A 144,179-nucleotide genomic window follows, 5' to 3' on the forward strand; every position below is an offset into this window, starting at 1 on the left:
TTTGTGTAGAGCACAGGGCGGCTTTGGCTGGCTAAAGAAGAACAGTGCCAGCTTTAGAGGACTTTGTTCATGAACTCACTTCCAGGACTCCTAGGACATGATTCTGGTGAGTAAGTAGGCACGACAAAATAAAGGGAAAATGGACACTACCAAGTTTGCCTGGAGAGTCTCATGTGGTTACCTGCGACACAGAGTTGTGTGAAATTTGAGCACATGCAGGTCAAATTCACCCTCCTTGAACGATACATTTTAGAAACTGCAAAGACACAAGTATACTAATATTTACTTAAAAATATTTCCACCTGTAGATCTTTTTAAAAATGACTAAAGTTATCTGGAAGAGAAAGTATTTTAGCTAAAGAAGACGTATCTGGGAAGAGGCTACTGTTGCTAATCTAGATTCAGGAGAGCTTGGATGGAATTCCAAAAACAGGGGAATGTAGCTTTATGATTGTGAAGAACCAATTCCCTTGTTTGTGTAGCAATAATAGTGTTAAATATCCCTCAGGATACCTTATAAGATTTAGTCGGTAAATGTGTACAAATGTGTGATAAATATTAAAACAGTACAAATGTTAGTTTAATCTGGAATATTATATATTCAATATGGTTTTGGTTCTAAAACTCCTCAAAGGGACTCGTTTCCAGGTTAAAATACAGCTTTTAAAAAAAAAAGATGGATTTTATTTTCATTTGTGTATACACAAGTGCTTCCACTCTGTATGTGCACTACTTGTATGCAGGTGCTGCAGAGACCAGAAGGCAGTGGACTCCCTGGAGCTAAAGCTGCAGGCACTTGTAAACTGTCACACCCAGGCCCTCTAGAGCAATATGTGCTCTTAATTGCTGCACCATCTCCAGCCCTGACACGGTTGTGTAATTGTTCACTTGTTTCAATAGAAGCCATTTTTCATTGTGATAACTTTTGAGTAAAGTTTATTTCACCTAACATATGGAAATCCCATTTTAAAGAGTTCTATACAACATGAGTTGAATAAAAGTCTATTTTAAGAACTGTCTTTCATTTGATATTCTACCCATTTGCCTCTTTTTCTTGAGACAGTTCCTCACTATGTAATCCTGGCTGGTCTGGAAGTCACTATGTAGTCTAGGCTGGCCTCAAACTTGTGATTTTCTTGCCTTACCCTTTCAAATGCTGAAGTGTTTCCTTTGCCAGCTCTGTTTCCGTATACAGTGAAAGGTATCTAGTGAGTGATTGGCTAACCTATGTTTGTATTTCAGGAAGCAAATTCACAGCAGTTGTAAATCTACTCCCTGGTTTTGGCCAGATTACTAGAACTAAAATTTTCCATGTCCAAGCAAGGCTTGCTCAGGACAGGAATCAAAATAACCCATCCTACATAAGATGCTGGATGCTCTTGAGCAGGTGTGGTCTGGCACTGCATCCAACCACCTGGCAACCATGGTGTAGCTCCTTGACTTGATTTTTTTTTTTTCAGCTTCACAGTTCTCCAAACCCTATGTCCCTCTCACTCTTCTCCTACATTTCACAGTGTGTTTTACTCATTGACTTGCTCTGCTTTCTGGGGGAATAGGCTAGCAATTAATCCATGATTTTAACTAATACAAGAGTTGGGTAGGGCCACAGCAGTGGCAACAAGTCCACATCTTCTATAATTTCATTCTTTCACTCTTCTTCTTTCCCTGAGATCTACTTATTACCCCTCTCCTCTCCAAGTCTCTCTTATGGTTCTGCTTTAGCCCAAAAGACCAGTCAAGATTCTGTTAACTATAGGGTCACCAGCATTTCTGTGTCTCCGAATTCTCCCTGTCCTAAGCAAAATTGGAACCAGTGATACCCCACATCAGCCCTGTTTAAAGGGGAATCTGCCACACCCTTGTGCATGCCATGACTGACTTTTTGCCACTTTGATGGGAGTTATTCAAGAGCATATGAGGTTTTTCCCATACTAAGGAAAAACACTAAATTCTCTTAGTTTTGTTGACTTGCTATTAAAGATCCTGCAAACTCTAAAACCAAGAGCACAAAGATTCTGAAAATATCCACACCAAATATCATGTCAAAATTAATTACTTTAATCCTCATATAATATTTGATGCCTCTATTAACTATTTATTCCATGTTATAGAAAAAACAAAAATAATTTTTTTGTTTTATTTTATGCAAATAAAAAGACAGTAATGATCTATGCTCTAAAGCCAAAATTACAGAAGAATATAAACAAAGGTAAGTCTTCCTTGCATTCCCCAAATATAAAAAAATTATGCATGATATCAAGTTCAGAGAATAGAAAACGTGAGATAAATACATACATACATGCACAATACACTGGCCTGAATAATCCATAAGGTATCTACTTATGGAATTATTGGAGCCTTAGACTGTTATAGTTTTCACCGAGTATCTAACAAGAGACCCAATAATCAGGCCTATAAAACAACCTGGGTGAAGCATCATAACAGCAAGATGGACAATCTCAGTTTATTTCTCCTGCCTTCAGGAATTGTGTTGTAAACTTGGCAATGTTCTCTGTCATCTCGGTACCTTAACATTTTGTCACATAGAAGAACTGGATTTGATGTCCACTGTAAATATACAAAGAGTAAAAACAGCAGAAGTCAACAAGTTCAGCTTATATGCTGAGATGCCCAGAGAAAGCTATTACCCATATAAAACAGATGCTAAACACAAATAGAAAAAAAAAATGAAAGAGCAATTTAGCAAACCAAACTCCCTAACTTGAAAGAAAGATGAAGAACATTTTGCTTTGCTTTTTGATGTCATGAAAGGCATCAATAAGAACAGGAAATAGTAAAAGAAAACCAAGTTTTCCTATACAATGAAGGACTTTAAATGCTAGATTGAATGTCTTTCTTCAAGTTATTACCCTTTTCTAGTCAATGGCTGTTCTCACAGAGAACACAAATGCAGCAGGAGTTACATTTGAGAAAGACAAACGCACATTTCTTCTGAGCTTTGTTCCTTTTGTAGCATGCTTTTCTTTTCTCTTTTTTCTTTTTCAGTTGTTGAACTTAGGTCTACAGGTGTAGGCACACTTGTGTCCGTGTCTATCTCTTTCTTGGGTCCCTGCTAAGAACTTCCATTTTCAACCTCGGTGGCCTGGGCTTTGCTTGTTTTTCTTCCTCTTTACAGGAAGCCAGAATCCGTGCTGTAATTAGGAGCCTAGGATGATTCTATGTTACCAGTCAAATGTGTTTGCCTGGATTTTCATGATCTCTCTTCCTAACTGCTCACCTTATATTTTTGTAGTTTTAATTAAAATCAAATTACACAACTCCAGTAGTCTCAGGGCCATTTTCTGTCTGCTTACTCTAAGCTCCCCAAAACATGGTTTGTGATAAAATGTGTGTTTCAAACTTTGTATTATTAACCTTAATCACAAAAGTAGTGTTTTAGGTCATTTATTGTCATTTAATGAAGTGATCCTTCTGTGTGTGTGTGTGTGTGTGTGTGTGTGTGTGTGTGTGTGTGTGTCATACTTTTCTCTTTAAATCCTGAACAGGAAAATATACATTTCTCTTTAATTTCTTATCTTGTTGTATTGCTATATTATTTTTTTCTTTTCCCATTGTTTGTTTGTGTGTGTTTGTGTGCGCACATGCACGCATGTGACATGTATGCACTTGTGCATGCAAGCAAGACTTTTGTTTATGTTGTTAATATTTGCTTCCTGGTATTCTATGGTTTTTCAAAAGCTCTATATGAAGGAAGTAATATTACCCAGCAATATTCTATATTTCAGCTTCAAGCATACCTCACTCTAGAGAGGACTTATTTCAGAGATGACATCATTTTTGTGCACAGATTTGGGGGATGGGAAGGTAAGAGTAGGGCAAGCCACTCTGTCTACGCTCATGTAATGGACTGAGCATATTCAGGCTGAAACTCTATATAGATACACAGTTATGATTAAAGACCAAGCTCAATGGGAAACCCAGAAGTAAGAGAACCTTTTTGTTTTAAATATGGAAAGAGAAGAAGCCATAACTGGAAATAAAGTGGGGTTCCTGGATAGTCAGCCTCCTGTGTTTTCAGTTGGTGAAAATCAATAGCATCCTTTCATAAGCAAGTGAGAGTTGGCCACAGGGGCAGCTGACAGTGGAAACATAGCACAGAGCTCATGTTTTGTGAAGCTTGTTGACTGCTTCCCAAACAGAAGAAATAAACAGAGTACTGGGTTTTTAATTTTAGGATCTATTTGCACCCTATTAAATTAGAGAACCCGAATGACGTCTGCCCGGAGGAACTCCTGGCCCGCCCAGTACTTGCCTCCCAGTCAGCACAAGAGGACTCAGTTCTAAGTGGCCTGTCACTGCCTCCTCCAGAAGTGCCAGGGCCCAAGGAGCGCACACAGTGATGGCTGTCCCCTTTGTGTTGGGAACAATGCATCCAACTCAGTTTGTTACTGAGTGTGAATTCAGCATTAGAAGATTGATTCCCCCCAAATAAGTCATATGCTGAAATACCATTAATCATCAAGTTGTCAAAACTGTAGCTCAATTGTAGAGCAGTATCGTAGCTTTTCAAAACACAGAACATTTCCCATCCTGTTGTATTCTTCTCCTTGACTTTTAACATTTTGTCACTTTATTATTTGCCTTCTGCATTTGGGATGAGAACACAAAGAGTATGACCCTTCTTACAGTTACAGGAAGCAGTATATTGGTATCACAAAACAGTTATGCCATAAATATTCCACAAAACAGATGAGCAGCCCACACACATCTGTGCAAGCTCAGGCCTGACTTCTAGTGACAGCTTTCTTTGACTTCCCTTCTTCTACCAACTGCAGACATGCTGCTGCACATATCCACTACTGTCTGTCAAACAGGAAGTGATCAATTGTGGGTGGGATTTTCTTGTCAAAAGCGGTCATTTGTACAAGATTCCGTGTAACCCAGATTTTAAAGCTTCTACACCAATTGAAAACAGCACTAAACATCTGGCTTATTCTAACAAAAAACAATCTTAGAAGACAACAAATAATTTGTGTATCTTTAAGCTTATTCTTTCTATTTATGTGATGCTGGAACAGAATGAAATTGACAGGTCACTGCGATTTTCATGTACCTAGATGGTAAAAGCAAAAGCACTAACTAAAGGTGCAAACCTATAATTCCTACACTTGAAAAGATGAGGCAGGATTACAAGTTTGAGATCAGCATGGACTAATAGTGAGTCCCATGTTAGCCTGGGCTATATAGAAATACCCTGTCAATAGATAAGTAGTCAAATAAATAAATAGAATATTTTAAGAGAAATTAAACAGATATCTCCAAATTGTTTTGTTCAATTCAGTGAAGTAATATAATTGTCTTTTAAAAGGATTATTCAAAAGTATCTTAAGAAAAATGGGGCCTTGCAGCCAGGTAGTGATGGCACATGCCTTAAATCCCAGCACTTGGGAGGCAGAGGCTGACAGATCTCTGGAGTTCAAGACTAGCCTGGTCTACAGAGTAAGTTCCAGAACAGCCAGGGCTACACACACACACACACACACACACACACACACACACACACACACGCTCAAAAAAATCAAAATAAATAAATAAATAATGACACAAAAGAAAGAAAAAAATGGGCCTTTGCAAAGAAAATAATTGTTTATTGATACTTTTACCATGTGGAGTCCACTGTCCATTTAAAAACGAAGAAGTTCTTCTAGGACACAAATGTGTATCTTCATAATGTAGCATGTTTGGTGCAGACTGTTTATAAACACAAACCACATACTATGAACATGTAAACAGCAAACGAATAAATGAATCCCAATGAATAATGAAAATGAAGTGCTTTTATATATTAAAACATTATCAGGTAAGCGAAAAAGACAATTCTTAGAAGGAAAAGAATAAAAGTTAGAAAAGTGTATGTTAGATAAGGGCCTAGAATCCACAATATATAATTTTTTCCTGACAGTTCAATGACCAAAGTATGAAGCAATCCATCTAAAATACAGGCAACAAATTTAAACAGGTACTTTTCAAAAGCACAGATAAGAACAGGTGATGAGACCATCTAGTGATGCTTAGCACCATTAGTCATTAGAGAAATGCAAATCAAAACCACAGGATGACTACAGTCAAAAAAAACAAACAGTAACTCTAGAACAGAGAGGGCAAGGATGCAAGAAGTTAAAAAAAAAAAACAGTGCATTGCTGATAGATAGATACTGTGATGTATCCGCTAAGGAAAATATATCATTATCTCCTCAGACATTTACACACAGATTGAAGGTATTACCTATAAATGCCTCTTTGCTGTATAAACTTAAAATTTGAAAACAGGCATTTAAGCAAATGCAAATGCATACATGCTAACAGAACATTAAGAAAATAACTAAGAGGGAAGCCCAATGTCCATCAATAATTGAATATGCCTACAAACTATAACACGCACACACACACACACACACACACACACACACACACACACACACACACACAAAAGAAGGAATGTATTACTGGTGAATGTTCTTATGTGAATGAACCTTAAGAACATTGTGCTAATTGAAAGGATCTAAACATACTTTTCCTGTGTCCTAAGATTCTCTTACCTGAGCCAACCAGAATAAATACCTTCATAGAGACAGACAGAAGATGAGAAATTGCCAGAGCTGTGAGCAAATGTGAATGTGGAGGTTTCACAGGTTTGATTCTTGAGTGATGGAAATATTTTAGGACTTGATAGAAGTTGTGGTTTTAATACCATACCATGGACTCCCTAAATGTGACTGAATTGTGTACGCTGAGATGGATACATTTATATGAGCTTTAACTCAAAATTTAAAACTAATTTCATAAAATCTTATGTTTACAATATTAATCAGAAACAGTATCTCTACATTATGTGTGGCTTTATAAAAACATTTCTGTTGATAATGCTCTGCTCTACCTGAGCAACGTAGAATCTTGAGACATCTCAAGACAGCAGCACTTATTTGCATATAGAATATTTCATGTAAGGAAACATCACTAAAGAGATCTTATTATATGTCTGGTTTGGTGTGGAACCATGACAGGAACACCATCCTAAGAAAGTGACATTGAGTATCAATCAGCAGAACCAGAAGTTGAAATCCAGGTCTGCATTCAAAATCAGACCCCAGGAGTGCACATTTTCTACAAATGCTGAACATACCTTCCCACCAGAGACATGAAGAAAAACTATATGGGACTATGAAATTGGGTACATATTTATTCCAAGCCATGTGGATGACTTAGGCAAACATATTTATTTAATATTGTATTCCAATGGGAGGCACTTCCTTACCCATTGTCTTAGTTACTGTTCAATTGCTGTGAAGAGACACCATGACCAAGGCAACTCTTATAAAATAAAGCATTTAATTAGGGGCTGGCTTACAATTTCAGAAGCTTAGTCCATTATCATTATGACAGGGGGCATGGCGCCAGAACAATGGCTGAGAAATACATGCTGATTCACAGGCAGAGAGAAAGATGCTGGGTCGAGTGGGCTTTTGAAACCTCAAAGCCCACCCCCAGTAACATGCTTCCTCCAACATGACCACACCTCATAGTTTTCTCAAAGAGTGCTATTCCCTCATGATTAAGCATTTGAATACATGAGTCTATGGGGGAGGGGTCACCCTTATTCAAACTACCACACCCAACAAGCAGAGAAAAACACACCACACACATTTGAAGTGTACAAATCAGTGGTAGAATTGGGGCATTCATTCTAAGGTCTTAAGAGAGAAAAGCCATGCCATTAAGATGTAAAGCTTTAAATGGATTGAAAAAAGAGCTTTGCCCACCACAGAGTGGGAAAAGAACCATAGATGTCTCATCAGGAAAGAAATCAAGATTTCTTAACCAAATTAAGGTTTACTAAACACAGGTGATACCATGGACAACAAAGTAGGCGTAAGACAGTCAATCATCCCAGTAATGGGACTCACAATCTCCTAGTTCCCTAACACTAGCAGCTTCATTCAGAAGTTTCTGTAAAAGTATCACATTCTTGCCCGTCTAAAGTACCAAGGACCAAGAAATTGCTGCCTATAAAAATGGAAACTTGGACTCAATTTAAAAAGACAAAACCACAGAAGGATGACTTTAGTATTTTCCTTTGACTAGTGAAAATATCAGAAATTGCTAATATTTCATTTTTCAGGAAGCAAGAATTGCTTTGCATAGGGCTTTCTTGCCAAAGTTCTCTCCCCAAGACCCCTCACGTTGGGGCACCCCACACTGTATACACAATTATTTTAATAATTGTGTGTTTGGATTTTCTAAACTTTATAAAGTGGATTTTTATTGTAAAACAATATTGTTATAGGTTGACAATAGAAAAGGCCAGAAAATAAAATGGGAAGAGAATGTGGTTCAATATGTTTGAAAGCGCCTTTGGCTTCTGGTAAGCCGAGAAAAAGGAATTATGAGCAAATAGGAGTATTACAGATGCGGTAGAATTCAGACTCAGCTAAGATTCAACTTTAAAATTGCCTATAAAAATGATGTTTCTAAAAATCATGTTTTAATAATGAGATAAATAAGAAACAGAAATGCTCAGCAGTTGCCGATCAGAAAGAACCCAGATTTGCCAAACAGTTATTTTTCTTCCAATTTCTCTGTATAGGCAGAAAAAAAAGTGATGAGAGAGAACTGTTGTCTAAGATTAATAGGGAAAAGATGTTGACAGGATCTACCTGTTTTTAAACCAGCTAAAGTGTCTGGACATAGAAAACTTAGACTTTTTGAAACCAGAAAAAAAAAAAAGAAAGAAAGAAAGAAAGAAAAAAAATCCCTATTCCAAATTAGTCATGACCCCCCACCACCAGTAATGTTTGTATAAGTTAGCAAAAATGACTTTGCCTACAGGTAGCTGAAGATGAATAATTGTGGCTTAGGAAATGAAGTCTTCAAAATCTTTGGCTAGAGGAAGTTTTTAGGTCTGATGCCATCACTTAAAAATTATTAAGGATTCAGAACCTTAGCTTCTTCAGTTTTATAATTCTGGGCATATTAACTTCATCGCAATAAATTCTCAAAACTTTCACTGGACAGAATGAAAATTACAAGTCCAATTTGCTTTATTCACGTGTGATTTTTTTTCACAAACACAGTGTATGTATCCTGTTATCCATTCTTTAATACATGGTTCAAAATCCTTATGAACCATTCAGCCCTCAAGCAGATATCTTCTTAAATATCTTTTTTGTAACCAGATCACCCCTCACACCTATAGCTGAGTGTAACCCCCAGCTCAGTTTAGTTACCCATGCTTCCTTGCTTTGTGACCTAGAATAAGCTTGTTTTCCTTGAGTGTTTTAGCTCCTAAAATCTTGAGACACTCTGAACTTATGCAGAACTATGAAGTAAACCCAGCAGCATCAATTGACAGAGTATCCATGAAAACATACGAAAAAGATAAACTGCAGTTTAAATTCTTTCTTAAAATTTTATAATGGAAAACTCAAATGTATTAAAGTAAAGCGAGTGAATGACCTTTCCAATACCAGTACCAACCGACCTACTGCACCTACTTGAGATGCTGGGCCAGCATGCTTTTACCTATCCACTCACTGTTGCTGTAGAGTCCTACAAGAACATTCAGCATCATCATATTCCTTCCTTAACGTTTTGCTATGATAAGTATATTCAAATGTCTAACAATATACCCATCACATTAAAAATCATAAGTGAAGACCTTGCAAATGTGGCTAGTTCCTGTAAAGAATGCCCTAATAGGTACAAGATGTGTCAGTAATTTTTCATTTTAAGAACTTTGTTAGGGTTTAAAAATGAAGTTACGAAAATAGGAGAAAGCAGATCCAGTGTACTCTTGACCCAGCTTCCACTATGATTAATATTTTACATGACCACTCTAGCAACAGAGACAGAAGTACTGACAGCCCTGATTTGGGCATCCATATTCAGGCATCCAAACAAAGACATCATCACACTTCATTTAAACTTCTTTTTATACTTCTTAGTATTTTTATTAAGGTACAAAATGTCTGATTAGCAGCTTAAATTTTTTATTTCATTTAAAATAAAAATATGGTCTTTGCTAAGGATAGTAAAATTTAGCAGATTGAACAGCCCTACAGCCAGATGATCCATTAAAATTGTAATGCTTCTTTTTCGTTCAACATGTATTTATGGAATACATATTGTTCTTTATGTGCAGTAAATGAAGCAGTAAACAAATAGGAAAATCCCATGCCCTCAAGGATGTTTATCCTCAGTCAAGAAGCTATTAACATAAACAAACATATCTGCACACAGTGAGTAATAAGCCTGGATAGTTGGTTCTATAATAAAATTTTCACAGGAGAAGAATATCTCTGATACTGGAAAGATAAATAACTCAAGAAAACAAAAGACATCTGATGAGTCCACCGCAATCTATAGGAAAAACATAAAATATAGATATGAACGTAAACATGAATTTGAAGCTATTGTCATTATTAGTGAGCTGACCTTTGCTTTGCTTGGCTGTGCTGAAATAAAGTCAAATTAAAGGATTCCCCTCAACACAAAAACTGAAAACTTTGTTAACCTAAGCTCCAAGTCTTAAATCCAAAAGCAGTGTCCCTAAATGGGATGTTTTAATCAATCACTTAAGTAGCTTGTGTTGAACAAGTCCAGTGCCCCTTCATGAGAAAAGTATCTACTCCCTGATACCTTGAAATTAAACTTGGCCTGGAGTGTTGACTACAGTAATTCCAGTCACCTCATGATGAAATGTGACGAACAGGAGTATGTGAGGCTTCCCTCCTCCCTCCAGCCAGCATCTCCTACACTCCATTGACTCTGTGGTCTGAGGTCTCAGAGAGAGGACCACTGTGATGTAGGCCCTGGTCCTTTTGCACAAATAATATTTTATAGAGCCCTAAGTGTGCAAACAACTGATAAACATCCCTGATCAGTCTTAGAATCCTTAACATTGTGAGTGTGAGTGTGCCTATGTGTGAATGCATGTGCATGTAAATATCTTGACTTAGAATAAAAGTCTTTTTTTGATTTATTATTTCATACCACACAGTGTTTAATGGATAAGGTAAGAACAGAGGTCAATTACTTGTTCCTAACTGTAAAAACACAATACATTCCTTTAAGAAATATGATTTTAAATTTGTATATTCTCTTTATCATTTGATGACCTTTCACTGCATTTATTCTGAAATTTTGTGATTAACTGAATTCATATTTAGGGCTTCTGGGGTATCTTCACAAATTGATACCCTTTATCAGTATGAAACATTTATAATCGCCACCACTGGTTCCTTCTTCAATTATTTTTTTTCTGATGTTAATGTACCCATTTTGACTTTTCACATGCCATCATTTTTCATCCTGTTACCTTCAATAACTTTGTGTAATTGGATTTAAATTTGATTTAGTTTTGTGTGTGTGTGTGTGTGTGTGTGTGTGTGTGTGTGTGTGTTGTGTGTTCCAGTATGAGCATTGGATACATGGTAAGTAGCTAGGTAGCCAGTGAGCCCCAGGGAACTACCTCTTTCTATGCCCCCAGCACTGGAGTTACAAGTGAATGCTACCACATTCAGCCTTTTTCACACCAATTTTGTGATCAAACTCAGATCCTTGTACTTTCATAGCAAATACTTTAATACCTAAGCAGCTAAAGGCATTGTCTCTATACAGAACTTTCTGTTAGGTCAAATTCAATAACAGATACCATAATTAAGGCATTTCAGACCACTGGTTATACCTGTGTTTGCTTATATTTTCCCTTCTTCTATATATAATTAGTTAAAGACTGGGAAATAAGAGGGCTTGTAGCTAGCCAATCTCTGCCACACATTATCACAGAAATTGCCAAGTATATGGTCATCTAGGTAAAAGTACCTCCCCTTAGTCTATCCTAAGGTTAGGGTGACCAGCTAGCTCTTCCTTGGATTCCAATGAAAGCTCAACTGCCCACTGAACCACCAGAAGGGTGGAGAGCAGCCTGCCTCTGCCACCCTGTTCAGTCTTCTTGATTTCCAGCTGTCAAAGAGGCTCCTGTTTCCTAGGTAGAGATAACGTGGTAGAGACAGGCAGGAGGGACACGAGAGATATGACCTGTTTCTGATGGGTGGGAATGACAGTCAGTCCCTGTTCAGGGCAATCTGCTAGTCCTTTAGTAAGGAAAATGGGAACCTTGATCTCAGGAAGCTGAGGGTAAGAGATTAGTCTCTCTCTTCTCTTTAGAGCACTTGGATGGGAAAAATCAGAACATTGCCTGATGCTATGGAGTGGGAGTGGAGAGATGATCAACCCATCCCCAATTTAATGAGTCATATTTTGGGGGAGATTGTATTGCCAGTGTTCACCTACAGTGAGGGTGTATTCCCCTAAATCTGTCCTATTATCAGATCACACTTTCCCCATTTTATTGTCTCTTACATCAGAGAAAATAGTTTTTGGAGCTTTATAAGCATATTTGCACTTATGTAAAGCAGGGTTGGTGGATTCGTGACTACCTTGTCTAGGGAACTCACTGCCATGGAGTTCTTCCAGCCTTGAGCCTCCTAAGCAACTTGCCTGCTTCTGCCCATCAGAGATTTCCTGTGTTTTATGTCTGCAACGCATCCAAGAGCTCTTCCTCCTAATAAACTGGTCCATCATGGCAAAATGGGGAGTCATCCAACCTTTTAAGAACATAACCTTAACAAATAGCCCAGCCCTTTAACTTCAATGGTCCTGAATCACAGAAGAGCCTGTCAAAGACAACTCTTTCATCTCCAAAACACATGACCCTATTCCTGACATCAGCAACAGGGAATTGACATGCTGTACTTTTTACAGGACCACCTTGTAATAATTTCCCCATTCCACTGAGTGTCACAGCCAAGGGTGTTTTCAGTATGCATTCTCTAGGTCACAAACTATGAAAACTTGTGTGACTGATACTCATATTGTACTCCCACATTCAGAGTTAATTTGATTGACTGTAAAGTGCTATGAATTTAAGTTCTTTATTTTCAATATTTAAAAAATATTACTTCTTTGATAGTTGTAGTGGTGTTGCAGGAATGTGTATATCATCTGTACATTTCCTTTTTCTAATTTTTTTTCTTTCTCCCTGGAAATACTTTGAATTTTTTCTCTGTGCTATTATTAAACTTTTCTGTAGTAGGTGTGGATTCGCCTTTCTCTTGTCTTAGATTCTCAAACTTGCAAGCACAGGTTTGCCCTTCATCTTTTCTCAATACTGGGCATATGTATTCAAATACCTCTTGTATTTTTCTCTTTTCTCTCTTGAATGTCTCACGGATTTGTATAATTCTGTGTCTGGTGTCAGCATCTTTTAGGAGTTCTTTTATGTTTTCTATGGCTATGTGATATGCTTTCTGGGAAAATTTCTTAGTTAATTTTTAAAATCATTCCTCAGCTTCATTATACAAGAATATGCCTCACTTTAATTCATTCTAAAAGTTCAAATGAAAAAAAAATGAATTCTCCAATCCTTGCCTCCAATCCTGAACTTTTCCATTTCTCTTTTATTGAAGTTCAGGTTTTCACATCTATGTCTGTTTCTCCTTTCCAGTTAAGCACTCCAAGCAGTGGATAACCCTGCCAGTAAGCAAAGATTTACTCAGTGTGTGAGGATGTGGAGGAGTCCTTGGCTGGAGAGTGCCAGCCTGGCTTTCCCTGGCAAGGCTACACTGAAGGTTACTGTCAACCAGAATATCATATTGACCAAAAGAGCTGGGGAACAGCCATTAGAACTTGTGGAAATTATCTGTGGGTTTGTCTTCTTATTATTTCTCTTTTACTGTGAGAGAATATGCTTCTTCTTTTTAGGGTTGTTCTATTCCCCTATTGACATGAAGAAAACATTTAATGTTTAAATGGTTTTAAACAGGTTGATTGAATGAGGAAGAAAAGACAATGCAAAGTAAGCAATAATATTTAGACCTACTAACAGTTTAATAAAGCACATAAAAATTTTCTAACTCATATTTTAGAATTTAAATACGTATAAACCTCTCATGGCTATGAACAAGTTGGGAGAGTGCTTCCCTAGCATTCACAAAGCCCTGAGTTTAATCCACAGTACCTAATAAACTGGATGTGATGGCTCATGCCTCTCATACTAGCATTTGGGAGGAGGTAGGAGGAAGATCTGGAGTTCAAGATCATCCTTAGCTACATATGGGTCTGAGGCCAGTTTAGACTCAACACAAACACCAAAGCTAAATGAATTCTTCATTTATTCTATCACATACCAATTTTTTTTACTAGTATTTTATAATATGTAGTATTGTGTGTGGTATGTAGACACAAAGAAACAATGCATTCATAATAACATGGTTTGTATATTGAATGTTTCCCAAGGCTGTGTATTAAAGGCTTTATCTCCAGGATTATACTACTGGGATGTCATAGAACGTTTAAGATGTGAGGCTCAGAAGACTTTTGAGGATTAGAGGGATGGTTTAGAAATGGATCACATAAAGTCATGGCTTCCACCAATTCTTTTGCTTCTTGGCCAGATGTCAGCAGTTTTGCTCTACCATAAACTCACAGTCATTGTTACCTGAAATAATTAAGGATTCTTGTTACATGGCTTCATGGTACATCTGAGGTCAGACAATGTGTAGTAGGGTCTGAGTCCCTGAGGAGGCCTTGTCTGGCCATTGTTAACAACTGTGACTGTCAAGACTAGGGTTGTGAGTGAGAACCTGTGTAACAAGATCTGCACACTGATTCAATATTGGAGTGACTATTAAAGGGGTAATCAATTGCTATGTGATTGAATGTGAAGCCTGCTCTACAGGATTCCTCTAAATCTGGTCAAAAGCCCACAGATAGGGAGGTAACAGTCCTTAGGGGGAAACCTACTAGGGTGCTTTTGCAAAATAGATGTTTTCAAATGATCTTCTAGGCATTGTTATTTGTATGCATAAATTAGTGCACCCTTTGGCCCCAGTCAGAGAAATTTCTACTTTCAGTGGACAAAATGCAGAGACTCATAACTGATCAGAATACTAAGAAGAGTAACTACTGAGTTCTCAGCCCTAAGTTCAGTATCTATATCACTCCCTCCAAGGCTCAAGGAACATTGCAGAAGAGGGGCAGAAGCAGCGAAAGGGTCAAACCGTGGAAACAAGCACTGAAAATGACTTCTGACAAAATATGGCTGCTGCATCTGTGACCTCCCAAGAGCAGCGAGAGGAGGTCGAGGGTAAAGGATAATAATGGAGATGAGTCATGGTCACAGGATAGTGTACGTGTATGAAAATTTGAAATAATAAGTAAACTTCATCAAAGAAACATTATTATCAAATAATATTGAGTAAATTATAGACTATTTTTGATTCACATCATATCCTAAACACATAACTTAGAAGATAGACTAAAAAAATAATGTTTTCCAATTTGCATATATTCAGAATTATGTAAAGGATTATTAATTTCGTGTATGGCAAATTTGACTTTAACCTAGACAATGAACTCAGTTTGAGCTATAAACAACAAATTAAAACTTTACTTGGAGTACAGTCATGTATCTCATAGTGATATTTTAGTCCATGTCAGTATCAATCACACATAGGGGAGAGGCCCCATATGACTAAATACAGATTTCCTTGCTCTTACTAATGTTGCCATCACAACTGCATAGCATAACACATTGCCAGTGTGTGAGCTGATGCCGGATTCCACAAACCTCCTGTCTCTAGTCACACAGAATTATAGCCTAAGACCGTACATACATACATATATATGTAGATAAGCAAATTCAGTAACAGTGCTTGCTTATGATAAGACTATTTTCCTAGCTATGTGTTGACTATATTATAGCTTTTGTCCATATTTTAGAATGTACTCATATTTATTTAAAATATATATTGAAATGCAGTGTATCACATTATACCAGTGGCCCCTGACCTATCTAATCTATATTTCTTGATTTCATTGAGAGGCCATATTGTTATATATGAACACTCTATGATTGTGTAAATATACAGTATGATGTTCACTCTATCAGGAAATGCTTTTAGGATGTTTCTAGCATATGACCTTGTCCTTAAGCTACATATGACTGTATGTATCCCCAAACCAGGATTTCAGCCTATTTCTCTTATAATTGACATAATATTTCTTATGCTACACATATTATTCAAAAAATTCATATTTTTCTTCCAAAATCTGGAGAATTTTCCAAGCAATTAAATTACAGAAAAATGTAACTATACTTTCACCTACATGGTCTAATTTGTTTATATTTAGTGTTTCCTAGAAGTGTATGATTAGTGTGTGGTTAGTATGTTTGCTGTAGGCACTTATGCTTGGCATTTCACTAATTGAAAACTTAGATGAGATCTTAAGAAACACAGTAACATTAAGTCTAAATGCAATTAGAAAAAAGTAAAAGCATGTGAAAACATTTTCAATGCAATGTCTTTAGGAACTAGGAATCAAAACATCCAGCTAATATGTCTAAAGCCAAAAGCTTAATAAAAACCCATGACTATAGTACAATGATGAAATCCTAATGAGTTTTTCACTGTGAACCTGTCATTTTCTCAATGATTATTATGTTATTTGTTGCCTTTTGGAAACCAGTCAAAAATTCCTAGGTAATTGTTCAAGTATGATTATCTGATGCCATGATAGACATGGACCCAAAGCAACATAGGCAAGAAAAGGGTTTGTTTAGCTTACATGTTATAGTCTACCACCAAAGTAAGCTAAGGCAGGAACTCAAGGCAAGAGCTTCAAACAGAAACCAAAAAGGAATGCTGATCACTGTAGATGTAACCAACCATCTTATTAAATAAGAAACACAGAACCAATGCAAAGAAGAAAGCCAAGAGCTCAGAGCTAAGAGCTAAAAACCTTACTGTAGTGGGTAGCCATTCCAGCTTTGATCTGGAAGTTCCAACCCCCATTGAGACTTCGGCAACTGTCACGCCTACAAGGCGGGGCGAAAGGAGGCGCCTGGGGACCTGAGATCTGGATCGGCGGGCTCGCTCTCTGTTGCGGGACCTTGGACTGGAGAGGTGTACCAAGCAGAGCTCCAGAGAACACCGCTGGACTGCGATACACCTTCCCCAGACTCCGCGACCTACCTATCCCTTAATTTGTAAGTTACGCCATTAAATAAATCTCCTTTTATCTACGTGGAGTGGCCTTAATAATTTCACCAATATCTGGCGCCCAACGTGGGGCATTGTCTGTCTTAATTTGTACAGGTATTCCCATGATGGCCATAACTTCTAATAGGTGTGTAATCACAGAATCAGCCTTTTCAGAACTCATAGGAGTTGCCCACTGAAATCCTGAATAGGTGTCAATGGTATGATGTACATACTTTAATCTTCCAAATTCTGCAAAATGAAACACATCCATCTGCCAAATTTCATTTCTTTGTATACCTTTTGGATTGCTCCCTGCAGGTAATGGAAGTTGGTTATAGATGGAACAAGTAGGACATTTTTTCACAATATCCTTAGTCTGTTGCCAAGTGATGGAGAAATCCTTCTTCAAACCTTTGCTATTTACATGGCATTTCTTATGAAATTCTGAAGCATCTAGCACATTACCTATTAGTAACTGATGAATCTCATCATTACCTTGTGCTAGAGGTCCCGCAACAGAGAGCGAGCCCGCCGATCCAGATCTCAGGTCCCCAGGCGCCTCCTTTCGCCCCGCCTTGTAGGCGTGACAGTTGCCGAAGTCTCAATGGGGGTTGGAACTTCCAGATCAAAGCTGGAATGGCTACCCACTACACCTTACCCTTCCTCTTGTGGTGGTCCTGCCTCTCCAAAAGAGACCTGCTTCCTGTGTCTGTCTTTTTTATGGAGTTTCTGTTCTGCCTTCTCATTGGTTGTAAACCCAACCACATGACCTCCTAGTCACTGCCTGTCTGTACAGACCTCCAGGTCTTCTATGGTTGGTATTGAGATTAAAGGTGTGTGTCTCCAATGCTGGATGTATCCTTGAACACACAGAGATCTACCTAGCTCTGCCTACCAAGTCCTGGAATTAAAGGCGTGCGCCACCAACGCCCAGCTTTTGCTATGGCTCTAATAGCTCTGACCCCCAGGCAACTTTATTTATTAACATACAAATAAAATCACATTTCAGTACAAATAAAATATCACCATAGATCACTGTCTTGTTCCCTTTGGCTTACTTGTCTAGCTTTCTTCTCTAGCTCAGGTACACCTGCTTGGGGATGGCACCATCCACTGTACCAATTAACATTCAAGAGAATGCACACACAAACATACTCTCAGGCCATACTGGTGAGGAGTTCCTCAACTGAGGTCGCCTCTTCCCGGGTGACTACTTTCTGCCAAGTGAGCAAAGATGGACCACTGACAAAATATTCCTCTTCAACCTAAGTAGGCCTCGAAATAATATCATAATACTTATCTGGTCCCTCAAAACCAACCACTGTAAGCTTCTATGACTTCAAACAACCAAATCGACATCTGTTTCTCAGAAACTCATAAAAAGCAACCACTGCCATTCTGATCTCTGCTCCATGGTATCTATTGTCTCATCTTGAAGACCCTAAGCCTGGGGTCTAGAACCAGAAAGGGATACAGTAGAGACCAACTGTTAAATGATTTCACTCAAATAGCTAGCAATGTGGTGTTGGTACTTGGAAAGGGGCCCCTTTAGGACTTTCTCTCAATAGGCATGCTTGTGTGTCTCATGATATTCAAAAATCATATAAGAAAATAAAAAATATTTTTCATTATTTAGCCTTAGAAGTTACATTTATAATTTTTGCCATAATATGTTGGTCCCTAAAGTAGGTTGAATGCAATTGGCTCCCAATATCTCATAAGGAGTGGGTCTATTATGAGCTGGGGCTTTGTTGGAGTGGGTATGGCCTTGTTGGAGGAAGTGTGGCACTTTGGGGCTGGGCTTTGAAGTTTCCTATGCTCAGGATACCACCCAGTGTCTCAGTCAACTTCTTGTTGACTACAAGTCAAGATGTACCAGTACCATGTCTGCCTGCATGCCACCATGCTCCCCGCCATAATGATAGTGGACTGAACCTCCAAAACTGTAAGTAAGGCACCCAAAGTAAATGTTTTCTTCATAAGAGTTACCATGGTCATGGTGTCTCTTCACAGCAATAGAAACCCTAACTAAGACCGTCTCTATACAGTAGGAGGCTATACTGGGACACGCACACTATAATAAAATTTACTTGGGTTTGTGTTGGAGACTGATTACTATAAACATTAAAAACAAAAACCTTTGACCATGTTTTTTCACAAATGATGGATCCCAGATACATGTTTGGAAATCAGTAACAAAACTTAATGTAAATAATATTTTGCACATCATTCATCTACTTCATTTTAAGCAACCTTCTTATTCCTTTCAGATTCACACTTGAAAACAACTCATTAGAAAATGTTTGAGACAGGTGATAGCTGAAGGATGGGGTTAAATAAAATGAAATGTGCATAGGGAAGCTACCTAAGAAAATATACTCTTGCAACCCAAGCAAAAATTACAATAAAAAGATTATAGAGCACATCAGATATGAAAGAATGGGGAGAGGGGCTTGGAGCTAAATGTTAAGTGGTGATGAGGTCAGCAATGGGGGAAAATAGAAGACCGGAGATGGGTTAGCAAAAGCTAAGGGTGTAAGGAGTGATTTGTCAAGGCCCTGTGCTTTGTAGGCTAGTTTAAATACGCTTCAAAAGACTTGGAGCAGAGGGACCTCATGTGGGAAAACAACACAGCTCCCAGAAGGCTAGATTATTAAGTGAGAATCTTAGAGCCAGGCACAGTTACCTCCCTGTGAGTTATTGGTCAGGGAAGCCCCAGACCAACAAAGTCTACTCTGAGACTTCATGATTTAAAATCCTCTGGAGAATTTGCCTTACTTCAAAGGCAAAAAGTCCACAGCTCTGAAATCATTACTTGAAGCCTTGAGTGTTTAGGGACATTTAATAAAATACATTTCCTCTTAAAGTTAGTGCCTCTGGGGAATGCCACAAAATGCCCATGGCTACTAGTGTCTGAAATACCACCATATATTCTAGCAACAGCTCTGATCTGTTTTAATAAATACTTTAGAAATTATGGTCATAAAAACTATAATGATAACTGAAGCAAAGCATAGGGAACATACATCATGTTTCCATTTCTCAAACTGGACAATTATGCTAAGAAAAAGTCACTTTTCCTATGGAAATATGAACATGTGAGCCTTGTTAAAAATGCCAAAGCATGAATATAGCATGTCAATTATTAAAGCACAAGTCAGTTAATGAAACATATGAATATTGGATCAGATCAATGGATCAGAAAATAGACAGCCATACCAAACCTTCATCAAATTTCAACTCAAATCAGGTAGCATTTTCACTTTTATTTAGCAAAGATGGCTTATTCAAAAGACAGTGTTACAGAAAGTGGGCAAAATGGATTATCACTTGGAAAAAAATACACTTGATTTCTTCTTTGTTCTGTCCTTACACCAAAATAAATCCTAGATTTATCTAACTTTTGAGCAAAATAAAAGGAAATGTCAAAACATTTGAAGAAACCATTCAAGATTTTCTTTTAAATTTATGGTTGGATTAAGAATGGCCCTTCTGAGTAAAATATGAAACTAAGGAAAAAGATTTTATGATTAAGCATGCAAATGTAAATTTTTAAAAAGCAAAGAGCAAAGACTAGGAAAAGTGTTGAATGAAAAATGGTAAATTGTGAGAGTAGCAGAAAGGTTAGACGTTCACACACATCCATTCACATTCATGAACATACACACTAGCATGGATATTTTTGATTGTATACATCCAGAACTTTGCTGAATTTATAAAGGGAAATCAGTGGGTCTAACTCATCAGAACAGTTACTTTTCATCATGTATTCTTCGAATTTTTTTAAAAAAATTTTGTTGTTCTCATAGGTAACGTTTCCTCTTCTATTAAATAATTCCTATATATTACTTCTAGTTACAGCCATAATTAAGTAGCTTAGTGTGGAATAAGCTTGTAGAACACACACACACACACACACACACACACACACACACACACACACACACACACACACAGCACAGAAGAAATATATAAATATATGTTTTAAGATTTTGGAAACCAAACAATGTTGGCAAGTCTTGAAGGACTAGCATCCTTGACAGAAGATGAATAAGTTACTTTCCTTTGCAGAAATAAAAATACCTGGACATAAGCAACTTAACGGAGAAGTGGTTTATCTTTGCTTACAGTTCAAGGATACATCCATCATGGTGGCAGGAGCTTAAGGCAACCAGTCACATTGCATCTATAACCAGGAAGCAGAAAATGATAACACTTGTGCTCAGCTCACTTTCTCCTTTTGCTAAGTCTGGGAATCCAGGCTATAGCCCTGAGCACATCTGGGAGGAGGGTGTTTTTCCACTTCCATTACCCTGATCTAGATAATCCGGCACAGACATATCCAACAGCTTATCTCTCCAGCGATACCAGATCCTACAAAGTTGACAAAGTTGAGCTGTGAGGGAAGGAAGTGTGGAAAGTGAGCTCTTGTGCTGGCCTTTTCCGAACTTCAGAAGGGAGGAGAGAGTGCAGCTGAGAAGTGAGGAACTTACTCTCCTGAGAAACGCCAGGCCAAAACATGGAGTATCCCTGTCCAGTTCAGAGCTGGAGCACCTGCTTGGTGTCTTCCAAGGCCTAGGTCTGAGCCTCAACCAAAAGAAGGCAGACTATGGGAGGGAAAGTTGAAGACAAAGAGGAGTAGAAAGCTAGAGATATGTTAGATACTTCAGTCATTAGTTTGGTTGTGAAATTTAAAAACATCAAAAAAAAAACCAAAACAAAACCAAAACAACAACAAAAAAACCCAACACATGTTCCTTTCAGAGGAGGAAAAGTTAGTTCCAGCTGAAAGTTCCTAGTTCCTGCAAAGGCAGAAGACAATGTCTGATCCTCAGAAAGAAAAACAATTCACCTAGAATTTTCTAGAAAAAAAGTTTCTCAAAAATGAAACAATGTAAGGGTCAGGTTATAGGGGAGAGTATCATGAGCTACTTGGCTTTTGACATGATGTGCCTGTTGCACACATCAACTCAGCAGCAGCTGTGGTCACTTACATAACACCTGTATAAGATCAAAGCAGTCAAAACTACAGTATGCAGGGGTGTGGGGGGGGGCTACTGAGGCTCCACTTCTTGCTGAGGAGGTATTGGCAGTTGATGACCTCCTCCAGGAGAGGAGGAGTCATTTTTCTCTATGGTAGCAATGACAATGACTGTTAAGCTGTTCATGTCCAAGTAGATGATGCCACATGGGTGTAGTTAAGGTCCACACTAATTTGACTAAGTGAGTTAAAAAATCATAAAATAAATAATTTTAATGAAATAAAAATATGGATGCTTAAGATAAATGAAGACTGAATAAATTGAAGAACAATAAGTACACACTGCAGGGGCTATGAGGGTTCCCAGTAACAAATAAACACGGCATCTTGTGGAAATACAGGAGTTTAGGGAAAAAGACAAATACTGGACAGGTAAATACTAGCGAATATTCTCTCCCTCTATATACACACACACACACACACACACACACACACACACACACACACACACACACACACACTACACTGGACAGAAGTTTTCCAGACTTGAATGCAAGGAGACCTTCACCGCATGATACTCTGTAGAGGATAAGGGAGACAGGGCTGCTTTCCATAAGGGGTGGAGAGAGCAATGAATTATCAGGGAACAGCTTATTTGGCAAGAACTTGCATGTTTGAGTCAGAGCACTAAGCATCCAGATCAGTTATTTGCTGTTTGTCTGATTCTCATCATTACATTTATGCTGTTTGTAATCTGAATATCGACATGATATGTTCTGAGGTTATGAAGGTGTATTTCAAATATCTATGCACCTAGATACTAAAACTCAGTGTTTGTTTATACTCCTGCCTTTGCCTCTGAGATTTTTTTTAATAGGTTTCAGAACTTCAGGAAATTATTTGTAATTAGTCTCAATTCTACATGAGTTTGTCAAAGTAGGCACATCGTCAACGTTTTACATTTGGAACTGAGTAAATACATGACAGTTTAGAGGAACACTAAGACACTGATATAGTAGACTGTCACTCTTCAAAAACAGAATTGTAAGTACACACACCTAAACTCACACATCAAAAGAAGTCCAACTATACTCCTCGACATCTTTGTCAAAGCTACCCTGTGCTCTGCTCTAAGATAGCCCATATGGTATGAAACAGGAGTTTTCAGGCTCTGCTGTGCTCTGAATGACTATTTTGTAAGCAGCATTTGGCTCCGGTTTGAGTGATAATATTAAGACAAGATTACTCTATGCCTCGCTGTGCATGTAAACTCAGCTATTCAGCACCACCCCTGAGACATAGACTCATAAAATATTATGCCTAAGAGTGAAAATGCACCTACCTATAAACTTATCAAAAGAGATTAGGAACACATGAGTGCATGGACATATTGAAAACAGATCAGAGAACTCAAGTCCAAGAACTTACCAGCACATCAGACAAGGAAATGGTACAACACTCTCACTTGGACCCCATAAAGAGAACACTTACCACTGGTGGTGATGTCCTTTCTGCAGAGGTATCATCTGACACTGTTTGTTCATCAAGGGTCCAACAACCATTTAACTCCTGACTGTTCGGGGACGTCAGCTCAGTTTGGCCAGGCCGATGATCAAACCCACTAAGATAACTGCTGTGCATCATTGCATTGCCCATTTTGTGGACAGGCTCTGTACCTTAACCCCTGTGTCCTCCATGACTCTACACTTGATCTCCCCAGATGACTTCAATGTTAAGGCCTGACTCAACTCTGTGCCCCTCATCGGCTTGTTTCTGTAACAGTGTATCCAGCAGCTGTCCAGCTATGCAGCTGAGTCCTTAATCCGAACAACTCTCCTCACGTTGATATCAGTTCTCTGCCTCTGCCTGCAGTAAGGCATCATCTCACCAGCGCTGGAAAAACTGGAAGCAAAAAATTGGGAGCAAAAGTTCTACTACTGAGAAGTTACAATAAATTTCTTTATTGTAACTTTAAATTTAAATAAAATTTTTTCATTCTCTTTAAATTCTTTTGTTCCTTTATGTATGATAATTTATACCAATTACTTTAAGATTTCTATGTAATTCTTTCGAAATAAAACTTTCATTACTTGCTGGCTACAAATGAACATTCACATCTCAACAAATTGAAAATACACAATCTGTTCCATATTTATTCCTGTACATAGTCCTGTGAGGTGTGTGTGTGTGTGTGTGTGTGTGTGTGTGTGTGTGTGTGTGTGTGTGTGTATGTGTGTGTGTGTGCACGTGTGTGCACTCACCAATGCAGAGCCAGAGGTTATGCTGTGATGTCTTCCTCAATTACTGCTCCAATTTATTTTTGAGACAAGGCCAGCCACTGAAAGTAGAGTTCGCTCATTCACGAGGACTGGAAGGCCACTGAGCCCTCAGGACTGTGCTCCCCCACCCAGCAGCACTGTGGTACATGCATGGACCACCACGCCTGGCTTTTAGGTTGGTTTGGGGGATCAGAACTCAGGTTTTCATGCTTTTCCAGCAAGTACTTTATCTACTGAGACGTTCTGCAGCCCTGTACCATTTTGAGCTGGTCCTTCTCATTCTTCCTAACAAGGAAGAAAGCTCTGCTACAGACCAAGATAATCAATTAAATTCTGTAAGGTAAATTTTAAGTATACTCCTCAAATTTTGAACATTTCATATTTATCATTCACAGTTTATGTATTATACATATACTTAATAGGCTGTTAAGATGAAGGTTGATTTTATGTGAGCTTTGAAGTTAGTATTTATTATGTGCTCCATATAAAGAATTTGTAGATATTTTTACTTTGAGACTCATGATATAGTTCAAAACTGTAAGTCCTGCTTAGAACAAAGAACTGTCTAACTCAGTGAAAGAGTGTCACTTGAGAGTATACTTATTTTGTGAGTTTCTATCACTCTACACTGTGGAGTGCATGGGTGACATCTTGAGCTTCCAGAACTTGTGAACTAAAGGATGTCTGAGCATTCTTCAGAGATAAGAGGTAGCCAGATGGAAACATCTGAATTCCCCACCTTTAGATACTGTATTATTCAAAGGCTGGGAGAATAAAAGAGCTTGTAGCTAGACTCTTGATTTTGAGATAAAATGAGACCTACTAAACTAAGTAAAGATAGTTGAACAGAAAAGGCCCTTAAAAACTGGAAGGAAGGAAGAATGGAAAGAAGGAAGGAAGGAAGGAAGGAAGGAAGGAAGGAAGGAAGGAAGGAAGGAAGGAAGGAAGGAAGGAAGGAAGGAGAAGGGAAAGATAGATGACTACTGCTGGGATCAGAAGCAACAACCATCAAATAGACTAGACTATAAATTGAAAGAACGACCAAAAGACCTTTAGAGCTGTGAAGTTTAGTGACTGCCCATGTATCAGATGAGAGGGGAAGGGAAGACTTAAGTTTGAGTTGAGTTGACAAGCGTTTGGATGATTTCTTATTTTTAAAAAGCTGGTTGAAATATTTGTGCTCTGTATGGTCTAGAGAAATTATTTATGATAGCTATATTTATGATTTCAAAATGGATGAGTCTATTAGCATGCAGCAAGCAAAGTAAAAGAACAAAAACAAGTAGCAGACAGATAAAAGCAGCAGACAACTAGCAAGGCATCATCAAGTCAGGCACAACATCCAGCAGAGCTGACGAGAGAAGCCTGGGTGAGAGAGGAAATAAAGGTACTGCTATGGGAGTTGGCAAACGTTCAACATAAAGGCACCAGGGTAGCCATGTTCTGACAACCTCCTGAAATTCACAATGGAGAGTTTTCTCTCTATGGATGAGCCTCCAGCTTCCCCTTCCACAAAAGATACTTCCATACCAGGAATAAGCAATAATAACCCGTTAGAAACGATTTGCCTTCCAGATGTTCACAGGGTGCTGTGTTTTCATCTGGGGTTGTTTTCGTGTACTCTCTTCTCTCCTTTACATAGCCAGGGTCCAAACTAATGGGGGACAGGGTGTTTGAAAGACCCTTGACATAACATGCTGGAGTCTGAAACAACAGAGGGCCCCCTACCCAGAGGGCTTTTCAATGACCTTAAACAGCACATGGCAACTTTCCAGTATAATGTTTAGTACAGATGGGATGAAGAAACATAAATAAGAAAATCTAGAGCTGTTTAAAGTGACTAATGATTATTTCAGAAGAACATAGCATTTTTCCAAGTTCCCATTGAGGGGCACTGAAAATCTTCATTGTCCCACTGAATATGTTTTAAACAGATAATTGTAAATAAGTTACTTTTCAATTAGAAAGCATATCACTACACTTTAACATGTGTAGCTATTTTCCTATACCAATATATCATATTTCAGTTTCTCGATAATGTCCTGGTTAATGTTTCCATCTCAGGACTTTATGCATGCACTCATCTCAAGGGACTTCACATGGATCAGAGCATGTGTACATGAAAAAGAGCAATAGCAGTGAGAGGTCTGTTAATTTCTAAGCTAATTATTACTATGAACACATGCATCTCTTCTGCTAATTAGAATAGAAAGCAGTCACCTATTGGAACCATCATTTGGTCAATCTGCATCTAAACCCCATGGACAAATCTTCATTCTATCTATTAAATTATAGTTAAAGAATATCTATTTGCTTTCCTTTGATATATTCCAGTGCTGGTTATTAATTTTTATTTTAATAAAAATATTATTCCTTTTGGTTTTGAAATTATAGTATAATTACATCATTCTCCCTTCCCTTCCTGCAAACCCTCCTGTAGGCCCCTCCTTGCTCTCTTTCAAACGCATGGCCTCTTTTTTCATTAATTACTATTAAGTATATGTATATGACAGATTTGTATATGCTGCACTATGGCCATGTATGTTCCTCAATACCCTTTCTCATATCTCTCCCATTCCCTTCTTCTTATTATTTGTCAGTTACTCTAAATCTGTATCTAATTATTCCACTAATTGGATCATAGGCACATCTGTGTCTGATTGTGTGCCTCGGTCTTTCCTACTGTTGCCCTCCTTTTTATTTTTTAGTTTCTTGTCATATCTGGCCATTTCTTACTTTTTCTTTTCATCTATTTGTTTCATATCCTGGCCACAGCCTCCACCCCTCATTCTCTCCCTCAGTCACTCTCCCCAATTCCTCCCCTCCCACCACCAAATCTGTTTGTCTTCCATCTCCATCCCGGCAAGGGCAAGTCTCCTACGAGCATCAATAAAACACAGCATATCAAGTTACAAGACTCAGCACCTCCACATGTATTAAGGCTGGGCAAGGCAACATAGTATGAGGAGTAAAGTCCCAAAAGTCAGTAAATGAGAGACAGCCCCTGCTCCTGCTGTTAGGAATACCATAAAAGAACCAAGCTACACAACTGTAACATATATACAGAGTGTCATGCAGGTTCCTTGGTTGTTGGTTCAGTCTCTGCCAGCCCCTATGAGCCCAGGTTAGTTGACTGTGTGAGCCTTCCCATGGGATCCTTAATCCCTCTGGATCCTACACTCCTCTCTCATCCTCCTCTGCAAGATTCCTGAACTCTGCCTATTGTTTGTCTGTGGGTTTCTGCATCTGCCTCCATCAGTTGCTGGATGATACCCGTCTGATGACAATTGGGCCAGGCACCAATCTGGTCACAGGAGATGCCCAGTTCAGTCTACTTCTCTGCTATTGCTAGGAGTCTGAGCTAGGGTCTTCCCCATAGACTCCTGGGAGATTCCATTGCACCAAGCTTCCACCCACCTGAAATTCTCCCTAGCAATCCCTTCATCCCCCCCCCCCCAACCTGATCTCTCATGTTCCCATTCCAGCCTGTCCTTAGTACACTCACAAAGTATCTTCTATTTATCCTTCCCAGGAAGATCTGGGTGTCCCCCCCATGAACTCTTTTTATTTCCTAGTATCTCTGGGACTGTGGATTGTGACATAGTTATCCTTTATTTTACAGCTAATATCCACTTATGAGTGAGTATATATCATGTTTGCCTTTATCTGGGTTACCTCACTCAGGATGATTTTTCCTAGTTCTACCCATTTGCCTTTAAATTTACTGCTGTCCTTGTTTTTAACAGCTGAGTAATACTCCACTGCACAAATGTACCACATTTTCTTTATCCATTCCTTGGTAGAGGAACATCTAAGTTGTTTCCAGGTTCTGGCTATTATGAATAAAGCAGTATGAACATAGTTGAGCAAGTGTCTTTGTGGTATGATTGAGCATCATTTGGGTATGCACCACACAGGAGTATAGTTGGATCTTGTGGTAGATTGATTTCCAGTTTTCTGAGAAACCGCCACATTGATTTTTGAAGTGGCTATTCAAGTTTGTACTCCCACTCGCAATGGAGGAGTGTTCCCCTTGCTATACATCCTCTCCAGCATGAGCTGTTACCTGTGTTTTGGATCTTAGCCATTCTGACAGGTGTAAGATGGAATCTCAGAGTTGTTTTGATTGGCATTTCCCTGATGGCTAAGGATGTTGACATCTGATTAAATGTTTCTTGATCATTTGAGTTTCTTCTGTTGAGAATTCTCTGGATCTATAACCCATTTTTTAATTGGATTATTTGGTTTGTTGATGTCTAGTTTCTTCAGTTCTTTATAGATTTTGGAAATCAGCTCTCTGTCAGATGGGGGTTAGTGAAAATATTTTCCTATTATGTAGGCTTCCATTTTGTCCTATTAATGGTGGGCTTTGCCTTACAAAACCTTTTCAATTTTATGAGGGCCCATTTATTAATTGTCAATCTTAATGCCTGTGTTATTGGTGTTTTGTTCAGGAAGTTGTCTCCTGTGCCAATGCATTCAGGATTTCCCACTTCCTCTTCTATCTGGTTCAGTGTATTTGGATTTATGTGGAGGTTATTTTTTGTTTGTTTGTTTTGGTTTGGTTTTTTTGTTTTGTTTTGTTTTGTTTTTCAAGATGGAGTTTCCCTGTGTAGTTTTGGTGCCTGTCCTGGATCTTGCTCTGTAGACCAGGCTGGCCTCGAACTCACAGAGACCAGCCTGGTTCTTTACCTTGAGTACTGGGATTAAAGATGTGAGCCACCACTGCCTTACCTATGTTGAGGTTATTGATCTACTTGGACGAGTTTTGTTCAGGGTGGTAAATATGGATCCATTTGCCATCTTCTACATGCAACATCCATTTAGATGAGCATTGTTGAAGATGTTTTTCTTTTTTCCATTATATAATTTTGGCTGCTTTGTCAAAAATCAGGTTTTCATAGGTGTGTGGGTTTACATCTGAGTCTTCAATTCAATTACTTTGATCCATGTGTCTGTTTTTATGCCAATACCATGCAGTTTTTATTACTATAGCTCTGTAGTAGAACTTGAAATCAGGGATGGTGATACTTTCAGAAGTTCTTTCATTGGACAGGATTGCTTTAGCGATCAAGATTTTTTTTTTCTTCTTCCATATAAAGTTGAGTGTTGTTCTTTCAAGGTCTATTAAGAATTGTGTTGGGATTTTAATGGATATTGCATTGAATCTGTGGATTACTTTTGATTAGATGGCCATTTTTTACTATGTTAATCTGACCAACCCATGAGCATGGGAGCTCTTTCTACCTACTGATATCTTCTTAAATTTCTTTCTTCAAAGACTTGAAGTTCTTGTCATACAGGTCTTTCACTTGCTTGGTTAGGGTTAAAGCAAGATATTTTATATTATTTGAGGCTATTTCAAAGGGTGTTGATTCTCTGATTTCTTTCTCAGCTCCTTTATGGTTTGTATATAGGAAGGCTACTGATTTTTCTTTAAGTTAATCTTGTATTCAGCCACTTGACTAAAGGTGTTTTTCAGCTGTAGGAGTTCCCAGGTAGAATTTTTGGGTTCCCTTATGCATACTATCATATCATCTGTGAATAATGATACTTTGACTTGTTCCTTTCCAATTGTATCCCCTTCATTTCCTTTAGTTGTCTTATTGCTCTAGCTAGAACTTCAAGTACCATATTGAAAAGGTGTAGAGAGAGAGGACAACCTTGTCTTGTTCCTGATTTTAGTGGAATTGCTTTGAGTTTCTCTCCATTTAATTTGTTGTTGGCAATCTGCTTGCTGTATATTGTTTTTATTATGTTTAGGTATGTTCTGTGTATCCCTGATATCTACAAGCCTTTTATTTTGAAGGTGTGTTTGATTTTGTCAAACAGTTTTTCAACAACTAAGTAGAGGATTATGCAGGTTTTTTTTTTTTCTTTCAGTTTGTTTATACGGAGGATTGTTACACTGACCAATTTTCATATGCTGAACCATCCCTGCATCTCTGAGATAAGGCCTAGTTGGTCATGGTGGATGATCTTTTTGATGAGTTCTTGGATTCAGTTTGTCAGTATTTTATTGAGTATTTTTGCATAAATGTTAATGAGTGGAATTGGTCTACAATTCTCTTTCTTTGTTGGGTTTTTGTGTGGTTTGCGTATCAGGGTGACTATGGCCTCAAGAAAGAATTGGGCAATGTTCCTTCTGTTTCTATTTTGTGAAATAATTTGAAGAGTATTGGTATTAGCTCTTCTTTAAATGTCTGATATAATTCTTCACTAAAACTGTCTAGTTCTGGTGTTCTTTTGGTTGTTAGACTTTTTAATTTAATTTTATTTTATTTTACAGTATAATTTAGTTCTACATATCAGCCATGGATTCCCTTGTTCTTCCCCTTCCGGCCCCCCTCCCCTTCCCCCCCAGCCTACCCCCCATTCCCACCTCCTCCAGGGCAAAGACTCCCCTGAGGATTGAGATCAACCTGGTAGACTCAGTCTAGGCAGGTCCAGTCCCTTCCTCCCAGGCTGAGCCAAGCATCCCTGCATAAGCCCCAGGTTTCTAACAGCCAACTCATGCACTGAGCACAGGACCCGGTTCCACTGCCTGGATGCCTCCCAAACAGATCAAGCCAATCAACTGTCTCACCCATTCAGAGGGCCTGATCCAGTGGGGACCCCTCAGCCATTGGTTCATAGTTCATGTGTTTCCATTCGTTTGACTATTTGTCCCTGTGCTTTATCCAACCTTGGTCTCAATAATTCTCACTCATATAAACCCTCCTCTTTCTCGCTAATTGGACTCCCGGAGCTCCACCCGGGACCTAGCCGTGGATCTCTGCATCCAGATCCCTCAGTCATTGGATGGGGTTTCTAGCATGACAATTAGGGTGTTTGGCCATCCCATCACCAGAGTAGGTCAGTTTGGGCTGTCTCTTGACCATTGCCAGCAGTCTATTGTGGGGGTATCTTTGTGGATTTCTGTGGGCCTCTCTAGCACTTTGCTTCTTCCTATTCTCATGTGGTCTTCATTTATCATGGTCTCTTATCCCTTGTTCTCCCTCTCTGTTCTTGATCCAGCTGGGATCTCCCGCTCCACCAAGCTCTCTTTCCCTCGACCCTCACCCTTTATTACCCCCACTCATGTCCAGGCTGTTCATGTAGATCTCATTCCATTTCTCCGTGATTGGGGAATCCCTGTGTCTTTCTTGGGGTCCTGTTTTCCAGGTAGCCTCCCTGGTGATGTAAGTAGCAGACCAGCCATCCTTGTTCCACATCTAGTATCCTCCTATGAGTGAGTACATACCATGTTTGACTCAGAAAGACAAACATGGTTGGTAGACTTTTAATGACTGCTTCTATTTCCTTAGGTGCTATCAGTCTATTTAAATTGTTTATCTGATCTTGACTTAACTTAGGTAAGTGGTATCTATGAACAAATTTGTCCATTTATTTTAGATTTTCCAGTTTTGTGGAGTACATGTTTTTAAAGTATGACCTAATGATTTTCTGTATTTCCTAGGAGTCTGTAGTTTTGTCCCCCTTTTTGTTTCTGATTTTGTTGATTTGGATATTCTCTCTTTGCCTTTTAGTTTGTTTGGATAAGGGTTTACCTATTTTGTTGATTTTTCTCAAAGAACCAACTCTTTGTTATATTGATCCTTTTTTTTTCCTCTTCATTTCTCTTTTAATGATTTCAGCCCTGAGTTTGATTATTTTCTGCCATCTACTCCTCTTAGGTGTGCCTGCTTCTTTTTGTTCTAGAGCTTTCAGGTGTGCTGCTAAGTTGCTAGTGTGGGATCTCTCCAAATTCTTCATGAAAGCATTTAGTGCTATGAACTTTCCTCTTAATGCTGCTTTCATTGTGTCCTGTAAGTCTGGTTATGTTGTTTAATCATTTCATTGAATTCTAGGTCTTTAACTTTTTTAACTTTTTTCTTTATTTTTTCCTTGACCCAATGGTTGTTCAGTTTCCATGAGTTTGTAGATTTTCTGTTATTGTTGAAATCCAGGTTTAATCCATGATGGTCTGATAAGATACAAGGAGTTATTTCATGTCTGGCCATTTCTAAGGAAGTGCTGAACATTTTGCATTCAAATTCATAGTCTCTCTATGATTACTTCCCTTCAGACAGGATTTACCATCTGAAGGGAAAGCAGAAAGGCAGATTACCCTCAATCAGTCTGGGACTGTTCTGATTGAAGGATGTCTCACAGACTTAACCATCATAGACACTTTTTTTTCCATCTCCAGTCCCAAGATGGAGGTTGATGAGGTCCTGTGTTTTCATAGGACAATTGTCAATGACAGGCTCAGATTCTTACCTTTGCCTCCTACTACCACGCATAATAGCTCTGTTTCATTCTGATGCCCTGTGCTTGCTTTCTTAGCATATTGTCTATCACAATGTAATTAGCAAATTACCTGACTTCAAAGAGGGAAGTTATTCAGCACATACTAGTCCTCACCTCTCTTTTAAGACACAGTTCCACAGATCCTAGCCACCTGAAACATTCTGACCAAATTCCTTGAGTTTTCCTAGAACTTTGTTGGTGTCTCTACCAACAGTCATTCTCTACCTGTCATTCCAACTTTGTCCCTAACAAAAATTGGCAAGTGTCCTGTGGGAAAGACATACTTAAGCTGAAGTTGAGCTTACAGCAAACGACTTCTGGGTGTTAAAGCACTAGCTTCCCTCACATTTCCCATCTATTTTCAGATGCATTTTATTTATTATTTTTAGCCCAATTGTTCTAATTCTTAGCATGTATTTGTCATCATAAATGGAATGAAAGTTCTGTGCTGAATCTTGAAATGTAAAAGGAAAATGAGATATTAATTGATTATCCAACACTAAATCGTCAGCCCTGAAAACATACATACAAGCAGCATTATGTAGACGGAGCAGGTTTTAATAGGAATGCTTGTGTGTGTGTGTGTGTGTGTGTGTGTGTGTGTGTGTGTGTGTATGTGTGTGTGTGTATGTGTGTGTGTGTGTGTAACAATTAACAAAAAAGAGTCTGTCCATTTGAAAGAGATCAAGGAGGAGTATATGGAAGGGCTTGGAGCAGTGGCTCTCAATCTGTGGGTCATGACCGTTGGGGTTGAAGATGCTTTCACAGGAATCATCTAAGACAAACAGAAAACACATATTTACATTATGATTCATAACAGTATGAAAATTAGTTATGAAGCAGAAACAAAAATAATTTTATGGTTGGCAGTCACCATAATATGAAGAACTGTATTGAAGGGTCTTAGCATTAGCAATGCTGAGAAACATGCTCGTTTGAGAGAAAAGGGAAGGGGGAAATGAAATTATCTTATAATCTCAAAAAATAATAAAAGAAATAATTTAAAAAAGAATGGAAAGGGGGCAATAATGTAACAGATTGAAAAACTGCCATTACACAAGCATGAAGTAGATGGAAACTCTATTGTATTTGGTTGGCACCAAGTTCCAAGGAAAGAAGTCATACAAGGCTGATGAGGAATGAAGTTGGAGAGATGTTCTGGGTTTAAGTAAGCAAAGAGCTTGCATTACTTTCTGAGTAATATTTTTGTTCTATAGATAATGGGTACCATTAATGAATTTTGGTAAGTAAATTTCCTAAGGTACAAGTGTAAATTATCATGTAAAATAAGCTATCATGTAAAAAAGAACTTGAAGGAGCAAAGTAATTGATAGGTGAATCTAGTGAGTATTCGACATAAACCAAACAAAAAAAGGTTAAGGACTTAAATGAGGTAGGACAGCAGCACTGATGGTATGTGTGTGTGTGTGGGGGGGGAGATTATAGATTAGAAAAAGTCAACATGACTTTGGTATCAAATGTAAACAAAGGAAAACAATCCAGAAATACTTCAAGTTTGTGAGTGTGTGAAAAGATTACCTTGAAATTATGAATACTATATTAACTGAAAGCATATTTGCTAATGAAGAAGTCCGTTGACTTTAAGAAGCTTGAAGTGAATGTATAAAATCTGTAACTGGTGTTCATACTGGTGCTCCAAATATTAACAAAGACCCAGGATTTTGATGTCATTCTGAAGGAATGGTATAACCCAGCCAGAACTTGTTCTTCAGTCTCCACTGGCAAGTAGCTGAGTTGTATGGTGATTATCAGTTCTTCAAGATGAAATCAAGGTGACCCCCCCAACTACATCTTTCCCCCTGAAAATGGATAGGATTTGCTTGGAGGTATATTTGCTTCATATTTTTCTTCCCAGTAACATGGAAAGGGCGTTCTTGGAAAATGAAGATTTTCATGGTAAATAAATACGTTTCTTGAGATACAGTTTTTCAGTTCAAAAGATAAATTTTCTGTAGCCAAAATAACTCCCAGACTATCTTAAATTGTTCTGCTATTACACTAAATATTAGGTCATAAATTTACTCATGTTTATACTATTTATAATATTAAAAAAGTAACAAACATTTGAAATTAGGTAAGTTCATACAAGACTTCTAAACATTTTCATCATAGAAGACACTTATATAAGATATTAATATTGATCTACATTGTCAAAGATACAAGAGCACTATTATATGATGATAATGAGTTGTGAGCTTTGAAAACGTGTTAAAGAGATCAGTTCCATCTAAGACGTTAAAATAAGCCTGTCTAGACCATGCTAGCTTTTTTTAGTTCTGCCCTTTCTACTTTTTTCCATTTTAGAATGGTGATGTTTTGAAACACTCATCCTTCTCAGTTTATGCTTTCACCATATTTGTAAGGTGACATTTCTGATTGTTTAGAGGGCCAGTTATCTGTCACATTTGGTACGCTGTGTTTCTCCAAGCTCCAGAAATCCTCCAGCAAACCTCCACCAAGAATTTCCTTCTTTAAGTCAAAGACCATGATCTGATAAACTCCTTTTTTTTCACAAGAAACTGTGAACATTGGATGATGTTAGAAATCTACATATCAGAAACAATACTAAATGTTTCTTCAGCTTATGCTATTTTTAAAAACTAAACTGTTACCATTATTTATGTATTTAAGCTAATTGGCATTTAAGAAGTAGAAATTTATTAGAGGATTGCATTCCCTAAAAACTGAGGATTTCTGATTCTGACCATGATAGAATGACAAGGAACAGACTTTATCTCTCACTGTAAGTACATGAAAGCATAGAAAAGTCATTTAATAACTGTGTTCAGTAACTGGTTATTAGGAAACATTAATAGTGTCTGAGAAGGGAAACAAACACCACCAGGCTGTATGTTCTAAATCCCTCTGTAGTCCACTAAGAATCCTGAGGCAGAGCACCTCGTCTAGAAGAACGGAGTTCAGGGAGACTGGCTGCTAAAAAAGGTACAGCAGAATTCTGGAAAGCCGATGAGATGCAAAGAAAGAAACCGAGAAAGTTGGTGTGAAGCATCTTGAGCCTTTGCCTAATATGAAGCTGTTAATGTACAGTGCAGGACTTCAAAAAACTGATAACTAATAATCAGAGAAGAAAGCATGGAACCATTTCCCATGCTCCTAACTAGACCAGGAGACATTTGATCTCTAAATACACAGAGTGGAAATGCCTTGTTCATGAAATGGAATAGATAATGGAGACTGTAGTTGAAAGTTTTTCTGTGTCCTGCCTGTTCCGCAGCTGCTCAGACCCCGATAAACATACAGAGGCTTATATTATTTGAGAACTGTATGGCCATTTGCGTAGGATTATTACTGACTAGCTCTGACACTTAAATTAACCCATAATTTTTATTTTTATTTAACTATGTGGGTTGGTACCTTGTCTCAGTTCTGCCTTGTCATCTTGCTTCCTCTGTGTCTGGCTGGTGATTCCTGACTCTGCTCTTCCTCTTCCCAGCATTCCTTTAGTTTGCTTGCCCCACCTATACTTTCTGCCTAGCTACTGGCCAATCAGCATTTTATTAAACTAGTGCACAAAGCATTATCCCACAGCATTTCCCCTTTTTTGTCTAAACAAAAAAGAATGTTTTAGCTCTAACATAGTAAAATTACATATAATAGAACAATTATCAAGCAAGAATTACAGTTATAATATCCAGTCTATTTATATTTGGCAAATTCAAAGAAAATATTCTATTTATCCTATATTTGAGTCTAAAGTTTCATATCTAATTTATCTTTTATCATAACTAAGCAAAATTATAACTATCTAGGCTTCAGCTACATCAAAGACCCCAGAAGGATATAATATTTCCTGAGTAAACAGAAAGAACATTGTAAGCAACTTCCAAAAATCTATGACAGAGACAGCTGGCTACCTGGACAGTTACCCAAGGGAAATGATGGGTGATGTTGCTCTGCATGCTGTGAATGTGTTGCTCTGATTGGTTGATAAATTAAATGCTGATTGGCCAGTAGCCAGGCAGGAAGTATAGGCAGGATAAGCAGACAAGGAGAATTCTGGGAAGAGGAAGGCTGAGTCAGGAGATGCCAGCTGCCACCGAAGGAATAACATGCCAGCAGACCGGTAATCCACGGCCACATGGCAACTTATAGATGAATAGAAATGGGTTAATTTAAGATATAAGAGCTAGCTAGCAAGAAGCTTGAGCCATAGGCCATGGCCATGCAATTTGTAAGTAATATAAGCCTCTGTGTTTTTATTTGGGTCTTAGTGGCTGTGGAATCATGGGGCAGTGGGAGCCTGGCGAGACCAGGAAAACTTCAGCTAAGAGCCCAGTTGGACTAGGTAGCTACATGAAGTTGAATCATCTCTAGTTAGTGATAATGAGGCATTGTAAGAGTTGCCAATAATGGAAAAGCAAAACTGGTGTTTCAGATAGCCTCAAACGGTAAGGGGATCAATAGAAGTAGTTTTTTGTATATATGATGTACAACTAGAGCAATCATTTTTATATAACAACAGTGACAACGTAAGGAAGAGTATGACAATCTCTATAGAAACTACTAGAAATTTGGGTATATAGATGTAAAAAGGAACCAACAGTGGAGAAAATATAGAATATTAAAAATCTTCAATTAACCTAAAAAAGATAAGAAATAAAACAATGTACATGAGATTAGCAAGAAAAAAATGTTGCAAGTTTACAGATTTAAGCCTGGGCATTTAAATAATTAGTTTGGTTTTTTTTTTTTTTTTTTGTAAATAACCTAAATATGTAATTCAAGCAATGAAATTTCCAGGCTGTATTAAAAAACAAGGCTCAATTATATTCCACTACAAGAATACCATTTTAAACAAAAAGAAATAGAGTGCTTAAAGGTAACTTTACAATGGTGCACTCCCACTGTGTAGCATGGCAATACCACATGCACTAGGGAGGCTGATGGTTTATTCCTGGGGAAAATACAAAATGGTAGAGACATTTTAGAACACTGCTCAGAGGTTTACAAAAAGAAATAAATAAACGCCTAACATGACTTTGCAGGCACTCTCTAAAAAGCTCTATTTATTACTTTTCTTTAATTAGTAATGAATAAGCACAGCATAGTGCCTACATATCACAGGATGTTACTTAGAAGACTTTAATAAACTGTGTGAGTATACAACATGGATATCAAAGTTGCTATACTGTAAGAAATAAGCCAGACTTAATAAGTTATAGTAATTCCATCTGTATGAAATTCTACAGAAGCTAAAAACAAATGTGACAGAAGACAGAACAGTGTTGACAAACAGGAGTACCAAACCAGCACCAAAGAAGCTTCTGGTTGATGGAGCTGTCTTGTGTTGATAGTGTTGTTTGCTAGAGAGCTATGCCTGTGTCAGTCACTAGGGAACAGTGCACTCAATATAATACATACACTAAAATTCATGAAAATTAGGTTTCTAAAAAAGTTAAATGAATGGATACAAATGGATATTTTGAGCACAATCATAAAAAGTCTGGAGTGATAATAATATCAAACATTAATTTTCAGAACAAAATTACCAAATACTTTAAAGTCAATAATGATAATATATTGGATATAAGGGTTAGATTATTATTACATTGAACTTGGCATTTTTTCCTTTTATTAATAGAGAAATTGGAAAACTTAAGATGATACATGTTGCTCATGTTTTTTTTTTTTTTTTTTAATTTTTATTTATTTATTATGTATACAGTGTTCTGCCTACATGCATGCTTGCAGGCCAGAAGAGGGCGCCAAATCTCATTTCAGATGGTTGTGAGCCACCATGTGGTTGCTGGGAATTGAACTCAGGACCTCTGGAAGAACAGCCAGTGCTCTCAACCTCTGAGCCATCTCTCCAGCCCCCATGTTGCTCATGTTTAAGATCACCATCAGACATTGTTGGAAGAGCATCTCCTGGAATAGGATTCCTGAAATGGAAGCATAATGAAAGGCCGAGAAAGAAAGATCCTTTTTAACAAATGATATATGGAAAAGTGAATGTCCATAGGAAAAAAAACATTTAACATAAATTTATACCCCTACCTTACACAATGCATCAAAATTAAATCAACTATATAATTATAAAACACATAGAAAAAACCTTAAGAGAAAATCCTTGCAACAAGATATATTTATCTTAGGAATGACAAGGATACACAAGCTATAAAACAAAGAAGTTTATTAAGTTGGCCTTTTTATCAGTATTTAGAATTTCTGCCATTCAGTGGAAGAAAATATTTGAATTATGCATTGATGACAAAGACCTTGAGTCAAGGATATGTAAAATAATCTCATTACTGTAACTCAATAGTACAACTTAAAAATGGGCAAAAGATTTGAACAAACACTGAGTTTATAAGGGAGAAAAACAAATGGAAGGGAAAAGATATTCAGCAGTCCTGGCTGTTAAATAAATGCAAAAGAAAATCATGGAAGACAACATTGCACACATGTTGAGTAGCTAAACTTACAGTAAAATTACCAAGTTTACCTAACTTCACACAATAAAAGGTTCTAGAACATCCCTGCATGAATGTGAAGCATCACAACATTTTGAGAAATAATTCAGCAAAATCTAACACAGTCATATGTGTACCATGTGACCTAGGATTCTACTTATTTACCTCAAATAAATGAAAGTAAATGTATATATGAAGAGTTATTCATAGAATGTCCTAGAAACTTGTTGAGAATAGATAAGACACAAGACAATTTTAATGCCTCTCAACAGGTGAAAGGATAAGCAATCTGGTATGTGCTTGTAAAACAAAAATATTTGATGATAAGGAAAAAACTTATGATAACTGTAACAATGGAGGTAAATCTAAATCTTAGAGCAATAAGACAGTAGGTACCACACAATTACACTTAGAGTATACTCTAGAAAATTCTGATCAATATTAATTTTCAAAAATTAATTCCCACAATATAAAGTAACTTGTAATTGCCAGAAAAGTACAGGAAAATTTGGGAAGGGCTATAGAAATGTGTTCCATCTTAAATGTCATGATGCTATGTTTATGTATGTTTGTCAATACTTATGGTTTGAAATTTCCTGTGCTTATGTCGGAATCACCAGTACTTCAGAATCTAACCTTGGGCTAGAGCCATTGCAGATGTAATTACTTAAAAAGAGACCATATTTGAGTAGGGTGGATCTCTAATCCAACTAGGCTGGTGTCCTTACTGAAAGAAGAAATCTACAACAGAGCCACACACAGACAGAATGTTCTGTGGAGAGTGATTCTCTGTCAAATCCAAGAAATGAACAGCAAACTGAGAGAGGATAGGAGAAGGACATGGAATAGATCAGTATTCCCCACCACCATCAAAGGGGCCATTAATGTCCAGCCAGCACCTTAGTCCCCAACATTCAGACTTCAGAACTAAAAGCATACATTTCTCTTGAGAGACTGTCTGGGGGAACTGCAATTACAACAGTTACAAAAAACTTAACTCATCCAAACAAATAACTGTAAGAACCCACATTGTGCATCTGAATCATACTACAAGACATTTTCTTGAAGATAATTGAGAATAGTTCAGGAAAATACAAGATAAAAATCCATGCAATCCAGGAGAAAATGTAATTTTTTTTAACTCCATCATCTTATTCTACAAATACACTTATGCATATGTAATGATAATTTACATAATATTTTGGAAACACTAGGTAATTTCTATCATGTTCTTCCATTAAATCCTCTCATCAATACTGTGAGAAGGTTATTATCATAATAGCTTTATCTATAATAAAGATTTAACAAAACTTCTATGGTATCCAGTAAAAAAGGGAGCAATACTGACATGATAACATAGAATGTCATCATAAAAACTCAGTGCTCAGGCATGGTTTGCCTTGAGTTTTACACGCCATTACAATTTAATCATACATTTGGATGGAAATACACATTTTGTTGTAGTTTCAAACAAGACATACCTAGTTATCTCTTCCCCCTTTTTCATTGCTTATAAAAATTCTCACTTTAAGTCACACTTGGCCTCTGGAGCTGATCTTTAGTTTCACAAACAAGAATCAAGCCACTGAGTTTTAACTAATCTCCAAAATCTGGTACTTTTTTCTTCAAAATATTCTATTTCCACAGTAGCCTGCTCTTGCTTGGTAAACATACCACTTCTAAACAGCCTTGGAAACTGTTTATATTTTTAGAGGTGACTTTCTAACGGCTGCATCTTGGTGTCAGGTGATGCGAAATTTGCATATCTGTTTTTTTATCTGATGAGCTTTTCTGCCTTTGTCTTGAACTTAGTTGAGGGTCTTGTCAGCAGGGGTCTGACAAACAAAGGATGCTGTCTGAGAAGACATCTGACAGGAAGTAGAAAGTATAATATCCAATCACCTAGCTGCCATGTTCTCAGGATTCCCATGCCTTTATTGTCATGGCATGTGTACTTCACTTTGTAGTCCTTTCTTTTACAAATTGAGAGAGAGAAAATAATTCAATCTACTCTCTGGAAGAAGTAATTGACTCATTCAAAATGTATGGTAGTTTGTGTAAGAATGGCCCCCATAGGCTCACATGTTTGAATGTTTGGTCCCTAGTTGATGTAACTCTTTGGGAAGGATTAGGAGGTATTGTTGGAGGTGTTTCAGTGGGGATGAGCTTTGAGGTTTCAAGAGACTCATGTTATTCCCAATATGCTCCCCACCTCCTGTTTGTGGTTCAAAATACATACGCTCAGCAAGTTCCTACTGCCATACCTTCAGCCTGCCACCACGACTCCGAACCTCTGGAACTGAAGCCCAATTAGGCATTTGCTTTCATATATTGCATTGGTCATGGTGTTTTTACCACGGCAATAGAAAAGTGATTAAGACAACTAGTCTTCTTTTTTCTGGTGTTATTTGAGTCATTTTCTTGTAAATCTATTTTATAGACCAAATTTAGGGAACACTAAATCTCTATTCCTCTTCTACAATCTTCCTGTGTCTAGCAAATTTGTGGCATTTTTCAGGATTATAAAATGCCTGTCTCTTGGTGAAGTCATAATCTAGATGATGGAGAATGGCATCATCCAGCAGAGATCATTAACTAGCATGGAAAAGATATTAAATTTAGAGAAATGAGATGAGAATTATATACAAATTCTGGTCCCTAGACAATGTTCCTAAAGATTTAGAGTCTGTGCGCTAGTCCTAGGAACAGGAATATAATCTTGTACCTCTTGCTTCTTACTAGAAGCAAATGATGCATAAGATTATAATGGCATTTCACACACACCCATGTATGTCATTCTTTCTCCCTTATTCATTTGTCTACAAGCCATTGCATATGAAAACGCTACTTATGTTAACTGTCAGACTCCTTGAATCCCAAACATGTCAATCTACCTCCCCATGAAATAATATTATCTCCTTAGATTGTGTTATCATAAAGTGCATTCTTTTATCTTTGCTCAAACTGTGAAGACAAGAATGCCTAGTGAATATATTGTGTGTGGTCTCATAGTGTGACTCAAGGAAGGCATCTCTCTAAGCTTAGCAGTGTACATTCAACTTTACCAACCTGGATATGGAGGCTCATACCTGGAACCCCAGCATTCAGAATCTGAGGTAAAAGGATTGCTCATAAATTCAAGGCAACTTGCATTCTGCAGTGAGCTGTAGGCTTCTCTGGGCTATAGAATGACACACTGTCTGGAAATAAAAGGACTTTTGAGAGTCTAGAAATTGTAGCCATGGGAGAGCACTAGCGTACCTAGTAAACACCACTGGGTTTGGTGCCTAGTACTGAAAATGAGGCTGTCTGGGGGAGGGGCTGTTGAGACAGCACCCAGCCTTCTCCCCTCCAACTTTTATTACTCCAGACATATAAGATACAATATCTCTTCCTAGCTGCCTTTAAGAAGTATCTTAACTATTGTTTGTAACATAGTTTTCATCTGCAGAATCTCTGCAATAACTTGCACCTTCTGTTTGTTTGTAGTACAGGAATTGCTCTTCTCCCTCATCATTTTCCTGTATCCATAAGTACTCATCGTTTACTACCAACACAGATAATTGTCTTCTATCGCCCCTTCTCCACTGTCACATAATACCTTTGTAGTTACACAGTGCAACAATCTTCACGTCGAACATCATACATTTGATCACATGCATAATATTTATCTCCCTAACCAGAATCTATTTTCTTGCCACACCAAATCCAGTGTCGTCTGTGTGACATGAACAATTATGTCAATAATAGCAGACGGGAGATATGTATCCCAAGGAACTAAGCTCCCTGGAGGTCCCTGGCAGAGTGCCCGTGTTATGCCTCCTTCTTGAAGGAGACGTGCTTCACAGATCATGAGCTCCCCTGGGCTATGGGTTCTGTATAACTGCTTTTCTGATAATGTTCTAATTAATCTATAAAACACAGCCAAAATTAATGAATGCTTGGGTTGTGAACTATGGAGGAAAGGGGAAACTGGACATGGACCTTATTTAGATATAGCAGAATGAGCTATTCCTTAAAGACCTCAAGCTGCTAGATAATAGAAAGTATAATAGTTCAGGCACTTCTAGGGAATGAACACTCACCCACTAGGAATCCTTTAGGAATCCCAACTAAAGTGATTTATGACAAAAGACGTTATCTCATAGGAGGCAGCCCCTCTGTTGAGGAAGTTCAGAATGGGAAACTTAAGGACTACAGCAGAACCCCTTCCCCTTACAGGAATAAAAGTACAAGAGTCCATATTCCAGCAAGTAAAAAGGTTTTATATTAAAACGGATATGTGATAAAAGAACTGAAGAAAGACTTAGGGAGGATCTGCAACATCCAAATTGGCTAAATGGGTCATGAGAACCAGAAAAGTAAAAATGCATAATAAACTAGTGAGCGGCTGAGATAAAGATGAAGGACATAGCCGCAAAGAAGCCTACACAAGTCTAGGGACTGTACTAAGTTTAAAAAACACAGACTGCTCTTTGGGTCATGAACTTCTTGTGGGTAAAGGGATATGTCTAGTGCCGATTAATAATTATGTGCTTACTGTCTTTAAAGATGATGTAATTGAATTATTGCCAAGCTCTTGTTGCTCCTTATATGACTTGATAGTTTTCTTTTCTGTATGTAAACTACTGATTTGCAGAAGTAAAATTGCAGCAGATTCAAACCACTTCTGAGTGTGTTGTCTGTCTGTCATTCACCGAATCCTTGCCTTCCTGACTACCCAAGCTCTGGTCCCCCTACGGTCGTGGTACCCCCGATGGGCCAGTCCGTGGCATTTTCTGAGAGATTTTATGTTTATAAGAACTTCTACAGTGATTACTATATCCCATAGAAGACTGAATAAGACTCAGTGTTTTCTAATGAATGAAACTAGAATGCTCTAGGAGGCACCATTGTTTATTTACTGGTTTTTACTGCATTGTTCCTAGCCATGCTGTTCTCATATGGGTCATTTAAAAATTCTGGTTTGTTTTAAGTTGAACTTAAAGACTCAGTCTGTGTTTTCTCCCATAAAATAATGGTATTTTATATCAACACAGGATTTAGAATACGAGCTCTCAATTTCCACATCTTCTATGTATACTTCTTTTGAACTTATGAGTATATTCACGTGGATCCTCTGCTTTTCAGCTTCCTGACTATAATTATGAGCATAATTGGTAACTAGTATGGTTTCAATTAGATAAAATTAGTCATTACTTTGAATACTGTGTCTAGGGGGACCAGAAGAAAGAGAACTGATTGCTCAGCAGAAACAGCTGAATTATAGACAGCCCCCACCTGCCTTAGCAAAATTCAATTCAGTCTTAATCACAATGAATTAATGAAAAAGGATCAGATTATCTACTGCTCTATTCATTTAGCTCTGGGAATATTATGGAATCAGGGTAGGACTTGCACCTCATGTAATTTCTTTATATCAACTAAACAATAGAATTTTTATATGTAAAATTACCTTACTCTAAATATGAAGTTTGGAAATTCAAAAATGATATAGTTTCTTTGCTTAGCTCATATTAGTAGGAAGAGCTACATCTTTCCAAAGTACTTTAAAAATATTAAAGAAAGTAAAGACTTTAAAATTTGCATTATTGAATACAAGATGGAAATCAGGGATAAGGAAAAAAGAGGAATAGAGAATGGGTTAATCAGACTAAGGATTCATGAGGAAGTCTTATGAACCCCACTAGTGTAAGCTAATTTACGTATATGTATATATAATTAACACACACACATATATATATATAATTAAAATATATTTTTATTTAAAGGAGTTTAAGCAGAGGTATCCTTCATGGGTGAAGAACATTGCTCCCAGAAGCCATAAACTGTTAAATGAAAATCTCCGAACTAGGCACAGATTATCTCCCTATGAGTTATTGATCAAGTATGTCCCCAGAGGCACCCAAAACAATACAGGTTGTTGTGACTGTTCTTGGTTGCCCACTATAACCAGAGGTAAGACCCTTTGCTGAAGAAACCACATGTCTAGATCCCAGGACACAGGAAAATCAATCTAGAACTGACCAGGAAACTCTCTCCCTGCTAGCTAGCTTTCACAGTGCTGGAAGGTGCTACACAGGCTGCTCGCTGGAGAATAAAAGGCATCAGTGGTCTTCCCGTCTTTCCCCCGTTGGGCTTTGCATGCTACAATATTGATGATGCAACACTGGTTAGAATTTCTATGGGAGAAATAACTGCTCTCCTCATTGAATTTTTTGCCTATTCCATAGAAGGGAATTCAGCCTGTTCCTGTAAACATGGTCATCCTGGCTAGGGAAATTATCAGTCCTAGGGAAGAATCTATTGATGCTGATTTTTTCTGAATGTCTTTGCTGTCAAATTGTTTTCTACTAAATATTTGTGTTTATATCTATAGGCTTATACTGCTCTCAACCTTGGTCAACAAAGTTTCTTATTGTGGAGCGCAACAGTTAACACAAAAACTTTTAACTATTCAACATGCTGAGAACACGTGACTGTGAATGCTGTACAGCAGATGAAACCTGTGCATCAACCCTGTCCCAGCATCCCAAGGCTTAGAGAACATTGTAGAAGGGGTTGGGGGTGGAGAATGTAAGAGCCAGAAGATGGGGATGGAGTGCTGTAGCATGCTAGTCTCTTGATGTGATATCTTGTTGCATACATGGACTCACAATAGTTGTGATTACCTGAACAAACCACCATAAGATCAAGTTAGTCAAAAATTCCAGCCTGCAAGGGAAAGAGGCTCTTGATTTCCTAATCCTACCTGAGACACTACTGGCAGGTGATGGCTGCTGATGAATTGAAAGTCACTTTTCTTTGGTGTGTGTGGGGAGCACTGGTAGACTGTCATGCTCCAGTGCATGACCCCACACCCATGCATGTGTGGGAAGTGCTAGCTGAATTTAGTGGGTTATAAAAGAAAGAAGATATGAAATTGGGAAGGAGATATGTTGGAAAGATGTGATCAGAAGGAAGGGACTGGGAGGTGCCTATGTGAACATATATGAAATTTTCATAGAATAAAATATGAAAAAGAAATAAATGGCCACCAGTAAAAAAAAAACTAACAAATTGGAAGAGTGATTTTTGTTTAAAAAACACAGATTATTTTAATAAATGAGGAGCTATAAAGTTACGTTCTGTTTATTCAGATTTACAAGCTCCAGTAGTGAGACTAACACTGTTCTATTAACACTGACCTCTTTTTTTAAAATCTAAATACAGAGAAGTTGGCATATTAATCATTATAATACTTTATCTTTGTGTTGACTTCTAATATGATTATATGAGAAAATATTTACTTATGCTATCAGGAATAAAACAATAAACTATTCGAATGTTCATTCAATAATATTTACCAATCACTTGTAGAAAGCAATTTCTATCTGAATAAAAATCACACATAAAATTTTACTACTTGGCAGAAAATGGATAGTAAAACTACTATTCTCAAAGAGCTCATTCTTTTAAATAGAATTTTATTACAATTTCTCACAACTAAAGACAGTGAGTCTCCTCCTCCCAGAATCCATCAATGGCCAATAGTGCAGAGCTGGGCTGGTTAGTGTTTTTCAATTTGATATAAACTAGAGTCACCTGGGAAAAGGGAATCTCAGTTGAGGAATTACCTCCATCAGACTGGCTTGTACACAAGTCTATGGGGCATTGATTAGCGACAGATGTGGAAGACCCACTCCTTGGTAGGTGGTCCAGGACTGTATAATAAAGCAAACTGAACAAGCCACGGAAGCAAGCTTGTCATGGTTCTGCTTCAGGTTCTTGCACTGGCTTTCCTCAACAATCTGTAAAACAAATAGCTCCTTTCCTTCCAAAGTTGCTTTGAGTCTCAGTAAAAGAAACCTAACTAATACAAGAGGTAAAAGGTATAGATTCATGAGCATGCCTCCTTCCTTGACTGATTTTTGATAAGGCACTCTTGTGTGAGCCCAGTGCAGGTAACTGCAGTTTTCACAAGTTAACGATTGCAATAGTTGACGAGTCTGAAGAATGGTGTTTCCTAGCTCTGCACCCTATCTATATTCCAGCTCTTCAGTACTTCCTGCTTCCTCTTCCACAACACTTCCTGAGACTTACAAGAATAAGTGACTTGTGTAGGACTGGCCCCACATCTGTCACATATTCTCTTCATCTTGAGCAGCCAAACAATTCATTAAGTCCAAAGAACTATATATAATAGGAGGCACATTTATAGTATAGACCAATTAAAGAGTGTTACAGTGGACAGAATTTAATTCATATCAAAAGAATTGCAGGGAAATTTCTGCAAGATTTCATATTTAGTGAGTTGTCCATCAAAGGATCAGTGAAATAAGGTCAGTGAATGATAGTTGAAGAAAGCTTTCGAACATGATTAATTTTAGTATGTTTATGGAAAATTAGTAAGTTCACCAGCAGAAAAAAGTAGTGTAATACGATAGGTGAACAGTTTTCCCAAGAAAAACAGAAATAAAAATGAGTACAATAAAAACTAACACATGCTGATGGCATATTGCATGTTTACTGTTCTCTTTTGCCACATCATATATAATGTCTCAATTAATTCTTAGCACCATCTCTGTAAGACAGTACGTGTCTCATTTTACAGGTAAAGTGATAGAGGGATAAAGACCTAAATAGGCTACCCAAAGATGTACTACCTTATGAAGAAGGAAGTGTTTTTACAATAGGTTTGGATTTTCCAAGGCAACAGAAATTTTACGAAGGGAGCAATTCTATTAGGGTTTGTGGGATGCACAGAAGAGGAACGGAACAGGATGAAGGGATGGATGGAGCTGGGAGGAGATACAGCCACAGCAGGGAGGATCCACCATGGAGCTGTAGACTAGGGACCAGTCTGAAGGACCTTATGCCTGTCAAAAATGATGGATGTTCTCCAGGGAAAACTGAGACCAGAACACACATGAGAAGAAAGCCACACACACATAGGAAAGTTCTAATTAAACACTTGTACACAATGTCCTTACGAAATCTAATTCTGTGTATAAAGAATGCATCCCAGTAAGGAAAAAAAAGATAATATGTATTTGTGTGTGTCGGGGGGAATCCCAGGAAATTATGCTTTATAACTCTTGATTACATTTTGAACAACTGAACTCTTCAGTTTGGCTTATGTATAAACTACTTTTCTGAAACTATTGTTTTTGACATTTTTCTTTTGTATTACCCAGTTTCCTTGCTTTCCCTGATCCCTGCATGCAAATTATCTCCATTTTACCTGCTTCTAACAACGGACTCATTTAAAATATTTGAATTCTTTACTGCCTACTCAGCTCTTTCATAATTATAACCATTACCTTGTTGTCTGATACTTTTCTTCTTCTTTGTGAAATTCGTAGCTCCCTCTTATTCAAATGTTCCCTTGTTATAATGTTTCTAAATAAATGACTCTTTTCCTAAAACAGAGAGCTACATGAGTAGGTGGACTTCGTGGGCTTCTGCTAGTAAGCACTTATTTATACTGATGCCAGTAAGTCAAATTTAGAAAAGTAAAATCAACTCTTCTCATTTATTTAGAAGAATTCTAAATCAAAGCATGTGTGTAAAAGTGAAAATAACCTTTTGAAATTGATTCATTTTAATACGTTTATGGGAAACAAGTTCACCAGCAGAAAAAAAAAATACTAGCAGTAACATTTTACAAAATTTAAGTATCAAAGCACAATACATTTTCACAGAAACAGACATATCACCGCCAGAGGATCACACTAATGGAAGGCCTCTACACAAAGCCATTTGCCGTTATGAAAACCAGAGGTAATAATAATGTAATGCATCCATTCATCCTCATTAGACTGTTTTATTATACTTCCTGGCCTGCAGGAGTACTTGCCAGGATACAAAAGAAAACCATGGGAATTCATTTCTAACAATGCTAGCAAGCGCTGGCTGCCACCTTATCCTCTAGCTACTAGATGATCACCAAGAGTGTTCTCACAGCACTGCTTGGCCCTTACTCCACACACGACTGAGGCCATTCCCAAGGAACCAAATATTTTCACTTGGAAATGAAAGGATTATTTTATACAAAATAGCAAGTGCAACATCAGGACTTAATACTCTGCACAACACAACTTGACAGCAGAGAAGAACTGCCCAGTCCTAAGGGCAAGGCAGTTAGAGATTTAGGGTAGGTAAGAACATAGCATTGGACTGGTAGAGGGACTTAAAAGTTTTTTTTTTCAGTTTTAGGGTTGATTGCTTTTCAATGCACCAGATAATTCTCTAAGGGCCATTCACATTCACTGTTTAGATTCACTTTATTAGTGGCATATACAAAGCACCATATAATATAATATATGAAATGTAGAACATTACGACTATGTAATAAACTGTAGAAATAACTGCTAAGAAAATATAGCAATATTTAACACAGGATTTCTAAAACCATTAAATGTTCATTACTTTCCCCAAAGCTAATGTCCCATGTTTTATTTTATAGACTTTGTTTCTTAAGAGTGACATGCATTTGCACTCTGGGGGTGGGCTGGCAATACTTGCTTTCTTCTGTACAGTTACAATTCTATACAAATTTCAGAATTGTGGCATGTGGCGCAGTCTTTCCAGTCCCTTTCCGAGTGCCCCCTGTCACACAACAGCAAATACCCGGAATGCCTTTCCTCCTGTAGGGTTCTGTAAACTGCAAGAGCACAAAAGATACATTGAGGTCATCTGTACATATAATCCTCCCAATAAACCATTCTCTCTGGGGACAGTCAAGCAAGTAGCTCCTGAATCCAGATGGCCCAATGGTGTCAGGCTGCCATAATTTACACCTACTGGGAAGCTCCAATGAGGATGACGTAATCCTCGAGATCTTGGTTGCTTACTGGACTGAAAATTTACTAAAGAAACTTGAGAAGCCTACAAGGAAGGAGAGCAGCTGCTATACAGTTTCACAGCATCTGAAGCATGTTTTCACGCATTGCCTCCTTAGATTCTAAAACAGCAGAGTTCAGCTGCTATTTCATTCTGTTGTGGAGATTTTGAGACTTGACTTTGCAATTGGTTTATCTCAGTTGCAAAGTTATGTACAACCTAAGCTGGCAGATACTTAAGCAAAGCTATGGAGTATTAGCTTATTATCATTTCCTAACTCTAATGCAATCATGAATTATAATACCATCACGTTGTCTAAGTTATCATCGATAGTTCTGAAAAAAAAAGGCCAGTGAAACTTAATGTTCAAATTTGGAAAGACCTAAAAATTTCCACACTAAAATGGAAATTACTTTTCTCATTCTCTCTCTCTCTCTCTCTCTCTCTCTCTCTCTCCACCCAATGCCATTTTGGAGCTATTTTTATCTAAAGCGGACAGTGAAAGCAATACAGAACTATTTATGTTTATTCTAAATATATAGCTTATTTGCATTTTTCACAAAATTTTGTTTTGTAATAATTTAAAAAAACTTAAAGATGGACACATTGACTATTTCTAAGGACAAAGTGAAATACCTTTCTATATTTATTCTCATACAATAAGTAGGGAGAGAATTTTAGAGGAAGAAAATGACAACGATCATGCAGCTAAGCACACTCAATACACCCATGGGCCATGCCAGGGGTCATGCAAACAGGAGAGCAATCCAAAGTCATCTGTCTTTTTGCAGGGCACCGACTACGAGCTCTGGAAAGTGTATGTGTCTGTAGTATTTCTTTGTAGATAGTGATATCATGGGCAAATCTGCACCTCTGAATGTACAGAACCAGTGCTAAACCTAGAGATTGACTGTTACATGTCCTGGCATACATCAGTTACTTAACCAGTTTGAACCTCAGCTACCACATATGTAAATTAGGGTTCAGACACTGAACATTATTCAGATGAAGGATCCACCAAAGACAGTCAAAGTGCTGGGATATTCACAGTAATTAAAAATTAAATGCTATCCTCAGTTTTGGTAGGATCTCACTTATCCTTAACAGTTTTAAGTGTGAGGGCTAAATGAAATCCACTTAGATTGTAAAAGGTGTATTGGGTTTCATAACTCAGGAACCTATTTTATATGTTCTGCCTGATTAGGAAGGTAGTGAGCCAAGTTACAGAAAGTCACCTTCTCAACCACGGTCTCCTGATATAATCCCATCTGAAAGCAGACACTCAGTGTGTGTGTGTGTGTGTGTGTGTGTGTGTGTGTGTGTGTGTGTCTTAATTGGGGATGGCAATCTGGACTCTCCACGGGATAGTCTTTGAGTTCTTAGAGAAACTACTAGAAACCTGAATCTTCTGCTATAATTTTGAAATATGATTCAGGAAATAGCTAAAACGTAGACATCTGCACAAATAAATGGAACTTCACAGTAGCTCCATAAACACTGAGGATTTTTAAAAATTCACTAAAATTCACTTCTTTTAATGTTTATTCACAGTTTATAAACTAATAGATAAATTTTTCCAAGTCATAAAATTATGTCCCACTAATGAGCTGAATGGCATAAGATAGCATGAAAGAGTTCATTTACATCACACTCAGCATCCAAGTTCAAATCAAAAAGAGAATTTGTTTCTAGGGAAAATAAGACTCGTTGTTTTGGTCAAATACTTTGTCAGATAACTGGATTAGAGAAATACTCAGTGCCTTGCACACCTAGAAAGAATTAAATATGAAAACTAATCTAGAAAATCTGAAAGAGGATGAAGGCAATTTCCTTTTTATAAGATCAATTAACAAAGGAGTGGTTCTCCGGGTAATCCGATTTTCATGTTGCTTTTTCATAAGCCTGCAGGAGACATTCACGTCTGGTACTACAGTTCCTCTCGTCCCCGAGGGACCAGCAAGCAGCCTTGCAAGGATTCAAAAGAAGCATGCCATTCAGCCACTTAGATGCCGCTCTAAGTAGAACTGTAAACTAGCAACAAATAGGGCAGACCACAGACTGAAATGTAAAATAATGCACCTCTTGTTTGACTTTACCTTTCTGAGAAGATTCCATTTTGAAAAGAAGCGGTGTACATCTTTCTTTTGTCCACAGGCATGACATCCACGTAACCACCATGATTTCGAACCACCCCAGCATGCACTGCTGCTCTGCAGATACTAGAGAGCTGCAGAAGCAAAGACAATAGCCACCATTAGGAAGAAATCCCCCGCTGGACTTGCCTAGCCCATGCTTCTATAGTCTGAGGTCTCTGGCATCTGTTTGTGCAGCCAGTAAACAGCTGTTATATAATGTTTCACACGTAAAGGAGTGCTTGGAACGTCATAGTCAAACCAATTCTCAGCAAGTCTCAATGCAGAGGCTAAGAGTAGCTGACATAGTAAAACCTTTCCACCACCTAATAGTGGAAATACTTGTCCTGTCCCGGTAACAGAGTTTTATAACCAGAGCAATACAAAGCAAATTATTTCCTTTTAATCCTTCAAGCACGATTTGCCATTCATAAGTCTTAGCCTTTGCTAGTGTCTATGGAGACACAAGTGATGAAATGGTCACAATATGGAGGAGATGACCTCACTTACATTCAGATTTTACATATACACAACTCGGCCATGACTCTGCCCATATCCAAGATCCATTTCCCAAAATGCAGGCTTACTTCTTACAAATGGAGATGCATTTGCCCTAAATGTAAAATAATCCATGCACAGCTATTCTACTGTGCCATGCTCACATACTCAGCTACAAAATCCAAACTAAACAGAGATTCTATGGAGAAGAAGCCTTGTTTAATGTTACAGGTCCAAATTTTCAATGTTTAAAACTACTGTCTTCCAAAAGTTGAATCCTTTCCTTTGGCCCATGGAAGTCTTCCCTCGTTCCAAGTACTGGCTTCAATCAAAGTGTTCTGTGGAAACATGTCAATAGCTGGGAACTGAGGCAATGCTGCACAGGACGTACACGAAGTGCTTCAGCCCCCCACAATCCACTTCATCTCCCCAGTCTTTCCCCAGCCTGTGGCAGGCCTCCATTGGGTTATCTCAGTTCACATGTGGATGGTTTCATAAGGGTTTTGAAGTTCACGCAAGCGTGGGTGTCGGCGGGCCTGACCTTGCTTTATCACGGTGCTCTGAACTCTGTGGCATCAGTCAGTTCTTATTAGCTCCGAGAGCCTGAAGACCGGGGTGTCTAATCCTTCTATTTGTGCTCTATTATAAAATGCTGTCTGTCAAACACTGTGTCCCCTCCCTCTGAGGAGGAGGCACCTCACTCAGCAGGTTACAGTCCAGACTGCATTGGTCATTGCATCCAGGACAGATGCTGCTCATAATAGATTAAATTAAAAGCAATTCTCGGCACATTTCAGTGTTCTTCTTGTTTTATTAAAATAATATTATCAGCACTTTCTCCTCAAGGCAATGAAAATGTTTGCATATGACATTCACTAAAATCCAAGCCCTGTAGATGTTTTTAAAGTTTTGTTTGCAAGCATACAGTCAGCAGGCTTTTTTTATGAGTTCTATGGTAATATTTTTCCTATCCATACTTTAGATGAATATATTATTGAAATGATACTTTCATCTGTGAATATAGTAGAATTTTGAACAAATGCAGAATTAATATGGTTTGTAACAAGCTACAAAAGGAGTCCATAGTAGCAGAATACGCAATATACTACTAGCTCTGTAGGCAGGAAGAGAACAACATGGAGGGGAGAAAAAGCCACAGGAGGAAGCTGGCTGATTCCCCCATACCTTGCCACACCAGCGTTCACTGGAGACACAACACATTCTGTGCGACCTGAGAAGGTTGGCAGGCATAGTCTGCAGCTCTGCTGTTACTGTACGATAGGAATCTTTATACTCCCAACTCACTCTAGCTACCAACACCTATCGCCTACACACTTCACGGAGAGAGGACTTGAAGATCCTCTTAGGGTGGAAGTTCTAGCAATATCCCCTAACTAGCAAGAGATGCCTTAAAGACAGAGGAGTGGGGAGGATATTTTCAAAGACTTTTATCAGATACGACTAAAATGAAAAACTTTTGAAATTCCAGAGAAAACCTGCAAGGAACAACGCCTTTTGCATGTTCTAGGTCCTGACTGAGCACAGTTCAGCAGACAAAAGCAACGACTGAATTGCCCAGCAGCTGCCTTCAAGGAACTTGTTGACTAATAGGTCCCCATGCCTAGTATATAGGCTAGCGTGAGAAAAGGGGCGGGGAGTAATAGGGGTCAAAATAAGGACGACATCTTACTAGAGTAGGCAGCTCACTATATACTTCACAAAGAAAGTGGTGATAAGTGAGAAATAATGAGCACGATCCTGACAGAAAAATTTCAGAAAGAGAATGTTTCAGATGCAGGGGGATGAGCAAATTCCTGGCACCAAACCCAGGCCTGGAGGCTTAGCAAGGACATCAAAAGCAGGACTGAATTAGGAAGGGATTGGACTTAACTGATTGTGATAAGAGAAGTGAGGTGAAGTCCACAATCCAAGCCACCTTACGCAACCAATTTTCTAGAATGTTCCACTGAATACGTACATCAAGAGACTACTTCCTACATTTGTTTCTGTAACTCTAGCTTTGAAATCTTCAGTGCTTTCCAAATATCCACTGAATGAAATCTGAATTCATCAGCATACAAATACAGACTCTCCCTCTCTCCCTCCTTCTCTCTCCGCTGCCCAGAGCTCACCAATGCTATCTCCTGTGCCTGCTGCATCTACTCTTCCTACATATATATTCTATATATATAGATACGTTCTATTTTATATACATAAATATTTTATATATATATATATATATATATATATATATATATATATATTGTATTCCTACCACCGTAACAATTTCCCTACAACTCTTTAGCAACCAGTACTACAGAACCCACTTGCAATGAGTGTATCCATTCTGAAGCTATCCATACTGGAGATCCTTTTCTAAATGCCCTAAGGTCACACATTACAATGTGTTGGTAGGTCATTCCCCTTTGTATGTATTTTAATACGTCATCTGGTTTCGACCCTTTATTACTTGTCAAATGCATCTTTGGCAATGAGCATATGACGCATATATCTGACAAATTATTAACTTTCCAGTTCACAGTTCAGACACAGAAGAGTCAAAAGATAAAACTGGGGAGAAGCAAACTGCATTTTCCTTTCCAAGAAAGCTTCCAGATTCTCCTGTTAAGTGTCTGATACATGGGCAAGACATGAGAAAAAATTGGTCAAAATAAATAATTACACAAGCATATTTTATATAAATACTGATTTCAGTGACACTGATGATTAGCTATTCTGAAAATAAGTGTACCAGTTCAGAAACGATCCCCTCACTCTGTGTAGAGCCTATATGCACACTTAAATGAGTACATACATTTATATACTTAGAGATATCGGGAGCTGCACAAGGTAGCATACTTACATCAGAATAAACTCTGGATCCAATTACGCGAGCATAGTGTGGATTTGCCTGCATACAGTTGCGAGGACAGTACACTCTGGAAAAAAATAAATAAACACATAAAATAAGCTGGTAAGTTCATTGCTTCTTAGTAATAAAACCAAAATCCTATATAGCAATGAAGTCAACAATGTAGGCCCTGTTTACCTTAATCTCTGAAACAGATCAACTGCAGAAACCAACAGTTGGCACAGTGGTTTCTTTCACTCACTTCCAGGTTTTAACAAAGATAGACTTTTTCTGTTTTGTTATGCTTTATTTCTTTTAAATTTGCACAGAAGACTTCCGACTTGGGAACTCGAAGGGGAAAGAAACATGAACAAAGCCCTGTGGATCTGAGTTTGGAACTCAGTGTCAGCAGATTTAGTAAATGGATGGCGTGGGAAATCACCGTGACTGCCTGTCACAGTATGCTTCAGAATATGCTTCTCTTCTCTACGCTCATATCTTTGGTGTCTTGTTCAGGTTCATAGTCTTAGTTTCATCTACAAACAGTTAATTTCCAAGTTGACATCTCCAGCTGGGACTTCTCTTATTTCCACTGAGAATCCCTCAGCACTTCCACTTACATCTAATAAATATCTCAGACTTATCTGGCATGAAATAAAATGTATCTCTCATCAAGTTGTGTTCTACTGTGGGTTTCCCATCACAACACAATGCAATTCCATTATTCCAGGAACCTCTGCAGAAGCCTCTATTGTACCTTGGTTCTTCTTTATCTTATACCTTACATTCAACTGGGCAGTAATACTCATCAGTTATACTTAATACAACCAAGATCAGGGCTTCCCTAAAAGAACTTAAACCATGGTAAGTACAGACACGATCAGCCACTGTGTAACTCAGAGCAACGCCCTCTCCTATGACCTTGCCTGACTTGGTCCTCTCCAATCAATTTACACATATTTAAGCTGAAAGATGCAAGTCCAAATATGCCATTCATCCCCTCCAATTATTCCAAAGGCTTTCTTCTTCCCTGAAAATACGTGAGCAGATCCTTACAATATGTTCTGTATGTCTGATAAATTTATATATGGCTCTTCTTCTACCTCCTTTCCACATTATAGTGAAGGATAATTTTTCCTCACACATACAAAATATGCTATGTGCTCATGCCTCAGGGCCTTTACAGTTCTCTTCTCCTTGCATGGAATGCGTTTTCTCCAGATAGCCTACTGCCATATAGATATCTGATTGGCTGGACACATTTCTTAAAAGCTTCTAAAAGCTTTCTGTTTTTAAATTGAAACATCTCGTCCATAATAATTAAATCCATCCCTGGAGTTCAAGAAACTATCAACTGATGATTTAAAAAAATAACCAGTTGCTTCTTTTGATACTCTTTCTGTGTCTCCGTCTGTCTGTCTGTCTGTCTCTCTCTCTCTCGTATGTGCTGTGTCTGTGTGTGTGTGTCTCCCTCATACCCCAAAACAGTCACTTAAAGGAAATATAAACTAAAACTGAGAAAACATCATTTTACATTGTGTACGAGACTTTCAACATGATAGCTATATGTTGTTATATACTTGTACATGATCACATCCATGAGTTTTCTATTAATGTTAATAAAAAGAAAAAAACCTGAATTGGATTTACCCTTACCGATTTAGATAGATCTTCCTCAAGAAACAGATTTAGTTGTTACTAAAATTAGCATAACACCGTATAATACTCTATACTGTAAACACTTCATAGAAAATGTGAGTCAGAAACATTTAAATGTAAGTAACAAATGACAACTGTTTTGAGGATTGATTACTATAAAAGAACTTATCTGGGGTTTCTGAGAAATGAAATATGTCCCCACTGTCTAGAAATGGTCTCCTTAAATTTGAAAACTGCTGGATATTCATTCTCCTGTGGCTGTCAAACCACCTCCCTCGCCCTAGGCTCAGGCTGCGTGGATAAACTGTACCTTACTCCTGGTGTTTAACCTGCAGAAGGTCAGTGTCAACAGCTCCAACTTGACCTCCTTTCTAAGTGGATAAGTTCACGTAAAAGAAAGATGGGGAGTGATGCTTGTTTGGCTGTTTTAACATCATTCCATGTATTACTGAGAAGGGAGTGCTCTAATAACCAGTCCTTGACTCACATTTACCTGTATGCTCTGAATAAAAACACCAATGACTCATTCTGGTATTCAATAGGTATTTATAATTCTAATTATTTACATTTAAGGCATATAAGGTTTCCATTAATACTGAATAACTATTTATTGTCTATTTAATAGTTATTTGTTTCATAGTTTACTTTGGGTTGTCTTGCCAGATATGGAATCCCCAAGGACATGGTTCTTCACATTCTTTTGGGGGTAATTTCTTTGAAAGGATACAGGATAGCTATGTCTATGTGCAAGATCAGTTGTCCACACCACATCTCAAAGAGAGATACTTCCTACAGTCAGAAAATGAAGAATCCTATTCCAATCTTATTGGCATTATTTTCACTTACCAATTGCAATTATATTCCTCAAATATAGGAACTAGATAATGATGTTAAATGTGAATTGTGTTGGTTTCTATTGGAAGAACTTGTCATAGAATGTACGTTATTGTTAGCACCACATGTACATGTTGAAGTCCTAATCCACGTTACTCTTTGGTGACAGGCAGGGCCATTATGGAGATAATTTGGCTAAATGAGGTCCTAAGAGAAGAGCCCTTATCCACTTGGATTAGTGGCCTTGCAAAAAGGATAGATGGGAAAGAGCTCTTCCCGCCACGTAAAGTCACACAGTAGGTGGACATCTATAAGTTAGAAAGAGAGCTACATCAGTAACCAAGTCAGGAGCACCTTGTTCTTAGACTTCCAGTCTTCAGCAATGTGACAAATCAATTTCTGACGTTTATACCACCCAGTGTGACATCTTATAACAATAGTTCACGTGAACTAATACAAACTCTTGGTAGCGCATATGAACCCATGATCACATGTGTAAGTTCTGACACTATGGAATGGCCAACACTTAAGTACAGTAGGGGTACTTGTGTACATGTAGTATGTGATGTCTTGTTGCTCCCTTTAGGTAGCAATTCCAGATCATAAACAATTCTAAACCCGAAAAGAACCGGAATTTCAGATAAAAACAAATATCGCAAGACCAAAGTCATACACATTAAGTGACTATGTCGGTGCACGTACAAATATGTATGGATCCGTTTTTATTACATGAAAGAGAAACGTGGGAAGCCTTACCTTGGACAATGTGAGGCAGGTTTATGAAATGGACAGAGCTGTTCCACCGTAGTTTCACACGTCACAGCTTGAACTGAACAATTAAAACATGAAACAAATGAATCCATTCAGAGCAAAACGTCCCACACATGGTAAGAAAACAAGTGAGAAAAGAGCTAACCTGTTACTTTGGAGACTGTGAAGGAATTAGCAGAATGATATTTGCTGAAGACAAAAAAGAAATGTCAATCATTTGCATTTGGACAATAGCAGCAATGTAACTCCTGATACTGCTCAGGTCTTTATCTTTTAAGCATTTTTACTAAAGTGTCTGGACAAATAGTATAAGCCCACATCATCTATTTCACAATAAACCCATACACTAATGGCCTTTCTCCCCAGAACCAGTTTAAGCCTTTACAATAATCAATATAAGACTCAAAAAAAAAAAACCCTGAAAAATAACAACTGTCTTAAAGGGGCAGTGGTTATTCAATTATTCACTATTGTAAAAGTGTCTACAGAAAATGAATGAAGCTCTTCTTATTGTACGAATCATCCAGAAAAAGGGGAATGTAAAAATAGGGATATCATTATGTATTAAAATTTTAACCGGTTTACATACACTCAGACTTTGAAAAACTCATTTGTTATTGAGGTATGGCTAATTTGCAATGTTATTTCAACATACTTCACCCTTTAAATTCCTTGTTTAGTATTTTTTTAATTTCCTTTTTATTTCCCCTCTACTCCCCCCTAGTTCTTGCTCAATATTAAAGATGCTAAACCTTAATATTATTTTGTTTCCACCAGTTTCAAATACAATGCTTAATAAGTAATGTTATCATCAGCCAGTGTCTGTTTTACTAATGACTCTTATTTATTGATGATGGTTTATAAATTTCACTAAGTGAATAAATTAAGAGCATTGTACTAAAAAGAGACACTGCCAACGACTGAAACCACACAGCTGCATGGATAGCAAGTCAGGACACTGATCTGCAAGGGACACCCTAATGGATTGCTTTCAAGACAACAGAAGCTCTGGCTGTTCTGGAACTCACTGTGCAGACCTGGTTGGCCTTGAACTCACAGAGATCCAATTGCTTCTCATTCCCAAATGCTGGGATTAAAGGCATGCACCACTACACTCAGCAAAGAATTCCAATTGAATCTGTGAAACTTCTAGAAGTTGTACACTTACAAGGAAAGAGTCTCTGCTACAATTCCTAAGGAAAGCTTTCTATGTGAAGTTCACTGTTCTTTTACTTAGAAGGAAAAAGACACTACACAATGATGTGTGTAAGACTACACTGCTGTACCTTAAAGCACATATGAAAATGTTCCATGTTTTAGAATGAGACACACTATACTAGATTTGGGAACCACTTAAGTGAATCAATACTCTTCATGTGTTTTAATTTCACAGGCATGAGAGAACATGCAATGAATTAGCCTTCTTTGGGGTATTTTTGATGTAGCTGAAAATCTATTGCTTAACCTTAAAAATTGGCTATAATTGAAAAAACACTTTTGTTTTATATGTAAAAGAGTTTCGCCTACATATATGAATGTCCATCGTGGGTATGCCTGGTTCCTGCCAATTCCACAAGACAGGCTCAGGTCCCCTGCAACTGGAGTTACAGACAGTTGTGGGCTACCATGTGGGTGCTGGGAACCAGATCTGGGTCTGATGAAAGAGGAGCCAGTGCTTTTAAACAAGGAGCCATCTGCCAAGCCCTGAGAACTAACAATAAATTTACATGTACTTAATTTGGAATTTTATCATGCCCTTAAGCAAGAAGATTTAGCTTTGAATTTGGAGGCTTTTCCCATCTTTTTATATGTGGGAAGTCTAAGATAAAACAAACTCTGAAAATCAGCAACTGCTCTCCCATAAATTCTATGCTTGGGTCAAAAGAAATGTTAGCTCATTATTACAACTTCATTTTATCTGATAGAAAAGATCATTTAGCTGCTTACCCAATTGTCTGAATGCCATTTCTGTTGGACTTGATGAAGTAATGCTTTCTTCCTTGTCTAGTGACGTCTACCCATCCGCCTTCATTGTCTATTATCCCATAGTGGATAGCAGCTCGGCAGATACTGGATTGCTTGTAGAGAAGGAAGAGACACAGTATTTTAAAGAATTCAAGTTGTGTATGAAGAAGCAAATTACTCGGCATATGACTTAAACCTAAATAAACATTCCCAGGAAAAAATATCTACACTTAACATAAGTTGCATGTTCCACACTGATAATAGATACTACATGAAAAGATTGTATTGCCAAATAATTTTCATTTCCACTTACCATTTCATAATGGACACTTCCAATGACTTTAGCTTTACTGTCCAAGCAGCCTGCAGGGCACTCATACCTAAGAGATTGTCATGGGAAGGCAATGTCAGTTTCTCTGCACACAGAATGCAAACACTTCTTTTGCATCTTGTCTGCTGGTGCTGAGGCTCACAGTGATGCCTACCTGTTGCAAGTGGTCCCTTTACACTGGTCTCGCAATCTCACTTCGCAAGAAACAATCTGAGCTAGAAGGAAAATAAAAATACCAAAATAGATTCAATAATTCTAAAGCTTCTAAAATGGGTTTTATGTATTATGAAAACATGCAGGGTTTTTGTTTTGTTTTAATTTTTTTTCCGGTTTGGTTTTGCTTTTTTGAGACAGTTTCTCAGTGTAGCTCTGGCTATCCTGGTCCTCACTCTGTAGACCAGGCTGGCCTTGAACTCACAGAGATCCACCTGCTTCTGCCTACTGAGTGCAGAGATTAAAAGCGTGCACCACCACCTGGCTGAAGCAGGCTTTTTATATTCTGAAAATGTGCAAATAAAACTATGGCAGTTATCATCCACGCAAAGTATAAGCGACTGATACGTGGTTAAGGTCTTACACATCTGCTGGGTGCTGATGACTTCATTTCTGTTACTGTCATCCGATCTTGTCCGAACATGTGTGTCGTGGACCTGAGCCTGCTGCCGCTCAATCTCATTGGTTTCTTCTTCACGCGGGGTGTAGTACCTGTCTGAGCCTTCTGTCAGATGGAAAATATTAAAAAGTACAGATTTTATTTATGTGAGCAAAATAAGTTACTAATAAATGCTTTTCTACACCTGCCAAGTAATTTAAAACCAAAAATTTAGCACTGTTTTGGCACAGGTTTTGACACAAGTCCATGGTTCTGTGTACCACACTTAAATGAAATTCACACTATAGCCTCAAGCCCTTGATTTTTTTCATGTTAGCACTTAGCTAGCTAACATTCAGTAAACTCATCTACTTCCAGTATGGTATCACTGTTTTGTTTTCATTAAGACACATGAAACTCACCTTGTTCTCTAGTAATATCAGGGCTTAAGAAATGCACACTTCCCCCTTAAAGGGTGGATATGCCCATATTATCTGTTACAACGTCAATTTCCATGATTTTTTTCTTTTAAAATAAACTTCAAAATGCAAAGATTTTAGCTTTAAAAACAGAACAGTTTCTAGCTTGGAATTTTAACTCCGCCCACCCCTGGTTTGGCCTATCTCAAGGACTCATCAGTGAAGTGGTGTAGAAAGGTACTTATTTTCATTTGTGTCCATGAACTCAGAACCCAGAAGAAAGGTGTGAATACAGAGGAGTGTCAGGTTTAAGAGGAATACACCAATCACTGGTGAAGGGCAGAGAGGTGGTAACTTTGGGAATGGGGAGTACCAAGACCATCACAGAAGGCAGGCATGCTACAAAGTGGAGAGGAATTCAAACAGGATAGGAATTCATACAATATGGAGGCATAATGGGTGTTTCCTGTCTGCTCATCACCATTAAGGAGTATTCAGTCACTAAGGAAAGCAAAGACATGTCTCTCCATGAGCACTGAGCATGGTTCAAGTCTTTCCAACACACATGATCCACATCAATCTTCATTATTAATCAAAAAATAGAAAGCAGAAGGTAAAATGTGACCACATAGATGCTCAAGTTCATGACTTTTCACAAATCTTTGTCATATGCATTTTATCCACAGGCATTATTAATAGAGCCTTATATTTATGTTTACATGTTTTAAAGACAGGATTTCAGCTATTCCAGGCTGACCTTGAATTTGCTGAACAGCTGAGGATGACTTGGAACTCTTGATTCTCCTACCTCCACCTTCCTAGTGCAGAGATTAAAGGTGAGTACTATTACTCCTGGTTAATGTGGTGCACACCTTTAATCCCAGCACTCAGGAGGCAGAGCCAGGTGGATCTCTGTGAGTTCCAGACCAGCCTGGTCTACAGAGCGAGATCCAGAACAGGCACCAAAACTACACAGAGAAACCCTGTCTCGAAAAAACAAAAATAAAAAGAACATGCACAGTGATATAAAGCTGGATAAACAGAGGTTTTCAAGTGGAAACTACAACCACATAATACTGACCTTTGTAGCACAAGTTTTCTCTACAGCCTCCTCCAAAACTGGGTGGGCAAGCCGAGCAAGGCCTTCCATGCTTGTAAGGGGCGTGGCCCCACCAGTTTCCCCTAAAGAGATGATCCACTCCATTAAGACATATTATAGATTACTAAGACATTGCAAACATCAGACATAAGCATTTCGGGAGTAATGATACAGGCATCTTAGGATAAAGGCCTTTATATATTTTAGTATGAATTCCTTTTGGTCTAGGTTCATATACAGTTAAATGTCTCATTAGTTTGAAAACTTTCTAAGTAACTGGAATGAATACTGTGAAGATTTAAAAAAGTCAAACATTAACAGAAAACTGAATTCAGAAGGATATTCACCCATCTCATGTATACTAATAATTTAAATCTGATTCTCAGAATGGTTTTGTGAAATTTTAACATAATCATTCAAGTCTTCTTTACACAGGTAAAATATATGTATTTCCCAACTAACGTGTAGCTGGCAATCTCTCATCAAAATTACTAAATATAGACTAGACCAGCACAACAAGTGAAGTTGAAAAACATAAAAATGTGTTTACTTTCTTAGCACTTGAGAGGCAGAGACAGGCGGATCTCTGTGAGTTCGAGGCCAGCCTGAGCTACAGAGTGAGTTCTGGGAAAGGCTTCAAAGCTACACAGAGAAACCCTGTCTCAAAAAAAAAAAAGTGTTTAATGTCTTTATGGAAGATTTCGGTTTCAATTCTCGAATTCCCTTTAAGCACTGACTAACGCACTGAGCAACTATAATCACTGCCATTGGAGATAAACTGAATGAAGCAATGAACTCTATGAATATACCTTGAAAATGAGAAAAATCAGGATTATAAAACTATTTTCACATTAAGAAAACTTCCCCCAAGACACCTGTGCCTTGTCCACTCACTTGGGAGAGTAATTGCACACCAAGTAGACTGCCTTGGGCCATATCTGCCCCCAGATGTTCATGTTGTGGCACAGATTGATGGCACAGCCTATCCTGCTGCTGGTTGCCCACACCACCTGTGGTGGAGAAAAGAAAGGCTGAGGCAGGGCTGATGGGAAATGAGACAGCAGTGCGTCAAAGAGAAACGGGTGGAAACGGAACTGCAGAAGCCAACACTGATTATCCACACTAGCGTGAGAAGTGTCAGACAAGTATCTGGCCTGAGCTTTGGGTTGGGGATTGTTATTTGATTTATAAAAGAAATCTGCAGGTCACTAGCGCCCGCTGCAATGCAGTGTCAGCATTTTCAAAGCACAAACTTACTGAATAATTCAAAGCTACACCTCCCTCTTATGCTGCAAAGGTTTCTATGAAGACGCTTACTAACCAAAGTGACGGAACGCGATCTCTGACAAGAAGCAAAAGTGCAATGTTCAGAGGCCTTCCGTTCAGAAATCCAGGACAGCAGTGACCCTGGTCTCCTTGAGTCTGCCTTCCTTTGTTCAATTTAGAGATTAGAAATACACCCAATGCTAAATGTGAACGGAAAATATGCAATATATAAGCATGCGTTATAAATTCTGCACATATGTAAATAGTGAGTGTCAATGGTAAAGTATATTTTTGGCATCAAATTGATTTGGAAGATGGTAAACTGTTCCTCGACTATCATCTTCTGGAGCCATAGTAAGATATTTTCTATGTAAAGTCATTAAAGTAACCTGTCAAAAGAAGTGTTTGGACCTCTGCGATAATGTTATTGCTTACAGAAATTGTTTTGTCTATTCCACAAGATTAACAACAATACAGATGTTCTTATATAATCACATTAAATAATACAAGACGCCTGCTCATATGTCCTCCTGCAGTTACAGTAACTGAATCTGGAGGAACCGACTGTAGCTCCCACAAAGCATACCTGAGTGTAGTGCGTGCACACAGGGCCGGAGCATCGGAAAGGGCAGTACGGATTGCACTCATGCTCATACGGGTAGCTAAAGTCTCTCACTTCATCATACCACGCTTGGACGTGAAATGTCGGGGGTCGATATCTGGTAGAAGAAAAAAAAATCACAAGGAACAAGAAAAGTTGGAGAAAATATAAAACCAACTTAGATTGACAAGGCTTGTCGGAAAGCTCCCGTGTAAGCTACAAATCCCAAACACACAAACGGTGCAAAAATAAGCTGGAATGTCGGTGACTCTTCTGGTAGTGTGTTAGAGTTTTCTTTGTTCTGTGATTAGCTCTCTGACTCTTAGGTACCAAACATTAGAAAGTTTGCAGTGATAGGTTAATAAACATCTCCTTCATGACATCTCTGTTTCCAGAAACAAAAAGCTGTGCTTCCCATTACCTTCCCCAGTGCGCTCCCAAGTTCTGTCCAATGGAGGGCAGCAGGCTTGCTGGTCCATGCTCCCACAAACAGGTTTCAGCCCAGGATTCTGCAGACCTCTCCAGCTCCACATCCCACGTCTACAGGGAAAACAGAACATACACAGACATACAATGTACACACGGACATTTCCTCAAATACAAATTAGTGGGTTCTTGTTTTCTTCTTTCTTTATTAAGTGAAGACATTGGTCTGGGTGTTTCCGCATCTGCCACCCTGAACTTTTCCTTCCTGCTCAACTTCCTTGACTACATCTTTCCCTCTTCTAAGGTGCCTGCACATTTTTAGAATTGCCAAAGTGATCACAAAGGCATTTACCTGACTCATCTCCCTAAAACGCGGCCAACAAAATCCCACAAAATCCCACGGGCATCTAGTTCAAGGTCTCCATACCTAAAGCATGTTATACCTGCAGGGCTTGATCCTGGTCTAAGCATCCTTTGGTTATTCGCCAGGCAGAACTCTGTTCTTGGCTTTCTATCCTGCGTTACCTAACATGGTTTCCGTGTTACCTCTCCAAATCTCCCAGAAGTAAGCTCCGCCCTCCTGGGTGCTTGGTTACATTCCTTAGTTTGGCACTATCAGCCTGCATGGCAATGTTTATTTACATGTCTACCTCTCCCACGAGAGTATGAATTGCCTGGAGGTAATCATTCAACTTCTACTGGTAGACCTTTAGTCTATTTTCTGTGTCCGTTATATAGACACAGTGACAAATAAATACATGTTGGATACATGAAAAAATAATGGAACTGACTACAATAGAGTACACATGATTCTTATTTACAAAATAATTTATAAAGAAAATACAAATTGATAACTTAATGAGTTTTCCAAGTTCTGGATTTAGTGTCCAAGTTGTTACTGATTCAGAACATAGGCACTACACACAACATTAAAATCACAAAACCATGTAGAACTGAGCTCACTGGCACTTTCCGAACAGGACCCCACATGACGAAGGGACAGGAAAACAGTCCCAGGAATGGAACATTTGAACAGTTTAAGGAACGGGGTTGCAGAAGAGCAGTCAGGAAAAAACAATACACAGGTATTTACACACCTCAAAGTCGATTGGTAACTGAGGGTAAGCAGACAGGGAAAAGAAATGGCAGAGCAATGCAGCTATCACCAAGGCATAAAGGAAATCACAGTCACTTGTCTGTGTATTCCTTTGGTGGAATTTCACAAGACTGCAATGTGCACACCAATAGGACAATGACATGCACACCAAATAGAGTGTAAGAACACACAGAGGCAGTTAGATCTAACGAAAAATACAGATGTTAATAACGACATAGAACAATGACAGTGATAAAGAATCTAGAATTATTGAAACTGGAAGGGAGAAAAACAATGAGATGGTATTTTTTAAAAGCCAAGAAAAAGCCGGTTGGTGATGGTGCACGCCTTTAATCCCAGCACTTGGGAGGCAGAGCCAGGCGGATCTTTGTGAGTTCGAGGTCAGCCTGGTCTACAGAGTGAGATCCAGGAAAGGTGCAAAACTACACAGAGAAACCCTGTCTCGAAAAAAACAAAAAAAGAAAAAAGAAAAAAAAAGCCAAGAAAAATAAATCCTAAAGGCTAAAAGATAGCTAATGGTGAATTCAACTTCAACAAGACCAAAGAGATTTCAGGAGTAGACGGGCAATGATGCCACAAAGAGAACAAGACAGAAGGTTGGCTAAGTAGCAATACATGGATAAGAGCAAGTCCAGATCAGTGATGGAGAAATCTGGCCATAGAGGCTAGAAAATGAATGGAAGGCTAACTCAAGCATGTTGACTTCCCCACCTTTTAGAAGAGAGGTAATGGAGAAGCTCAGAAGGGGGATCAGGGTCCAAGGAAACTTGTCTGCTTCTTGTGATTTTAAAAGCTGAAAGAACCATAGTATGACCACAGCTAAAAGGTCTCATGAAGAATCCCTCGGCCCTACACACACACACTCACACACACACACTCACGAACACAGCTGTGAATTCACATGCATAAGCACAAACATGTATACTCCTGTGCACACACTCATATATATACATACACATTCATACACATGTACACACTCATGAACATAGGTGTGCATGCACATGCATAAGCATAAACATGTATACTCATGTGCACACACTCATATATACACATACACATTCATACACACTCACAGACACACATGCACAAACACATACAGGGATGGAAATTTTTCTTCCTCATTCATATAATTTTTCATATATGAGTATTTCTTCCTTTTCAATTGTGGATTTGAAATATGGAAAATACTTTCACAGTCACAAAGTAAAATTTTACATTAGATAAGTATGTTCTTAATATACTATACCTTTATTATTTACCTAAAATACAAAAACATTTCTACATCCAACCAAAAACTCAAGAGAGATAAACAATACTTGGTTTTCACTAAAAACTTTATTTTTACTCTGGATTGATATCAAATATTCCAAATTACCACAGACATCAGAAGTATATGCTGCCAATAAATATTTATCAGGTAAGTACTTTATTTGCAGATATAAGTAAGCTATTAATTAATTTCATTATTTGTTTAAGTTAAATAACACATTTTAATTTACTGTACAAAATAGTCAAATCACTGTTGTTGCCTATTCAACAAAAATTTACACAAGAAATATGAATGGATACTTCATTCATGGGCAAAATGCTGTCTTCCTTTTGTACCCAGAAAATTTGAAAAAACAATCATTTTCCCAAAGCAATCAGATTTTCAGGCAGAGTCATCAGGAATGTAGTGTCTTTAAAAGACAAAAACGTTTTGTCTCCAATCTTAAAACTTGGGTTTCCCCCAGTGCGTTAAATCACATTGCAAATCCACACCAATCCATAGGTTTCCCAGGAGGCCAACCTCATGCTAAAGGAGATTCAGAAACAAGAGCAAAAGCACAAACAGAGCATGTGTTGATTTTTAAGTACTCATCCTATGCAACCTATTGTAGAATGCCTGTCTCCCTGCCTTCAATCAGAGCCTCGTGACTCACTTCTAACAAATGGAATGAGGCCCTGAGAATTCTGGGGCTAGGTTATGAAACAGAGCTTCTATTCGGTTCTTTTCAGATGCATCTTGACTAACTGGAGCCAACACATTATGCAGCCAACCACAGAGGAAAATTGGCGGGAAGGACACTGTGGAGGGACCACACAGAGGGAGCAGCAGCTGTGAGAGTTCTTGGCCCAGGCTTGAGACCAGAGAAAGTGCAGCCCCTCAGGTGATGGTGGCCCCGGTCCAGGAAATAAGTGAGAGCTTCACACCCACCACCCTCTCCTAAGGACCACCCAGATGAGCCCACAGGAAAGTCCTGGAGACTACTGAAAGCCAGTTTCTTCTTGCTTTGCACTTGACTGTATACTCTGGGCTGCGAGGTTTTCCATAGAAACTGGAACTTTTGAGAGAGGATATGCAATTGCTACTAACTCATAAATCTGCGTTTTCCAAAACAGTGTTTATATCTGTTACACAGAAAGTGAAATAAAATTTAAAACATGCTCAAACATGTTAGACTAACCTTCCTTAACTATAAAATCTGTCAGATGAAATACCAAGTAACTCAGTACATACTGTGGATAACTCATACGTATCCATATATATATATAAAACAACAATTAGTGAAAAAAGAGGCCATGGATTTGAAAAGGCCTTGAGCAAGGAGGGGTACATGGGAGAGCTTGGAGATAGGAAAGTGAAGGGGGGGATCATGTGATCACTTTATAATCTCAAAAAGAAGAAACAGCTTATTCTAAAGGCATCAAGTATTTTTATAACCCATTGAAAATAAGAGAAAAAAGTCAACAGAATTCATTTATAATCATATGTATATAAATATATTCACAAAATCATTTTGGACTGTAAGAACTACAGCAGAGAATCATGTAACTAAATTTAACTTTAAATCAATATTCAATAAATATTAATTTGTAGTCATTTAAAGTGATTATCTAATTTAATCATGCCTAAGTGTCTAGGTCAAGACAAACAATGTAAATTTAAAAAATTTTCCAGAATAAAGGGCTGAAAATATAGCTGTCTTGGATGAATTATTACAAAGGCCTAATGACAGCATAGTACATATATGTGTGCTTGTTGGTACATGTGTATTTTCGTTCTACAACATAATATTTCAGGCTTTAAGATTGCCAATAATTTATACCCATACTCTTTAAATGTAGGTTGGACTCTACACATGTCTATTTAAATTCTGGTTGTAAATCAAATCAAGATGGCATAAGAGGTTTTTTTTTTCTTCCTCTGAACTATTCACCCAGCAGTAATTTGAAGTCAACCTATGCTAAAATTATCATTTCTTCATAAAATGAGTGCATGAGGTACGTTGAAAAGAAAAACATGGTTATTTCCCAACTACATATCACACACACACACACACACACACACACACACACACACACACACACACACGCCCTATGGGAGAGAGCTGTAACACATTCCTTCCAGTTTGGGGATGACTTCAGGTTTTAAGGACTCTACTTTATTTGTTCTCAAGGACTCTGTAGTGAGAGGGAACTAGTAGCCTCAGAGGCTGCAGAGACTGAGAAAGCAGCATTACCCTGAGGCAATGAATGTTCTTATTAGGGTTTCCTGGAAACCACAGAGATGTGAGGCGGGCTTCTCTCAGAATCTACTTTCAAACAAAGCCTTGATACCATTACAGAAAGCAGCAAACTAACCATTTAGAATACTGTCTTTCCGTTTTATTAAGTTTAGTTTCTGAAATGGAAGTTTAGTATGCAGATAAACTCAACAGACAACTTCAGCGGTCTGACATTACACGAATACCATGTTCAGCATCAAAGAGATGCACGAGACAGGACAGACTGTCCTCGTGGGGTAGAGCAGACATTAATCTGATACCATTCCTACATTTTTCTACAGAATTTGTACTCATTAATCTCATGTCACTGTCAAGGCCTTTATAGCCCGACTTTCCTCCGTGCTGGCCCTCTACAACTTACACTACCAAACTTTTACATGTTTAACGGGCTTTTTGTCAAAATGCAAATGACAACTCAGTTGTACAGGAGAGAAGTTCTGACATGTCCAACACCTGGAGTCAGGACCAATAAGAACACAAAGCATCAGAGTCCACACCTGTCCATTCATCTTTCTTGGATGCTGAATTCATTAGTGTTTCTCCAAGAAGACTGGTCATTCTTTTTTCTTGTCCTTAATTACTCCTAACATCCCTCAAGAAATGTTCATTCCAACAATCTTTACTAGACCACCCTCTCGATATGTTTAAACACATATTTTATCAATTGTTATATTTTCTTCTTTCTCTGTCTCCATTGTTCTGAATTTTAATTTCCAGATGAGAATTTTAAAAGCAGAACCCTGCTTTGCATGTCTTGTGAATTTTCTGTGTCTCCTAATATATAACTTGACTTAGAGGAGACCTGACTGTCCAAGGATGCTGCTGAAGGTGGACTTGGTTCAGAGACAGACAGCCCAGGTTTCTTGCCTCAAACATTCTTGGGATTAAGTGCAACTGATAGAGCAACCATAGTGCACCTGTGTCACACAAAAGGCAAGCCTGCAAGCTTGAACTCTTTTTGTGAATGCTGTTACCGTTCTACAGACTTTCTGGGAAACCAGACTATAATCACTTCATTATTTTTATTGATATTTACTTAAGAGGGAAAGAGTTTGGACTGGAGATATAGCCTGGTGCTTAAAAGCATTGGCTACTCTTTCACAGGACCTCGGTTCGATTCCCAGCACCTCATATTAGTGAACAACTATCTCTAACTCCAGTTCCAGGGGACTGAATACCCTCACTGGTCTCTGGAGACACTGCATGCATGTGGCGCACAGGCAGAACACCCATATGCATAAAATTTTTTTAAAAAGTCTTTTTTAAAAAGAAAAGAGTAGCTTAATGTTTAAAAATGCCTTCTAGATATTTCAAGAGACCATAGTAATTAGGAAAATCTCTGAGTAATTGAAAAAGTGCAATCTGGGGTAAAGCATGTGTTAGGTAGGGTAAAGCACGTACTACTTAAATATGAGGACTTCATTGAGATCCCACAACCCACATGAAAACCTGGGAGTGCAGGCACATGTAATCACAGTGCTGGGAAGATGGAAACAGAAGATCCCTGTAGTTTGCTGGTCGCCATTCTAGGTGAATCGGTGAGTTCAAGAGACATTAAAACTTTGTCTCAAAAATGAGATGCATAGGCTATGATTGATAAAGACACCCCATGTTGACCTCCAGCCCATACATGCACTTGCATACACACACTTGCACATAAACACAAATTGCACACTTTAACAAAAACAACAATCTAAATGATTAGCCCTTTACATCTTGATCTGTGAGTATGGGATCAATTTGTGACAATTTCTTCACTAGGTTTATTTATAGCCCAGTAAATTTTAGAAAGTCAAACCTAGAAAAATGCAGGATTGGAAAAATAATCCTCAAGATAAATTACAATATCTAACTACATATGAAGATTTTATATTTACATGTTGTATTAGTTACTTTGCTCATCACTGGGACCAAAGAATCTGTCAGAAACAATGTCAAGAAGGATAGCTCTGTTTTGAGTTAGATTCCTGAGGATTATAGCTCACTGTAACAGGGAAAGTATAGTGGAGCAGTTTCATCTGTGGCAAAGTGACCAGAAAGCAACAGTTCTTTGTGTGGCAAAGGATGCAAAGAGCCAGATCGGAAGCTGAAGTTGGCATGGCCTTCAAGTCCCATCCCTAATGGCCTCTCTGTACCAGTTGGCCTCCATCTAACGATGACCTTATAACCTCCCAGAACAGCACCATCAACTGATGGCCAAGTGCTCAAATACATGATCCTGGGGGCGGGGCATTTCACAATCAAACCTTAGTAAATACCAGTATCTTAGATTTTTGAAGGTGAATGAAAAGCTAATTGTTTCTATTTGCTGTACTTGGAAGTGTCTCATTTATTTTTTTTAAAAGACTGAAAATGAAAAGCTCCTTCTTGGATAAATTAGTGAAAGAAAGCATATAAAAAAAAAGAAACTGAAACCACAATTTACCCAAAAAAAAATCCATTTAAATCAAAGACATATTAGAATCATTCAAATGCAAGTTTACATACTTTCAACAAAACTGCCATCTTCATAGTCTATGCTATCTGTATTAATAATTCTTCCCCAAAGTGATAAATTGGTATCTTTCCAGCTAGTGGGAGCTACATAAATCCTATATTCTCTGTTTTCCTTGATTGCTAGGGTAGTTAAAACCAGTTTGATAAGCAGAATATTTTCTATGAGACTTCCAGGGACTGCTGAGGAATAATTTTCCCTGAAGAGTTAAATAATAAATGATAATAAACAAGGACTATGATGCTTTATATGTATGAGTATGAATAAATGCACACAAACATATGAATATATATTTCATATTTATATACTGTGGGTATATATATATATATATATAATCAAGTATTTCTGTTTGATCATCTGAGAACAATTATGATAAGCAGTCTTCACTTATCTCTGCACAGCCATCTCAGATCCTGCTATGTTCTGTGCTTCAAGGCTCAACTCACACTTAGCTGTTACCTGAGCTCACTTGTCCCTTAGATTCTGGCTGTCTCTAATCAGTGGAAGACAAAGGGTAGTCAGAGAATATACATGTTTTCTATCCCAAGCCAACTCCTCGTCCATGGTGACTGTGTCTTCCAATATAGCTCCGCATCCCCAACCCAGGGTCCCATCCCTAAACTCTGAGCAGTGTGAAACAAGTGAGCTTGCAGGAACTCAAACCCCACCTGCATTTGACCCCACCAAGCCCCTTGCATAGAAGAGACAAAGATGCTATGTCACAATGTCCACTCCCCATCACACCCTCTTCATCCTTGTCTGCTCAGACTCAGCTGATGGGTTTTACTCTAGAGCTCACTAGGAAAACCAAAAGCAGTCACACAAAAAAGAATCTCTTTTCTTTATCAGATGAACCCAACTGTTCCCACACTTGTGGCCTCTGACTTGCTGCTGGAATAAACGAACTGACGTTGTGGGGGTGATGCTTCCTCCCTCCTACGCAAGGTCCTTCCCTTAATGTGGTCACCCTTTCTCTTCAAATAAAGAGCAAAATCTTTGCCATCGTCCGCATTAGTCGCCCTCCCATTTCTCTGATCTTCACAGCAACATCTCAAGGAGTTGAAGTGACATCACCATCTGCTCAGCTCCCTTTTCTCAGCTCTTCAATGGGGCTTCTGGGCACACCTCACTGCGAGCATTCTTTTACCGAAGGCGACTAATGGCTGGCACGCTAAGGAAGCCACTGTTGATTTGTCTTCTTCTCAGCAACACTGAAAGACTGTTGCCTTCTTTGTCCTCTCCTCCTGCATTAAGTGACAGCTGAGGATGCCATCTGTCCCTCCACTCTGGATGAGTCCTTGCACCCAGCTCCTGGCAGCCCTTTCCTGTTGGTTTAACAGCCCCGTGCTGTGTTTCAGATTCAACCCAAAGCATTCAATGGACAAAGATGTCCATAACAATCTTCCCTTGGACTCAAGCTGCTCCACACAGAGATAACTCCTGACAATATCTACAACCATTCCCTTATTTTTATCCCAAGCCCCACCCCTTCACTGAACACTAAATGGAATTAAGGATGACATGGCACCTCAAATTCAGTCTTGTCCCCAAAGACCTTATGATTTCATCTTCACCTTGCCCCATTTCCCCTTCGGCATCATTCTTGACTGTGATTATATTTGTATACATGAATATTTTTCAATTTTTCATGAAGGTACACAATAAAAACAGCTGAATATGCAAAGATATTGCATTTTCTTATAAACTGTCACTAGGTTTGAGACGCGATCTCTAATTGAAATTGAAAACTTTTGGCCTGAAAAGATTTAGCACTGTGAATAGTACCAGCCTATATAAAATGCTGCTGATTTGGAAAAAAATGAAAAGACATGCTACTTTCTTCTATCTAATTCTTCTTTGAACCAACCTTGGAATATCTCAAATTTCTAGTGGCTCCCACACAACCAAATATATCATAAAGCATCCTTATTCTCATTGCCTTATAGTTCTTAAAGTATCATTTACAGGTTACTTATATTTCTGCTGTTCTCCAGTTAGTGTTTGGCACAACCCATCCTCATTGCTCCCATCCCAGTTCCTAACTCCCCATTTTCTTTGCAGTCCCTTCACGCTATCCACACCTCCCATCTTCAGAAGAGGTCAAGAGCTCATGTCTTGAATGTCTCTATCTATGGAGATCTTGGCTCTCTTCCTGACTTTATTGTCTGAATGCTCATGAACCATAACTGGACATCATTCATCTACTGCTGCACATCTTAGCCACACTCTAATAAATTCACTTGGATATCTACGTAATGTCCAGCACTGAGCTCCAGCTTCCTATAACAAAAACTGTTCTATACAAACTATTCCCCATTTTAGAGAATGGTACCTCCAATGATGCCAGTCCCTCAAGGACACATAGCCATTTGCCACATGCAAAGCAACAATACTTCTTTTTTAAAAATGAGCTCAAATGATCCACCCATGATAGCACAATGACGATCTGAACAGAAATTGGCCTTTGTGCTGTTGTGCGTATCACGCTAAAGTTTTCATCTTCTATTACAGAGAGAGTAAGAGACAACTTTGGATTTGGAGAGAGGAGGTCAGACCAGGTAGGAAAACAGCTAACTATTCTGTTCTGAAGAAAAAAAAAAGCTGGATTGTGGGTTCTGCCTCCTTTAATCTTAGAATTATGTTGAATAGCATGTAATCAGTGATTTCTAGAATTTTCACAATGTTCTTTCTGAAAGTCCTTTCAAGTTTGTAGGATGCATAATGTTTTCCATTCATATGCAAACCAGAGTGGAAACTGCCACTAATTTTCAAAATTCTGCATCACAGTTTGGACAGATAGATCTTTCACCAGGAGAGGGAATTCCATCTGCTGGCTGCCTGCTAGCCGAGTCAACTTTATGTGTCTTGGAACAAAACTTCTTTGAATTTTTCAGGATAAACAAATTGCCAGGAGGTAACATTCATACTCCTGCCACTTCTCACTCCCTCCCCACTGCAGCCCACCACTGGTCACTGTCGACTGGACAGCTGCTGCCACATCATCATAGTGATGCACACAGTTGAGTTCCAACCACCTACACACCATTTCCAGTGGAGCCTGGAACAATCCTAAAATCAGTTTGTCTTCTATTGAAATGTTCAAATGGCTTTTTATACTGACTAAAGGTGACCCATAACATCCTCCCAATTACATCTGTCTTCATTTTCTATACCACTTCCCAGGCACACTTTCTCAGCCACACGAGGCAATTTGTGGATAGTAGTACAATCCCCACTACCTTTTCTCTGCCTTTTCTCTCTAAAGGCCTAGATAAGGGGCTTCTATTTGAGAGAGAATATTTAATTTAATTTATGCGTGTTCTCCACAGTTGCCTCAGATATTATCTTTTTCATTCTTCCTCCTATGCCTTCATTTAACACGTATAGTTTAGAATTTAATAATATCCAACCACAAACATTTACTGCATAGGCAATTCTTTTACTGCAGTGGGCACTGAGTTATAAAGAGAAATATGGTATAATCCTTACCTTTCTAGGAAGTCAAAGTCTTAGAAAGGAAATAAGACATGCATATATTTTACTGAAGCTTTAATATAAACAAGGTGCAATGATGGACTTTAGAATGGGTCAGAGGAACAGGCTCACTGATGATATAAATATGATAGAATGAAAGGGTAGATTATTGAATCTACTTTTAAAGAGCAACAACTTGTTTGAAATGCTTTACATTGCTATGGATTATAGTTTATTGCTACAATTTAAAGTTAATTTTGTTATACTGTACATATATTTCTACTCTTGTTTAAGGTATTATGGTGATGCAACTCATTTAAAATTGTAATGTATAATTAGGAAATACAGATTAATAATTAGTCATCTATGATAATCAAACTTATAGTCATGTTAGTTAAGTTTTCTAGGTATACATAGATATATTTCAGTTAGGTAAATAACCTTCAAATACTTCAAAGACCTACAGAATATGGCATTTAAAATGTTTTTAAAAAGGGGGGATGGGGGGAATAAAAAAAAATAAAAAAAAATAAAAAATGTTTTAAAAACTTAGACTTTTCTGGACAATGAGACATGTCTGCTCCTAGCAGCACCAATTACTTCAAGGAGGATGATGGGCATGGAAGAAACCCACTGATGGAGTTCCCTTCTTTGTGGCAAAAGTTAGCCACTAGGCAAAAAAGTACACTTGCCTCAACTGCTTGACAGGATATTGTACAAACTGGACATACACGACTCATAGGAAAATGACCACTGCGTTTTGCTAAAACAAGGCAAGATGTTCCTTTAGTTTCCTGCTTCACAGAGCAGACTGCCAGACATTCTGCAGGACATAGGGAGAGGTGACTGAGAGACTCTAAGCCTATATGCTGAAGATGGATGCATCAATGTTGGACAGGAAACTTTGGATGACTGTCCAGGTAGCCAGCTGTCTCTGTCATTTCTAGAATTATGGAAGTTGCTTACAATGTACTTCCTGTTTATTTAGGTAATATTATATCCTTCTGAGGTCTTTGATGTAGTTGAAAAGTTACAATTATATTTTTTCTAGGTTATGATAAGAGATAAATTAGATATGAAATTTTAGACTCACAAATATAGGACAGATGATAGAATATATTCTTTAACTTTGCCAAATACAAATAGACTAGATATTGTAACTGTAATTCTTGCTTGATAACTGTTCTATTATATGTAATATTACTTTGTTAAAGTTAAAATCTTCCTTTTTGATTAGACAGAAAAGGGGAAGTGTTATGGGATGTCTTTCTGTACACTGTGAATGTGTATTGCTCTGATTGGTTGATAAATAAAGCTGCATTGACCTATGGCAGGGCAGAAATAGGTTAGATGATACATTCAAACTGAAGATGAGTCCAAGAAGGGTGGAGTCGGAGGGAGATGCCAGCCTGCTGCCAAAGGAACAACAAGATGCCAGGAGCCAAGTGGCAAAACATAGATTAATAGGAATGGGCTAATTTAAGATGAAAGAGCCTCTGGCTAGCTAGTTCTTTAGTTTATACATAATATAAGCCTCTGTGTGTTTACTTGGAACCAAGCGGCTACGGGAGACGGGTGCAAGAGATTCGTCCTGGCTGCCGGGCTGGGCAGGACCAGAGAAACTTCTGGCTACACATCAGAAAATGCTTTAGACGAGGAGTAAGAAGGATGGCATCTGAGCTAAGTTTCGAGGGATAAACAGGAGTCTGATAGGAAGAGGTGGACTCAGGCATCCAACTGTGGATGATACCAAACAGGGAAAAAGCCACAGAAGCATGTTCTTGGTTAAGAACAGCAAGTGTGCCAGTGTGAACACATGTAGCTGAGGACCTTGGTACAGACTACGGGTGCTTCCTTTCCTGAGTTAACTCTAGATACTTATGAACCATGGAGGAGTCCAATGAACTTTTGTTCAACTGAGTGACCAACACAGCCAAGCTGAGGAGAAAGTCAGCTTTACCAGCTGTGAGGAGGGTGACCTGAGCTATAAAACAAGAATGAATTCATGCAGCCTGCTAAAGGGGAAGCTGTGCTGCCAAGGCAGGTTTGAGCTGAGGAACAAAGGTGAGAATGAACCAGAAGAGATGGGCTTAATGAGATCCGTGAGACAAATGTTATGACCTGGATTAGCAGATGTGTATTTATTTATGGGTGTGGGTAGGAAATCAGATATGTGAACTTGAAGATGAATACAATTACTTGTCTGTTCCCTGGAGAGGACCGAACAGACGCCATAAGGCCTTTGGCTTTCTTTGGAAGTTACTGTGGAATGACTACATGGAGACTACCCCACGCATACTAGGAAACACATGAAGGAAGTGCAGAAAGGGTTGCCAGATGGAAGTATGGAAGACAGAGCCATGGAAGCCTGATGGTATTTAAAAGGAATTGATAAAGCAAAACCCAGAGAAGACATTTTCAATGTTGAAGAAAAGAAGATGACCAACTCCACTATGAAGACATTTTCAATGTTGAATAAAAGAAGAATATAGATGACCAAACTTTACCACAGAGTCATAAACCCACATGACAGCAGGCTGGAAGAAGGCATGTCCATTTCACAGAGTTAAACATCTCATTTCAATGCAACCTCTGGGCTTTGTATTTTTCCACCAACTTTACCACTAACGTAGCCAGGGCCCAGAAGGGCAGCAGACGATCAGAGTTCACATTCCAGTAAGCAGCAGGGACAAGATGTGAGCCTGCTGCTGTATACATCCAAAGCCAGTGTTTTTACTCGGTAATCCCTTGTCCTTTCACTTGATGCCTACGGCTCAATTCTCAACTCTCTCTAAACCAAATGTAGAAAACCACTCTCCCTAGGGTTTCTAGTTTCTGACACCATTTCTGTGGTTCTAGAATCTTCCCCAGCTCTGTGCTTGAACTTAGTCTGATTCTCCCAAAGCAGGTTGACAGGACTGACACTGGCTATCTGCTCTTACCTTCAACTAGTGGTGTTGATCACCATGAATAAACAGCACGCACCTCAAAGTTACTTTTGAAAAGCTCTCACAAGGACCATTCATTACCCTCAGTTCCCTTGGCATCACTCATAGGCATGATCAAAGAATTTTGTGATCCCATATATGTGAGGATTTCAAGCCTATCTATTCTTTTTCCTCTGTCAAATTATAAGCTCTTCAAGAAAAGTCATAGCTTTCAACAGTAGGGTTTTAACTTACAAGTGAAGTAAGGATAGGGTAGGAGTGGGGACATGACCTTAGTAAGTCAGTGTGTGGCCTATTGTAGGACTGAAATAGGAACCAATTATAAATAAGGAGACTGGCTATCTCAGCAGTTAATCTGAAAAGACATACAGAGTGTAAGTGGACATTTAAAGTTACACAGAAAATGGTTCTATGGCCAACTTTTAGATTTAAGCTTTATTTCTTAAAATAATTTTAAATCATTGAGCTAACTATATTCTAAATGACTGATCAGTATCTGCACTTTCATTCCTATGAAATTCATAAAGTCAGTAATATTCCCAATAATCACTTTTTAATACCCCTTTAGTGTGTATTTTAAAGTTAATATCTCTCAGTATTACAGAGGAGCACAGAGCTCTACAGTCTGTTTAAAGCCAGCACACAGCTCCAATGTTAATAGTATCTCAGGGCAACACAACATAAACCCTGGCTGCTTTCTCGATCTACATTTCAAGGATAGAAAGAAACCAATGAAACAAAAATGAAACCCAAATAAACATCCCAAACTAGACATCAAACATACTCTGGGTAGTTATTGTTGGGTTTTTGTTTTTATTTTGTAAGTACACATAGGGAAAAAAAATCACAGAATATTTTTCGTGATTTGCATATTAAATCACATACAGAGATCCTCACATTCCCTTTCGTGAGATCGAAGCCCCAAGTTCTTCTTTATTTTAAATAAAAAGTTAGTGGAGGGACTAGAGAGATGGTTCAATCCACAAAGTGCTTACCACAGAACACAAGCACCTGGTTACATCCTCAGCACTCCCTTGAGTGAGGCACTCTCCTAAGCCAGGCAAAGTGGTGTCAATCTGTAATGCGAACACTGGAGAAGCACAGACTGGAGGACCCATGGATCTCATCTGCCACCTAGTCGTGCTGATTCAGTGAATTCCAGGTTCAGTGAGAGACCCTATTTCAAATAATGCTCAGGCAGGGAGTGACAGACCTCCACATGCATGCACACACAAGTGCATGTGCACCCACAAACACACATGTGCACGCGTGCGTGCACACATACACGTATATATGGACACCCATTATACACCACATACACACAACCACACACACATGAAGCCACTCATGGCCAGCCATCATGGAATAAATGTACAGTGGTCAACTTAGAGAGGCTCCACAATTTGATCTCACTGGAGGCTCACTAATGAAGGAAGTTAGAGAAAATTTCATCTCAAACACTCCAAAATAAGCATGATATGTCACATCCTGCATGAAATTTTGAGAAGAGGGAGCAATCTCTTTAGATGCAAAATGTAAAGAGTGTGAGGAAGCCTAAAATTTCATTACTTAGTTCTTCAATGACACATTGTTGTCTCGTAATATGTATCTTAAAGAATTAAACTATAGGCTATCTCAGTGAATCATCACAACCCCTCCTGGCATGGCCTTAAGGAACATGAAGCAGAGCTACATTACTGTGTGGCCATTCACACAGCCAGTCAGTGATGATGCCAGAATTTCTTTCTACCTTCCACATGGGCCCAAATTCCCAGTTTCTGATGAGGTGTCTTGAATGCTGCCTGCTTTCGTTAGGGTAAAATATTCAAGTAAAAGTTTAAATAATGTAATGCACTATTTTGTATGGGTCATGGAATGTTAGAACTGCCACGTTTCTAGAAATTTATCTAAAGGAATATCCATCAGGACTAAGGTAAATACAGGGAGAAAAGGGACATCTGGAATGACTGTCACTACTGCACCCTACAACGGTGTCTAAAGGAGAACTATGCTTGTGAATGTTCATTAAATGCGCTTTCCTGTCATCAAAGAATTTGCTATCAGACTTCGCTAGCACAGTGCGTTCTGAGTTCACGGGAGTAACATAATACAGTTTGAAAGTCTGTATAAATATGTAAAGCATGCTAATAATTTTAAAGAACTAATTTTGTTTCCCAAACCAGTTAATTTATAAGAGGTGATTAAGGACAAAATGATTCTTTAGAATTTAATCCTTTGCCTAGAGTTGTATTTATACTTTGAAGCTTATAAACAATAAATACATGGAGGTAACCTGTGGCCAAAGCAGTCTAACATAAAACAACCATAAAGTGATTCTCATATTTGCCAGAAACAGAAGTCTACCTGGGGACATACCTGTGCTCCAACAATACAAAACTCTCCACAAAGTCTCAGTCTTGGTTATTTAGCTCCACCATTTACAGGAAGGTTCTATCGGGCATTAGGGCAGAATCTTTCTACTAAGTAAATTGAAAGTCAAGACAGGGACTGCTGGCCAGATGGCTAAGCCCATAAATGCCAAGCCTGATGACTGGAGATTGACGACCAGGACTCACATGCCAAAAGAGCGAACTGACTCCTGAAAGTTTACCTATGACTGCCACCCCTTCATCATGGCATGGGGACCCCCTACACAAAAAATAAATATATGTAATAAAAAGAAATTTAATGTCAATACAGAGGCCATTTAGGAGGGTGGTGAGCTTCCTTCAGGTCGGATCAAAGGTTTTTAGAATGCTTAGTAGGAAGAGTGGGTGGGGAAGTTACTTAATTTTACGCTCTTAACAACAGGAACATGAACGAAAGAGTGTGCAGATAAGGATATACTCGAAGAAAACTTAAAATTAAAACAGAACATGAGATAAAAAGATTAAAGAATAGCATGAAGCAATTTACCTATGGCGTTGAATGCACCAATAAACATTTCTTTGGTATATCCCACGTGAAAGATGTCTTACCATGTACTCCATATTAGAAGCCGTTGGGTACACCTGACTTCTCAGTTTGTTGTGGAGATCCAAGATGCTCTGCATGTCATTGTCTGTGATGGCTCTTTTCCCTCTCTGCTTGGCTGTCCACCACTCACCATCCTCATCCATGTACTTTTCCAAAAGTTCCTCCAACAAAGTGGCGTTAGGAACCACCATAGCTGGAACTGCTCTCGCCACGAAGAGCAGTGCGGTCACTCTGAGCCACTCCGGAGCTGTACACATCATAATGAATGGCCTCGGGGTTTCCCCGGGAAAATCTCCAAGATAGGCTCTTCCACTCCCTTTGGCTATAAGACATGTCACGTGATTGAGATGAATTTATTTTCTAATAGCAAACTTCAACAAGCAACCACTCAGCTTTTGAAAACACCTTTTCTATGGCCCCCATTTCCCCACAGAGAATTTTCACAGCGCACTGTTTGCAGAAAATATTTTTCCAAGCTACCCATGAAGCCAAAAGTCAAGGACGAAAGTAGCCAGGAAGCTCAAAGCTTGAGAATAATTTCTGAATTACAAGGTTTTAAATAACAGATTACATTTAGCCTTCAAAGAATACAATTAGTACAGTGTTTTATTTTTGTCTAGAGGTTTATATTTTCTGTAGAAACTTTCAAGAGTTTTTTTTTTTTAATTTAAGGCACAATAACCCAGTATCTCATTTGTGGTTCATAGCTATTCATAACGTCCATAATGTTCTGAAATTGCGAGCGGATTTTTACACTATCCATGCCTGCACCCACGGGTGCCTGGAGAGGGCCCGGTGAATCACCGCGAATGAATGGCTCGGTCCCTGGAGCAACTTTTCTTTGACCGACCCGCAGATGAAGAAATCAGTTATGTTTTCTGCAAAGTTGGTGACCAACTTGTGAACCAGACCTCACCAAGAATGCTCCCGGAGAACTTGAGAGCAAGCCCCTCACACACAGCAGGAGCCCGCGGTTCACCAAACCGGGCAGAGAGGGCGCGCCCAGGACAGCGTGAAACCAAAGAAGTCACTTGTATGAACTAAGTCAGGCTCATCTCTGTAGCCGCGGGTTCCTGCCCTGCAACCCACCTACCCTGTCTGGGCCAGACCTCTCTCTACAAGTTGGTGTTTTTCCTAGATCGTGTTTCCAAAAGGGGAGCTGGGAAAACCTGGCAGCTGGACCTCTCTGGGTGCAGCTTGTGAGTCGCCCTTACCTCTCCAGTGTGGTGTCCCCCGCGAGAGAGCTGAGCCGAGCAGGACGGCGGGTGTCCGCAGCTGCCCCCAGCCTCTCCACACAGGACGGCACAGTCGCGGCGATGGGGAGGGACCCGGCCACCGAGGGACTCTGAGCTGGCTGAAGCCCCTACCTCCGCGACTCCTCGCAAACCTGGGAGGAGCAGCGGGCGCAGGCCCCGAGTTAGATAGCAGAGTGGCCGCGGAAAGCAGCTCTCTGGGCAGAGTGGGCCCCGCTGTGTCCCTGAGCCGTCGATGCTGGAGGCGGGCTGGGGCAAGGGGAAGGCTCCTCGAGCTTCCTGGAGCGGCGGCGACCTCGAGCTTCAGCCCGGTGCAGTCTCAGCGTGCAGAGCCCCGGCGCCAGGCGCTTCCGCCGCTCCCCAGCGCTCGCGGGCATTTATTGAGGTCCCTGCGCAGGCACGTGACGCCAGAGCCCTCCTTGCCCACCCCCACCTCCACCTCCACCCAGTCCTGGCCCGAGGCCCACGAGAGAGTCGACTAGCAGCAAGCCAGGAGCTTTCGTGGGCGTGCTCTGAGCCTCTGCGACAGGGGCGGGGATGGTCTGGACCCTGGGGGGGGGGGGGTGGAGAGCCCCGAACTTCTCCCGCCCCTCTCAGCTCATCTGCCATGGGGAACACACCCCCTTGTTCCTCTCTGATGAGGCACTAAGATTCCTTAATAGCTTGGCTGCAATGGAGCTGGCCCCAGAACTTGAGGTGGGTGGGCATGGATGGAGGTGCGCTCAGAACCTTCAGTGTTGTACACACAAAAGGAGATTCAGGAGCCAGGATGAAGGGAAAAATGTCTTTTCATTTTCTCTCATGGGGACCCATAGGTCTCTAGGCCCTAGTTTCTAGAAGGGAGAAATCATTCTTTGGCTTAGAAGCCTTAATGAGGACCAGGTGCAGAAAGGTTTCAGAAGACTATTGAGGCAGATATTGACTGACAGTTGAGACCTCAACTCCAGTCATAAAACATGCAACATTGACTTCTCAAAAGAGATTGCAGCACTTGGCATTTGTGAAAATAAGAGAGAGTCCTTTAACTAATTTATCTTTGACGGATTAACAGGAGTTCAAGTCTCAATCCCAGAACAGACATGTTGCAACCTAAAGTAGGAATTTACTAACTTTAAATTCATAACGTGTCGCCCTACTGAGTGTGGTGTTGTACATGTGCATTTTTATTTTGAAGTGGGTTATTTAGTTCAGCTCTGTCTCTCTTCCTTAGTGAGGCCTCATTGCAACAGGTTTACTTTGTCTTTGTATCTGGAGTATCACACAAGATCAAATAAAAGCCTTGTGCTAGGGCTTCTCAGATCATTCCAAGCACTACCTGCCTCTTTTCACTGCCCAGCTAGCTGCTCCTCTGTGCCCAGCGAGTCCCTGCTGCCTGGCACAGGGAAGAATGGGAAACAGACCTGTCAGGAGGAGTAAGTTGTGGGCCACGTAGAACTTTCTTTGGTGGAGACTCACAATTTTTATCTTCAGCCTCTTAAACACAAAATGGTCGTAAATTTGTAGGTTTGAAATAATTCGTGATTCTCATGCCTGGCATTCAGAAGACTGGCTTTGGCAGGCGCAAATGATAGGCGAGTTCACGGTAGGAGTTCTTTGTAGAGGAATGTTCGTATTACTGAAGATGGAGACGATGAATATACCACACACTTTATGCGTCATTGAAAACCACACAGGGAATTGAGTTAAACCTGTTAAAAGTAACTGCATATATTTGAAATATTTGGAAAAGACTTTTATTGGGATTAAAGAATTAAAATGGTAAGGAATTTGGTAAGGAAATTATCATATTTTAATAAAAGAATGGCTTAAATAGTCGCCATACTAAACATTAACCTTTCAATAAGCTTTTCATTCCCAATTCAGTATATAAGCTGTTTTGAATACTCAAGAAGTATACTGTGCATATTTTGGTTTATTGTTGCCAAGTCTATTTGTAAACAGAAGAAAACATCATGTCCACACAAAATTCATGTCAAAGTAGAACTTTTGTTTTCGGCTGAAGCAGTCCCTCCCTTGTAAAGCCATGGTGGGTGGTAGCATTTCTGCTATCTTGTAGCAGACATTGTTGGGTACCTGGCCAACACCAGATCTCCCACCTCTTTATTCCTTCCAAGTCCACAGCTGTAGCTAGAGTTTTCCTGCCCACCAGTCCCACAGCAGCTCAGACCCGACCAAGTAAACACAGAGACTTATATTGGTTATAAACTGTATGGCTGTGGCAGGCTTTTTGCTAACTGTTCTTATAGCTTAAATTAATCCATTTCCATTAATCTATACCTTGCCACGTGGCTCGTGACTTACCGGCATCTTCACATGCTGTTTGTCATCATGGCGGCTGGCAGTGTCTCTCTGACTCAGCCTTCCACTTCCCAGCTATGTTCTCCTCCTTGTCCCGCCTACACTTCCTGCCTAGCCAATGGCCAATCAGTGCTTTATTTACTAACCAATCAGAGCAACACATTTGCCATACGGACCATCCCACAGCACACAGCCACTGGTTTTACTATGGGGTGTCTCCCTCCTCATGTCAGACAGCAACCTGGGAGAGTGGCTTGTTCTAGGCAAGTCATCACAACAGATTGGAGGAGCAGTGATTAGCTTAGTTAACAGACAGCTCAAGCAGTACTTGCTCATACTGCAAGGAAGGCAGGCCTGTAGTCAGGGCTGAGGAAAGGAGCTGGAAAGGTTTTCTTTTGTGATCAAAAGAGGTCCATAAAAAGAAAATGTATCTTTAAGTGCTAATTTCTGAAATCTGTAAATCAGCTGTCATGTGTAAAGACAGACTAAAGGCAAAGACCTCTTTGCCTGTTGAGCAAAAGGACAAAGTGTACCCGTTCCTCCTTGCTACTGACACATCACTAGACCATCTCCCCCTCTATTTTCTTGTTATGTGAGATTATAAATGCATGTCTAAGCCACACCAGCTTGGCTTGAGTATTTAGCTACTTGCAGCCCAAAGCACTGTAAGCCACACATTTCTGAAATGATTCTTCTTTTGCCAGTGTCATGTTCTTCATGCTGTAATTTTCTATATATGGGCAGAGTAAGGAATTACCTTAAAATGTTCTAGCCTACCCCGGAATTTCCAAAAGTGAGTATGTGTTGTAGGGATGGCAGTCGCTCTAAACCATTATGACCCCATATCTCATCTGTCAAGACATTGTTTCAATTCTTCTCCTGAGGATATGTAATAATAGATTCCATGTGCTTGGTATTTTAAGAAATAGAACTGGTGTAGATTTATTTATTTATTTTAAAGATTTATTTATTTTTCTCTTACATGTATGAATAAGTGCATGCTTGTTTGTGTGTATGTGTACCAGAGGCATGCCTGGTGCCCATGGAGGCAAGAAGAGTATGTCAGGTGTCCCGGAACAGGAGTTACAGAAAGTTGTGAGTCACCATATCAGGATTGAGAACCAAACCCATGTCCTCTCCAAGAGCAGCAAGTGTTCTTAACCCCCAAGTCATTTCAATAGCCCTTGACCCTGCAGGAGAAATACTTGCCTATCCAAAGCCATGAAGAAAATCGTGATATGTTATTTCTTAACTACATCACTTGCCATTTATCCATCGTATCTTCTTCATTCCACATGGGATGGATTTTGTAATATATTGTGAAGAAGGAACAGTTTACAAGGGACACAGTTTTATAAAGAGCCTCATTTATTGTCATCATCCCTAGGAAATTGTTATGAATTGTTTAGCATAAAGTTCAAATTTCAAAACTAAGACAGAGAAATAAATGCCATTGCTGAGGCCAGGCATATTATGATGCTTTAGTTGAATTTGTAAAGACTGTAACTGTTCAGACCCATATTCATGTCACAAGTAGAAAATTCCTTGAAATATGTCTCAATGTCTAGGAAAGAAACTGGCCTGTTTTTTGGTTTGAATGAGACACTTTGTCATTATTTTTTAGTCTGGTTGCTCTTCACTCACTAGCTTCAGTGGCTCACCTTTAAATTATTTTCTCTCACAGCTGTGCTGGTCTCTATGCATTTAAAAAAACATTCAGTAATTTCTATGTGCTTCTCTGCCTTTCTTAATATTCGTGTCTGTGCATGAAGTCTGTAACATTAGTCTGATGATCTACACCAAAACCACCCTCTGCCCCCTAGGTTTTCACAATTTAGCCATCCTTTCTGCCACTTCACAGTCCTCTTTCTACTTCTCAAGTGAGAGACACTTGTATACTTGCCCCACTTCCCAGCAACGCTAAACACTCTTGGCAGAGTAAGTTGTGTGTACATGTTGCTTCTTATCACTTACCATTAAATACACAGAAGAATTGGAGTTTGGGAAATACAAAACATGATCTTGGGAAAGTACATTTGTTAGTTGCTTTTACAGTTGCTTTAACAAAATACCAGACAGAAGCAACTCAGGGGAGAAAGGATTTACTTGGGTTTACAGTACAGGGTGTATATAGTCTTCAGGAGGGTGGAAGAGCAGTTTAAGCATGAGGTGTCCAGTCACAGATGTGAGGTGACAGGAAGCAAAGAGCTCTGGCCAGAAGAAAAGTCAGGCAATGACCCTTAAGGTCCAACTCCAGTGGCCCTCATGTGCCAGCTAGGCCTCCTATCCCAAAGCCTGCACAACCTCTAGATACAGCACCAGTAGCCAAGGACCAAGTGTGTAAACACATTCAAACCTAACAGTACATGTGTTCCAGGATGTGCATGGCAGACGGACTGGAATCCACAAAGTAAACAGAGATCATCGTGTTTGAGATGATTGTCACCTAAGATACTTCCTTGGGGAAAAACATCTATGGCTGAAGTAAGTATGTGGGAGACAAGCGAGCTACAGAGCAGAGGGGCAATTCAGATGATTTTAAATGTAAAAAGTGGACAGGACATAACTCCAGGAAGTATATCCAGACCAACAACATTAACAGATTTTCAGTGCTTTCTAGTTAAGGAGTACCGCCCTAAGCCGTTCTTTTAAGTTAAAATTTATGAATATGAACTCCTCTTTAAATAAATAAATGCAATCAGATATAACCATTCATTATTTTCCATATAGCCTTTCTATTAGACAAGTCACATTATATTTCAGGAGGGTGCTGTATTGCGTTATGAATATTATCTCAACTGGTGGGTTATGTTTCCACATATCATTTTATAGTCTATGTGCATAATTACACTGTAGGCAGATTTTTCATCTATAGCCTGTCCATAGAAAGATGCATTCATTGACAGAAAACCATCCGTTTTGAGCAGTGTTTCCACCTCTTCAAAGCACAATGGACAGAAATACAAAGCTATTTTCAAATTAAAGAAGTTTCTGAGGCGCGTTCTCGGGTGACGTCGTCTCCCTATCTGGATCGTCTCCCTATCTGGACCTGCAGATGTGCTCCTCGGCGTGTTTGCAGTACCGGGCTTCCAGGCTTATTGGGAAGAACTGTTGAAAGAGGAGCATTGTGACAGGGGAAGCCCTCACCTTTTCATCAGAAGAATTAATGGCCGAGGCAAGTTTTTCATTCCTGCCTGAAGGGGATGAAAGCCTCCTCGGCTGTCATTAGCTAGCCTGTGAAGAAATAGAAATAGTTGACGAAAAGTCCTGTGCTCCACTTTAAATGACAATTTTACAGAATAAGAGCTAATTAAAATGAATAGAAAATTCTAGTGTCTGGCATACAGATAAGCTCTACAATTAAGAAGTGTGTGTGTGTGTGTGTGTGTGTGTGTGTGTGTGTGTAGTGCCTAAGTATTAAACCTTCTTTCACTACATATCAGGGGAGGTATTAATGAAATTTGATTATCACTAGACAAATTAAACAGAAAACACTGGGAATAGGGAAGAAATGATGAATGTTTTATGTAATATATAACCTCCAATCATGCTCCTGAGAATAGTACAGATATAGCCCAAGAATTAGTACAGATCTTATCAATGCTTCTGGTCTAAAAATGGTCAACGAGGAGATAGCTCAGTCAATAATGCATTTATTGTGTAAACACAAGGACCTGAGTGTGGATCTCTAGAGCCCTGGACAAGGCAGCACAAGAACTGGGTAGGCAGAGGCAGGAGGATCCTTGGAGCTTATTTGCCGTACAGGTCAGTTAATTCAGTGAACTCCAGGTTCAGTGAGAGACCCTGTCTCAAAAACTAAGGTGGAGAATGACTGAGGAAGATAACTGACATCATCCCCTGGCATGCACTCACATAAACACATACACAGTAATGAACAGCCCCCCCCACACACACACACACAGAGAGAGAGAGAGAATTACTACAAAATAAAATATTGGGTGACCAATGACTTTATAAACAATAAGCAAAACATGGGCAAGTAGACAATATGCTTGAGTAACCAGTGTTTGCAAACACATCTGAAGCATCTACAACTTTAGTATTAAAAACCCCACCGTTGTCGGGAGGCACCTATTTCTGCATCTGGCCTGCTTCATTCAATGGTCTGGATTTCAGCACCAAGTTTTGAATTCTTACTGATTCTAAGCATTTCTTTTTTAATGCCATTTGAGCAAATTCTTTCCTAAATAAGGTACTTTAATTGCTGCAGATATCTTATCTCTTTCCTTTCCTTTTATTTCAAATCTTAATTCCTCCAAAAAATTTTCATGGTTGTCCAACTGTAAAATATTTTACCTATACTCTAAAATCTGCATATAGCCTAGAACACTCAATTAAAGTCAAGATTAAGAGTAAAACTGTAATTTCTTTTAGACCCAAAGAGATTGGTAAGATTTCATTACAAGGGGAATTATATTTAAATCATCTGTATGTGTGAGAGTGGTGGGGGTTGGTATGTACACATGATTCCACAAGTCTGCAGAGGCCAGGGATCTCAGACTCCCCTGGAGCCAGAGTTACAGACGGTTCTGAACCTCTAGCCATTAGTGTTGGAAACCAAACTCAGGTTTTCTGCAAGAGCAATATGCACTCTTAATCACTGAGGAATCTCTGAGGCCCAGATCACCATATATTTTTGAGACAGAGTTTCTCACTGAATCTGGAGTTCATCACTTCAGCTGGCCTGTCTGGCAGCTAGATCCTTCTGTGCTCCCTCTGTCTCTTGCACTCTAGTGCTGGAATTACAGGCACATACCACAAATCCTGGCTTTGTATGTGTGAGGGATCCAAACTCAGCTCCCATCTTTGTGTGGCAAACATCTTACTGACTAATCCATCTTTCCAGCTTCCCAATATAATCTATTTTATCTGAAATAAATATATACTTATAATAAGTACAACTAGGTTATTTATTTGTATGTATGTGCGGTGATTTGGATTAAAAAAGTGTACCCTTTTATGGAAATGTTTTTTCTTTCTTTCTTTGGGTATCCATTTTAAACTAAATATCCCTCCTGTAGTGATAGATTAAATGTTTGGGCCACAAGTCTTTCTTTTGTAAGGACTTTGGGCTTGGCCATGTCACTTTCATTGCCAATTTGAATATTGGTGGAAGTGACAGAGTGTTTATACCAAACTAACACAGTGAAGACATAGCCACTTGTGCCTGCCATCTTGGAATCCCCCTCACACCCCCACACACCCATTGTCATGAAGCAGCACACTACCTTGCAATTACTCTTTCAAGATAGGCCGGAATTGGACTCCAAACCACAGAATTCACCTTATTCTTCTTGAGACTATCCAAGACCACACAGTCCACCTACCAGATTCATGAATGCCCAGGGAATGTTGCTCTAAGCTCCTGAAATCTTACTGTTATATGCTGCACAAAAATCATCAGAGAAAAAGCCCAGCTGGTCAACAAACACTGTAAGTAGTGGGCTAGCCATTTCAAATAAATGTTGTTGAGGTTCAGAGAGATTAAGTAAATAGTACTTGATGACCCATCTTTTCCTCAAAATTAATGTCCTTGCCAGAGCACTCTCCTTAACAAACCTGCCCCACCCATTGATGCTTTCTTAAAAGTGCAAGTGAAAATCTGCACAATGCAAGAACGGTGATGGAGGTAGGAGGCAGGAGCAAGCTAAGTGGACATCTGCACTAACCATTTTGTCTTGAAATGTCTAACACTTACTTCTGACTTCACTAGTGGCTTGTCATTTGAAAAGTTATCTTCTTTAAATTTTGTTTTTCTATGAATCTTGTCAATATTCCAGTTAGTGCCTCTTAACAGAACAACAAATAAGTACAAGAATAACCCCACCTAGGTAATTCAATTTTAAAGAGAAGCAGGACAACAGTGGATAAAATGTTGCACCAAGCTTTGCTCCACAGCTATCCCTCCTAAAAGATTGTTCCACTTGGAAGAATTGAGTTGCTTTTCTAAAGAATTTCTAGATTAAAAAATGCATGTTTTAGTCAATCATATCCTATTGTTACATAGCATTTTAATACATGAATTGCTTAAGAAAAATATAACCCTGAAAGAAAGAATGGCTCAAACCAAACAGGATTTTTTACTTTAGAAAGAGCTAGTGGTTGCAAAAAAAGAACACTCATTTGACTGAAAAAAAATGAACGGCAGGAAGCATGCAGGGTCAAATCCAAGGTGAGACACATTTCTTGATATGGAAAAAATAAAAATGAGGTACAAAGACTTTCTGCCCTCAACATTATTATATAAAGGAAGCAATGTTCTGCAAAGTCAGGCTAAGCCTGAGCCAGGAAGGAAGTACTAGGTGTGTGTTTTGAGACTCGAACAGTGGCTAAGGTCCAGATGGCCAACAGAATGGCTGAGCGAGGAATCAGAAAAATTCAAGACACGTTTCTCCACTTGCCAAGGCAGCAGTCTATCCAAGTTCATTCAAGATTTCATAGAATAAATTGAGGTGAAACTGTAATTTTAACTATACATTTTGAATATGTCAAAATTAACATTGCCTGTAGTTATAAAAGGATTATTTGGAAAGGAACATGTAAGAAAAGCTTTTCACTTCTTCAAATCCCAAAAGGTGGATTTGATTTCTACTTTAAATTAATAGCTTATCTGTTGGTAACTATTCGGCTCACAGACCATCCATTAGCAAGATGAACATTGCACCCACATGTTGAGCAAATTGCCTTGCTCTATCTAACCAGATTTCCTGTTCTACTTCTGGCTTCTCAAGATTTGTTTAAAGCCAGCCCTTGGCTCAGTTTGCTAATCCGAGGGACAGGGATAGAATTAAAGGAATGCAAACCAGGGAGAAAATCATCTAAAGATATACAGACTCATTTCCTTTCTCCTTGCCATTTTACTATTTTCTCCACAATTTTCCTTTTCTTCCTCTGTCTTTTTCAAAAGACAACTTTTTGTTTCTGGCACTCAGTGCTACTTTGAACATTAGCAACTTTATATGTCTTAAACATGCACTCAGCTATGAACTGTTTTCGGAACTTTTCTAAAGCTATTTAATTTGGTAAAACATACCTTGCAATTGATCTTCAGTTTGTGGCATAAGCCTGGCATCATTCTGTTTCTGTAGCCATCCAAGGTGAATATAATTTCCTTAGACAGAAGTGGCTCTGTCCTGGCATTTATGAGTAGTCAGTGATCATGATTTCCTGCTTCTTAAGTCCTGAGACTGGTTGCTTTCCACTGGTAATCAACACCCGAAAATACCTACCAAGGGTGTCAGCAACTCTTGGGAAATCTATTTTCCTCATCGTGTAGTTTTCAGTTAGTCATTTTTTTTAATAATAACATGGCAAATACCTTTAAGCTGATTATAGAACTGAGCTTCTCCCTATCATTATTGGCATAATCATAGATCACAAAGTGTATGAAAAAGAAATTTTCTTTATTTTTTTTTAACTAAGAAGCAAGTTCAGGTCAAAGAAAATGCTCATCCCCTGTGGTGCAGATTTATGTATGTAGAGTGACTCTAAGCCAAATTATCATTTAATTAATAAAAAATTGAAACTACAAATGGGAGACTAGGGAGATGTGTCAGTCAGTCAGTCAAATGTCTGCTGTACTTCAGCATGAGGACACAGGCTCGTATTGCCAGAACCCATGGAAAAAGCCAGGCACAGCAGACCAAGCCTAGATCCCAGCACTGGAGAGGCAGAAAGAAAGGGGTCTCTGGGGTTCCCTTATTTAGTTGATTTGGTAATATGGAGGTTCATTGAGACAAGCAGTCTCAAAAAATAGAGTAGAAAGTAGTGGAGAAAAACACCTGAAGTCAAACTCCACCCTCTGCATACACATGAACACCTCACAAAAATCCAATCTAATGGTAACAATTTCCTACCAAGAAAATGTCAAAATTTGGTTTGTTGTGAAAAGCAAGAATCATGTTTTTGTGACTATAAGAAAATAGCAAAAGCCAAAGGTCAGTCGACTTTTGAAGTTTAACCCAAAAGATAATATCTGAAAACCCCAAATGTGCCCAAGGTACTACATTCATTATGATATCGCCTTAATTAAATGGTACACGCAAAGGCCATAGTATCTCCTAGGGACACAACCTTGTTTCCATATTCTGAGAAAATATTTCCACCTATTTTTCCAACTTCACCAACACTGTTTTATTTTAGTTCGTTGCTATTTCCAGACTTCCAATACAAGAAATCACTTTTGCTTCTAGATTCAAGTCTGATAGAATTATATTTCAATCATTATAACTTGAGTTCAAAATATTGAGCACACCTGGACATTTTCTGTGGCCTTTCTTGTGTTTTTGAATTTTTATAAAGCTATTCCAGTTTATTCCTTTTATAAATAGAAGAATAATTTATAAATAAAGTCCAACCTATGAGCATTACACCATGTTGTATCTTAAAGTTCATTGTTTATAAGTCTAGTCAAGTAATCTTCCACTTGAAAGGACTTTCAACAAAACTGACTGTTTTGGGTGAAATTTGAGATAAGTCCTTGAGGCCATGCCAGATGAGGGTCTCAGGCATGTCCTGACAGTGTGGCAGCTTTTCCCCTACTATCAAGACCAGATGGCTTAAGTACCACAGGTTCTCATAGCAAACAAGGACTGGAGGGAACAATCCATGGAAAAACATATCTTTTGATGGAGTGAATGGGTGAAAACTCTGATTATAAAACCAGAGCCAGTGAGTCTTCTCCACTACTCTATGTAGATGCAAGATTTTCGGATATATCATAATTATTTTTTATGGTTTGGGAAGGTAAAATTTTCAGAATATATAAGAAGATTTTGATTTTTTCAAATATAAATAATCACAAATTTTACTTTAAGAGGCCCATACAAAGCAAAGTCCTGCTATACACACAAAGTCTGTCTACACGTCAGTCCTTTGCTAGAACTGATCTGGACAAACCTCAACAAAATCAAATGATCCCAGATGAAAGTTCAGAAGATTGCATAATTTTGACTTTGGAAAACCTAGAAAACCAAGTCATAAGCAAAGGTTGCTCATCTCCTAGATATTTGGAAAAGCCGTGTTCTTGATACTGTTGGAATCAGAGCTGACAAAGTTTGGCAGGGTGGTATTTCCTAAGACCAGGGTTGCAGAGATCCCATCTATAAAGAGCACCATGATGATGAAATGGTAGCTCACCCACATATTTCTTGTATATTGAGTTTTATTATGTACAAAAGTATTCTTCAGGTCACCTCTAAGGTGATTGCTGAGGTCCATTTTGTAGAGAGCATCACATGGTAACTTCTGCATAATCAAAGTGAAGCAACCAAAATCTTTCAGTGTGGGAAGAAGTAGTAACCAAGGCTGTCCATGTGTGCTGCCACAGAGCCTTTTTTACCTTCACTAACAAAGTCTTCTCTGCTTGTCATTAAAACAGTTCTTTCTCAGGGATTAAAAGCCAGCAAACAACAAGCCTCTCTCCCTGTTCTTCCCCACTGCTCTCTCTCTCTCTCTCTCTCTCTCTCTCTCTCTCTCTCTCTCTCTCTCGTGTGTGTGTGTGTGTGTGTGTGTGTGTGTGTGTGTTTGTGTGTGTCTGTGTGTCTGTGTGTCTGTGTGAAAGTTTAGTGTATATCAAATCTGACATTTTGTATTAAAGAGTTGCATTAGGTCATTCAAGAAATTGTCTTACAAGAAATGTCTTTGATATAGAAAAATGAAGTTGCCTCCACAAATAAGTATGACATTGATTCCATTAAAGACTCTTAAAGTGAATCTTAGAGATTATATAAAAGAGGATTATTTGCTTTGTCCTTTAAAGACAGGGTCCCACTTGTAGCCCATGCTGGCCTTGGAACTTAAAATCAGTCTCTCTCAGCCTCCACAGTGCTGAGATTACAGGCATGTGCCGTCACACCCAGCCAAGAGGGGTATCTTTACATTATCAAGTAAGGAAATAATTTCTCAGACAAGACAAAAATATTACAGTAACAAAAGTAAACTTGTTATGTTTGACTATGATAAAAAGGTTATAAATTTGAGAGTGTTTGTGTGTGTGTGTGTGTGTGTATGTGTGTGTGGTGTAAGGTGATATGGAAGTAGAAAAAGAGGGATAGAAATGATATAAATAGAGTACTCATATATAAAATTCTCAAACAATAAATTTTAAATTAAAAATTGCCATATTTGGCATAATAAAATAAAACATCAGATTAAATGACAATGTTTAAAAAGAAATTTGTTATGACATTTGTATTAGTGACAGATTTGTATTCATAATACGCAAGCAACCTCAAAAGCCATTCAGTAAAACACAAATGACTCAATTATGGAAAACGCTAAAGGAAACAAGAGGAGAAATTGGTAATCTAAAGATTTAGGAGAATTACACTATCTTGTTATTCATTAGGTTAATTCGGGTGTTAAAACAAACACCATCCTCCTTGTAATATCAATTTTTACTAAAAAGCACAGAAAAGTGGATTCTCATACTAAGAACCTATCAAGTATATTCTATTATTGAATATAATATTATTGAATCAAGTATTTTGTGGGCAAAGAGAAGACACACATGGGAAAGATACACTAGCATAAACATGAGCTACACTGTTCATACACTGGTAGAGTGGTAGAGGGATGTCACTGGGTAAGACATTGCTATCTGTTATCTTTAAAAGAGAGAGAGGGGAAGAGAAGGGACAAAGAGAGAATCCTTACACTATGGAACTTTTCCAGGCTTCTTACCCCAGGCCCTCATAGAACTTTTGTGATCCCCTGTCAGTATGGCTGAAAACATTTGCAATAAGTTTAGGAAAGGACATTTTCCCTACACACATACAGTGAAACAGACACCATGAGTCTCTCAGTGACTTACTCAAATATGAGAGTCAGCCAACTAGGCTGTTGTGCTCCAAGAATATTTTCTAGCAAGGCCTGCTACTGGCTATATCAGGAGACAGTGTGGAGTTTGGACGGAGGTCATTTGTCAGCATTCTGAACTCAGGGAAGTCATAAACACTTCGTGCTCTTTGCATCTTAGTTTATTCAGCTCTTTAAAAACGGTGTTAACAACTTCAGCAGAAACTTGTTTTGAGATAGCATGTTCTCTGACAGTATAAGGAAGTACCCAATTCTTTTAGAAGAGGAATCAAGAGATCAGCACTGACACCCTCATTTCTCTCTTAATAAAGATGTTCTCGTTGCCCAGATAGGAAACTAGAAGGTAAGTTGTTGGAACTCTTTACCAGAGTCCCCCACAAATACATTTCCAATGAGGTGCTTCAGATACACTCTAACCCCCACAAAGTTCATGTGTTAAATGTTTGGTCCCGAGGCAGTGCTGTGGGGAGTTGCAGGACATTAAGAAGACCCAGTGAGTTCTGAGGTCCTCCAGGGTATGCTTTCACAGTGTAGTTCTCACACAGCCCTTTGAGTTCTCCTGGGAAAGTGGAGCAAGAACTCAGCCTCGCCTGTCCTGTTCTCTGTTTTCTCTCTGCTTCCCAGATGAGGAAAAGGCCACCTGCCCTGAGCTACATTGCCACCCTTGTTGTTCATACCCCATCTGCCATGGGCCCTCACCACAGCTGAGCTGATACAGATCCCATGTTCTTGAATCTTCCAAACTGTGAGCTAAAAAACCTCATTTCTTCATAAAAAAGCATGTGTCAGGAGTTACTTACAGGAATGAGAAGTTGACAGACATGATCTGCAAGGAGGATCCTAAGAGGATTTTGAGAAATGAGAAAATATGTTTCAGCTTATCTGTTACTATATGAAACACTTCCATAGTACTTGATCATTTATTCTCTGGATGAGTGATCTTTCTTCCTTCTTTATATGACAACAGTTTGTACTGTTTCTAAGATACAATAGAAAGATTTTTCCCTCTAGTATGGTTAAGCAAAGAAGTTATTTCTAATATAGACAGTTAGCAATAATTTATACCTGGAAAAATGTAAATAACACAAGCCCATTCATCCCATTATAAATGGTAGGTGAGAGCCTAAGTCACTTCCCATGACCCAGAAATCTCTGGATGCTTCCACATTATTGAACAAGAGAAGTGTCATTGAGGAAACAGAACGGGAAGAGGAGACTTCATGGTTCTCATCAAAGTACAGTGCATTGAAAATTTCACAAAAATGTAAGAAGAGCAGATGTATGTGTTGCTAGTACTTTCCCTGGGGTCCTCGAAGGGGCCTGGGCAAATCCTTGGTCCTGAATGCTGCCCTCCATCACTTCATGGCTGCTAGCCACTCACTGTCCCCTCAGCAGGTTTCCCAGCAGCCCAGATGTACAGAGGGAAAGGCAAAGTCCGTTATCTGTAAGGTTACCAGGCAGAGGAGGAACAGCAGCCCTCCCACTCAGCCTATTAGTTCCTACTGGCCATGGAATACTCTTAGTTGTCAAGCCAAGTTGAAAGCTGGAAGAAAACTGGGGAATTTCAAGTCATTCTCCAGTGGAAACTGCCGAAGAGAACATCACCTTCTCGCCAAAGCACATAGTCTCGCTGTTAAAGAAATTAAAATCCTAATGCCATTTCATTGATGTTTATAATCATATACTCTGACAAAAAAAATAGCTTCTGTTAACTTTGGGAAGAACTTTCTTGCATTAGGTGTTTAGGAAGATGTTTCAATAGTGACGTTAAAAATGTCTGGCTGACACTGCATAAACTGCACTGGAGGGGAGAAGTGAATGTAACACAAGAAATGGTATTGTCTATCACATCAGTATTAATGGACTTAAACTTAGTTGGACATACTGTGTCATCTCCATGGAGAAACTCAACATGTATGTTGCTGTAGGCAGGGACTCCATCTGCTGCACAGGAAAGCAGTGCTCAGTGTGAAATGCAGCTTTCCTCACCCTTTCCATTTAGGCCACAGGGGAAGAAGGAACTGGAAGTTCAAACAGGGACAGCTTCAGAGAGAAAGCAACTTCACACGCACACACACACACACACACACACACACACACACACACACACACACACACACACACAAAACCACACCACAACCATCTTCACACTGACCTGGCCCTGTGGAGCCCTACTTCCAGTAACAGCCTTGGCTCACATCCATTCTGCCCAAGCCTCTCTCCCAAGACTGAGTGAGCTGAGAAGTGTCTGTGGCTTAAAAGAGACACCGAGAAAGACTAGTCAGCAACGTAGCAGAGCGTTCAGCTAGGTGAGTCTTGAAGGGAGGTGAGCCAGGCTACAAAGAGAAAATAGTTTTCCAGTTCACAGGTTATCACGGTGAGAGGACTCCATGCTCTGACTTACCAAACCTTCTTTCACTATAGCCCTGGAAAAATATTAGTTCTGAGTTAAATATTAACAGGTGTCCACATGAGTTTCTTAGTTCATGTATGTCCACATTCTACTATTTCACATGGGCAAGTTATTACTTAAAAGAAATTTATGAATAAATGTAATAATCTCAATGCATGGAATGTTATACTTTGGGCATTGTTCTAACCCTCTTGAGAGCGGCTGTAATTACCCAAAGGTGACCTATACAGAACTGGGCTCGTTATTTTTGCCATAGACTGGGGAAGGGACTCAGAAGTGTCCCACCCCAGGATTTATAGTTAGTTAATAGACAGTATTCTCTTAGTGTCACTGCCAGTCATTAGTTGCCCACATCATTGTAATTAATCCCAATTAAGCGCATTGGTTGACCAAATCACACTTGGGTGGAACTGGCTTTTTGTTTCTGGCTTGAGGGCCCTGTGTTGGGTGAATAGATATGTGTTCCTGTCTCCTCAGGAAAGGTTCATAGGACTTACCCAGCCTAGCATCAGCCATAGGCATAGTCTAATCACAACACAGGTTAGATTGAAATAATTATTTTCCCTATTGTTTAGACTGCAAAATTAATGACCACACACTTTGGGTGGTCTTTGAAGGTAATGTATTCTACACTATGATTAATAGTAAAAATGGATGACTATTCAGTCTTCAAGTGACTGCATCAAAATAATTTTACATTGTCCATTATATACTCTATTTCTTAAGATAATGTAAATGCAAGATACATAACAGGAAAAAAATCACCCAATACCACTTGATCTTTTCTTGTGTAAATGGTCAAAATTGTTTCGATAAAATGGAGGGAAGCAGTTGATAGTCCTTACTGTGCTGAAGTCATACCTCCTAATTGCGTTTCTATTTCCTCCAGGACTCCACTCTAACTGTACCAAAGGCTCGGCTCATTTAATTCCTTCAGGAAAAGTAATTGAAAGTAGTTCCTTCCCTAAACACTCATTGCCCACTACTTATTGTAAGTTAGAGTTATTACTTTCCTTTACATTTTATTTTGATAAACACAAAATAAAACTCGAAACTGCCAAATGCACACTCACATAAAACTCTAGTTCCTGTTTGAAGGGTTGAAGTAAGGTAGACAGATCAAGTACCCACAGACTAGATGGACTGCTCCCTCTTCTGGTAGATACATATTAAAAAGAAAAGGCAATAAGGCTCCTTGGTGTGCACTTAGGTTTAATCAGTCAAAAAGGTAACTGTACTATTAATTATTTACGATAGAATGTCATTAAGTAACCAAGCCTCCAAACTGAGACCTTATGGGGAAGATTTAAAGGTGGGTAACTGGACATACATTTTCTTGCTTCTAGTAAGGAGTGGGATTGTTCTAGCCTAAGAACACTTGAGAGGACCTCCTGACCACTGCTCTTGCAGATAATTGCAGATGTTATTTTAGGTGACTAGAAGCACTGTATATATTGAGGGAATCTGCTTAAATACAGTGATGATTTTTTTTTCTAATCCTTTATGAGAAAGTAAAGTTCTTTTTCCCCTGAAGTTTTATCTATTTATTTGCTTATTGCTGAACAGGGCTGATTAGAAGCCAAGACAATGGCCTGTGTGGCTCACATTTTTTTTTTTTTTCAGAGAACAGAGCTGTAAAGTTATGTTAGTTTCTTGAAAGTTAGATGAACGTGTACTGTGACAGAAGGGAGATGGTGATGTTGCTACTGGTGCAGGCATCCTGCAGAATGCTGTGCCAGTCAGTGGAGGAAAATCTGTACTGCTGAAGATTCCGTTTGCAAGGAAGTCCTTTCCTTCATCAACGAGAAGTGTGCTGTGTGCTAGAGCTCTGAGAACCAGAGGAGAAGCCCTAAAATATCAAAGAGCTGAAGGAAGGTGAGCTAACCTACTGCCTCGGTATACTTCTGTCTTTCCCACCTTCACCCCATCCCCCATCATCTAAAACAGTGAGCACGTTGGTGCCCTCTAGAGGATCATCTTTGAAATTGTTGAGGTTTGAGGCTTGGGGGGTTTTCATTTTATGGTTTAGTGAAGAGGGAGGGAAAAATACCCGGCCTGGCAGGGTCAGTGAGCAGAGAGGCACTAGACAACACCGAATACCTTATTCAAAGTGGGCATGCAAAGCATTTTTTTCTAAACAAATCAAGTCCTTCTTTCCAGGTGTGAAAACATCTGTTTTGGTCAGCTGATTTACTAGTTCTACACTACCTGGTCATAGGAGCCTGGTTTGGGACCTCTAACGCTATGTGTGATCTTGTTTCTCAAAAACGAAAAAGTTAAACAAGGGAAGTATAAATGCAAAGTAACATGACCCTTTTGTACTTTGATATGACCATCATCTTCAAATGTCACATGCAGAAATGTGATTAATACAAACATCCAGTGGAATGCTGGGCAGATTTCAGAGCACTGCCCACAAAGGAACAGTTCACAGGGCTCCTCTTCCACCGGTAAACATTCCTGTCGGCAAGGCAAGGGAGCCTGACAAAATGAAATGATCGATATACAGTGAAATATAATTTTGCTGATAGGAATGTGTCCCCCACTTCTAGGACTTTAAGGAAAGGCTTGGGAATTTTAAGTTTACTAAAGCATTCTAAAAATATCTCATTAATATAAATATAATTATATATATGTAAATATAATTATATAATATAAATATAATTATACAATATAAATAATATAAAGTTCCAGATGAGAGTTAAAGAACACGACAGATTGTAAATTATAGTGAACTACACATAATGAAGAAAAAGTGTCGTAACTATAAGAGTGGTCACTATAACAATGCTGAAAAGAAATGTTGATAATGTAATTTCCAATCATTTTATAGCATTTTGACCGACATTAGATTTTGGTTAGATAAAATGTAAATATAAAAATTAAAATGTGAAATAAGATGACAAAATATTGTGCTTGAAAAACTCAATTTCTTTTAGATTTGTAATGATGATATGCATTGGATTCCTTTATAGTGAAAAAATTATCATTGATTTATTGACAAGTTTCTCAAAGACTTTGTTGCTGACCTGAATTTTTCAGTTGGTTATTTTGGGCAGGTCCGACAAGTTTATAAGTACTATTAATAAATAATATATACCCTTTAGAGACTTTTTTTTCCAAGACAGGGTTTCTCTGTGTAGCTTTGCATCTTTCATGGAACTCGCTTTGTAAACCAGGCTGGCCTCAAATTGCTTTGTAGACCAGACTGGCCTCGAACTCACAGAGATCCACCTGCCTCTGCCTCCCGAGTGCTGGGATTAAAGGTGTGTGCCACCGCCGCCTGCCCAGCACTCGGGAGGCAGAGCCAGGCGGATCTCTGTGAGTTCGAGGCCAGCCTGGGCTACCAAGTGAGTTCCAGGAAAGGCGCAAAGCTACACAGAGAAACCCTGTCTCGAAAAACCAAAAAAAAAAAAAAAAAAAAAAAAAAAAAAAAAAAGTTAAAAAAAAGTTCAGACTTTTTAATAAGCAAAGTATTAAATTGATATTTGACAGACAGATGAAACATGATAGACAATTTTATAAGAATAATAACCTTGACCCAAAACTGAATTGCTTCACACTCAGTAATCTAGTGGAGGCTTCCATAGACAGAGTTTTGATAAAGTGGCAATTTATTGTAACATTCTAATTTTGTTATAACTGAACGTCTATAACAGAAGTATAGCTAATGAGACAATGATTTAAGATCTCACTTTATGTGAATGAAATATTACATTCTCAGAGGTGAAATGTGGGCATTTCATAAGAGTTTATTAAAGAAGCCACCAAATGGCACAGCTCTCATTATTACCAATTAAATATCTAACATAATGAAAACTAGTCTATTCTGTTAAACTTCATATTTAAAGCATTTATTTATTTATCATTTCATTAAAAAAACTTTCTCTGACTTGAACTTCAGAGTTTTCCAATGTCACTTTGAATATTCTTTGTTTTTGTTGTTTACCTTTTGTTTGTTTGTTGAGACATGGTCGTCATGTAGTCTGGGTTGACTCTGTAGTTATGGTTTGCTTTGAACTTCTGATTCTCTTGCCTCTGCCTAAGTTCTGTGTAGCTGGAGTTTTCCTGGTCCTGCCTAGCCCACCAATAGTTTGGGAAGATAACCATAACATTTTACCTTTGTTTCAACTTGTTAAGGCAATAATAAAGAAAACTTGAAATTTTCCCTAATCACCATAGCAGAACAAAATCTGAGTATGAAAGGGACCAGTTTACTCAGAAACATCATTAAAAAGTAAACGCTAATTTCTGATGACTTTTCCTTATTTTACATAGTAATTATGTGCTAAAATTACTAAAGTATATAAAAATACACAGAACATTCTCACTTTTAACTGTTAATTTAACTGTTAATTATATGAAAGTTAAATGTTTGTTTTAGATTAATTTTTATCTCCATCATATTTAGATTTCAGAGTCTTACAGTTGCTATAGATTATCATGACATAGCAATTTATTTTTATTAACTTTTAGTTGCTAATGTCAACACTGAAATCTAAAATATTAACAAAGCATTAATGCACAATACCTCAGCTGTTACTTTGGCTTTGTACAAAAAAATTATAACAGCTAGTTACATTTTTTTCTTTTGTCTACCTAGTGAAAAAGAAAAAGTATAAGAGAAACTAGGAAATTCATAGCAATAAATTGAATATGTTTTCAAAATGACAGAGACTGGATGTAAGAAGATATTTGTGAATTATCATAAAAATTGCCCATGAGCTAGCACATATGTATACATTACTGTTTCCTCTCTTCTGCTCTAGTCTCTTCTCTCCTTTCTCTTGTCATCTCTCCCTCTCCACTGGGTCTCTCTCTCTCTCTCTCTCTCTCTCTCTCTCTCTCTCTCTCTCTCTCTCTCTCTCTCTCTCTCTCTCTCCCCCACTTCCCTCACTGGAAGGAACTACATCACTGTGAATAGCCCCGTACACAATGCCAGCAGGGAACTTGTCTTTAACTCAGTGTAAGGAAGAAAAGTCTATTTTTGTGTGCCCCTTGGTGTGCTCTTGCCAATAAAAGGCACATCTTGCTATTCTAGGTTGAGAGATGAGAAGGAGAACATTTGGAATGAAGCCACACCACTGTGAACAAACAATTATGCTTTCACCACTGTTATCCCAATCAGAGTCATTACATTCATTTGATGTATTACAAAGGTCTACCCTTGGCAAGAAACACTGACATGTCTCTTTATGCTATGAATACCATTCTGTCTTACATAAAATTGTTACCATCTGCTTACCTTACCAGTTTCAAATGGTAGAATGGTGTGAATGCGAGCCTGCTTTAAAAAGCTTTAACACCTGTGCTACACTCTTCAAGTTGTTATCTTTAATCATCCAGTTCATTAAGTTATGCGTCAATGTTTTGCTTTTCTAAATTGTATCAAAGGATAACTAGCTTCAAATTTTAGGGTATTTTTTTCCTTAGGCCAGTGGAAAATTTACATCTTTTTATAATAGTTTATTATCAGTATTATATTATTAGTGTGTGCCACAATGTACAGGGATAATTTTGTGAAGTCAGTTCTCTCTTTCTACCTTTATATGGAGTCTGGTCAACCTACCTCAGGTTGCCAGGCTTCAGCAGCAAGTGCTTTTACCCATTGAGCTTTTCTGCCATCCCCTAACAGTGTATTCTAAATATTAACACACACTGTGTAAAAATGGTCTACTGAATGAACATGTATAGCCCACGTTTAGCAACTGCAAAAAAAAAATGAAGAAAATATATTCTTACTTAACAAATTTTATAGTTGGATGAAATAAAAGTGAATCCTTGGTTCTACACTGATCTGCTACTGCAGAGGTTTATGATTCTTTTAATGATTATGTTTTGTTACTTTTAAATGTAATTTGAAATTTGTCAAACCGAAACCACTTTCTACTCCAATTTTCAAAGTCGAAAGAAATGCATGCAAGAGAACATAAGCAGTGGTGATTCTGTCTCCACTGATTTACTTCCTTAATGAATGTTGAATAATGACTCAGCTGGTGAGTGGTAGATATTCAGATTTGGTTCTTCCACAGTGACACCAGCTCTCTGATATTCATGTCACATGGAATATTAGTTGGTTTCTGTTCTAACAGTGATTAGGAAAAACGTAGAGTTCTGTTTATTATTTCCTCATTATGAGGAGTAAGGAGGATAGGGGACACTTTGTTAAGAAAAACATCCCAGTGAATACTATTTGTGATTATATCACTTAAGAAAGAGCAATCCAAACATAATTCATTTAGAACTATTATTTATAATGTTTTCATATATATTACTGAGACCCAGCTATGTAATAGTTTTTATTTCTGGTCATCAACTCAGAAACAAAAAAAAAAGGTAGGAGAAAGTAGAATTTTAAGTAAATATACTAACTTTAAGTAAATATGCTAATTAAAAAACAATTTTCAGAGAAGTCTGAGAGTTTGAAGTTAACTGAAGAGATAGAATATTCAAATGGCCAAGTGACCATGGGAAAACCTGAAAAGATCACCCCAACCTACCCCAGTCATATAGCAAATGCCCACTGACTTAACTTGGATTTTAAAATGCTCTCAAACAAGATTTTCAGGATTCCAGCATTTGGAATTTTAATACGAGGGGTTTCTTCATTAAGCATCACGGGTTTTCAGTGACTTTCATCTTTCAGGACCTCAACATTTGATTGATGTTTGACAGTCTTTGCTCAGAATTGCACTAAGCAATAGCTACTTTATTGTATCCTTATTCAATTTTATTTTATTTTTGCTTTTATTTGAGATGGGGTCTTGCTATGTAGCCAAGACTAGAATCAAGCTGGAAATGCTCTTGCCTCAGCTTCTCAAGTACTGGGATTACAGCACACCTACCTTACGTTTTTCTATAGGTTATATTTTCATCAAGAAAAGTCAACCTTGACTCTTGCTGCAGGTCTGCTCTTTAAGTCTCCTTGCTGATCTACCACCAAGGCCTTGACAGATCAAAATGAAGAAAAAGTCTATATATATATCACAATGTCTTTGCCTTGTGCAAACATGGCTTTGAGGTTGGCAGCAATGACCTCTAAGGTGATCTTTTATTCCATCACTGGGTGCCTCTGCCCCCAGAGTGTCTTGGAGAGCATGAGCCAGGACTCCTATGTGGCCTATGAGGCTCAAAGCAAGTTGGCATACTAACCCTGAAGGACCCCTTCATGATGGTATTGTCACCAGCTGGGACAGCATCTGGTGAAGACAGTGAGCTTCCTTTGACTTCTATGTTGGTGGCTTAGAGAAATTCTAAAGAGCAGATCCAAATGAAAGAAGTCGCATAAATAAATTCAAAGTACCTAAGAGAGCTGTAGACTGGATAAATAAATTTTGAGTTTTTTTGAGATGACAGATAACACTGTACATATTTGATTGAGATCATCATGGCTGAAGTAGACAGACAACTACAAGAATACTGAGTTTTTTTTTTTAACACTTTATTAAGGGATCTTACAGAATTCAGTGCTACCTAGATCATGGTTTGGTAAATTTTTTGTGTTCTTTTTTCACCATGGAAATTTTTACATGACTCTAGATATATGAGTGTATAAAGTAGGTATGCAAATGAAACACTTGGTGATCATAAATCATAAATTATTTTAAAACATTTCTCTGGTTAGCATGTAGTTTTCACTATTCATTAAAAAGAAAACAAATTTGCATACTAATGAGATAGCTGTGGGGTTTTTTATGTAAAAAAATTAAATCTTAGCTGGATATTTGATAAGTGAAGGACATGGAACATCTTCAAAGTTTTTCAAAGTTGATCCAAATATTGATTTTATAATCCTCAGTGCTGATAATGGTGTTTCACATAAGCAGATAGTAAAGACTGGTAGAAATGTGTTTAGGCCATTAGAAAATTCTGTCCTAATCTCTAAATCCAAATCCACTTTATTGTAGAATATTAATTTAAGATGTGTTACATTTGTTTATGCTATAGAATGTTTGCTTAATGATGCAAAGATGTGTTGCAGTCTTTTATGTTGTATTGGTTTAACTCTGTGAAGCTGTGTTACTTTGCCTGCTCAAAACACCTGATTGGTCTAATAAAGAGCTGAATGGCCAATAGTAAGGCAGGAGTGAGACAGGCAGGGCTGCCAGGCAGAGAGAATAAATAGAAGGAGAAAAGGAGAAGAAGAAAGAATGAGAAAAGGAGGAACAGGATGCCAGGGGCCAGACACCCAGCCACAGCCAGACTTGGAATAAGAAGGAAAGAAAAGATATACAGAAATAGGAAAGGTAAAATCCTGGAGGCAAAAAGTAAATGGGATAATCTAAGCTAAGAAAATCTGGCTAGGAATAAGCCAAGCTAAGGCCATGCATTCATAAGAAAGAATAAGTCACTGTGTGATTATTCGGAAACTGGGTGGCAGGCCCCCAAAGAGCAAAGAGTGGAAAAACAAAAATAAAAATGAAAAAACAACAACAACAAAAAAAACTACACTACTTATTTACTTTTCTATTAAATGCAGGTCAGCAACACAAACAGCACTTTTACAATCAAACATCATCATACAACACAACACAACACACAATCAAACATCATCAACACAACAAAGTAATGTGCTAATTTGAGAAAACATTTTAAGAAAATATGAAGAAGTCCTTGCTTTTAATAATTGAGCCATGATGTTTCTCTAAGTGCAGAGAAGTGTGTATGGACAGTAAAAACACTGAATTCATAACATACAGCAGCCCTGAATCTGAGTTGAGGGATCCGAGGCAGTTTGCTGGTGTTACACAGTGCAAGAGCATGCACAGTACACACTGCAAGTGTTGTATCTTCAGAACCCAGGCTGCAGTGCAAGCATGCACCACGCCAAAGGCGAGTACTAGCCAAAGCACCTCATGACCACGCATTGGATATTGAATGAATTTTTGGTTCTTGTGTGTTGAGAATCCATTTACTGTTGTCAAATTTATCCCAGCTGCCACACTCCATTATATGACCTCCATAATGAAGTCACAAACTGCAGTTAAGGGTCTAGACAGCACGACTCCTCACCTCCTCACCACACAACATTGAGTGGTGGCTCCAGAGAGTACTTAGTATTAAAAAAAATTAAACTACCCAGGCTTAAAGTATTCATCCATGGTCAGTCCCAAAGAAGACATCATTAATAGGTGTAGCTTGAGTTTTCCTGCCTGGCCCACAGTCAGGACAAATCTCTCTCACCTGCCAGTCCCCACAGCCACTCAGATCCGACCAAGTAAACACAGTTTGGTTACAAACTGTATGGCTGTGGCAGGCTTCTTGCTAACTGTTCTTACAGTTTAAATTAATCCATTTCCATTAATCTATTATTATTATTATTATTTTTTTTTTTTGGTTTTTCGAGACAGGGCTTTTCTGTGTAGCTTTGCGCCTTTCCTGGAACTCACTTGGTAGTCCAGGCTGGCCTCAAACTCACAGAGATCAACCTGGCTCTGCCTCCCAAGTGCTGGGATTAAAGGCGTGCACTACCACCACCCGGCTTTTTTTTTTTTTTTTTTTTTTTTTTTTTTTTCGAGACAGGGTTTCTCATGTATTGGATACACATGCCTTTAATCAATACCAATCATGGAAAACCTGGAGGCCTATACAGACAGGCCGTGAGGAGACGGTCATGTGGTTGGGTTTACAACCAATGAGAAGGCAGAACAGGAACTCTATATAAAGACTTTAACACAGGGGTAGCTCTGGTTTGGAGAGGTAGGACCACCGCAGGACTCTTAGCTCTGACCTCTTGGCTTTATTCTTTGCAAAAAAAAAAAAAAAGTGCTGTGGGATGTTCTGTGTGGCAAATGTGTTGCTAATTAGTCAGTAAATAAAACACTGATTGGCCATTGGCTAGGCAGGAAGTGTAGGCGGGACAAGGAGGAGAATAAAGCTGGGAACTGGAATGCTGAGTCAGAGAGACACTGCCAGCCTCCAGGATGAGAAACAGCATGTGAAGATACTGGTAAGCCACAAGCCATGTGGCAAGGTATAGATTTATGGAGATGGATTAATTTGAGCTGTAGGAACAGTTAGCAAGAAGCCTGCCACGGCCATACAATTTGTAACCAATATAAGTCTCTGTGTTTACTTGGTTGGGTCTGAGGGTCTGTGGGACTGGCAGGTGATAGAGATTTGTCCTGACTGTGGGCCAGGCAGGAAAACTTAAGCTACAAATGGCGTCCAACGTGGTGGCAAGAGTTTCCACCTAAAAACTGAGAAAAAAGATTCTAAAACGGAGCTAAAAACAGTTCCGAATTGTCTCTCTCAAATGAGCGGCAGCTGCTGGTATGAGCTACTTGTGGGTTCCTAGTGTGCATGCTCAACCTGCCTTATGGCAGGAATGAGGCCTCTGCAAGTGGCACATTAAGCTGCATGGTGGATTTAGACTTTGCTAGCACAAAACAAAAAAGAGGTTTTTGGACTACACGCTGCTTGGATAAAAGCATAGACCCACGATAGCTCCCAGAGCTGGTGGAAAACGTACCACCGCCATGTTGGGAAGCTGAGGTGGGCGGAGCCAGCAGCCACAGCTGCTACAGTTTAAAGCAATAGATACACAATAAGACAGATTCAGATGTAATAGTTTGCAATGTGTGTAAAATATACGTAGGCTTGAAAGAGACAAAAAAGGTGATATATACAGTTATATAAACAAATACATAGTTTTAAAAAAATAAAGTCTTTAAAGAGACAGTAAAATTAATATAAAAATTAAGCCACATAAAGATGAATATTACACAGAGAATCTGGATTGTGTTGTCTTTGGGATTTTTAACTGCAGAAAAACATTTGATTGCAAAAGCTGTTGAGTTATGCCAAAATGTATATTTTAAAGATACCTTGACTTCAAAATTTGGATATAAGGATATGTTGCTTTGGAGAAGAGTCTCTGCTTTTGTTCCCACAGAAAGCCAAAGGCTATGGATTTGTTCCAGATTAAGATACATCAGGTTTGACCAGCCAAGACCCCCTGAAAGGTTTCCGATGACACCATGACCCAGATGATCCAACATCCAGAATGGTTTGAAGGCAACTGGCTCAGACAATACAGCCTCACGGACTATTCCATAATCCTAAAATTTTCTTTGTGTCCCCATAAGATACAGCGCCGCCCTCCAGCAGGAAGTAGTAAGAGAAGCTACGCCCAAATTCCCAAATTATATGTAATTTTACTTTGTTAAGGTTAAAACCTTCCTTTTTGAAAAAAAAAAGGGGGGGGGGGAGTGCTGTGGGATATTCTGTATGGCAAATGTGTTGCTAATTAGTCAATAAATAAAACACTGATTGGCCATTGTCTAGGCAGGAAGTGTAGGCGGGACAAGGAGGAGAATAAAGCTGGGAAGTGGAAGGCTGAGTCAGAGAGACACTGCCAGCCGCCATGATGACAAACAGCAAGTGAAGATGCCGGTAAGCCACGAGCCACGTGGCAAGGTATAGATTTATAGAAATGGATTAATTTAAGATGTAAGAACAGTTAGCAAGAAGCCTGTCACGGCCATACAGTTTGTAACCAATATAAGTCTCTGTGTTTACTTGGTTGGGTCTGAGGGTCTGTGGGACTGGCAGGTGATAGAGATTTGTCCTGACTATGGGCCAGGCAGGAAAACTTAAGCTACAAATAGGTAAGGGCACTATGAATTAACTGGGTCTTGGCTTTTTCCAGTTTTTTAAAGAGATGGGAGAATAATGGTGACCGGGTGTTTTAGTTGATTCTGGTCAGTTGGAGGTAATTCCCAACAATCCTCAAGACACATATAGAACAAACTGAATTGTATTGCAGGACTGCAGACATGTACAGACTCACTGAGTCCCTCAGTATCTTGAAAAGACTTTATAATCTGAAAAATTGCTGCAGGCTGTTTATTCAAAGGTAAAGTGTGTAAACATCATTTATGACAATGTTATATTTTTTGGCAAAAAAAAGTTTGCATTGAAATTTAAACTTTAAAAAGACAAGAGAGTATTCATGGAACATCACATGATCCTTATTCTTCACCTTCATTTAAAAGTCATAATAACCAAGATAAACTGTTTCTACAAAGATTTATTTTTATGCTTATGTGCAAGTGCCTCTGCATACATGCATACATGCCAACACAGACCAGAAGAAGGCATCAGATACCCTGATATTGGAATTACAGGCAGTTATAAGCTGCCATGTGGATGTTTAGAACCAAATCTGGGTCCTCTGAGACAGCAGCAATTGCTCTTAAAGTTTAAATTTTCCTAGTGGATTGTAGGTTGGTTATCCTATACTTTACTCCTAGTATCCACTTAGGAGTGAGTACATGCCATGTTTGTCTTTCTGGGTCTGGGTTACCTGACTCAGAATGATTTTTTTCTAGTTCCATCCATTTGCCTGCAAATTTCATGAAGTCATTGTTTTATACAGCTGAGTAATACTCCATCGTGTAAATGTACCACATTTTCCCAACTTGAAGTGCCATGCTTTGTTCAAGCCCATGAGAAACCTGACACTTTCTGAATGGAGATGGAGGAGGAGGGGGTGAGGATGGGGGTGGGGAACTATGGTTTGGTTTGAAAAAATGTTAAATAAAATTAAAAAAAAAAACTTTCTTAGTGATCATGGAACTTCTGGCAAATCTGCCTTTTTACTTTACAGAATTTCAGAAATTTTGATGATTACTTCAATAGGGTGGCAGGGGAGAGGGAAAGAGGGAGGGAGGGAACACTAGCCAGTCTATGCAGTGACTTACAGTGTTTCTCCACTCATTTTCATGCAAAGTTTGCTGCAGCCACATCACCTGGATTCTGTGAGGAATTCTTCGGGGCCCTAATCTGATAAAGAGATTTAGAATTGTGCATTGGGGAATTAGAAATTTTTGAAATAAACTGACTTTGCTTTTAAAAATCAAAGGGTTCATTTTCTTACTGTCTCCACCTGAGTTTGCTCATTTGTCGCTAGACACGTCCTGTTAATTCGAGTCACATGGGTGACTCAAGTCTTCCAGCTTCTCACCTCTGTCTCCGCCCTGGCCACATGTGGACTCTTCATCTGCTTCAGGGAGTCGTTATTAAAAGACATGACTTTAGTTTGTAAGGGGCAGCAGCTTCTTATTAACTACAAATATATGCTTTTCTTTTTAATTTCAGTTTGCTCAAGGGTAAAATAAGACAGTACTGTTTCACAATGTAATTAAAACTTTCCTCTCCCCCTCCCCCCTCCTCTCCCTCCTTCACTTCATTAAAAAAAATAAATATATATTAAAAATTATGAAATTCTCTTTCTGGGCCCACAACAGTGTTCCATCCTTTCATTTCTCAGGAATTCCTTAATTCTGGCAAGTAGCCCCCAAATTCATGACCTTTTGTTTGTTTGTTTCTGAGATTGTTAATTTAATTACATCTCTCCCTTCTTTCTTTCCGGCCTCTAAACCCTCCCTTATACCCCCCCCCCCCCCCCCCCCCCCCCCCGCCCTTCTTCAAATTCATGGCCTCTTCTTCATTAATTGTCATTGCTTGCATATTTGTGTATACATATACATGTTCCTAAATATAACCTGTTGACCATACAATGTTACTTGATGTGTATGTTTCCAAGGCCAACCATTTGGCACTGGAGAGCCATGCTTTTCCATGGGGAGGACCACACTTCTCCTGCTCCCGGCTTTTCTCAGGTGCCTGTAGTTCTTTGTGAAAGGTTGTAACTTGTTTCATTTATTTCTTACAGTGTTGTTGGTGCTGTGCAGGTGGTATTGTTGCATCACAGAAAATTCTCCACGCATGGTCCTGTACTGCACATGTCTGTCAACAACGAGCTTTTTTGCTCATACGCTGTGTTTGGCAACTTTCCACACTGAGGTATCTGTGCTAATACACACATATGCCTAATACACACTGGTGGAGTACTTTGCTAGGCTTTGAACCAACTCTCTCTCCCAGCAGTGATGGATGGGAATTCCCCCCTTTTGCGTCAGCATCGCTGGTCTTTTCATGTGCACATTCTGAGAGGAGCTCAGTGACAGGCATTCTGGTGATAATTTGAATCTGCCTGATCATTATTTCCTTACTGCCCTTCAAAAATTGACACAAGACCCACAAACACAAAATTAACTACTTTAAAATACAGAGTTATATACCCATGGGGTGGTGCAGCTGTCGGCAGTATCTAATCCAGAAAATGTGCAACACTCCAGAGAAAATCCACAAAGAGAATTGTCACCAACCACTGGGCTTCCTTTCCCTTGTCTTCTAATAATGGCTGATGTATGCACATCTCCACAGACTTGCTTCTTTTACACATGTTATATGTAATCATACAATGTGGTTTTTTTTTCCTTCTCGGATGTTTGAGGTTTATTTCAATGCAGACTTGTGTCCGTATTTTATTTTTGTTAATACCTTAATAGAAGTGTTCCACTGTATGGGTTATACACCCCGACCAGACAAAGTCTCACCACTCATACCAGGTTGGTCGTACACATGCACATCTACCTGCCCCATCTTAAGACTGTCCTTATGCAAAGTGTTTTGTAAAATGTGCTTTGATTTTGCCAGGGGTAATATCACGCGGTGAAATTCTAGACATTTGAGGAGATATTATTTAAGTTTTATAACTCACTGCCAAATCTTCCCACAGCTGTTTTGGTTTGGTGTTTTGAGACAGGGTTTCTCTGTGTAGCACTTGCTGTCCTGGAACTCCCTATAGATCAGGCTGGACTCGAACTCAGAGATCACCTGCTCGTGTCTCCTGAGTGCCGGGATTGAAGGCATGCACCACCACCACCACCCAGCAGTGGCTTTACTTTTTTAGATTCTTACCAACAACAGTGCATGAGAATGAAGCAGCTCTAAAAGACTGTGTGTTTAGTCTCACTGGTCTTTGTAACATCAGGCTTCTACTTGAGATGCAATGGCATCGAGTATGGCTCTCAGTTCATCTCCTTGAAGAGCATGATGACAGAGAGCACTTACATTTTGTTGGTTATTAATGTCTTTTTCTGTGAAGTGTGCTTGTAGCTCCCCAAACAGACAAACACTGGAAACAGCCTGAGTTTCAGTCCACAGAAACCATATAAACAAACTGATATAGTCAAATAATGGAGTTACACTTAGCAATGAATGAAGAATCAGACCCTGATATAGAAAGCAACATAAGTTAACCCCCAACACCATGTTGAGTGACAGCAGTATATAAAGAACATTGGTTGCTACTATTGTAAAATTTAAAAAAAAGCATGGTCTGTGGTGATATTGTGTCCCCCAATATATTTTGCACCCTAATAAACTTATCTGGGGTCAGAGAACAGAACAGCCACTAGACAGACATAGAGGCCAGAAAATGGTGACACACACATCTTTAATCCTAGCATTCTGTGAGTTCAAAGCCACACTGGAAACAGCCAGGCATGGTGACACACACCTTTAATCCCAGGAAGTAATGGCAGGAAGTAGGAAGGTATATAAAGTGTGAGGACCAGGAACTAGAGCCTTTTTAAGCTTTTAAGCTTTTAGCAGCAGTTCAGCTGAGATCAGTTCAATGAGGACTCAGAGGCTTTCAGTCTGAGGAAACAAGATTGTCTGAGAAGTTGGCAAGATGAGGTTATCTGTGGCGTGTTCTGTCTCTCTGATCTTTCAGCGCTCACCCCACTACCTGGCTCCGAGTTTGTTTTTATTAATAAGACCTTTTAAGATTCGTGCTACAATGGTCAAAAGATTTTCATCGGGTTAAAATCAACAAAAGTTTCCTGGAAAAGAAGGGAAATGTCCCCGCACTTTCATGCAGTTCTGTGTCTCAGTCACAACAGGATTGCTGACGGGTCAACAATTCACTAATGTTGCTCTTATTGTCACAACAGAATGAAACTAAGATTATATTGTAATTAATATTATGAATTCCAGATCACTTAGAGAGAGGTACACTGATGTCTGCATTAATCAAATAAGAACAATAAGATAGGCAAACAATAGGTAAAGGGAAGGATGTTTACAAAGCAGATATAGTAAAATGAATTTAATTCAGAATAGATTATAAATAGATATTCCCTATAAAACTTTTTCAATAAATATCTGAGTATTTTATAAGAGGCTAAGGAAGGTTGATATATTTTCAACTAAGAGTAAATTGTTCACCTTTCTCAGGATGGAGTATAATTTTATAAAATGTTCAAAAAGAAAATAAAACAACATGATTTGTATTCTGTGACTCTGGGTTACTGCTATATGATATTCCTCAAGATGTTTAAGACATTATTGAATTCTTAACATATGTGAAAATATACTTAGTGCTTCATAAAATAATACATTTAGAGCCTAGACTGACTGTTCAAATGTCTAGCTCATATTCACATCTTTTCATAAAAATAAAATTTATGTACCAATATTGGCAAGTGTTAGTAACAAAGTTTTTCAGTTCAATCTTCCTTCAAAGTGGTTTAATCTGGCAGGGCCTGGAGGAACATGCCTGTAATCCTAATACTTTGTAAGTGGTGGCAGGGGGATGAGGATGTCAAGGTCATACTCAACTTCATAGCAGGCAGCCTGGTCTACAAGAGAGAATGTTCTATTAGCCTCTCCTAGGGATGAGCTTCCTAATTGACTGACCACCGAAAGTGGTCAATACTGAAACGTGTGTGTGTGTGTGTGTGTGTGTGTGTGTGTGTGTGTGTGTGTGTGTGTGTAACAATGACAATCAGAGAAGAAAAGACTCTCAATCTGAGATCAAGGGAGAACAGGAACGGAGTGGGAGGGGGGAGACATGGGAGTGGCTGGTGAGAAAAAAAGAAAGGGAAAAAGTGACATGATTATATTTTAGCTTAACATTCTAAGCAAATAATAAATAAATACATTTAAAATACCATGTGATTTTTATAATTGTATACTTTCAGTCTATTTTTTTCATGGCAAATGAATATTAATCATTATAGTCAAAATTGACACCCATACACATAAATCTTTGATTATCTAATAGATTTACTATTAAATTTTAGCAGAAGAAATTTTCATTTTGCTTAAAGAACAGAGCACCAGCGTGAATTGATCTGCACGTGGGAAACTTAGAGCATTTCGGATACAGCTAAAATCCAATAGATGGCAGTGAAATACAGAACATGTACTGACTGCTGAATCCTCATGCTTGCTTCCCCTACTAGACAGCTAGTCTAATGTCAATTAAAAACTCCACTGAACCATAACAATCTCTTTAGAATCATACATTATATATATAAAAATAATACATTATATATATAAATCATACATTTTATATATATATATGTATATATATATGTATGTATAGTAAATTTCTGAGCAAGAAATACTCCAAATTACATTCATGAAGGTGCTGTGACTATGTGGGATGATGCCTTCCCTGGGGTTCCATGAGCAAGTTTGTAGGGTGTTCTGGTGTGGAATCAACAGGACTCCACAGTGCTTATGCAGAATCTCAACCCATCTCACAGCTGGGTGTTTCTTGAGAGACTTTGCCTATTTTCAAATAACCCATGAAAACAGGACGGGGTGGAAAGGAGACGACAGTTGAGATGTCAGAGGAAGGTTTAAGTCACGTAGACCCCACTGCTATGGACCTATGGTGAGGCAGAATATCACAGGAGGCAAAGGTATGGCAGAGTGCAGCGGTCAGTCACCTGTGGCAGCCGAGAATGATGGTAAGAAGGGGGAGAAAATGCCAGGTGACAAGCAGTGTCTCCACAGAGCTCTTGGCCTGGGGACCGTTCATTTCAATGACGTCTTACCGCTAAGGTTTCACCACCTCCCCATATCCCATCAGATAATGAGACTCATCCATTGGTAAAGGAAAACCTCATGACACAAGTGTCTCCTGCAAGCCCCACCTCTGAACCACTGCGCTGGGGGTCAAGCCTGCAGAACATGAGTCTTCGGGAGACGTTTCAGACCCAAATCACAATAAGGGGCATTGAAATAGCAACTGCTCTGCAACCAGAAGAGACAAAAGGCATCCAGACTCTGGTAGGTGTGATGATGAGAAGCAGTTTTGTCATCTGACATAGTTTTCTATGAGGTCTCTCATGAAATAACTCCAGGCAGTTGTTTGGTTATATAGAGAGAGTTGTCTATTTATCTGAAAACAAAACATAATAATGGAAGTTTCCATTATTAAGCAGCCTAGGCCCGATGCCACTGTGTACATACCATGCAGTCATAAGTGAAGCACGGCTTCGGAGATGTAATACCTGGCTCCTGACATGGTATTTGAGTTACAATGTTTGTACCAATTCTTTCATGTCACACTTGTTTTCCTCAGATAACAATTTCCTCATTTACATGAATAGACTGGGTATTATGACAGAAATTCAGTTTGATGATTGTTACATTTTCAGTGTGAAGTGTTCCCTCCACAGGCTTAGGTGTTGGAGGCTAAGTGCTCTGCTAGGGGAACTATTCCAAGGGTTCCTGGAAACTCTAGGAAGTGCAACTTGCCTGGAGGTCAGTAAGAACAGATTCTGGGGGCAGGGATTATGTTGTCCCGCACCGCCTCCCCCACTACTTCCTCTGTGTGATTCTGGCCTGTTCTTAGGTAAACAGCCATCTTTCACCACAGACAACTGCTACCTGTGTGTTCTGACCAAGTTCATGAGGCCAAACCATGGCTAAGCGCTTTGCAACTGAGAACCAAGTAACAAAACATCTGAACTTTTCTTCTGAACAATTTTTTTCAGATGATTGGTTACAAGGACATAGATATAATACAAGAGTCAACAGGAAGTTCATCCTAGAATCAAGTTTATGCAAATGAGGCTCCTTGATCCTATTCATACTGAGAATTAGACTCACCAAGTAGTCTTTTGGGGAGATGATTTCTACGTCACTGCTTTGCCAAATTAGGTAGGAAGAACACAGGCTGAGTCTTCGAGTCTTTTCCTTGTTCAGATCATAGACTTCTCTCATTATTCATATGTCTCTCTTAGAGCTGGGAGAGCTCTGTGATCCTACTTCCAAATTTCTCCATATTTCAAACATCCTGTGCAGATAGTAATGCAATGTCCTCTGGATGTTTCCTAAGATCCTCCAACAGTCCTTTAGTGCATCAACAGCACATTGTTGTGAACTACAGCCCTGCCTGTCCCTCTGCAGATGAGAACGATCATCTGATGGATGCTGAGCACTACTTCACTGTAACTTGAAGAGACAAAACATGGGAATTTCATTCTTATTTCTGAAAGGATCTCAAACTGTGATTTTCCTAAAGAAAATCCCTAGAGGGGAGTTTTGACAAGAATTCAGCCCCAGACTGTCAGTGAGAGCATCAGGAATGGTTTCTCCCCCAGACCCATACTAACAAGGGCCATAATGTCCTGGTGGGCTTCCACTAGTGCTGATTGCAGCTGTTGGCTCAAACTAGCGCCCAGGCCCAGGCCCAGGTCCGCCCACCTGTAGTGAAGATCATCTTACCTTTTGTTTCTCTTGTCTGTCTACCCTTAAGGCTGTTTCCAGTTTTCCTGTCAGGAAGAGGGGTTCCGTCCTCTGTTGGTCAGTGAATTCTCCTGCTACCACATCCTCTTATATCAGACTGGTCACTTTGAGCGGGGACTTTAGTTGGACTGACCAACGTTCCGATATATATCTTCACCTTACTATCATAGGCAGTGTCTTCTTCCTGCCATGGGCGGTGCTCTTCGATGGCAGCTGCCTGTCATCCATCCATTCAGCCCCCTCAGAGGGTCTCATTCACTAGCACTCTGAAATCCAGTAGGCCTCCTGGTGGAAATCCATGACTTAGAAAACTGACATCAACAATATCTCCTTGATAGTAGTGTCATTATTCCCTTTCAACCTGTGGACACAGTGTTATTCTGAAAGGCTAGACAATTTCATCTTCCATTTCCATCACTTATCATAGAAATTTGATTTAAGAAACATTTCTTCAAAAAAATCCTTGTTACATTTTAAATATTTGAATTATCTCTCCTATATCCTGTTAACAGCACTCACTTTCCATCATCTTTCTTTATTTTTTAAAAGCAGTGAGGAGTGGTGGAGTGTTAGGGGTATGAGTGTAGGAATGAGTAGTTTCATTTACCTACATAAACTGTAGTGTCTTGAAGCAGGAAAAGTCTTTGTAGGAAAAGATAAACACTTTTAATTCAAAAGATGACAGTTAGAAAGATGATACTTACTGCTTTGCAATTAAACTCATAAGTCTATATACACAGTATAATTTCAATACAAAACTCCGCACATAGTAGGTACTGCTGTTGGAAGATAAACTGCTTTTGTGTTAATTGTTCTGAAGACAGAGCTCCTAGAATCATTAACTCTTTAATCACTGTGTCAACATTCCTTTAGCTAATGACACCTTATAGCAGTTGATTTTATGACCCAATCAAGACTGCAATTAGAACTATAGTATTGATCCGCAAACCTGTCTAGACAGGCTCTGAACAGAAGGAAGTTAACAATTGAGAGACCTTTCTGTAATTATTACAACCAGAAAAGGCTTCCTAATGAAAATGTGTAGCTAATCAAGTCCCTTTGAAGCTCCTAGAGTGAGGAAACAGGAGACAGGAGATAAAGGATGTTTGAAACAGAAAGAAAATACTGATAATGGAGATAAAAATGAAAACACACTAGAGACAATCACACATTTATTTTTACTTAAGCCAGGACAAAGTGTCACACACACCAAGGCTACCAGCCTCAAACAGCCGCTGCAGGGAGCTTCACTATTATAATCTGGGAGGCAAGATCCAAGTCCAATTATTTTCTTACCAAGTACTCCCTTCTCCTCTGTTTGGTGAATTAGACAAGTTATCAGCAGCAAGAGAAAAGAAGGATGGGGAAAAGGAAGGATTTAAGAAAACTTCTGCCAAATAACAGCTTTTATTATTTGGAATTTTCATACATACACAATGCATCATATTCATCTCCTTCTACCTTCTCCCAACCCCCAAGATTCCTCCCAGCACATCTCAATGCCAAATTCATGCCTTTTTTCTTCTTAATTTTATTTTTTTAACCCACAGAATCTAATTAGTGCTGTTCATACGTGTGTGCATGGGTGTAGGTCATCTACAGGGATTCAAGAAATCTACTACTGAGCACATTCCTAAAGAAAAGTGACTGTTGATCACTAACATGCCTAATAATAGCTTGAAATAATAAATTCACTGGAAGAAATGGGTATTTATCATTTTCAATTTACATTTATAATGTATAAAATCTGCATGCAAACCAAAATAAACTGTAAGTCTTACCAAGACCAGTAAGGTAGTGGGGCAAAGAGCTCAAACTACTAAGCACAAAACCAATGTGCTTGGTTTTATTTTGTTGATGTATGGATGTGTTTATGTGTTCACATGTGTGTGCACTTGTGCATAAAGGCCCTCATGCTTGTGTGTGTATATGTGTATGGAAGCTTGAGTTCAATGTCAGATGGCTTGTTCCCCAGTTCAGCTGGCCTTACCGTCCAGAGAGCTCCAGGATCCACCTGTTCCTGCTGCATAGTGTTGGGACAACAGGCAGCAGCTGCTGTACCCAGCTTTTTATGTGGACGCCAGAGTTTTGAACTCCAGATGTAGGCTTATATGGCAAGCATCTTCCTGACCGAGCTACCACCCTAGCCCCTTGTTTAGTGTTTTAACAAGTCCTCCTGAGAGTTGATTTGGTGTCATGTGTGGTTTATCTTCAGCAGTGAGAAGGCAGGTGAAGTTCTTGCCATAGAGTTTGCATTTGGGAGCAGGGAACAGGAAATGACCATATAAACAAACAGATATGTGATGTGTTCTCCAATAACAAGTGTGATCATAGCCCCTCTGGCCAAGCACCTGGGCTTGTCAGCTCTTGTAACTTTAAAAACCCCGTCTCAGCATTTAAATGTTTGTGATAATCTTATCACTTGCTTACAGCTCCTGATCAGATAGTTATGTTCATCTTTAAACGCTTTTCAACTCACCGTCTCTGCTTTCCTGTGGATCAGGCCATGTTTGTATAACATTAGTGCATGCTTCCAGCTAAGAGCCTGAAAAATGTCCACCATGCTGTCTTAGAGTGTTTGTTTGGGTCTCCTGTACACACTTGGACCAGAGGGACTTCTGTTTTAAGTGATTCAATTTCTGGCATTCTTCTGTATTCAGCTTTGACTCTGGAGGTAGTAGTCACAGGAAGGGAGATTTTACAGAACTTTGACTAACTAGTAAAAAGTAGTTGGGCCATGAACAGTTATACCTAAGGCAAAATGTGATAATATCAAAACTAAAAAGTATCCAATCTCAAGAAATTCTAGAAAATTTTCAAGAACTCTAGACATGAGTGGTGATCTGTGTGCAAGGATGAATGCATTTTTCCCTTGTGAAAAATCCACTTCTGCATTTTTAGTTTTAATGTTCGCAATGATGTGTAAGTGATGATATGTTCAGTGCTATAATGAGAATATAAAAATTGTTTGTTTTTCCTATTTTCATGCTTGTTCTGACAAATTTTAAGGCCCCCCCCCTTGCCTTCAGTATCAATAAATGTACACTTCCCACAGTTATACACACCGAGAACCACGACAATGTGCAAGGAAGTGTTTGGTGCACAAGAAAAACCCTGGAAAGAGGAAAATCTGCTGAGACAAAAGGGAAGTGAAAACCAGTTATCCTTTGGAATATTTCTTTAACACTAAGAACTTTTTAAAGTAATTTCTTTATTCCCAAATATAGAGTAAACTACATTTAAGAATATTGTTAACTAAAATTTACTAAAGTTAGGCACAGTGCCACTATGTTTTCTGAAAGAATTTAAAGGATATATCTTTATTTGTGAGAGTGTATGTATGTGTGAGTATATATGTGTGTGTGAGTGTATACATGAGTGTGAGTGTGTGTGAGTATGTCTGTGAGTGTGTGTGTGTGTGTGTGTGTGTGTGTGTGTGTGTGTGTGTGTGTGTGTTACACATCTGGGGGTGCCTAAGAAGGCCCAAAGAGATTGTTATCCCCATGGAACTGAAGTTACAGAGAGTTGTGAGCCCTCTGACCTGGGGTTTATGAATGAAACTTCAATACTCTGCAAGACTAAGTCTTCTTTTTTTAAAGATTTATTTACTATGCATGTAGTGTTCTGTCTGCATGTGTGCTACAGGCCAGAAGAGGGCACCAGATCTCATTATAGATGATTGTGAGTCACCATGTGGTTGCTGGGAATTGAATTCAGGACCTCTGGAAGAACAATCAATGTTTTTAATCTCTAAGCCATCTCTCCAGCCCAAGACTAAGTCCTTTTAACCACTTAGCTGCTGTGGGATGTTCTGTATGGCAAATGTGTTGCTCTGATTGGTTAGTAAATAAAACACTGATTGGCCAGTAGTCAGGCAGGAGGAAGTATAGGCGGGACAAGGAGGAGAAGAATTCTGGGAAGTGGAAGGCTGAGTCAGAGACACTGCCAGCCACCGCCATGACAAACAGCATGTGAAGATGCCGGTAAGCCACGAGCCACGTGGCAAGGTATAGATTTATAGAAATGGATTAATTTAAGATATAAGAACAGTTAGCAAGAAGCCTGCCACGGCCATACAGTTTGTAAGCAATATAAGTCTCTGTGTTTACTTGGTTGGGTCTGAGCGGCTGTGGGACTGGCGGGTGGCAGAGATTTGTCCTGACTGTGGGCCAGGCAGGAAAACTCTAGCTACACTTAGCCATCTGCCTAGCCCATCCACCTCTTTTTCTAATGTCTTGGTTTTTTTTCTTTTCCCAGTGATTTTTTTGAACAAAATGGTAATTATGAGCATGTGTGTAAGCCATGTGTGTGTTGGTGTCCAAGGAGGCCAGAAGGGGATGTCTGATGTCCTGGAACTAGAATTACAAACATTTGTGAGCTGCTGGATGTAGCATTGGGAACTAAACTCTGATCCTGTGCAAGAGCAGCAGACCCTCTTGCCTGCTGAGCCATCTTTCTAGCAATAACAATGTTTTTAATTATAGTTCACAAATTAGGCCAAGTACATGCCAGTTAAATTTTTCTCTTAAATGTTAATAATTCATAATAATAAATAATGGAACATTGACTAAATGAAAACAATGAGTGGATAATTAAGGCTTCAGAGGAATGTACTCTGAAAGGTACACTTTAAAAGATACAGTAGGGTAATAGAGTATCCTGTGCAAACCATTTCCTATCTTTGTTGTATTTTTAAGATCCAAATGGACACAAAGGTTCCCGTACCACTATAAAGAATGACTTTAATAAAGAAACCACAAGCTCATACTTTAGGGTAACTTTCCAGCTTGAAGAGATACCTACCAGACCCCCCAGTTAACACTCATTGAACTGCATTGAACAATGTTACCTTTGTTCATTATTTGTTCAATAAGTTTCAATATTGACCATCATATAACACTGTTATGTTGGCAATAAAGAGACAGAGAAATAAATTCATGAGCATCACACACATACAGTGTCCATGCTAACAATAAATGTATTTTCTTCAAGATAACAAAACTTGATGAGTTTTGGGCTAGATAATCTGAAACAGGCTGAGTACAAAACCAGCATTCTCTTTTTTTGTGCTCATTTACTTTATATTACATCTTCCTTCAGGAAGGAGGCAGGATCTGCTCCATCTCAAATTTCTCCCTTTCTACTTCATCTTCCCTTTGCTGGGGCACCAAGCATGTTAGTTTGACATTAGACTTTTGTGGGGGACTTCTTTAATCCTCTTCCCCCTCTTTTCCCTTTCTGCAGCTTGTGAGACCATGAGCAGATATGTACATGGAACACTGACTGAAATTGGTCCTGGATAGAGAGATGAGTCACAGCAGCAGCAGATGCCAAGAGAAAGAGTACTTGGTGATGCGCCCACATAGATAGATTCATGGGGACCCAGGGCCACCCACATTCCTCCTGGGATTAGAAGACCAAACTGCCATTTCTTTTCTGTGTGGGATGTTCAGGTCTTACATGAGTATTAACTACTATTAATGCGTTGTTCTCTAAGTGACTTCATTCCCCAGAGAAAGTCACAGGTCTATGTGATATCATACCATTCCCAGCTTGGGTAGGATAAATGATGCCATGGTAACTACCCTCTCTATTTGCTCCATGTGCTTCTAAAGCAACAGCATGATCTATAGAGATTAGGCACACCTACAGTGGCTTCCCAAGCTGGATGAGAGACAGTAGAGCGCTGTTGCTGCTGCTGCGTGTACTACCTACAGCTCTCCAGAGATCACAGAAAATCAGGCCTGGGCCTACTCAACTTCACAGACACAAAGGCCACATCACCTTAGAGTCAGTTAAGCTTCTGTTTCCCACCAGAGAATTGGCTCCTCAGAAATCATGTGAGGATTTGTTAACCTAATTGATAGGCTTGGAAAGTCCCTACTGTTAATTATTTTTCAGAGAAAACGGTGTTGGATGTAATTTACGTGCAGCCAGGCGAAATGGACAGCGGTCTGTCGCGTAAGGAGCAGAGTACCCGGTTTGTGTGCAGCAGTCCCCAGTTTGTGTGCAGCAGTCCCTGGTTTACAGGTTTCCAGGCGCAGGGTGCCCGGAAGTGCCCTCTCGGTTCACGGCACCAGATGTTAGTTATTTTGCGGCACTGCGCTCTTACCCTGCGAGGAAATGTCACAAAACACGACAGAATCTGCTAATAAGAGTTTTATTAAGATGAAAGGGACAGAGAGTGCCCAGGCCTGTGGCAGACACGTATGTAGAGAAGAAGAAGGAGCCGGGAATATGGTGCGGGCTTATAAAGGCTGGGTATGCACAGGTTGACATAACTACTCCACGGATATGCGTAGATCACATGGTTATGTTGTGCGCTCTTACGTAACCATGCAAAGTCACGGATCCTAGTCATGCGAGATGCCTTGACCCAGAAATGGCTATCTTGATCTGAAACTGGCTAGGCGGAAGTGTCTAGGTCCGCCAGGCATATGCAAACATGCCCAACCCCAACCATGGGGGCGTGTTGTGAACCGTCACCTACCTCCACCACAGTACTTCCTCCCTGCACTTCCTCCCTCGTGCTTTGGTATTTGAATTGGTGCTGTCATTAACATTTGCCTGTCTTCCACCAGGTCTGCACATGCAAATTAGGTGCATCCCCACCCCTCTTGTTCAATTGTCCTCTCTCCTTCCTGACTCTGGCTATGTAAGGGAGCCCCCCTTGCTTCAATCAATAAGCCAGCCTCAGACACAGTCTCCAAGATTGTTCTGCAGCCCCAGACCCTGCTCCCCAGCTCCTCTGCTTCCTGAGACTGACATTGAGTAATGGCCATCAGGACAGGGACCCACAGCCTACCTACTGATTCCTTCAATGGCTCTTCTCTCTACAACTGGGTTTAAAGAGCCCAGTTAAAGTTGGTGGTAAGGCACACGGACCCCATGGGTACATGGAATTCCTTCCTCTTACTTGCCCTTGCCTTGTTGTTTCAGGCCACATGCCTAGGCCATATGTATTGTTGCCTGCTCTACCCATACTAACCTAACTCAGATCTTCATTTTTTTAAATTATTTTCTCAGATTATTATATAGTTACATTATTTCCTCCTTTTCCTTCTCTTTCTCCAATTCATCTGTCCTAGTTAGAGTTTTATTGCTGTGAAGAGACACCATGACCATGGCAACTCTTATAAAGGAAAACATTTCATTGGGGCTGGGTTACAGTTTCAGAGGCTTAGTCCATTATCATCATAGAGAGAGCATGGCAGCATACAGGCCGACTCGGTGCTAGAGGAGCTGAGAGTTCTACATCTTGATCCACAGGCAGCAGAAGGGGACTGTGACCCACAATGGGCATAGCTTGAGCATACAAGACCTGTAGAGGACCAGCCCCCACACTTATTTACCCCAGGAACTCTTGAGAAATGAGGGATAAGAGACTTAGAGAGAGAAAAAACACAGGATGGGTTCGGGTGGGCCTGGATCCTTATCCACTGGCCCAGAACTTTATTCCAAAAGTCTATTTATAACAATAACAAGGGGTGGAGCAAAAGACCTCCCCCTTGCAAGTTACAGTCAAGTGTAGACCCTTATAAACACCTGGTACCCAGGCCTGTGGTCCAATCAACCTCTTATGCAGTCCTGCTGGGTACAGACACTAGGACACCTAGTGGACTCCAACAGAGACCTCAAAGTCTGCCACAAAGACACACTTCCTCCAACAAGCCCATACCTCCTAATAGTGCCACTCCCTATGGGAGCCATTTTCTTTCAAACCACCACACCCTCCCATATGCCCTTCTTGATCTACTTCAAATTGAGGCCTCTTTTTTCAGTAATTGTTGTCATAAATACTCTCTCTCTCTCTCTCTCTCTCTCTCTCTCTCTCTCTCTCTCTCTCACACACACACACACACACACACACACACACACACACACACACACATTCATACAATCTTCCTAAATGTGTAAGTACAGCCTGTACTGTCTATGTAATGTTAGTTGTATATATGTTTTGAGGGAAATGGCTGCACTTATGCAATACATTCTAGGTGTCACTATTGCCTTGTTAGAAGGTCACTGTATTTACTGTAACAGGCTGAGTACATAATAACACATATCTATGATGAGTTCTTTTGTTTCTGAGGCATTACTTTACTGGGTTCCCAGCTATGTGCCATCAGAACCACCAGCAGCCAGACAGAACTAGCTCTTGGGACGACTAGACCTGAGATACCCAAGTGAATCTGAAGCAGTTCTGGACCGAGTTCTGGGGAACCACAGATGACAGCTGGGACTCAAACAGTAGCATGACTTCTGAGGACTAGACAGGCTGCTGCCAGTGGACAACTTCACCGGTCTGGAAGAGGTGAGATTCACCTACTGGGAGGATGTGGATGCTAGCCCTTCATGCTTCCTCTCCCCATCTGGCATGTCCAGGTCTTCTTTCTCTAGCTGAGACAGACTGTTCTTCCCTCTGCCCTAGATATTGCTGCCCCATTGTACCTTGCTTTGTTTTCATTTCTCAGGTGCAGGGAAACAGACATTCCAGAGAAAAATAGAGTCCTTTTAGATGTTAGGTTGTTGTCATTTCCTGTGTTAAGTATTCCAAGTTACATGTACAAATTACAAAGATGTTCTACTAACCCTGATCCATCTGGGCTGCTACCATGTTTACCTCCTATCTCAACAGAGAAATAAAATATTGACTGATCTATAATAAATTACATAAAGGGAGGGGAGTCAAAGGACACATGTAAGGAAAGTAGAATTTCAACCCATAAGAAAGTCTAGACCTTACTGATTGATATAATCACTAGAAATGATTGATTTCCCTGACACGGAAGGCTCAGTGTTTACCTCAGAGATTTTTTTTTTGGGGGGGGGGTCCAGCACATGCAATGTTAACCAGCAAAATGTTAAAGAAGCGTCAATGTCATAGTGCACAGGAATACAGGTCACAATAGGGAAAACAGCATAGATTTAAGGATCTACTGAGCCTGACAGACTCCTCATTTCCTCAAACATGGAAAGGAAAACAAAGGGATAACCAAAGGATACCCTGATTAGAAAAATGGTGATATCCATCATTCATTTGACCCACAGACCCTGAAAAATGATGCCTTATATTTCTGTATATTTGAGCCTGGCCTAATAGAGAAAGTAGCCTCCAGACTCTCAAAAAGTCTACCCCAAACTCCCACTCCTGGGTCAAGATGGCTTTCTAATTTTTGAGAACACACACTGTGCCCTTGAGAACAGCTGAAAATTAAGCTCCTCTCAATAGATGTTATAAGTGTTTATTCCATGACAGTTCCTTATTGTGAAAAGAGCCAAAGGGTGATGAGAGAGAAGACTTGGCCTAAACACTCTCAAATAGTATCCTCAGTATCACGTTTGTAACACATCTTCCTCCGCTGACTTACGTGGGATGCTGTAAACACTTATTTGATGATGTTTTGCTCTACTGCTTTCATATATCCACTTCAAAAGCATGGCTATGGCAGATCACTATCTTGACTGTACAATGCACAAGATTGATTGTCTCATGTTTTTTTATGAGGTTTGCTTGAGTACTTACAAAAGCCTCATAATTTAACAGTGTGTGTATACACAACCATAATTTATTACATTATGATATATATGTAAGATGGTAAATGTAGTTATTGGTGCTATTATATTCAGTGGTATTAAAAAAGAAAAGGAAAGGAAACTACTAAGTACGAGAAGAAATGTTTAAAAGGATGTAAGCATAGAAACCTTTTTTAGTAAAGAGGGATTTCTGTATAATAAGATTGGGATGGCTCGATGTTTTCTCCAGGGTGGGAAAGAAAAGTTATGAAGGTCTGAGTAAGTTATACAGGGAACATAAAAGATGAGAAAGACAGAGAAAGTGAGACAGAAGGCAGAAGGTGAATATATATACATATGTATATACTCCTGGGTGTTTAACCTAAAGACTCTAAGATTGAAACTTTTTTGTTGTTGTTGTTTGTTTGTTTGTTTGTTTACTTTTTGGAGACAAGGTTTCTTTGTGTAGCCCTGGCTATCCTGGAACCAGCTCTGTAGACCAGGCTGGCCTTGAACTCACAAAGAGACCCACCTGCCTCTGCCTCCCGAGCACTGGGATTAAAGGTGTGCGCCACCACCACCTGGCAGATTGAAACTTTTAAAACATGCTTCCTACAAACTGTCTGGTGGTATTCCTCAGCCTCCAGCTATGACTAATGTCTTCTGATTTTTAAGTGCTAGTGGATTTTCATCAAAATGAAGAAGTTCTCATTAATATTTTGTTTTGGTTTCTAATCACAAGATGATTAAATAATGAATTAGTAGTGAGGAGAATTTACAGTATGATGTATTATACATTGTTTGGAGCAAAGCCCACTGCAGCAAAATCCTATATACTTAGTCATTTATGATGACAGAGGTCAGGAAACATCTAAATCTACTGTGAAATAAGGTAGATCATCAAATGTAGGGAAGATGGACAGAGAGAAGAAACACTGAAGCATTTTTCACATGCATTAGATAGAGCAGAAGTTGACTAGGAAACTACAGTGGAAGACATAATTGCTGGTAGTCAAACACAATAAGATTGGATATGCTAACAGACACAAAAAGCAGCAAATGATGCCAGAGTGTGCAAATGAATAGCTAGGACAGAAAACCCGAGGACAGGGCACTGAGGCATAGTCCAGCATTAGTGTCTGCTTAGCACATGGGAAGCTCAGGGTTCAATGCAGCGCTGAAAAGAGAAAAGTGAAGACCATTATCATACCAAGGAAAGTACCCTGAGCAGTACAAAGAACATGACCAAGAACAGTACATCAGGCTCAGAAACAAGACCAATGGCCGTCACTTGACTTACAAATGGATGGACAGAGTATTCACAACACGGAATCATACCACTGTGATAACAAGGGGGTGCGTCTAGAAGGAAGGATGGGCTTATGAAAACTAGCATCAGCTCATAATGTTGCTGGGAAGAAATTTTGGATCTTGTATTAGTCAAGGTTCTCTAGAGTCACAGAAATTATGGAATGAATCTCTCTCTCTCTCTCTCTTGCTCACTTGTTCTTCATTTCATATTTTTCCTACTTGCTAAAAATTTAACCTTTTGGGGGAAAATAAATTCAAAGTACCATTAAACTGGCTTAGACACACACACACACACACACACACACACACACACACACACACACACACACACACATATATGGGAATTTATTGGAATGACTTACAGGCTGAGTCCAACAATGGCTACCTGTGAGTGGAAAGTTCAAGAGGCCAGTAATTGAGCAGTCCCATGAGGCTGGATGTCCCAGCTGGTCTTCTGTATATGCTGGAATCCCGAACAGGCTCCAATGTCAGTGTAGGAATGACTATGCTGACAAAGTGAGGGCAAGTAGGCAAAGGACAAACACGTACCATTCCTTCTTCCATTGTCCTTCCAGCAGAAGGTGTGGCCCAGATTAAAGGTGTGCCTTCCAGCCTCAAGGTCTGAATTAAAGGCATGTGTCATCCAGCCTCAAGAATGGGATCAAAGGCATGTTGTCTTCTTGCCTCAAGGTCTGGGTCACAAGTATGCCCTCCATTTTTGGATTACAATTCATTCTAGGTATAGTCAAGTTGACAACCAAGAATAGCCGTTATAGAACTATTTTGGAGTTCACAATTTAAAAGCTTTGATGGGAATGAAGGTAATTTATTAAACATAATAGTACAGTTGTGTATTTCAGCCCATGTAACTTATCCACTTGACATCTCTGTTTCCTACCTGTAAATTGAGGTCATACACCTGGGATTTAAGGTAGCTTCCAATTCTAAACAAGATATCCAATGAATGGGTTTGATGGCTTTCATTTCATATTTTTTCCTACTTGTTAAAAAATTGACCCTTTCGGGGGGAAAAATAAATTCAAAGTACCATTAGCTTGGCCTAGAGCCACATAATACACAAAAATAACTACACACAAAAATAACTATTTCTGTTTTCATTCAGTTGTACTTCAGTGTTATTTGGATGCTGACTTCAATCTGTAAGCCTAATGGGGTTAATTAAGGATCTCAAATATAATTTGAAAATGTTTACAGACAGCACACTTCAGAATGCCAACCCCATGTGTGGACATTTCTATATTAATGACACAATATTTGCTTTAGAGGTCATAGTGTTCCTTGCCAGGTTAAACATTTGTAATCTGGATCCAGCTTTAATATCCCCTTTCAAAAAAAAACCACAGGCTGCTATACACTACATCAACAGGGCTCTTCAATTGCATGGTTTTTCAGGATTACCGAGGTACATCAGCCAACAACAACAGGCCCCTTACATGTGGATGTTAATTAGAATGTTGACATGCTAAAACCATTTATAGAGACAAGTCTTCCTTCAGTACTCACAACCCAACATCGTGCTGAAGGCAAATCTGTTAATAGAATTTGTCCCCAGTGTGACCAAAGGCAGAGTAGGTAAAGGTTCAGCCTTGTTTGTCTCCTGTGGTAGTGAGTGTGTGGGTGTAAACTGCTGGCTCCGTGTTACTGCTTGTGACCACACACTGGTTAATTTGTATTTCTCCTCTCGAAGATCATTCTAAAGGTCACTCTTATGTGTTTTAAACTATACATAGGTGTGCATCGTCAGAAGAAAGCTGATGTATGCCTAGAGGTTTGCTATCATTACAGGTGTAAAATGATCTCCAGAAAGTTTTATTCTAATTTTTGTGATATTCTAGATCTTTGCGTCTACATAATGCTGCACTTTTGAAGTTAAAGTAATTTCACTTCTCATGTTTGTTTTTAATATTAGTGTGAGGAAAGAAATCCTTTTTTGAGATTAAGCAATGATATTCATAAAGAAATTAAATGGATTTTTTAAGAGGTAGCAACAATTACAACAACAAAACAAGATGACAAACCGCAAAACTGAATTTAAAGAAGAAAAACGTCTGTTAGAGTAGATCTACAATGTGACCTCTATACCCTCCAAATCACACCAGTTCCCTGCTCCGAGACAGTCAGTGGATATCTGTAACAGCAGATAATAACACACTCAGTACAGCTGAACTTATAAGTTAGGGACATGGACAAATTGACAATAAAATAAAGCAAGTATAGCAGTAGGCTGTGAAGGTCACCCCTCTTTCTCACTCAGAATACCTTATAGCAGTGTACTGGGCACAGTGACAGCTGTGAGATCAGGAGAATGGAAGAAAGCACATTGTGCCTCTTCTGGAGTCTGTGAATTTCTGGAACTGCCATTTTCCCCCCTTGGGCCGTTAATGAAATGAAGGCTCCTTGAACACGAGCACTGTGGCCGTGGATCTAAAACCTGCAACAGTTTAGTGACTAGCACATGGGTGGGCAGGTAGCATACAGTGTGGATACTCCGAACAAAGGGATGATTTACATTTGTGGGCAGGAATGAGCAGATGACTTAAGATCTCACCATGTACCTCCAAATGGTGTGTAATTTAAAATATCAATTATTTATTCCTGGAATTTTCTATGTAATACTTTCAGACTGCTATTGGCCACAGGCAAGTAAAACCAGGAAGAGCAAAACCACACCAAAGGGAGACTACTGTATAATATATCCAGTTATAATAATATATACATGCATATATATGGTGCATATAATATATAGTACATATAACCACATACTATTACTGAACGTATATGTTGTACTCAGCCCCATTTGCTATGTTACCTTACAATATAGCGTGGGCTACTTACTATACTGAGTTCACTTTAATAGTGTTACCAAAATTTTGGGGAGCCCCACCTTAAGCCACATGTTATGGAGAAAATTGGGGGTCTTTCTAAGGATTCTCGGCCTTCTTAATGAAAAAATTTAAGAATGGACTCAGGAAAAAGTTTGAGCAAAATTGTTATTACATTAAAAAAAAATAACTTCCAGGACAGGCAAGTTGTAAATCTTGTCAGCTGTCCAGGAGAAAGACCAAGAGGACTAACTTTTGAGTTGAGAAGATTTAGGAGTGTTGGAGAAAGTGTATGGAAACCCAGAGCATCAGGGAAGGCAGGCATGCTGAGGAAAGAGAGAAAGAAAAGGAAAAGTTACACCTTTTCTGAATATTTCAGAACAGTGGGCAGGTTTAACATAGGTATATGGCTGATACTCCAAAATCAAATATAAGGGCTGAGATTCTGGGAAACAAACTTATACCATCTCATTAAGGGAATAGTTACCCCTCCCATTTCTTCAGAATGAATCGACCTTTCTGGAGGTTGATTAGCCAGGTGATTAAATGACCTACCTAGATTAACTCATGTTTTAGGTACCTTGCAATGTTATGTCTCTTCTTAGGCCACAGTAATAGCTTCCTCTTAATGGGCTCCCAATACTATTGAAATAATAGGGCATTGGCAAATAGTATAAAGAAGTATAAAATATATTACCCTTGCACTCTTCAAGGAGTTTGTCATGTCTTTCATTGTCTATGTGGTGACCATACTTTAATATGACCCTGCATAATCAGTCTCCCAACTCTCACATTCTCGCTGAATCATCTCTTTCCATTATTCAGGAGTCTGGCCATTTGCTTCAAACAGACTTCTGACAATTGGACAGAATGCCTCATTGTATTTCTTTGCATATCTTCACATCTGAATTAAGTACAGCCAGTATTACCACTTGTTACATAAAACTGATAAAATCCTCTTTATAAATTCTCCTTGTACCGAAATATCCACTTAACTAAGGCTTTTACCTTATTTCATAACTGATTAGGACACGTGAAAATATGGAAAATTGTTGATTGGATCAGTAAATCACCAGAAATACTGTTTGGAAGACTTCCGCTGGAGTTAACAATGTCAGACCTTAATAAAATTGACTTTTAAGGTTAAAAAACTGTCATTAAAGGCTCTGTTTGTAGTAACAAGGCTGCCAGTTTTATAAGTAATTATTAATTGCCATATAGTGTTCCTTAAATTGGACAAAATAATATTTCATGTTTTATTCCAATTTCCATTTACGAAAACGTGTGTGAATATTTAGAAAAGGTTGATATTCATTCATTTCACAGTATTTATGATTTTACAATTTTTATTCTATTCCTGTCCACTTACATTCTTTCTCCCCAAGGAATTCTAATTTTACACAACTATCATCTCACGCACAAGAAACTTGTTTTTATTTTTATATTATTTTAACAATACTTTTCCTAAAATGACTCAGTTTTCATGGCATCCATGGACTGCTCAAAGTATCTCAATAGCATAACATGAACATAGTTTCTCCTAGGACCCTACATAATGAGACCCTGTCTGGCTTGCTTGGTCATAGCTTTCCTGTATGGCACTGTAGAGTTCACTTGGGGGCAAAGAACTTGAAAATAGGCAAATTTAAAATCCACTGCATGGCCTCCAGCAAAATATTTCACTTAAGTTCTGAATTCATTCCTTATAAAAGAGGTAATATTTTTAAAGAGTTGTCATAGGCAGAACAGGAAGGCAAACGACCTTCCAATTTCAAAACTGAGAGGAAAAGCAGAGTGGACACTGAAGCTATCTTCACCTATACGCGTCACAAAAACAAAGAGGGATCATTTTCCAAGAGTATTCCTCAGCACAAAGAAAATACACGGACAGATAGGAGTGCAGGGCAGCAGAACGAAAGAATGTGGGTGTGCTGGAGGGCAGAGGGACTAAGAACACAGTGGGTGGCTGGAAACGGCTGAGAAATTTTGCTGCCAAGATGTCCTGCTGAGTGATAACTCTAAAACAGTGGGCAGTGATACAGGGCAACCTTATTGCCCCAGCCCTTCATATAGTCTTTTGCACACAGGAGTTTGTACTGTGAGTGCTGCCTGTGGAAATCAAATATAAGGGCCAACCAGAAACTACCCGTGGCCTTGGGAAATCAAAAGAGCTATCAAGCATGTGGTGAGACATTGTTTGGAGCTGACTTCAGGGGACTCAAGAAGCTGCAGATATAACTAACTGGGAGAAAGACACAAGCTCCTTAGACACGAAGCCATTAGAGATCAAGCCCCCAGAGGAATATGGAAGGGAAGGCACAAGATAGACATCCACACATCTCTAGGGACATATTTGCTGAACCCAGTTGATTACTCAAGGGTTCTCAATGCCTAAAACAGACTATTGTTATAACAGTCAGCACTGAATAAAACAGCGTTTGAGACAGACCACCAGGGTTTTAATAATTATTTTCCTGGATATCTGAAAACACCTTAGACAAAAATGAAAGAACTTATCTGAATAAATTAATCATTCAGACACTGTAAATCAAATTTAATTGTAAGCATTTATTAATTAGTTACATTCAACATTACAAAGTCTATTATTTTTAAGTACATAATTCTAAAACCACATATCAAATGCAGTGACATCCCGTGGTTAGTGGTCCTTGCCATGGATTTCATAAAACATCGTGTACAGGCCATCAGCTAGAACCTCTTCTCATGGAACCCCCTTTTAGAATCGCATCTGATACTTCCGAATCTCCCTGCACTCTGATGATGTGCCAACACCCTCCTTTCCAGCTAATTCTTGCTTTTTTTCCCCTTCTAAGCAGGCCCTATTTGAACTAAGTTTATGAGTTTCCTCTCAGTTACATAAGCTCCAGGAAATGGAAGGTTTCATTTTATTTTCTTCAGTCTTGTTTCATCCATGCTGAGAATCACCTGCTATAAAAGAAACATTCAATGAATATTTTTTTATCAAATAAGTCACTGATGACTCACTAATGGAGACATTAGAACGTCCTGTGTTTTGTCAGTTTTAGATTGGACTTACATCATGACTTTTCACCAATGTCTTGGTACACCTAAGACAAAATTCTCATCATCTCCACCCATACTTACTTTAAGTTCCCATTTGAAAGACCAAGTCTCTTTGAGGTTTCCATCATTTAAAACTATGTTTTACAGCAGAGTGGCCCTTAGTCTGCTTACAACATATCCAGAGTGGTTAATTTATGCACAAACTGCAGATATTAATTCCTCACAGTTCTGTAGACAGAGGTCTGAAGTCAAGAATCCAGCAGATTCTATGTATACTGGTGCTCTGCTCCTCATAGGTGACACCTTTCACGTGATCTCATGTGGTAGAAGGAGCAAGCCAGCTCCCCTGTGCCTCTTTTATAAGGGCCCTCGTGATGCCTCCACCCAGATGCAGTCATTTCTTAAGGCTCCACCTCTGACTACCATTGCACTGAGGATTAGAAATTGACATACACATCATTACAGGTGCACAGATATTCTGACAAAGTAACAAAACCTTTAAAAAATAATTGTAATTGTTCAAAATTAACTACTTTATAAACAGAGAATAATTTCTGTGGCAGGGTAGACTAGCTTATATTGCCACTATGGCCTTTCTGTGAGGGAGTCATTCAATTTCTTTTTCTTCTTAAGATTTTTCAACTGTTGTCTTGATAGAGCAATTGCCTAAATGTCCACTCCAGGAACCTCCCTCTTCTATTCCCAGGACCCCTGTGAAGCTAAGGAGATTAAACTGCAGAATTCCCCTTGTATAGTGCCTTTTGGGACCCTGTGCCTAACTTTATACTCATAGCTTTTATCCTTGTTTCTTAAAGCTTTACATTGCTGAAATGCTACACACATATTCAGTTGTGTGAACTGAATCTGTTCTTGTTGCATCAGAGAGGGTGTCAAGCCGCTGGGAGAGCTGAGCACACATCACCCCAGAGACTGTATGTGTAGACCTCAAAAAGTGGCCTCACTTCACAATCCTCTCTCCTGAGCATGCAGCACAGAGCTGGCCCTGGTGGTCACTCAGTAGGCTCCTGTGGAGTTGAATTGTTAAGAATGAAGTCTCCGCAGCTCCACACTCTATTGAACTATCTTTTCTGCAACCCATCCTGAGACTTTTTTCTAGTTAATGATTAGCTTAGGAAATATTCTCAGTTTGGAAGTCTAAACACAACCATATGCAAGCCAGAAGCCTTGGGCCTCGTGTCACAAGGAGTGGACTAAGCATCTTAGCTTTACATCTGAAGTAACCACCTCTTCCTCTTGTATGACTGTAGGACTCCATTTCCCATCTTTCACTTCAGTTTCATTATTTATAAAAAAAAATAAACAAACAAATCAAACAGGAGGAGGGGTCTAGGGGAGGGGCAGTGTTTACTTCACAATTATTTAGTAATCAGATAAAATTATATATATGAAATCTAGGACACAGCAAAAATGTAGATTACAATTTTGAAAATCCTGGAGACAAGTTCATATAATTTTATCTATATATAGACATGGATTCAGCATTACTCTTTAGTTAAATAATTATCCCTCAAGTTCACAAACTTAACCTTCAGAATCATAAAGTGATTCAAAGATCAAAAGAAAAAATCTATGAGTGCAGGCATAATTAAAATGTCATCATAATAAAGTTCCTGGCTACTTTTGAATCCTCAAGGCTCAGAAACAAACAACTTGCTCAGCACATTTTGGCAGAGTGCCCTTTTAGAAAACAAGGTTAGCTACCTAATTACAAGGCCAGCAAATGGAAAAACACGGCTGAGATGCAGGTAACGGAGGGGATGAGCACACATTCTATATTGAAAATCAGACGGGATTTTCAAATTGGAGCTGGTGTGGCTTTGCTTTGTTTTTCTTTTTTTCTTATATTGGTTATTTTTTTCAAAAGTTTTATAAGGGACTTCATTTTGTGTGGGTGCATGTATGTGTGTGTGTTTTCACCCCCAAATATGAGCATTAAAAAAAACCCAACTCTATGACGTCTGTTGAAAGAGAAATACATGTTTCCCTCTATTTTAGTCTTATTTCAATACGTGTGGTACATAAAGGTATGATTAATGATAAAAATACACATTTCATGTTAAGAAAGTGTTCTCGCAGTATAACATGTAGGGATGTAGTAAGAAACTTGCACTTACATAGTTGTGAAATTACCTCCTAAGCTGGATACACTGGGGATAGGTCTGTGTTTTACTCACTAACAAGGGAAAAATCATAAGGGAACCCAATTCCTGTGGGAAAAGAGTCACTTTCCAAATAACTCAAGAATGACATATTTACCTCAAAAAAGTTCTACAGACCCACCAGTTTGGGAGAGGTCAAACAAATATATACATTGTTTCTGTCACACTATACTGTACAATTTCTGAATTCAGTTCAAACAAAACAAACAAAATGAACAAACACTCAATGTCTACTTTATTTCCAGGTAAACTAGCAGTTTACAAATGATTTTACCAGTAAAATTAGAAAGAGAAATGAATTCAAATAAAGAAAATATAAAATATTAAAAAGAAAACAAAACACACAAACATAAAACAACACTGGCTTACAGAGCACTAAATTGTTGTCCTAGGATAAATTAAGTCACCCCAGGGATCCTGGCGACACCACACTACTAGTTTGACTTCTAGTTTGTTCACGCATTGGCTTGGCTTGGTTCTCTAGGACAGCTGTAGGACCCACTGAGGCTGCTGTGTCTCCGACATCCAGAAGCCTTGGGAGGGGGTGTTCTGAGGACATGACTTTTCACTCTCTGCTTCAGGGCTGGGTGTATTTCACTATTCAGCTTCTTGGTGCTCTCAGGAATGGAGGACATTTTCCTAGACGGGAGATTGAGTTTCTCGTTCAAATCAGTGAGCTGCAACTCAGCCATCCCTGTCCCATCCCGTCACTGTGTTCCCACTCCTCCATGTCATGGTCCTACACTCTCCCCTGTGTCCCATGTCGCCCACCCCCATAGCTTCTCCCTACACTGTTGGACTTTGTATAACTTTCTTTCAGCAGTCAGTGTTTCCCAGATGACTAGAATGAAGACACAATTATGAAATGAAAAGACTATGCATGAAATAAACTTGGAGAAACTAAGTTAATCAAAGTAATTTCTTCTACTGAATCTCTGAGACTTTAGGTCCTAGATGGAGAAAATGTGAAAAACATTTCCCAGAATCATTTTATTGTGGAATACTTGTTTTCTGTCAGTGGAGAATACTTTGAGAAATGATTTTTGGACAAATAATACATAATGCCAATTCTACACACCTTCAAATCAGAATTTTTCAACATATAACTGCCATTGACATCTGAGTCTCTTTTGCCAGATCCTGCTGGTGACCATAGCACTGGTGTAAATTGCAGAGAGGAGGTTTTAGACTAGGGAATTAGGCACAGTTATTGAAGAACCATGAATTGGCTTCATTATTCTTTTATTTTACAGGACAAATAAATAACTATTTTTTCACTCCTAGGACATCTTTTTCAATGTAAGAGTTTTAGCTGAGTTCCAGAGATGTTTAAATGATTAAAATGTTAGGGCTGGTCATAGAAGATCCATGGAGCTTTCATGCCACAAACGTTGGCATGCTTACCAACTCTGCTTTGCAGACAGTTAGGATGTTCTGGAATGGTGACGTAAAATTTTATCATGGAAGTTAGACACAACCAAAGCATGCAATAGTAAAGAAACATAGCAACATTACAAGTAAACTCTCCCTTGAATCTTGCCTTCTAGGATTCTTAAAAGAGAAAGCATCCAAGTGTGAAACACAGTGTTTCCCACTGAGTAGCTTTATACACCAGAGAGACTTTCTTTCTGACAATCCAACTTCCTTAATCAACAAAACACATGTCTACCCATGGCTCATTGGAACTCAGTCAAACTAAATTTAGCAGATTGTCAAGTTCAGATTATACCTAACAATGACACAGAGGGTAGCCACTCCTTTTAAAAGGGAAAACCCAGCACCAAGCATGATAATTCTCCCTTCAAGTTATTGTTTGTCAGAGTCCAAGAAACTCTTAAGACAATGTTGCCTTTGGTTGCTTCCCAAAGTCCCAACCACTGAAGACACCATGTACTTCAGACACAGGGTCCAGAAGCTTCATCTGACCCGAGAGCTCCCTCCCTGAGGATTATTTTTCATATTATCAGAAGGTGCTGTGCAAGTTGCCAGAAGAGAAAATTGATCACTAATCCTATCCAGTGGAGCATGGATGAAGTCCCTAGTGAATGTGTATTGTGTGACATGGGCACAGTCATGTCAAAGACTCCAATGCCTCACACCCATGAAGTGGCAAAACTTTCCCAGGATGATGCTCCAAGGCATGGCAGAGCCTTTCTCTGGTCCAAGTTTGAATTTTTAAGAATGATTGACCAGTGTGTACGAAAACCTACCAATCACAATTTCCTCCTCCAGCATGACTACAGCCCGAGTCTGCTCCCTCCAGAGACCTCCCACTGAGATGTCTCTTAACTACACCAGCCTCCTTCTTCAGTTGTGTACCATAAATCCACCTCCATCTTCAGCCATATAAAATAAGCCCACTGCTTCAAATCAAATTTATAAAATAAATATGCTAAAGTTCTGAATCGTATTCAGTGCCCTCTACCCCAGGGAGCACTGCCATGATCTCTGCTTTTCTATACATGTGTCTCTGTGTCTGTCCTTTCTTCATTTTATCTTTACCCAAGTCAGATTTCTAGGACCAACCTGTTCAGGGCAAGCAATACCCAGCTGTGAAACCTTTGAACCACAACAGCGAGCAGCACAATAAAGTACCCCTAAAGGTGCAGTAGTGGCTGTGATATATTGGTGCTAACCAATAGCTGTCTAACTGAACTTCAGGCCCACTCAACATGAGGGAAATCATTCCTGGTACTGGAAACCTAGACCACTATTCCAGACTTGTAAGGTCATAGATCTTAGAGGGAAAATTATTACTACTACTTTACTAAACCAGTATAATTCCTAACTATATTCTCAGTATTTATCCTTAAATCCACAGATAAGTGTATCCCTTACTCCTCGTAAAAGAAGCTTCTTGTTTTAATAGACAACTTGCAGAAAACAATTGTCAAAATTTGGAGAACAAGTGATTGTGGGGTGCCCTGGCCCCAACAGATACATGCACCACACAACTCCTGCACCTAAACTTGGGGATCATCATGGAAGAGGGAACAGAAAGTTTATAAGAACCAGAGGACTAGGAAGTCTGTTGTGAGAATAGGAGTCCTAGAAATGACTGGAAAGCATCACTCATGATATCACAGCAATATGGCTGCCTAATCAATACTTGAACAAGTGTAACACGAATACATGGGCTAACATGGAAGGTAGAAATCTCACAGGGTCCCAGCCCTAGACAACTACAACCAACTAAAGACTGCAGAGAGAGGGAGAGTTAGTCTTTCCCAGGGACAAGCCCCCTAAATGGTTAACCAACACCAACTGGTCAGTCCTGAAGTCATGTACGTATCAGAACACTAACGGACCCAGGAGATTGTACTTATGCGTGTATACGTGTGTGACAATAATAATCAAAGAGAAAGCAGCCATGCATTTAAGAGGAAGTAAGGGCAACGAGAAGGCCTAGAGGGAGGAGACATGAAAAGGACCACAGGGAGGAAAGAGAAGGAATGAAATGATGCAATTATATTTTAATTTTAAAAATAAATGTAAAAATACCTTAGCCTGGGGGGTAGTTAGCTTGGTTGGTAAATTTCTTATCTCACAAGTATGAACATCTGAGTTAAATCCCTAGAACCCACTTAAAAATAATTGGCATAGTGCCACACCTTCTAATCCTAGTGCTGAGGGGAACAAAGAGGATCACTGGAGCTTAGAGGGCAGACAGCCCAGTCTAATTTCTGAGATCCAGGCCTATAAGAGACCCTGTCCTGAAGGTGTTAGAGAATGTTTCTGAGGAATGACACCCCAAATTTTCCTTTAGACTCCACTTATTTACAAGTGCATACACATATACACATTCATGTACACTTTACATTTGCACACACATGAGAGAGAGAGAGATACACACACACACACACACACACACACACACACACACACACACACAGATACAGAGGGGGAGGAAGAGAGAGAGAAAAAAAAACAAAATACCCCTAACTTCTCTCAGATGTTAAAACTTCCTGGAAGTTCATTGTTCCAGGTATTCTGTGGAAGTGACAGAAGGCCAATAGAGTGATGGATGAGAAAAAGCTGAGTCTACCCATAAAACATATGATTAGCGTCACCAGATTTCTAAGTAACGAAAACCCACAGCACTTTGAGAGCAGAATTTCCATGTGACGTTGCAGAATTAAGTGACAGGGCAAGATGATTCGTAAACTCCATGAATGTCTTTAAAAATAACCAGCTCACCATGCAAAGGTCTGTTATTTTATTTCATGTGAATACTGAAGTTTTCTACAGAGATTGATAGGGCTTTAGATTAATTCTTAGGATCAACATCTTTATTTTGGAGAAACATTTTGTAAATGTTTTTAGTCTCATGTCCCTGTGAATATTTCCCATTTTTAACAAACTAAGAAACATTCTGATGGAAATAGCATATTCTTGTTTAAGTTGATCTATCAAGTAGAAACAAAAGCTGACATTACATGGTGAATTGAACACAATTGTCTAGTTTTTTGATGTTTAGATTCAACCATATTTGAGGTAAATGGTCTCACTCAAAAATACATGAATAAAAAGTCATCTTGTTTTCATTTTGAAGTCATATTAAATAAAATTTCAACCTTCGCAAAACTGTTCTAGGTAGATTAAAAAAACAAACAAAACAAAACCTCAACACCACAAAATCTTAACTCTAAACATTTTCTCTTTCCCTCTCTGCCCATGTACTCATCTGCTCATTTGTGTGCATACATGTGTGCACATACATGTAGAAGCCAGAGGTCAGACTCAGGTGCAATTTCAGGTACTCAGGTACCTATTTCTCAGGTACAGTTCACCTGACCTAGAATTTTCCAACAAGGCAGGCTGTGCCTCGGGGGTGCTCCTGTTTCCACTGTCTCCTGCTGGGATCACAGGTGTGTGCTTCTGTCCCTGACTGTCTCACTTGGGTGCTGGAGATAAAACTGGGCTTTTCATATGTGCACGGCCAGGACTTCACTAAGTGTGGCGTCTCCTCTGAACCAGAGTTTTTCTTCTCTTGACTAGTGCCAGCAGTCAAACACTGTGACTTCAAACGAATAAATGCCCAGGGCACAATCTCCAGAAAAGAAAGAAAGAAAGAAGGAAGGGAATGAGGAAGGGAGAAGAGAACAGAGATAGGGAAGAATAGATAAGAGAAAGGAAAGAAATGGATGGAATTGATAGCTAATATAACCACGCATAAAATCATTTAGTTTAGATTCCCATCAAATTGAATTTGAATCTAGGACTCAACATCAAAAACTGACTAAATACCTATGCTTTATTTTTTTTAAACTCTGTGGAATCACACATCTTTTGAGTTTCTGTGAATATTAACAACATATTGCAGAAAAAAATTGTGATTGTGGTTAATTAGGACAAAAGTCAGTGAAATATCTCGACTTTTAACTGACAATTTTATAAGGTGAAAAGAAGCACTAGTCTGGTTGTCTAACCATCATGGATTCCAACCGGTTGGGGCCATGTTCAATCAGGTCTGTAGTTGAGAAACCACCCACTGACATAAGACCATCTTCATGGGGAAAATACCACCAGAAAACAGAGCTCTGAGCTCCACTTTAATGCCTCCCCTTAAAGTATGAGCAAAGAGACAAGAGCTTAGCAAAACTTCGAGGAAAGCCCTTGATATCGCAGAGGATGGAAAACATTCAAACAAAACAGAACTGGGAACCAAGATGTAAATACAAATAATAAAAAACACTCCTGGGATTTTAATTAATATTCTCAAAAAGATGCACCAAATAGTGAAAGGATGGAGTAAAGAGGAAAATAAATTATGTGCATGTAGATATATTTTATTAATTAAGAGCACATCTATGCATAAATATGTAAAATATATAACATGAGAAGTGAAAATTTATAATAATGAAAATACCAACAAATAATCCACAAAATTTAAGATAAAGTTTAAAATAGTTTAGAAATAAAAATGAAAATATACTTATAAAATAATTGAAAAATAAACTCTTCTTTTAGGTTAGACTATAAATAGAGGAGACCATCAGTAACAAGTGGGAGTGTGAGAAAGAGAAAGGTGAATGGAAATGAGGAAGAAGAAGTTATGAAAAATGCCCAAAGACTCAAGAACATGGATCTTCATAGTAAAAGACTCAAGTAAATATTTTTAAAACCAACATTAAATGATACTATGAGAAATTTTTAGAACACTGGGGATGAACATAGACTTAAATTTTTTCAGAAAAATCTCTTTAAAAGCTACACCAAGGTTATGAAGCAATGTAAATGATGCTTTCAAATTTTTGAGCAAACTGTTTTCAACTTGAAATTCCATACTCAGAAACTTCTGTCAAAAATAATAATATAATGACAAAATTTAAAATATATATATAGGCATGCCAAAAGTATTCCTTCTGGAGACTAAGATTTGGTCTAGGGTGTCAAGAAAACAACCACAGAATCCAAAGTATTTTGGCAAGATAGAATATTTTACTTCTATAGAAGGGTGTGTAGCCATTGGAGATCAAGCCAGCTAGCACACCTGGTAGGGATTCAGGTGGTCTTTTATTCCTGAGACAAAGGGGGTCCAGTGCCTCGTTCTGAGTGGTCAGAGTTCACATTCAACCTCTTTTATTTTTTATTTAATTTTATTTTATGTGTATGTTTTGACTGTATGTGTGCCTCTGTACACCATACACCATGTGCCTCTGTATACCTAGTGCCTGTAGAGGCCAGAAGGGGCCTCACATTTTCTGGAACTAGAATTATAGAAATTTGTGAGCTGCCTTATGGGTGGTTAGAATAGAACCTGTGTCTTCTGAAAGAGCCGGTAGTGCCTGTAACTTCTGAGTCATTTCTCTAATCCTGCTGCCTTCTTACGTGACTTAAAGCAGTTGATAAGTAAAGTGCAACTTTTGAGAATAGAATGGAACTCTAAGCACGAGCTTTAATCTTAGGAAAAAGGGAATGGGGGCTGGAGAGCTGGATCAGCAGTTAAGAGCACTGGCAGCTCTTCCAGAGAACCTGAGTTCAATTCCCAGAACCCTCATTTCAGTTCACAACCATATGTTACACAAATTCCAGGGGATCCAATGGCCTCTTCTGGCCTCTGTGAGAACCAGGCATGCATGTGATGCACAGACAAACATTTCAAAAACTAACCATATACATCAAACAACACAAAAACAGGCACTACCACACACAACACTGCACTGAAATGGATGTGAATAGCAACAA

General features: G+C 39.0%; 1 protein-coding gene across 2 annotated transcripts; it reads right to left on the reverse strand.

Annotated features, from left to right (window-relative positions):
• Positions 1–38,291: 38,291 nt before the first annotated feature.
• Crispld1 (cysteine rich secretory protein LCCL domain containing 1) lies at positions 38,292–83,602 on the reverse strand. 2 transcript variants are annotated; one of them, XM_052718059.1, is made up of 15 exons: positions 83,110–83,602; positions 81,898–82,217; positions 65,334–65,452; positions 64,898–65,030; positions 63,940–64,055; positions 63,028–63,128; positions 61,513–61,653; positions 61,090–61,150; positions 60,918–60,984; positions 60,587–60,717; positions 58,785–58,828; positions 58,625–58,697; positions 55,388–55,463; positions 51,991–52,121; positions 38,292–38,539 (listed from the first exon to the last, which is right to left on the reverse strand). In XM_052718059.1, the coding sequence occupies exons 2-15, from the start codon at positions 82,153–82,155 to the stop codon at positions 38,311–38,313; spliced, it is 1,680 nt and encodes a 559-aa protein (XP_052574019.1). In that variant the 5' UTR covers positions 82,156–82,217; positions 83,110–83,602; the 3' UTR covers positions 38,292–38,310. The 2 variants fall into 2 exon arrangements, with proteins under 2 accessions (XP_052574019.1, XP_052574020.1); XM_052718060.1 differs by lacking the exon at positions 38,292–38,539 and adding an exon at positions 48,556–49,715 and having other exon boundaries at positions 83,110–83,598.
• Between the last annotated feature and the right edge of the window lie 60,577 nt (positions 83,603–144,179).

The sequence above is a fragment of the Peromyscus californicus genome, unplaced genomic scaffold (genome assembly GCF_007827085.1).
Source record: "Peromyscus californicus insignis strain IS unplaced genomic scaffold, ASM782708v3 Scaffold_5__1_contigs__length_169319896, whole genome shotgun sequence".
NCBI lineage: Eukaryota > Metazoa > Chordata > Mammalia > Rodentia > Cricetidae > Peromyscus > Peromyscus californicus.

Excerpts from the sequence above, each read along its gene's own strand:
- Crispld1 (XM_052718059.1), bottom strand. The coding sequence starts at position 82,155 with ATGATGTGTACAGCTCCGGAGTGGCTCAGAGTGACCGCACTGCTCTTC. Across the intron at positions 65,453-81,897 it reads CTTCTAATATGGAGTACATG|ACGTGGGATGTGGAGCTGGA; the intron begins GTAAGACATCTT and ends TTTTCCCTGTAG. Across the intron at positions 60,718-60,917 it reads GAAGTGTCCATTATGAAATG|CAATCCAGTATCTGCCGAGC; the intron begins GTAAGTGGAAAT and ends CTTCTCTACAAG.